This window comes from Dermacentor silvarum, chromosome 9 (assembly GCF_013339745.2).
Source record: "Dermacentor silvarum isolate Dsil-2018 chromosome 9, BIME_Dsil_1.4, whole genome shotgun sequence".
Taxonomy (NCBI): domain Eukaryota; kingdom Metazoa; phylum Arthropoda; class Arachnida; order Ixodida; family Ixodidae; genus Dermacentor; species Dermacentor silvarum.
This window is the reverse complement of record NC_051162.1, coordinates 159,375,414-159,519,592: the sequence shown is the minus strand read 5'-3', so window position 1 is coordinate 159,519,592 and position 144,179 is coordinate 159,375,414. Positions and strand designations below refer to the sequence as shown.

Below are 144,179 nucleotides of genomic sequence, written 5' to 3'. Positions count from 1 at the left end.
GCCCGCAGGGGGGCCAACGGCAACACCGGTCGCTGCCAGCGAAGCACCAGAGGCGGCAAGCGTCGCTAGTTGTGCAGCACCAGTTGAGCCACTACCAAGTTCGGCGCCATTTTCAAGGCCGGTCACTGCTGACCCTCCGGACGGAGCTCAACTGGCTCAGGGAGCACCCGGCGTTGCCACACCCGGATCGTCAACACCTGTGCCCAGGCGGAGTACTCGACAGCGGAGGCCGCTGGACTGTTACTCGCCTGGTTAACACTTTTTGTTTGTGTTGTTTGCGTGGACAAACAAACTGGGGGTAAGGGGGTGTGACGATCGTGTGACGTAACCCCAGCCATATTTTTAGTTGGCCTGCTAGGCTCAGTGGCCCGCCGAAGCTCGGGGGGCAACATTGGTTCACCGCATTGAATAAACATCTCGCGCGAGCACAGCTGCTCGGCAGTCAGTCATCGTTCATCACCACCACGCTGCGCGTCGTATCTGGGATGGGGGTTCCTCGGCCCCTCCCCTTTCGTTCACGGTCCGGGGCGGATCGTGACAGACGGCATTGTTTTTTTGATTTTGCGATGCGCCTGCGGCGTGTAGCGCTGCAGCGTTTGGCAATGTTGATCGTGATGGCATTCTGAACTCGATGCGCATGTTTGCTTAAAATGTTCAAAAAATATCTGAGGTGGTTTAGGGGCCCTTTAACACCGCAAAGCTCTAGGTGTTTGCCTAATGCACTTTACTAGAAAGAAAAATAAGCGCTCCTGAAAATGAAGCCAAAGTGTTATTGTTGGTCAAAAGCATGGAAAACATTCAGTGAACATCATGCATATGCACTTTTTCGTGTTCGTAAGCTTTTCTGCCTAACCAGTCGGTGTGATTAGTAAAGCGACATGAAATCACATTTCTGATGCACGCAAACAAGTTTATCGTACAATGTAAACATTTGTGGGATTGCGAAGCCATAGATCCCAACAAAGAATACCAACATACGCTGGTTTATCTCTTCAGAAAATAATGAATGTAAAATGCAATACAGCAAAGTCTTGGGAAAACATCAGCCTTGTTAGTGATGCAGCAAGTCTGGTCGAATGGTCCTAGAGCGAGCAGTTATGTTTCCGTGGCACGCAGCCTACTTATAGCTTTCAGTTTTTACGAGGTTGGTGGTGTGCGCAGGCGTTGGAAGGTGTGTCTCGCTGGACGAAGCGATGACGTGGCAAAGCCTTCGGCAGAGCTATGTGTGCACTTGTAGCGATACACAATAGCCACACCTTCATAGGAGTGGAAGAACTGTGTGTTAGGTGCAACAGCTGTGCGCTAGTTCATTTATGCATGTACATATTGAAAACCGGAGGACCATTAGAGTTACAGAATGGGTGCCAACGCAAGGGAAGCGCAGTCGAGGATGGCAGAAAACTAGGTGGGGTGATGAAATTAGGTAATGTGCAGGCGCATGTTGGGGAATCGGCTAGCACAAGACAGGGGTTAATAGGAGATCGCAGAGAGAGGCCTTCATCATGCAGTGGACATAAAAAATTGGCTGCTGCTGCTGATGATGATATCAAAATTGGCTAGTTATGGGATCGTGAATCCAAATGACGCCGAGAAACGAGCACTCTTTTGTGTTCACCTTTGTGTAGATGGGGGCAGGCGAGCACGCGTCTCCTCCTCTAGCCCAGCCATGCTTGGAGGTCATCTCTGGTGGGTGCAAAGTTCGGGAGCCGAGATGGCTGGTGGCTGAATGTGTGCTGTCTTCGCGTGTGCGTAGTGCTAGAGTTCGCATAATTATACAAGTTTCGGAGACGTGTTGAAGGGAGATGCCACAGAAGTGTTTGCTCCCCTTAGTTGGTGCTTTCCATCACGCCAGTGTTGCGATAGCGTGTGATCATCGAGTAAGATCGGTTCTTTATGGAATTCTTAAGAGAGACTGGTTTGATGGACATATGGTGAAACCATTCAGCGATATTGTAAGAGGTGCTCGGGCAGAGCAATTGCTGGGCTTGATCGCCAGGCTAAACCCGCCTGTTGCTACAATTCACCACCACCACATCGGTTCCTGTTTGTCTGTGCGTGCGTGAGACCATGCTTGCTGATTTAATTAGTAAGCGGATATTTACTGCAATTGTACGACCGATAAAACTACGAGCCTTACTTCGTGCTGTTGCGTAGTACTTTGCTATCACATTCAAAACTGTGAATTGTTTGTGATCACTGTTGATGGGTGTCGAACACTGTGTGAAGCAGGCGAACATGCGGAAATGCATGTGGTGCACTGGGGATGGCCTGTACAACTAGTAATAATGGCACATTCGATGGTGGTGCTGCCACCGCAATTTGCTGCGCCCCCTTTAAGTGCCGCACGCTTCCTATGAGACATTGCAGATCAAATAGGACGCCATGTTCACACCCTGCTGACCGAGGTTTAGTCCCTAACGAGTGCAGTGTCCCTTTTTTGTATTTTGACGATATAATAAACGAAAAAGTGGCAGTTTATTGTAGAAGCAACAGTAGAATTGTGCTACAGTGGTGCGTTTTGCTGCTTTCTTGCACCTTGAACTGTTAAAAATGGCTCCATCATGTATATTATCACGATGCATCTGCTTGGATCTGGCTCACAAGAGCTGCCAAGTGTCTTGCTTGCAGTTTCCGAAGACTCATTAACCTGAAAACTTATTAGCCCGAAGTGCGACTGTAAACTATATGAATGGTTGCAGGTTGTGATTTGTTATTTATGCATTTCTAGTGACAGAAAGCTAAAAAAGTTGTATGCAGTATCTGAAACAATTTAATTTGTTGTCAAGGTAACATTTAATGCTGCTACGTTTTACAGGTAACATGCCTCCAACAGGACCGTTTCCAGGTAACGCCACTGGACTGGATTCACCAGGCTCTCTGCGTTGCTGGTGGGATCCATCCGTGATCAATAGTGCGTTGCATTACCATTTCATTTTATTGAAAAGACTTGCCTGCGAGACCTAAAAATTGTCAGGAGAGAGTGTCCAACTCTACTGTACTGGTGGACCTTCTTCTCTCTCTCTCTCTCTTTTTTTTTACATATTGCAGCCACATTTAGGGCCATGGCAGGGAAACTTCGAAAAATGCGACAGGTCATCTTTAGGGTAGAACACCCCATATGTGCAATTAATTGACAGTGTCATGTCATGCTGCTGTGGAACTGCTCATTAAGGTCATATGAACTCTGATTTAAAGAGAGAGAAAACTTTATTCAACATGGCCCCTGTCCGGGACGCAGAACTGATTTAGGTGTATGAGCCAAAATTACGTCGATGTTGCCGTAGCAGAATGCGCCAGTGTTGTAGTCTGCCAGGAAATTTTCATAAAATATTCAGGGAAAACCTGGGAAAATCTGGGAACTTGAATATGCCAAATTAGCAAACACCAGTGAAACTTGCTATGAAGAGTTACTGTGGTTGATATGGCAGTTCTGTCACATCAGCTAGATTGCTTGAAGAGATGGACACTATTTGCAAGGTGAATTGCATAGTGCTGTTGTATAACTTCAAAATTTTAGCGATAAATAACATTGTGAATAAAAACATTTTAGAGCACATGACCCACTTACATAATTGCGGGAACCGCGGAGCCTGCATTTCGGTGGAAGTGAAATGCAAAAACACCCGTGTTCTGTGCGTTGGGTGCACATTAAAGAAGCCCACGTGGTCAAGATTAATCCAGAGCCACTCCACTATGGCGCGCCTCATCATCATACCTTAATTGGTTTTGGCGCGCCAAACCCCAGAATTTAATTTTTTAATTGAATACAAGCAGTCTGTTTGGCAGATATCCTGTGCTTAGCATCAGTATCAAGAAATATAGCCTAATCTTCCGCAATGTCATCTGTCGTAATGGAGGCTTACGAACTGTCACTGAAGGGAATGCTGTCATGCGCTGGTAATGTGCGTTCCCTCTGACAGTGGACCCCATCTGTACATTTCTGGGATGAACCAGAAGAACACTTGTGCAAAAAGCAGCATTGTTTCAATCGGGGACAGAAGCAGCCAGAGGACAATGAACGACAGAGCTTTGCCTTAAGTTTCATGGCTACTGTAATATATTGAGGCTGTGTAGTTGCTAGCAGTCATGCATGGAATGCTTGCACTCTTACAGATGCATACTGCCCCTTTTTACATTCCAGAGTTGAAAAACACCAAAATCGCTTCCAAGCCTGTGCCGGTCTTCTGTTGCGAGATGTGCGGCGATTGCTTCTCATCGGTAGAGCACCTAAACAGGCACAGGCTGTCAACACACGCAGAGAAGCCCCAAGGCAAACATCAGTGCGCCCTTTGCCCCTACTCTAGTAATAGTAGGTAAGCTGGAACAAGCTCTTTAGTTCATTGAAGTAGGCTTGTGCGAATACAGTTCAACCTGGATGTAATGAAGTCGATAAAATTGGCACCTAACTTCGTTATGTTGAAAATTGTTTACAAATAAATTCGACCTTTTACGTAAAGTAGTAAAGTTTATTACCCTGTTTTTACACTAACAGGGTAATAAAAATGTCGAAACAATTGGGCAGTTCGAAAAAAAGAAATTTTAATAGCAACATCAATACTTCTTTTTGGACGAGTTGGTTCATCTTGAAGCATGTGGGTAACAGTTCAAACAGATGACCACAAGAAGGGAGACACATACACACAAGCACTAACTGACAACTGGTTTTATTGGCAGGGATAGCACACCTTATAATTGCCAGAGTGAAGCAAGGGAAAGGGACAAGCAGCGCTTGTGTGTGCGTGTCTCCCTTCTTGTGGTCGTCTGTTTATGCTGTTACCCACATGCTTTAATAACATGAAAGTCAATTTTGTTTAACTTGAGAGCTGGCAACCACTTTTACGCTTTGATGCGGCACCAATGAAGTCCTCTTCAACACAGTCGCATGGCACATGGAAAGCCAAAAAAAAAACAAAAAACAAATTCAGGTCCAACACAGTAGTAATCGTAAAAGAAAAGCTTTCACATCCATTCTGCCACCACAACTTGCCTTAGGCATGGCTCAGAGTGGTATGACACTGAATGCTACGTTCAACAAACTAAACTGCTCTCCACACAGTCTGATCAACGCAGCATCAAAACCCATTGGATTTGCCCCATAAAAAAGGTTCTAATTGAAATTGCATTAAAGCGATGCGGTAGCTGAATTAGTAAGAGCGTCGCATGGTGACATGTGAAGACGTGGGTTCAAATCCCACCTGCGGCAAGTTGTTTTTCACGTCTTTCATTTTCTTTTAATTTATTATTTCTACATTTGAAATCAATCAACACAAGCAATGCACCCTAAGCTTTTCTTGGTTTCATTGTCTGCCGGCTTCACCTGGTAGGGATTTAAAAAAATCGGGTCCCTCGATTTCCCTTCGTCTCGTTCGTGACCTGAATACCATCACATTGTAGTCACGTTACGGAATGACAAATACTGCCTAGAGTTAAGTTGAGAATCTAGCTCTTTATTGGGCAAACTTGTCCCCAGACTAGTGGCACTCAAATCACAGTAACAGTGGTGAGCGCAGTTGTCCAATATGCTAAAATGGGTCAAGTATTTCTGCTGTACAGTGAAGCCTCGATATAACGAACCTCGATTTAACGAAATTTGCGATGTAACTATTTTTATTTCCCCATCTTAGTTCCATTGAATTAACGAAACCCCGATGTCAGGGTGGGAAGCGAAATTCTCGATATAACAAGTTTTTCGCTGCAAGTACAACTTCGTTATATAGAGGCGTGACTGGGTATGTACCTGGCTGATCATACATTCCAAAGCAGTTGCTAATGCTCGGGTACCTTTGAGGATGTACAGTGCTCACGGATTGAAACGCGACAATTTAGGCCTAACCAATGCGCATACTTTTGTTTCCACCGGCGGTAGTTTGTGTGACATCGGTGCAATCTTCACTCGTACGCTTAGATCAGAGTCCAAGTCACTTTTCGTGACCAGATTCGAAGCAATAAGGCATGGTACTCTCGAGTAATTGCACAGAAAGAGCGTTCTACGCAAAATTTGCCAATCTGTGAGCAGTGTACAACACTATTTGTGACGTCCACAGAGTCTGATCAGACCCTCCTCCATTGCTATAGAATTCACAGCAATGCTCAAGAAATTACGGGTGCTATAGGCATGTCTTGCACCGAGCGACGATTGATAAACAGTGATAGTTCGAGGAAAATAAACGCCAGCAAGAAGTAAGACAACTGTGCATGGCAGAACTGATAAGGTGTCCCCAAACGGGTGTGACCCGGTATATTTAGGGTCCTTCGTTTTTGGGTTTAATAACTTTTGGAATTTGGGGGGTAAAAATCAGGTGTTAAATTTAAAGAGGGAAACCGGGGAGAAATCAGTTGTTATTTGTTGTCTGGCAGGAAAATTGGGAGATATTGTTGTCTGGCAACCCATTGTTTGGAATTTTCGTGCAATTTTTTACAAACAATTAACACAAGCAGTGGTCTTCCTTTGGATACAAACATTCTATTTAAACAAGCAAAATCACTCACATGAACGTGTAATGGCAAATAAAGCTGCTTGCAGAGCATATTTCTGTTTTGTCAACAGCGCAGACATGCTGAGAACTGCACGGCCTTTGCTCAACGCATGTGCACATGTTCGAGTTGCGAGAGAGAGAAATCTGGCAACTGCGCCTAGCTACTACGGAGGTCCAGTTGCTCCGTTCATCCTTGGCCGATGGCAATGCGTGCTGTGCGAGAACTGGTGCTTAACCTTCGTTCAAAGGTGATTGCAGTGGCTAATGCAGATACTGTAACGGGGAAGCATACAAAACAACAAATTCGCAGCAGCTCTGGGGCCACTAAAGCACCCTCTACCTAAGCCCTCACCCCTGCACTTCTGCAGAAGTGAAAGGGGGAAATAACATTATAATGCAAATAAAAAAAGAAGAAAACTAAAAGGAAAATAAAAAAACCTTTTAACATGCTTTCGAACGCCTGACCTCCCAATCATGAGCGCAGGGCTGTCGCCGCTACACCATGAAATAGCAAATGGGGGGAGAGCTTATTCCGCAGTATTTATCCGTGGTTGCGTAGTGGAGCTCGGCTAGGGACAAACTGGTGAAAGCGTGTCTGTGTTCGTAGTATTCGTATTACCTAGGCGCAGTCTCCACGGTTTTCTCTCGCAACTCGTGTATGTTCACGCCTGTCAGGACAACGCGGCATGTCTGTCTCAAGTCTGTGCCGTTGACAAAACGGAAACATACATTTGCAAATCATGTACATAACAACATAGGTTTAAATATTGGGAAGTAGAATGTGACATGACCACAGAGTGGTGCCTATGCACGGTAACTAGCAAGAGCTCAGTGTCACCAGGACGGGTGTTGTAATGGTGTAAGGTGCCCTTGTGAAGCACAAACATCCGTAGAGAAGGGTAAGGGTGTGGAGAGCTGAGGCAGTCTAATAGGCAGAACAAATGAGTCGGGGCACTATTCGGTAGCTATGTGGATGAAGTCTGTAATGGGGAGAACGAAGGCTTCAGGTTCATCGTCCAGTGTGTCAGGGGGATCGACTGGGTGTCGAGACAATCAGTCGGCGTCTCAGTGAGGTTGTCCAGATTTGTAGAACACAGAAATTGTGTCTTTTTGCAGCCATAGTGCCCAGTGGCCAAGGCAGTCCAGTGGGGTCCTTAAGCAAAAAAAAAAATGCCAGCACCTCCACCAAATATGTTAAAGGAAGGAACCATATACAGAGCGTACATTTACAAGGCAAGGCGCACAGTGGGCTTCTTCGACGTTCGGTTTTGTCTCACCACGCCGCAATGTAGGCCAATTTAGGCCAGTTGCGTGAGGCTAAACCAAACGTCGGCTTTTCGAATGCGTACAAGATAGTGGCCCAGCTTGCCCTTCTGCATCGTACACCCTCAGCTGCCCCGCCTCGTCCCAGCTGTGGCAGTAGCCTAGGACTGTTCTAGCCCCTTAGTGTTCTTGTATATGGCTCCCACAGGTGGCTCTCTACTGGAGCCATATGCAGGGATACTGTGGCCCTAATGCGTCCTTTATATGGCCCTAGAATATGGCCCCTGCTGCGAGCAACAAGGTGCGGTGAAGTAGCCGGCCATGTGCAGTGCGGAACTAATACTTTATCCATCCGGATGAGACGGCCGGAGCAAAACCTGCGCGCACAACCTTGGGGACCTTGTTTCGCCCTAGCAGTGGCAGATGATGGCACCATTCCGTTGCAGCGGAACTGAAATTTTTTTAGTGGCGTCACCGCAGATGACATTCACTCTAAATTTATTGTGGACAAAACTGGTTAGTGTTGCCTGAGTATGTGGTATTCCAGTGACAACAATTATGGCCTATGGATACTCTGTGGACATGTACGGCCAATAGATGGATATCCTAGGGGTGTGTCGAGTACGTCCTGCAGGCATACCTCATATGACCGTTTTGCTGCACTTTCAGTGTCCTGCAAACAACCCTTGCATGTCCGCGAGTGACATTATGGGTAAATGCTGCATACACTTTATGAACTTGCACCAAGTTTTTTGTAATGTTTGTCTTAATGTTTATTATGGTTGCAGCACACTCTGTGTGATGGGCACAATGGGCACAGCATCCGTGCATCAAGAACATATACATTGTGTGTTCACGTTAGGCACATGCACATGTCTGTGGTAGTGCAGGAAACTCTTCATTCTTCTAGGCCTTCTGCAAGCGCAAGTGGCTTATTGAACTAAATGAAGTTCTCAATGTAAATTGCGTTAGAAAACTCGCAAAGTACAATGTACACATGAGCTGTGGACATGATAGCTTCAGATAGTAATTAGAACATGTGAGAAAACATAATTCTGTTACAAGGAAACTCAAAGATAAAGCCTCACTTGGAGGGCAAAAATTCACGTGTATGCCGAGAAAGGTCTAGGTGGGATAACATTGGCACATCCGTGGTAAGATATCCGAAACACGTCTATGTGCAATATCCTTGGAACATACATGGTAGGATATCTGAAATGGAGTTCTGCGGATTTCCTATGTTATCTGAAATGGTGCATGAACATTGGGGCATGATTCGGATGTCCTTCGGACAAAGTGTTTTCACTGGCCTTAGACCGAACTGATTGCAAAATGATAACTCTATGCCAAACTTGAGCATGAGCTAGTCAATTATTTAGCAGGAAAAGTCGCCAGTGATTGCCAGGAGCGTTGTCCTGCACGTAAATTTCTTTGCTGTTTTCTTTTTTTTTCTCTCTTTTTTTGTGTGTCTTGTGCAAGTCGGCGCTTTTCTTGCATCAAAAATCAACTGACTAGCTTGCAAGCACGTACGGTGAATCACTCCAGCAATCAACCTTATATGCAGGTATGATGTGGACGCGCACGAGCGGACTCACAATGGCGTGAAGCCATTTGTGTGCCACCTGTGCCAGAAAGGGTTCGTGCAGCGTTCCCAGCTGCACGTGCACCTGAAGAGCCATGCCGGCGAGAGGCCGCACGAGTGCCTGGAGTGCGGCAAACGTTTCGTGCTCTTCTCGCACCTCAACTACCACCGGAACAATGTGCACGGCAAGGCCGAGAAATCCCACGTGTGCCCGCAGTGCGGCAGAGGCTTCGTCCGGCGCGCTGTGCTCGGCCGGCACATGCTGTCGCACGAGACTGAGAAGCCGCACGTTTGTTCGGTGTGCGGCAGGACGTTCTCGCGGCTCGACAACGCCAAGACCCACCTTCGGCGGAAGCACCCGGAGTCTGACGGAGACATTTACACCACGCCCACGGCGAACTTGTCAGAGGACGCGGAAAGCTACGGCACTAACTTAAACGAAGGCGGACCTTCCGAGTTGTATGAAAGTGCGACCTCGGGAATGCGTGGTGGCGCTGCTGTTGATAGTGGCTTAGAAGCGGCGGGCACGAGCGGCTTAAGTACTCTAAGCAGACCTTAGCCTATTCGCTCAAAAAATGGTGTTGTAACGGCAGAGACCGTGCGCAGAACAAAAAAGGCACATGTGGAACGCAAAGCTTGGAACAAATTTTTTAATTTGCTTGCCGTCGATTCTCATTCAAGGTGGTGGAAAGAAGAGTGGATGTTCACTGCGTCTGTTTAAGCATGCTGGTCGAAGTCCTTTCTTGTTTACCGATGTGCGCTTGAACTTTTAAGCGCCAGCCTATGTTCATTGCTCGAGAGGCAGGAGTAGGTATTAGATAGCAATTAAACGGTGCAGAGACCTGACACGGCCCAGGGGCCGCAGGTTTCGGAGGTTTATGGCACCTCTTGGATGCAAAGTGTTCGCGTCTTTTTTTACCGTATGAGGCACGTTGTTGCAGTTGGCTGCTTTAGTACTGTGGGCAAACGCTTGGCATGTCCCCCACGGAAGTGCCTTGTAAGGGTGTACGGAACCTTGTATGCAGGAAGAGCAGACCATACGAGGAGTCTTCAGTACTTCTCTGTCCACCGCTTTGGTTGATGATCATCGGCGGTAAACTGAAAAACCTTATCAATCTGGCCTTTCGAAGAAATTCAGGCAGACAGAGTTCGTCGCAGTTGCGTTAACCCCCTTAGTTAATTTCCTCACTTTGCATAGTAGAGCTGGAAGTATCGACCTACGCAAAAACGAAAAAAAAGGGAAGCCCCAAATATATTGTTTCCGTATGGGACCTCAGGAGTGACTGGTCCCAAACTGTCGGCAGCACCGTCGCACAATCGCGACGTCGCTCTTATGTCCTCACACACGGCTTCCGACAACAGTCGGTGCGCACAGCCCGACCTTAGGGGCCATATGGCTCAGAGAGCCGGTGATGCTATTCCTGTCCACATTGTCATCGCGTTTCATCATTCTTTTTTTTCCCGTTCCTCCTACTCTCGTGCAGTGTGGAGTTTTATACAATTACTAGAGGGAACTGTAGCCCTAGTGTCTGCGGGAACTACAAGCAGGACAGTTCAGCCGGCATGGGAATGATGTGTAGTATAGTGTAGACTGCTTATGACATAAGTCGCCGGAGTCGCGAATATTTGCACTATAAGCGGTGCCGCACTATAACCAAAACAACGATTTTCAAGCCCAGCACGTATGCAAAACATGTAGACCAAGCATGTAGACACGCTTTGTACTATCGCGTGCACATCGCAATTACGTTTTCGCTAGTGAGCTGGCGAAAACATCATCGCGATGTAGCCGGTGCCCTTCAAGTTCGACAGCTTTGCATCGACTCAAAACAAAACAACTGTTTGCCGCAAAAAAAACGTGACCGCTATCGACGTGATTATGAACGGCGACTTCGCGGTGCTGAAGGCACGTGCCCGACGCACGCACCGAGTCTGGACGAGTTAACTACCTTTCGCTGCAACAACTGCAGTCGAAACCGCGGTTGCTATCTATGCGATCATCGATGGCGACTACGCAGTTTTTTAGGCACGCGGCCGACGTGCGTACCGAATAAAAACGAAACTACTGTTCGCCACAACCGCTACGGAGAAAACAGCGGCCGCTATCGACGCGATTGTGGATGACGACTACGCAGTTATGAAAGCCCGCAGCCAACGCGGTGCGCGGCGGTAAACGCAAGTATACAGGCTTTAAAGACACAAAAAGGCTCGAAGTGTTCTGGCGTTGCTGTCATTCACGTACGATTTCAACTGATGGCTGTGGCAATGCGGACTTCGCCATTTCGTTTCGGTTGGACGCTAGTGCCGTTCTTGCACTTTTGCGGCGCACATTTGCGGCGTTCCTCGCTCGGAGCTCGGAGTAGTCCGAATTAACTGATGTGCGGCCAAATAAGTCCGAATTAACGAGAGTTTGATTGCATTCAATAATGCATACGCCGGCCAGGAGCACGCACCTTGTTGAGAAGCGTGCTCGCAGCCGCCCTTGTCGGCGAGATTCTCCCGCGGAAGCCGCATTATAACCAGTATTTCGTCTCACGCGGCTGCACTGTAAGCGGTATGTGTATACATGGAGTTCTATGGGAGGGTAAACGGGAGTCGGAAAAGGCCGTGTTGTAGCCAGTTCTGCACTATAAACGGTTACGTTATAAGTGGTCTATAGTGTACATGGATTTGCCTAAACTTCGCTCTTCTCGCTTTAAATGGCGTGACTTTGCAAAGTGATCATTTTTAGGAAAATACTGCATTACAAATAATAAATAAATGTTAATAAAATTGTGCGACGGCAGGATTCGAACACAGGACCTCTAGCACAGAGGCCCAATATTGAAACCATTACGCCACGGATGCATCGACAAGCGGAAACACTGAAATTAGCAACGATAATGCGTTCTTGCGGAGTCTTATTACCTTCTGCATTAAAAAAGGAACGTGTAAATTGCTTTGAAATTTAGTCCAATTTAGGCCCAGATAAAGCATAATAAACAGAGCCACAAGAACATCTGAAGCCCCAAGCACGAAGATCAGACAATCCATGTACTACCTATCATTCCCACTGATAGCTGAACGATTGCAGTGCCAGAGTTCCCTATAGTAATTGTAGGAAACTGTTGTGCAGAGCACAACATAGTATATAAAAGTGTTATATACACCACTTGGGGTTTAACAGTAACCCTCATTATCTTGCTTGCGTTTTCTTTCTTGAAAACACTGCGCTCGTTACTTTCCTGTAAAAAATTATGTCGCGCTCGTAAGGCGCATGTTGTTCGCGACCTGCAAGTGCCAGGTGCGCAGCGTTAAAGAAAGGAAATGCGCGCAAGATAGACGATGACTGGGGAAAATGCAAGCTCCAAATGGTGCAAATGTTTTTATATTGTGTAGCAGGGCATTGCACACTAGCTCTGCCTTTCATGTAATAAATTCGTTCCTGCGTCCTTGTACACTGTCGAAATCGGCTGTATTGTTTAATGTATGATGTCCAACGTATGCACGGACGCATACAAAAGCCACCAGTCCACGCTGTCAAGGTGGTTGGACAGCGAAGCTGTAAACAACTAGAATGATTACCCATTGCGACGTTGCTTGAAATTATTCACATGGTGACATTCACATGCACTTTACCTAATTATTAGCCTAAGACGTGTCAATGGCCTGCGACTTGGCTTGCGCTTCTGCTTCGTGCACCTACAAAAAGTGGGCCAGAGAGAAGAAATTGGACGAAGCTTAAGCTTCGCCTTTAAGGGTGGAACGTGATAACATTCAAAGATCCCTGGCTGCTTATCAGGCTTGCCGGCAGCTGCAGCTTTCTTTTTCTCCAACTTCGCCTCTGCATGTGGCTGCCAGAGGGAGCCTGCATGCAATGCTTTTGTAGGCTGCCGAGGAGGCGAGCGCCATCTGGATGGTATTTTTGCAAGGAGGAAACCGCGCCGCACCGCTGTATGCGTGGTATAAATGCTGGAAAATTATTGTGTGAGCATTGCTTGCTTGAGCCATGCACCATCAGAATTGGAGGATGCTTAAGCTTTGCCTTTAAGATTGGAACGCGACAGCATTCAAAGATCCCTGGCTGCTTATCAGGCTTTTTTCTCGTATATTCAAATTACATTCCGACGCTATCATGTCTGTAGGTTGTAGTTAAGTCATACTTTACGATTTTTCTGACAGATTTTACTTTGAGAAATTCAACTACTTTCACTAACCCCTTGCGCCACGCGGAGGACGTGTGTGGTCGGGGTGGTTCGGGATTAATTTCTCCATCACGGATACCACGGACGCCGATGCTTATGCCGAAGCTGACACCAACGCCGGATTTTCTGCGACACGGGGCCCTTAACGCTATCGCGTTCACATGCACCTAACCACACTTTCACCGCTCCTCGTATGCACACTGCTCTTCAGGAGTCCTCACTATACATGGCCTTCCCATAGCACTGTCACAACGCAAATAAGTTGCTAGGTTCTTTTACATACGAAAGTGTAGTTACGTCACACAGCTTTGTATGCCACAGTTGCCACTTCTCGGCACCTGCAGCTTATGCGACCGTAATCTTAATTGGGAAACGCTAGCGACGATCGATCTGCGCAAAGGCGAGCTTTCTGGTTAATTTATTTTCTCCCCCGCATGGTCAGCGCTGCCGCGGATGTGCAGAGGCGAGCGCTATCTGCTGGTGCTGCAAGGAACCCACCTGCGCATGCGGCACGTGCCTGCCGCTGCGCAGGGTGTATGCTATCGTACAGACTCAAGCGTGGATGTGTGTTTGTCTGTAGTTTCCGCTTTCTTACGGCTTCCTCTTGCGTGAAAGTGTTATGCAGTGGTGGTACTGTTGTTCGTTACAGGCAATATAGTGTTGTAGAATGCTATGCGCTTGCTACTCTCCTGTGAAGAATACTATACCACGCTGACATGCATGCCGTTCATGACCTGCACCGTGCACGCAGCGTTAAAGAGGTAAGGCACGCAAAATAGTTAACTACCCAAAGTTTACGAAGCGCAAGCTGCCGGGCGTACAAAACAACGCATAAAGGTATACAAAAGAACGCAAGATAGGCGTAGGGGCATTGGGTAGAGATACTGTATATGCTACCATATGCGCCCTTTGGTAACAACATATACAGTAACTAGCATTGGTTGAACAGTTGGGAAAGGAATGCTAAAAAACACAGGGACAGACACATAGTACACATGATGGGCGCTGACTTACATCTAGTCTTTATTGCCATCACCCGTACATTTATATGGGCCATACTCGCCCAGCTAACTACGAATTCACTATGTACGCTTCATTCTGAGCACGCGTGGGGGGACGAATGACGCCAAGAGCGGAACTAATTAAACAAAAATGTAACAACTAATGGAAGTTTTGCCTCAACGGCGTATATAGAAACCATGGGAAAAAAAGTCGCAGTTTCGCCCGAAAGGTGAAGCATCGATTGCGATAGCAAATTGGTAGACTGCTATACGAAGTAAGGAGAGCAGTTTTATCGGCCGTACCAACTTGTGAACATTCGCTGACTAACTAAATTAACAAGCATATGCGTGGTGTCACGCGCACACAAGCAAACATGAACACATCTCACTCGATGACCGCGCACACTCGCTGTCGGAATGCTGGAGTGATGAAGCGCGGGAGCAGCACCGAGCGAATTGACTTTCGTGCTGCCTCTCGCTTCAACGCTAACTAAGCGGCGAAAGCAGCGCACATCGCAGATCACTTTCAAGATGGCCGCGCCATACGCAGCATGCCACTGCAGTAACCCCCCCCCCCCCCCCCCCCCCCCCCCCAGTTCAATTTGGCGCTCTACTTTCGACACATAGTAGATGTGTACTATGTGTCTCCGTCCCTGTGTTAGGAACGAAGACACGGTTGGGAACGCCGGGCTGGCTAAAAAGCCCGGCATTCCCAACCGTTCGACCATGAGCCAACTCTCCCAAAAAGTTTTGCTTTTAGCATTGGGTATGCAAAAACGCTTGGGTGCGCTATTTCTAAAACTCCGTGCTGTTTGGCCGCAAGATAAGCCGCAAAAAGTGTAAAGTTTTCTTATAGTAGTACATTCGACTGGTTCGTGACTGCGCTACAAATCGGTTTGCTGCGGTGCGCGCAGTCATCCTGACATTGGTGGCAGAGAAAGCCTGCCTTCCCCGAGCAATCGGAGTAGCCATGCTACCAAGATTCTGTCGGATCTCGGTCGCGCTCTAAGGTGGCGCACGGCGCTCTATGAACTAGCCGGTTGGGTTCTGTGCGCTAGATTTCGACTAGCCGAGTATCAAGCGCGCCGCGAGATACGCTTTAGAGTGCTCGAAAGCGACCAGTCGAATGTGCTGTTTTAGAGTGTTGTATCAGCTCTGATTATTCACTAAAGCTTAAATTATTCACAGGATGGCTGCGCCCTCTGGTACAACTAGAATATCCGGTTTTATTTTCTCACTGTGCCATGTGCGCGTCGCAATACGCGGAAGATTGCCCGCCATCTACCTGTTGACGCATTTTAGTAAAACACTCTACATTTACTTTCTGCGTTGGAATTGGGGTGTAGTGAGAATCTCGACAATCCCGTCCGTCCTTGTTTGGCATTTGTTTATCCGTCTGTAAAATCGGCGGGTTAATGTTTGTCGCCGCGAGGGAAACGCTCGCCGTAGGAGGAAGGCGCCTGCCTGGATGTGGAGAAGAGTATCGCCACATTCGCGCCCTTTCCGTTAGTGCTTCGACGCCGCGATGCACGGAGTACATGTTCACGGCGTCCATACGCTTGCGCGTAACCCGCCTTCACAAAGTGAAGCGTCACCAACTTTTCCCCTCTAATTAGCACGCTCCGTCTGACGCTCGTTGAGCCTGCTTTCCCAGCTTGTGGGAGGGCGTTCTGATTGGACAGTGCCATGGAGTTTCTTACGGTGACGTAGCGGTGTAATTGAAGTGGCGCGCCGCGGTGCTTTTGTGTAGATCAAGGAGGATTAAAAAAAAAATGTCGCAGTTTCGCCCGAAAGGCGAAGCATCAATTGCGATAGCAAATTAGTAGAGAGCTACACGGAGTAAGGATAGTGGTTTTATCAGCTGCATAAACTTGGACATGCAGCAGCACCAGCAACGCGCAGAACTGTTGCCGACGCCGTCGGTGTTTTGCCCGCGTTCGCACCGAACGCACGCGGCGTTGGTGACTGTTGCCGGTGCCTCTGGGGGCGGCTCGGAGGTTTTCGACGAGATCAGAATGGAACGCTCGTCGAGCAGCATCGGAAATCTTACCCACCTTTTCGCCTCGCAACGTTTTTATTAAATACGCATTTGGTGCCGCAGCTAAACGTCGCCTCCATTCCCCCCCCCCCCCCCCCCCCCCCAAGGCCTTTCGCGCGTCGGAAGAAGGCGCGTTTGCTCTACATATATGGTGATTGTTAAGGAGGAAAGAGACGCCTACTTCTGCAGCCCTTAAGGGAGCACGGCGCAGAACGCGCGTTTGTTCTCCACCGTGGGTTCACTCCCCGTGAATGCGCGCGTCCCTCGCGCCCTTTCACTCGCACATACAGCCTTCGGCGCGCGGCGACGATTTCATCTCCATTGACATCATACGGAACCTCACGGCGACGACGACGGCGACGCCGACGGCAGAAATATGCTTTGGAGTGTCCATATAATTGCTATCGCAATAAAAATGCAAGGAGGATTAAAAAAAAGTTGTCGCAGTTTCACCTGAAAGGCGAAGCATCAATTGCGATAGCAAATTTCTAGAGAGCTATACGGAGTAATGATATTAGCTTTATCAGCTGTATAAACTTGGACATGCAGCAGCACCGGCAACACGCAGAGCTGTTGTCGACGCCGTCGGCGTTTTGCCCGCGTTCGCTCAAAATGCGTGCGGCGTTGGTGACTGTTGCCGGAGCCTCTGATATAAATAGGCACTTGGTGCCGCAGCTAAACGTCCCCTCCCTTCCCTCCCCCTCCCCCCCCCCATGGCCTTTAGTGCGTCAGAAGAAGGTGCGTTTGCTCTACATATATGGTGATTGTAAAGGAGGAAAGAGACGCCTACTTCTGCAGCCCTTAAGGGAGCACGGCACAGAACGCTCGTTTGTTCTCCGCCGTGCGTTCACTCCCCGTGAAAGCACGCGTCCCTCGCGTCCTTTCACTCGCACATACAGCGTTCGGCGACGCGCGGCGACGATTTCATCTCCATTGACGTCATACGGAACCTCACGGCGACGGCGACGCCGACGGCAGAAATCTGCTTTGGAGTGTCCATATAACTGCTATCGCAATAAAACAGCACGGAGTGGGAAGAAAGTGCTTCGTGTATTCCCCGTTATTTCCTAACGTTATTGCTTGCCTCTGGTAAGATGGCGGCGGTCCAGCTTCACTTTTGAGATGGCAGCTCCACTCCAGCATTTTTTTTTTAAATCCTCCTTGGTGTAGATATGTGAATGCCGGGAAGCGGGGGTTTCGGATTGGCACGTCTTTCTCGGAAAGCCAGAACACAATAAAGGCGGACTGGTTGAACGGTGTTGTGTCTGTCAGATGAGTCGAGTCTCCACTAAAGTAGCATTTAAAACGCACTTTTGTTTTTCTATCTTATTATGTAAGATTTAAAAAAAAAGACACCGTCATAGGAAAAGTTTGCACACTGGGGTTTATCTTGTCGCCATACAGTGATCGTAATCTGTCTTTCGTGCCTTTCCTTTCTATAACGCTGTGCCCTTCATACTTCGCGCTCACGAAATACTTGCGCTTTATTAACGTGATAGAAGGTAGCGAGCGTCGAGGAGGAGGAGGACAAAAAAAAAAGAAGGAAAGGCAGGGAGGTTAACCAGAAGCACGTCCGGTTTGCTACCCTACACGGGGGAAGGGGTTTAAAGGGATGAAAAGAAAGGAGAGAGAGGGAAGAAAGTACTCGCAGTATAAACACTTGCGGTTGTCCAACACTTCACAATCGGTCACTGAGGCCAGTCGACTTCATGAACTGTAACAATGCCCGCGTCGCTTTGTAAGTCTGCGACGCGTGGGGCCACGGTCCAAGAATCTTTGTCTCTGAAAACGGTCTGCTGTCTAATCGGTTTAACACACTCCGGAGAAGGTCACGTTCGGTCTCATAAAGATGACAAAAACACAACACGTGTTCCACCGTCTCCTCACAGTTGCACGAGTCACAGATTGGTGTGTCGGACATGCCCAGAAGGAATGAGTACGCTTTCGTAAAAGCCACTCCTAACCAGAGGCGGCAAAGTAAAGGCGGGGGAAGTTCGATGGAATTTGTAGCCTCAGTGTAAGATCCAGCCGTTGGAGATGACAGTTCGCAAAAATCGGGCTGCTCCATGACGTTTCTGTCTCGGTTTGAGCGAGTAAACGAAGACCCCTCGCAGCGTCTGTCCTTGATAAGGGTATAGGAACAGTCAGGGTTTCCTTATGGGCTGACCGGGCGGCATCATCGGCAAGGTCATTACCGACGATGCCACAGTGCCCCGGCAGCCATTGAAAGATGATATCATGTCCGTTCATGAGGGCTTGATGGAGAACCTCTCTGGTATCAAACACCAGTTGTTCATGTGTCTTGCGTCGTAATGCTGACTGCAGACTTTGAAGGGCTGCCTTGGAGTCACAAAAAATGACCCACTTTCGAGGTGGTGTTTCTACGATGTAATTAACTGCAGCACGTAGAGCGGCAAGCTCTGTTGCCGTAGAAGTCGTTATGTGGGACACTTTGAACTTCCTTGTGACTTGTAAGGTCGGGATGATAAAAGCGCCTGTAGAGCTGGTGGCTGAGACAGATCCATCGGTGTAAACCTGCGTTCTTAACTCATATGCATCGTTCAGCAATGACAATGTCAACTGTCGTAGAGCTACCGTGGAATGACTGAGCTTGTTCGTAATTCCCGGAATCGTGAGGTGTACTTGTGGCTGCCGTAGACACCACGGGGGTGACAGTGGTCTTGCTGCTGGTGTAAATCCCGATGGAAGGCAGCCTTGATGTGTCGCAACAAGTTTCGAAAACGTGGCCTGAGGTCTTTGTGCCGGCAAAACAGCAATGTGATGACTGGGTACGCGACACAGGTGTCGAATGTGTGCTCTGAGGTTGTCAACCGTGATGTATGTTGGAATCAAGTAGTCTCTAGCAGTCACGATTGTTGCATGAGTCGAGGCGCATCGTGGAAGTCCAAGACATGTCCGCAGAGCCGGGCCTTGCAAACTTTGGAGGGTACGAATATTTGTTTTGCATGTGTTCCCCAAAACCGGCAAGCTGTATCGTAAAAAGCCCAGAAACAGTGTTCTGTACAGCTGCAGCATGGATCGTACCGACATTCCCCAAGTTTTTCCACACAGGAGCCTCATTATATGTATAATTGAAATTAGTCTCCGCTTCAGGTAGATGCAGTGGGCGCTCCATGAAAGGTTCCTGTCAATAATCACACCTAAGAAGCGGTGAGACTTCTGGTATGTAATAGCCTGGCCATTGAGAGAAATAGGGTACGGTGTCATGGGTTTGCGCGTAAAGGCAATGAGCGCACATTTTTCGATGGACATAGTAAGGCCTTGTTTTCCGAGATACGAACAAGTTAGGGTGGCTGCTCGCTGAATTCTTGAGCGCACTTGAAGACGAGTCACCGCAGAAGACCAAAGACAAATATCGTCGGCGTAGATCGACAGGTGTATTGTATTGGGTAATAGTTCAGCAAGGCCAATCATAGCTAGGTTAAACAGAATAGGGCTCAATACCCCGCCCTGTGGGACGCCGCAGTAGGTATAATAGTTGGCAGAGGGGCCATTTTCGGTCTGCACATAGAAGGACCTTCTGGTCAAATAGTCTCTGATCCATTGAAACATACGGCCACCGATTCCGACAGCCTCCAGTGATTCAAGGATCGCTTCATGTGTGACATTATCGTACGCCCCTTTCACATCAAGAAAGAGCGCCACTGATATGCGCTTGAGACATTTTTGTTGCTGTATGTACGTTGTCAGGTCGATAACATTGTCTATTGAAGACCTGCCTCGCCAAAAGCCTGTCATTGAGTCAGGGTATATATTGTGGCGTTCAAGGTACCATTCTAAGCGTGTAAGGATCATTTTTTCCATTACTTTTCCTATGCAACTTGCCAGGGCAATAGGGCGATATGATGTCAGGTCTAAAGGCGACTTCCCTGTTTTTAGTAGCGGTACAAGCCGACTTATTTTCCATTGCAGAGGAACAATTCCGTCACGCCATGAGCGGTTGTAGTAATTCAACAGCTCTTGCCTGGCCTCTCGTCCAAGATGGACAAGAGCTGCATAGGTGATGCCGTCAGGCCCTGGTGAAGATGAACGTCGAGAAGCAGCCAAAGATGCGTCAAGTTCTTCCATAGTAAATGGAAGTTCCATTTCTGGTACGCGAGACACAGTGACGACACTAACACCTTCGGCGTGGGGGGTGACACACACGCCGGCGATTCGCGCGCAAAAATAATTTGCCACCTCAAGTTGCGTCTGGCAGTGATGTAGGGCTAAGGCCATGAAGGGATGTCGCTGTTGTGGAGACGAGCGGAGGCCACGAACTGTCCTCCAGATGTATGAAAGTGGTTTACGAGGGTCCAGGGATTCACAAAAGGACTTCCAACATTGTTCCTGCAATTTGTCCAAACGGCGCTGGATTTTCTTCTGTGTTCTTCGTGCCATTCTCAGGTCACAAACTGCCTTCGTGCGCCTGTACCTCCTTTCAGCTCGTCGTCGAAGTGCCGTTAGCCTCTCCAGTTCTACGTCAAATTGGGAACGGTTCGCTTTCAATGTTAGGAGGCATGAAGCTTCTCTCATTGCCTCTGAGATGGTTTCCTCTAGGCTATGGCCCAAGTCTTCTCTGCATGCATTTTCCATATGTAGCTTAAATTTAGTCCGATCGATACGTTGTACTGCATTCGACGAGGAGGAATTGTTTAGCCCCCTGATCTTCAAGTAAGTGGGAATATGGTCACTTCCATGCGTTTCTATGTCTGAAAACCACTGTACTTGCGAGCTGAAGCATCGTGATACCAAAGTCAAATCCAGGCAACTGCTGTACTTGAGGCCTCGCAGGTATGTAGGACTGCCGTCATTCATCACACAAAGGTCGTGATCATTGGCGAATGTCACCAGATTCCTGCCTCTGGAATTGATTGCCGAGCTACCCCAGAGTAAGTGATGTGCGTTGAAATCGCCCGTTATAATCCAAGGACCACTGGTATGTAACAATATGTCTCGCAGTTTATCGCATTCAAATCGTCCTGACGGCGATAAGTAGACACCAATGAGTGTGAATGACACGTATTTCTTTTTTACACGTAGGCAGACATACTGATTGTCATCATGTGGTTGTGCTACATGGTGGGCGTACGTAAAATCCGTGCGGATGTAAACGACAATTTTGCTGCGCTCCTCGCACGTCGATGACAAAAATGGTTCGTACCCTGACAGTTTGATGGGAGTAAGTACATTGGGTTCACAAATAACGATTATGGGAATCCGATTTGTGAAAACATATTGACGGAAGGATGAGATGCGGGACCTCAAGCCTCTGGCGTTCCACTGTAAAATCGAAGCTTGTCTGACCTCAGTGCGAAATGACAGTATTGGACGAGCCATGGTGTCTACTCAAGGCTTGCAAGTACTGGATTTAGAGCATCCAGTACCTTTAGTGCACTTTGAGCTGACGGCGTTTTTAGCTTGCCTAGGAGCACGCGAACGGCGTTCATCATTGATCGAAGCATCGTGATCACTTGTTTGTCCTCTTCAGGCAGTTTATCGGCGGGAGGTTCAGCATTCGTGGTTGCCGATGTGCGCTGCGGCTTTGCGGGTGGCTGTGGTCTTGGCAACCTAGGCCAAGCTACATCGGCCGCAGTCTCAGTTTTTCCAGCATTCTTGTTCCTATCAGCCGTGACCGGTCTGGGCGGCAAGGGCGGTGGAGCCGGTGGATATGCGACAGACGCGGTAGAGGCGCTGATTTTCTTTAACGAACGTCGGCGACGATATCGCCGCTTTCTGATGGTTTTGGCAGCCTCTCGGTGGGACGAATGGTCTCTCGCCATTTGTTTTAATACAGCCAGCTCCCTTTTCATGTTTGGGCAATCCTTTGACGAAGCTTCATTGGGCCCATGACAATTCGAGCATTTAAGAACAGTGGCCCTGCAATCATCCGTGGAGTGCGTTTCAGCGCAGCGAGAACACACTGCTGCATTCTCGCAAACGCTTCTCACGTGACCCAGCCTCATGCATTTGAGGCATTGTAGTGGCTTCGGTACGAAAGGTCGCACAGGATGTCGAAAGTGGCCTACCTTTACATATGAAGGTAGACAGTCTCCCTTGAACACTATCTTCAAACAGCGTGAGCTGCCCAGGCGGGTAACACTCGCGATGACATCAGCTTCACTGGCTGGTTTCACAAGAACTTCCAAGTCGGAGCTGGGAATCGCGGAATCTACATCGTAGATGACACCGGTGACGATGTCAGAGCCCAGCGGGATGTGGGAACGGACCTTCATTCCATCCAGGTCGGTGACGTTGCGCAGGGTATTCAGTGCGGCTGCATGCGTAACGTCGATCGCCAGGAAGTTCTTGCGCGTGTTTACTCTGATGTCGACAATTTCATTCGGCACCAGTGCCTCTAGCAGCACCGAAACGGTTTGCCTGTTGAGGCATTTCATGTTCCCGTTGGGTACAGCAGGAACTAAGAGGATGGTGTTGGTCGCAGGCCTCTGTTGTGGTCTTTCATTCAATGTGCTCGAGGACGAAGAGGTCCTGGTGTTGCGTCTCTTCGCCTTACGGCTCATAACAAGTTCGAAGTCGTCGTCATTGGAGGCCTCCTCGCTGCTCAGTGAGTAGATATGGGTGTCCTCGCTGTCAGAGTTGCTGTGAGGGCCAGTCGGCTTTCTTGACGCGGCCACCGCTGACGTCGCCGAATCTGGCAGACGTCCGGGTTGGTCCGCGTCCATCGCCGACGAACAAAGAATCGACTTCTCAGAGGTACACGTATAATTCCACAAAATGGCAAGAGATACTCAAAAAACGTTCTGCCAAGCAGACACTTTGCCAAGCGAGCGTCGAGTTTTCAAGAAAGAAAGCGTTGTTTGTAGACAAGACTCGCCCAGAAGGGCTGAAACTTTTGCTATGAGTGAAACATGATGGGTAGAGCATATCGGGGCTCTTGTGCTGTGGGGTCTGGATTAATTTGATCCCACTAACGGACACTTTTAAATGCGAAGCATTTCTTGGCGAACATTTGCCACTTTGACAGTATCTATCTATCTATCTATCTATCTATCTATCTATCTATCTATCTATCTATCTATCTATCTATCTATCTATCTATCTATCTATCTATCTATCTATCTATCTATCTATCTATCTATCTATCTACCTATCTATCTATCTATCTATCTATCTATCTATCTATCTATCTATCTAGTCGCCCACGTCTTGGTGCTCTCATGGTCATATCGTTAACTTGATATTTCCCAAAATTGGCATAGCATGACAAGAGTGTATGACGAACATAAAGGATATGTTATGACATGAATATCATTACATGTGTGTCATGTAGGTCATGAAACAGCTTCCTACTTCTTGGTGCTCTCATGGTCGTTTCGTTAACTTGGTAGGTACCAAAATTGGCATAGTATGACAACAGTGTATGGCGAACATAAATGATAGGTCATGGCATGAATTTCATGACTTGCGTGTCATGTAGGTATTGAAACAGCCGCCTAAAATGACAATGACCCAGCGAAAAAAAATATTAACACTCACAAACTACCGAAATGGGCTCTGACGTGAGTAGTAAGCGAAGGAAACACTAAAGAGTGATGGTTTAAGTGATAGTCATGAGCATGACTCAGCAAAAATGACAATGACTCAGGAAAAAATATTAACGCTCAAAAACCACCGCAACGAGTTCTGACGTGGGTACTAAGTGAAGGAAACACTAAAGGATGATGGTAGAAGCCATAGTCATGACCATGACTCAGCAAAAATGACTGAATCAGCGAAAGAAAACACTCAAAAACCAATGTGATGGCTTCGGATGTGGTACTAAGTGAAGGAAAAGGCTAAAGATTGATGGTCATGAGCATGACTAAGACTTTCCCCTTAAGGTCTCTTAGGCCTAGCTAAAGAGTCTCCTCAGGACTCATCACATGAATGTCATGACATGCGTGTCGTGTAGGTCATGAAACAGCCACCTAAGTCTTGGTGCTCTCATGGTCGTTTCGTTAACTTGGTAGGCTCCCCGCACACTGCTTCGCATAACATCGATTCCCACAGGGCGTGGGATCTGCCGGCTTTTTTTTTCTTTCTCTTGTTTTCTCTTTTTTTTTGGAGGCGGCCCGAAACGAAGCGAGACACGAACTTATATACGTGCCTACCACAGAGTGCCTGGTAAGAGGCTAGAATTAAGGGCCCGAGGGCGCGGGATCGAATCCCGGCCGCGGCGGATTCTCACTTTAACACAACGTCGTTTTATGCATTGAAGCAGAAAAGTAACTGGAACGCCAATGCATTTCTCCGCAAAGTTCGGGAATTAAGATCTCGAAACTAGTCTCTTCCTGAGAATTCGTTCCAAGTGGATCGGCCTTGCGAACTCCACGGCTAGAATTTGTAAATTGCAATATGGGCCATTAGATAAATAGTTAAAAACTTATTTAGTGAATTTTTGTTAATTAGTCGATTATGTATTTTAGCTTTTTCTGCAAGTAATGTACGCATCTTCGAGTAGACCAGCTCATGAACTAGAACTGTGCTACCTAGCTGCCACAGGCAACCTTTAAAATTTAAAAATGAATCTTTAACTCAACCTTTAAACATTTTCGAAAGTGTTCGCTAAAACACCCTGTATATCGCGACACGGCTTTATCCCAACTTCGCATTCTGGACGGCCTGTCAGAAATGGAAAAGTGGTCTTACTACGGTCTTGAACCTAGGGACCTGACCACTACTGGGCCAGCGTCGTTGGTCACCAAACGTGACCGGCCTGTTGCCGACGTATCGCTGTCGAGGATATCGGCGGCCATCCTCCCCAACGTTTTGCTAATTATGGGCAATCGGCTGGTTACGCTTTTCAGAATTATCCAATGTAAGAAAATATATGGGTAACGCCGATGTCTAATTTACCTACCATTCTCTATAGTAGGTGGTGTCCAAATCCAGCGCTCAGCGACCGCTTCCTCAGATTAACAGAAGCAGATATCGAAGGCGATGCTCTTGTGGGTTGAATGCGCCGGGTGCAGTTGCATAGCCGGAAGCCGTCATAGCCGCCATGTTTTCGATGCCGCCTGTTAAGTGACAAGAATGCAGTGGCATCTGTAAGGTGTTCTATAATAGGGGAGTATTTTATAATAATCTGGTACAACTACACATGGGTGTATTCGCACATGGATGTTATTCTGGGCGTCGTCAAATTCCTGTCAAATTCTGTAATGGCGGAATGCTGACCCAATCAGAGCTGACAGAATGGCGAATTTGACACTATGACGAAATTTGTCCATTTCCAGTCTAGCACTCGTAGTTGCAATGTGGACATGGAAATCGTTACACCGATTTGCCTAAATTTCGCCCTTCTGTATTCAGAACTGCAACATCGCAAAACTTATAATTTTCAACAAAATATTGCGTTATAAATGCAACAATTCACATTGTTCTGAGATTTATTGTCTTCGTGCGCTGAGAAAAAAAATGATTTAGGAATGTAAGAAGATAAAAAAAGCCACAAGAACGTCTGAAGGTACAAGTACGAAAATCATTTCAATGGTATAAGGCCACTTGTGACACAAACACGAGCGTGAGTTAGTGTTCGTCTCTCTCAACAGGTAGGCTGCCGTTGAAATAATAATGGCTTACCAACTATAATACACACCAATACCCACTGAACAAGTAGGAAGCGACGACTTTATACTACACTTGGTTGACCATCTATTTTTTAACCAAACGCCAGGTGGGCCGATCCGGAAGATAGTGCAGTCTACAGCGCAATGTGGTTAATTTTCGAATACAATGGCGCTATTTACGCCCGTATCTTTAATTTTACCTTCTCTGTGAGTAAACCTCGCCTTTTGTCTCGTTCAGACCTACATTTGGATACCTTTTGCGACTCGCAACGACACCCTGGATGCGCGAAAGGGCCGTGTTTCCCTGGAAGTGGTTACAAGATACCGAGATACGCCAAACCCCTGTGAAGTCCGCAAAGTATATCCTCTCGCTGCCCAAAAAAGAGGTAATGAACGTACGTGATAACCGATTACGTGTTGCCACCGGAAATTGAATCCATAACTGCCGTGCCGACGCCTGCGTTGGTAGAATTGATTTAATGTTACTTTCTAGTGTGTAAATAAATATGTGGCGCAGTTTGCTGGTGATCATTTTCAGTGGGAAGGAACCCCACGTTTGATACACGCGGTGCCCTCGTACCTTTTATTACTTTATCGTCGGCATGACATGATAATTTCTTGTTGCCGACGCAACTAAGCAGGTTTAGCGTATATTAAGAAGACTGACAGGGGACCCTGATCATGAGAAGGAAATTTACAGATGAATAAAATCGGGTTGGAGTGCATACGGCAGGCATCCTGACTGGGAGCCTACCACCTACCGTTAAAAAGAAAAGTGTACAATCATTGCAATTCACCGGTGCTAACATATGGGAAAGAAATTTGGAAGCTATCAAAGAAGATTGAGAAGGAGTTAAGGGCTATGCAACGAGCTAGCTATAGAACGAAAAATGCTATGCGTAATGTTAAGAGACAGGAAGACAGTAGTGCGGATCAAAGAACAAACGGGGATAGCCGATATTCTAGTTGACATTAAGCGGAAAAAAAATGAAGCTGGGCAGGCCATGTAATGCTAGGATGGATAACCGGTGGACCATTAGAGTTACAGAATGGGTACCAAGAGAAGGGAAGCGCAGTCGAGGACGGCAGAAAACTAGGTGGGGTGGTGATGCTAAGAAATCTGCAGGCGCAAGTTGGAATCGGCTAGCGTATGACAGGGGTAATTGAAAATAACAGGGAGCAAGATAACCTTCGTCCTGCAGTGTACATAAATATAGGCTGCTGCTGATGATGAAAAAAGACTTCGCTGAAAAAATTCGCTTTACGAGTGCAGTGCGGAGAACCTGGCAAAGCGGTGCTCGTCAAGATAGCGCGAGCTATTGCGAACTGCGCGAAAAATGCATTTTGAAAAAGGACAGGAAAAAGTTGGGCTCCAATCCAGCTGTGAAGGTGGTTAGATAGCGAAGATGTAAACGACACCTAGAATGATTACCTACTGCCACGTGGCTTGAAATATTCACATGGCGTCTTGCACATGCACTTTACCTAATTATTAGCCAAAGACGTTTCAATGGCTTGCGACTTGGCTTGCGCCGCTACTTCGTGCACCTACAAAGAGTGGACCAGAGAGAAGATAAATGCACTTTTGCAATCCAAATCCCGAGTACGGCGAAATGAACCTTCGATTATTTGTTTCTTTTTTAAATGTAAGAAATGGTGATAGTAAAAAGTCGAGCCAGCACTGAATAATGCGCTCAGAGGATAATCGCCTGACCAGCACAATGAAGATAGCACTCGTCTCACTGCATTTCATTGCAACAAATCGTGGTGACGTTTTCGAAAATATATCGGAACTCACTGATATCTGCACAGCGTGGCGTACGTGTTTCCGACACAGCGAATACAAAAACGAAACAACAAAAATCAAACAGAAAAGTGGCATAATCTGCGTCGTACTTGGGCCAAGTGACGTCGCGAAGCTCTCAACCAGTGCGCGGATTTCGCACAGGATAACGCAAAGCAAAAGTAAACGTTGATACCGCACATACCTCGGCGGCGTTTTGTAAATATAAACTTTTCCATTGCGCACCAGGAGCCATTCTTCTGTTCTGTCTGTTGCAAAGCGTCTGCAGCAGGCATCTTCACACCTCCGGCTCAGTTTGCAGCGTCGTAGAAACTAAACGTACGGGGCAGCTGGCTCTGGCTTTCAGCGAAGCTAAGTGAACGTCGCTGAAACCCCCGAAGCTGACGGCCTCTCGATCCACTTCAGTTAATTCTCAAGAGGGCATCGTTAAATCATGTCTGACAAGGAGGGTAGTGACGAGCGCTCGCCCACCGAGAAAGACACCGCCGCCAAAAAGACCACGGACGACAACAGCGACCGCGACGAAGACGCGCAGGCGCCTTCAGCTTCGAAGTCGTGCAGCTCTGCGTCTACGACGAAGGCCGGTGACGATGCGCCTCCTCCGGCAGAGAGCACAGCTCCCACTTCTTCCGAGGCGTCTTCGAGCCGCGTCGAGCCGCCGGCAAGTTCCAAGTCGACCAAGAGCCGCGCGAAGTCACCCCTAAAGCAACTCGGGTCCAGCCTGCTCTCCCTCTTCGGCAAGGGTGGTTCCCCCAAGGACCCGTCGGCGTCGCCTCGGAAGTCCCAGTCCCAGCCGGGCTCATCCGGTAGCAAACTCTTCAGGCCCCAGTCGCCCGAAGGTCAGCAGACTTACGCGATGGAAGAACTGGAGCGCATCGCCGAGTACTACAGGAAAAACTCCTTCTTGAACAGGGGAGTCGGCAAAACCGAGCACGTTCCGTTTGGACCGGAAGTAGCTGGGACCCTACCGGCGACCACGCCGCCCGAAACTTCGGAGCCGATGGACTCGACGGCGCCATCGTCTATAGATGTGGCCTCTACAGTTGAGCAGTACCCAAATTTGGCTTCTATAGCGATGTCTCAATCCAAGGCGTCCTCTACGGAGGTGACGTACCCCAATTTGGCTTCTATAGCGAAGTCGCAATCCGAGGCGGCGTCCTCTGCGGCGAAGCCCAAGCTCTCCAAGGCGGTGCTCGCTTCGTCGACTTCGTCGTCCTCCTCTGGGTCGGTGTCGTACTCCACGTTGTGGTCCTCTTCGACGCAGTCCCTGACGACGTCCTCTTCGTTCACATCGCACTCCAAGATGGCGTCGCGCTCTACGGTGTCGTCTTGTTTGCCTCCATCTCCGGAGGACGGTGTTCATCTTTCCACTTCGGGCCCGCAGTCGACCATCGTTCGCGATGACAGTTCCTCGAGACACTCGCCAGACCTTCCCGAGATGTCAGAGTTGCAGACACCGCCTGTGCGGCAACAGTCGCCACCTCCGCCAACAAATGAGACGGAAGAAGAACGCTTGAAGAGAATGAGAAGCAGGGGTGAGCCCCGAAAATGAGCGGCAAGGTTGCTCTTCCTGGGGCTCTGAATCCGTTCAGCAATGGGAAAGGCGGCGCTCCTCTCTACTGAAATCTCTTGCACCGACTTTTAATTGATAACTTTGTATGTAAGACAATGGAAATTACTGTGCGCACTCGCTTTTTAAGCCCGCGTTCTTTTTTTTTTCGACTAAGATGCCTTGAGAAACTGACAGTTCTAGCTTGTCGACCACAGTTAGACTAGACTGTTCGGTGGTTTTCCGCGAGGTCCCCTGCTTGCTATGGCGACTACAACCTTGCGTGCTGAAACTCGATTTTCAGTGCGCAGAGCGTCTAATTCTTTCCATATCAACGTTCTTTGAGTGTTTTGTTGTCTTTTGTAACGTCAATTATTTTCTCACGTTCCCAAGTCCTTGTACTGCAAGCTGTTCAATACACTTTCGAGACTAATTCTCTTTAGCTGTTGTCGCAACAGCGCCATTGGTATTGTCGAATTTGAATCTTGAGCTATGAATTTCCGACTGCAGACAGCTGTACCGCCGTTGCAAAAGGAAAAAAAAAATTTAATGCGTGAACTATGCTCCTCTGCTCGCCCATCCTCGATAAAGTTTGTGCCTTACTGACGTCACGTTTTACAATTCTTGACAGGGCTAATCACCTGCATTTTACCACATTTGTATCGCGCCTTTCTGAATAAAGGAGTCGATGGTTTCCTATCTGATTACGTTAGTTAGCATGGCTTTATTGTGATAGCAATTCTATACGGACGCTCACGGCGCAAGAACCACCGTTGCCGCCATGGAGGAAGGAAAAAATATAGGAGGGAGCATTACGTCACGCAGCCAGCCTTGGAAAGTAGCCAGCAGCGGTGGCCCAACACGTGACCTCTTGCGGCGAGATCGCGGAGAATCGAGATTTGCCGAGACGTTTGGTTACCGGTAGTTTTTATTCGGTGCACGCGAGAGAGATTGTGGTTGTGAAGAAGAGGCCGGTAGCTGCTCACATGCAGGAAGAAAAAAGATTTTTCCTTGTTTTTGTTTATTTCAAAAATTTCAAATGGTTTCGAATGGATATTGAAAAAAAAAAAATCAACCGGGAGTACTAAAACCTACAGCGCGCTCTGACGTATCCTCCATGCTCTGACGTTTTCGCCACGTGTTGGGCCACCACGGTCGATGTCAATCGCGTTGTGGTAGGCTCCCTCCTATCTTTTTCCTTCCTCCATGGTTGCCGCGCTGTGGAGCATTCAGAGTTCGTTTGGCTGCGAAAACGACAAAACCAAGTCGATGCACCGCCAGCGCTACACTCAATCGCCTCGGTGGCGGAGCCTGGGCATCGTTCTGCCATTGTCGCTGCTCTAGCATGGACGTTGTGCGTACGCCACTAAAAGCGTTTGTGCTGAGGTGCTGTGTGTATATGCACTGCTCTGAGCGGAACCGGCAGTAAACGTCAAGCTAACGTTACCTAATATTTCGCTGCGCGCCGACTAACGCCGACGGTTTCCCGTCGGTCTCATCACGTTATAGTGTACTAGAATAATACATCACGTGCACCATGGAAGTGCGACGCCTGCAACGCTATAGTGGCGACGCTTCCCATCACGCGAGCGTTGTGAGACGCCTGGTAGCTGCTGGGGCGCTGTTCCTTCCACAAAGGAATAGTTACCTTCGTGCTGCGCGTCGCGCCAACATGTCGTATACCCGCTTATAGATATTTCGAAACCGTCTGGATAGTCTAAGCGCTACGATAAACCTTGCTATCGCTGTCAGTGCTTCGCCTGCCAAATGTTTGCCCGATAAGCACATACGTTTTAAAGCGACAGCTTTAAGGGCCCCATTACGCGGAAAGCACGGATTCGCCGGCGTTGACTGTAAGCGAAAAATTGTCTACCAATCACAGGGCGGCGCGTTTCTACCAATCGCAGAGCGGCGCTCGGTTCCTTACAGCACCACCAGATTGCTATCGAGTTCTACTCTTAAAGGCGAAGCTTAAGCGTCTCCCAAGTTTTTGTGCACGAAGTGTATCGGCAGCTTCTTTGCACCGTTCAGTAAACGCACTGTTCCACAATTACTGCAGATCTAACGCACATATTGGAATCTATGTGTAGCGAAGCTTTCGGGAAGCGGGTAATGAAATGCTATAATAAGTTAGCCAATTTCATTCCTGCGTCTTTTGCGTAAAGGAAACTGGCGTGCGCGCATGCGCTCTCGTACACCCTTGCTACCTACGTATGACGTGACAACTACTACAATGGACTGTGTTTCCACTACGCCACGCGCCGTGGTGGCGTAGTGGCTTTTTCGTTGCGCTGCTAAGCACGAGATCGCGGGATCAAATCCCGGCCGCGCCGGCCGCATTTCGATGTAGGCGAAATGCAAGAACGCCTGTGTGCCATGCAGTGGGTGCATGTTAAAGAACCCCAGCTGGTCGAAATTAATCCGGAGACCCCACTACGGCGTGCCTCGTAATCATATCGTGGTTTTGGCCCGTAAAACCCCAGAATTTATATATAAATGTTCTGTCGTCTTCGAACTTGCCGAAATTTATTGACCCTTTTCGCGGAGCAGTTTGCTCTACAGGAACGAGATGGCGCTTTCGGCCGCGCGCCATACGTTGCCTCAGCGAATGCGCACGAATACGAAACCATTACTGCTTCTACCCTGCTACTGTGCGATCAGCTGTCGAAAATGCAACTGGGTGTGCGCTAATGCACTGTGCCCAATTCATACTGCAAAATGTGTAACGATAAAGGGAAGACGTGTGCGGTATAGTTCGCAGCAAAAATAGTGATTCACATATTAATGAATGGAATCAACCTGTGTTGCCGCCCTTCGCTATGCACGGCTTTCCTCAAGGATAAAAAAATATAATTCATCCACCTGCGCTATATAGCTAACCTCCAAAGAAAGGACTTCAACTCCGGAACGTCGGCACTTGGGAGTGAGTACCGCTTGTTACAAAATGAAGTAGTGCCACTTACTGGCATTAGTACGTTTACCGCACGCTATCTACACACATCCACCCTTACTCGCACGAAAACTTACGCCCACCCAACGTGTGAGTGAATAGGCGCACACTTGAATCAATGTGCCGAAGCATGAGTGACGGCGACTACACCGACAAGACACGAATGTTGGAAGCTGAATGTTTCGTGACGGTCCACAGAGCAAGTGAGGGACTAGCGATAACATGTCTTTGCTACGAGCTACTGCAAAGTACCGAACATTTGCGTTCCAAGCTTTGTGCATAGCACGAACAAATTTATCGCAGCAGAGCACACCCGCGAGTGATTACGCTGAAAATAAACAATCGGATAGTGGCCGCACCGAGGAACTTTACTGAGTCAGAAATATGACAAGGCGCAGGTTCAAAATGTTTGCCAAATAAAGAACGCAGAGCACACTGATCCTGATTTAATTCATAAGCGGGAAGTTTGGACAGCTTGGAATACATTTCTAGCCCCGCTTTTAGTACAAGCACCGTATACGCTGTTTACACCGTTTGGACAAGGCGTAATGAGCTCTGAAAGCACTTGCATGTCCTCTAAAGCTGTGGCCAAAGCTTCGTGTCGTGCACGCAGTCACCGTCTACGATACGCGTCGAAACAGCGGTTTGCTGCGCCGCGCCGGCGTCATGCGCTTGCATTGTAAACGCGGAGGTAACGGAGGCGGCTGAGGCAAGCAATGGACGCGTCACCACGTGATCAAACATGGCAGCGCCCACGGGAGCGCCGCGAAAAGGGTCAATAATTACTTGCACAGTTGCGTAAGCTCCAATGTCGAATTGTGCAACGCATTCGAAAACATTATATTGAATATTTTCCAACTCTCTATCCATTTTACCAGGTTATCTATTCCCGCGTTTTAACATTGCGACGCAACACGCGAGAAAGAATGCAGAGTGAAGGTGGGCCTGCGTGTTTCGCGCGCATGGTAGCACGCTCTCAAAAGGGGTTTTAAAGAATCCACACCACTTAATAACCGACTTGGTGATTGCAAAAAAGAGGCATGGCGACGGCGCTGCTGTCGACTGCTGCTATACTAGGAAGCAACCGCAGCTTGCTTTTAATGCGAAGCATTATTTGCCCTTACCGACAAAGAGTGACTTTTTGGCACTTTGCGGCAGTTAGCCAGGTAGAGTCCTGACTCGCTTCGCTTTAACAAAAGAAGAGTCGTAGTTTCGCCCAATAGGAGAAGCATCGATTGCGATAGCAAATTAGTGGACAGCTATACGAAGTAAGTATAGCAGTTTTATTGGCCGTATATAAACTTGTAAACGTATGCATACTAAGTTAACAAGCATGGTGTCACGCGTGCACGAGCAAACATGAACGCATCGATGACTGCGGAAACTCGCTGTCAAAACGCTGGAGCCAGGAAGCGCGGCAGGAGCAGCGAGCGAATTGACCTTCGTGCTCTCTCTCGCTTCAACTAAACGGCGAAGGCACAGCGCAGGGGGGACTGTGTCCCCGCCGCAGATGGCTTTTCAAGATACAGCCGCTTGGGTGGGCGCGCGCGGCGTTGAACGTCCCCCTCCCCCCGGAGCCTTGCGGCTCTGCGCGCGCGGCGGTCGCTCGGGCGGCGCGGTGTAAACCGCCCTCCCTACCTCACCTCCGAAGCGTTGCGCGCGACTGGAAGACGGCGCTTCAATCCCGCCCATGCGTGCGCGACATTGAGCCGGGATCGCCGGCTCACCCTCGCACGCTTTCACTCGCACATAGAGAATACGGCGCGCGGGGACGATTTTATCGCCCGTGGACTTTATATGGAACCTCACGGCGACGGCAGAAATGCGCCTGGGGTGTCCATATAATTGCTATCGCAATAAAACTTGGAGGACGCGTAAGGCTTCGCTTTTAAGAGTGGAACGCGATAGCATTCAAATATCCCTGACTGCTTCTCACGCTTCCCGAAAACTGCAGCTTACGTAACCGTAATGTTTATTGGGAAACGCCGGCGAACGATATATGCACGAAGGCGAGCTTTCTGGTAGAAACGCGGCCTCTTGCGTGGGCCGATGCCGGAGGTCGTGCACAGCCGCCCCCCCCCCCCCTCCTAATGATGACATCATTTTCAAGTTTCTGTTATTGTTGCGCACTTTTAATATTTCAGTCTGAGAAGATTTAACATAAAAGGCATGCGCTGTTGATGTTTTGTTTCCTGACATTTGTTTGTGGGCTGTCATTCTCAAAATTCCGAGGAATAACTTCGTCAAGTATGTAAGTCAAGGTATGAGCAACTTTAATGATAGAATGATGTGGCAATATAACCCGCATATACCGCATGTCACATAGCAAGGCGGGCATATACATATACCTAAATATAATTTTTCTCTAGCGGACAACGCCGCCGCCGACACCGACATCGGATTTTCTGTGACATGGGACCCTTAACGCTGTAGCGTTAAAACACGATGAACTAATAATCGGCTAAGAATCGGGCGCAAATACAGCGCACACTCGTACCTTTGGCTGTTGATGACCCATCTATCTGTGGTAAATATAGCGAGACATTTACTGTCCTACATGTGTTGCTGGAATGTCGTGAAATAGAAGCGCCCTAGGAAAGAATACATTTTCGTTTACCATACCGTCAGCAAATTTCACTTTATCCAGCAATGTTCTGGAAATGACGGGCTTTTTGATTACAAATCAGTTTAACTTTTTAAAATTATGTTTGTTTACTGAATGTTATATCGCATGGTCGACCCGCCATGGTGGCTTAGCTAAGGCTATGCGTTGCGCTGCTAAGCACGAGCTCGCTGGATCAAATCCCGGATGCGGGTGCCGCATTTCGATGGGGGCCATGGGGGTCAAATGAAAAAAAAATCACATCATCTCACCCTACGGGCAACCATGGTGGGATGCGAAAGCATCGCGGGGGGTGCGCATCGAGTTTCCGTTTCGTTTCACTTGGCAACACAACCCAATGAAAGTTAGAGAGATAATATGTATTGAGAAGAGAGGTGACGTTTGTACGGGGTTGTTGCGTCTTTATTTAGGGATCGTACGTGATTCCTAGCGTCGGTGCGCGCGGTATCTTGAAGACGATGGCTTCACAGCGAACGCGCGCTTTATACTGCGCCGCGACACTTGCGCCGCCTACCGGCGTACCCTTAGAGAGAGAGTGAGAGAGAGAATAAACATCTTTAATGGGTAAGTGCAGCTTTGAAGAGGCGTCCTCATTCCAGAATGCCTTGAGCTCGGGCCGCGTCCTGGGCCCTCGCAATCAGCCGCTGCTGATCTTCGAGGTCGGAGCTGGCCAAGGCTCTCTCCCAAAGCTCGAGAGAGAGTTATATGCAATGATTTGCTGCGCCGCACCTGTGGCGGAGAGGGGGAGAGGGGAGCAGGAGAGCGCACACCTGCGTAGGAGAGGAGAATGAGGGAGAGTCGCGCATGCGCAGTATGCGTGCGGACGCCGCAGAACGGACACTACCCCGAGCATAAGATGCTCTCGCATCTAAAAAAATGGCTGTGGCTCAACTCAGTTATGCCTGGGTGTGCGTAGCGAGAGGTACGGTTACGCCAAAGTCTTTCGCAAACGGCACACACAAATCCGAACGGATTGTCTGTAAAGTACGTTTGGAACATGCGCGTCGCACTTGAACTTTCAGCCAGCCGAATCACATGGTCCGCCACATGGCGAGCCTTCACGCCCTCCAACTGCGTTGTATCCGCGGCTAGGCGCGGCGCTCTCCGAGCTGCACCACTCTGCCTTCTCTGTTCGATACGCCGAGCACGTTCTTCATCTGTCCCCGCAGCTCGTTGCCTCCTCGTGGTTTCATTCCGTCGTTGATCCGCGGCCCTGGCACGAGATGCCGAACAAGACGACGAACCACCGTATCTGAATGCATTCGCCTGGCCACTTCGTACTTACGACGCTTCTCGAGGCGTGCGGCTCGTTCGTCCTCCGATCTCCTCGGCTCGCTGCCTGCTCTTGGATTCGTTCCGACGACGAAGCCTGGTTTCTTTCAGTCTCTCCGACTTACTTTCCATATCTGCCGACGAATCCCACCGAGCCGCCCCTTCTATATATACGATGCAACGCCGGCTCCTCCGGTGATGCAACGCAGGCGGTTGCTAGGCAACGGCTCAGCTCGCGGTTTCACCGGCTCCTCCTCTGACGTCATGCCAGATGGCGCGGCGAGCGGCGCTGCCAGCTGCGGCGGTTGCTAGGCAACGGCTCAGCTCACGGTGCGACCTCCGACCACAGCGAAACGGCGAGAATACGGCCAATGTAGCTCTTGCTACAAAAAAAAAAAAAATATCAGTACCATTCCACTCTGTGAACGTGGATGACCAGCGAAGCTGTGTATGTGGTGATTGACCGTTGCTCCGGTGAAACGTTCCAAGTTTGCGGGATCGGGGCCACGTTAACGGTTCGCATTTCTTTCCCCCTCGCGGTCCTGGCAGGCAGCACGCTCATGCTTGGCGTCTGCGGCCCGCTCATCGTCGGTGGTCGCCTCCCGCCGCCGCCGCGCCCATTCCCTTTTCTGTTGTCGCCGTCGTTCTTGGTAGGCACGCTGTTCTTCTTCAGACCGTAAAACACGCGGCCTACCATTTCACAGTCAGAGCAGAACTGAGGAAAGGAGCCTACGTAGAGCACCACGTTAGGAGACGGAAGACACTCAGATTGGTAGGCGGTAGTTTGAATACGTGGGATAGCGTGTTCGTGTATGGTGCGACCTTAGAAATGACCGACGCGGGTGAAAGTGTAGGTATCTGTTCTTATCAGCTTAATATCTTATATGGGACGTATTTGGCACAAGAAACTTATTTTAGCAAGGCGGCGCAGTGCTTGAAGCCTGCTTCACCTCCACCGCGGGTCGCCTCGGTATTGCACTATCTTCGCGATCGGCCCACGTTTTCTGTCTACGGACATTGATCCGCTGGAAACTAACCATATATAGCTTCGCTGTAAAACGCCCGTGTCCCGTGCATTGGGGACGCATGTTAAATATCCCCAGGTGGCACTGCGGCGTGCCGCATAATCAGATTGTGGTTTCGGCACGTAAAACCTCAGAATTTCATTTTTAGGTATGCACAAGTGATCCGTAGCACAGGCTCCTAATACATCTTAATCTTATCGGAAGCTACTGCTTAGAGCGTTTAGAGCACATGCTTCCATGCCATTACGTGCAAGGGCCCGGATGAGACATTAGTGCTTGCTGGAAATATTTTTACATTTTAATCTTACAATTACTCCGGAACACATAATTTCCATTCATAGCTCACATCACATGCCATATTGTCAATTCACATACACTATAAAAATACGCTTCTTACAGCGAATATCTTATGCCACTATATAGCCAAGCTACATCTATACGATTTGTCATTGAGCGCACCATCGAGTACATCGTACCATTTCATGGCGCTCTTTGACCATCGATCATTGTCCCTTGCGCCATAAAACCGCATACACCACCATGCTCTAACCACAAGGCCACAATCGCGCACATACTTCTATCGTTGCCAACGCCAACTAACTGAAGTGATCGCAGCGTGTGTCACATATTGCTGGGCACGGGCGCACAAGAGCACATGCATTCGCGCCAGTTTCATTCACGCACCATACGCAGGAGTGAAATGAAATAAAAAATTATAGCACTTGATTAACCGCCTAATTAACGAAAGCTATAATTCACATATATTCCAAGATGTGCGTTGGATCTCAATAATATGTCTAGAAAAAAAGTAAGAGAAAGAAAACAAGACAGAGGAAAGTGACATAACTTGCGTGTATACGCGTACGGCCGAGGTGACGTCATGAAAGTATCAACCAGCACGTGGATATTGCGCCGGATAAGACAAAGCAAAAGTGAACGTTGATACCGTACACACCCTGGCGGCGTTTATAAATATAAACTTTTCCTTTGGCACGCCAAAAGCCACTTTCTGGCCTTTTTGTTGCCAATTGCGTCTGCAAGCAGTACTATAGGTCCCGGCAACTTTTTTTTTTCCGTCTCAGCGAGCAACATCGGCGAGAAGAGGCTGCGGCAACACCGTGTAGCAGCTGCCTCTCGTTTTCAGCGAATCAACGCCAACGTCGTCTTCACTCACGTCACTCCTCGAGAGGTCATCGCTAAGTCATGTCTGGCAGGGAGAGAAGTCGCGAGCGCTCGCCCGCCGATAAAGGCAAAGCCACCAAGAAGACCAAGGAAGACAATAAGGACAGCGACAAGGACACGCAGGAGCCTTCAACTTCGAAGCCAGGCCGTTCCTCCAGTACGAAAAAGGCCGGTAGCGATGCGGCTTCGTCACGGAGCACCAGTCGCACTTCCTCCAGGGCGTCTTCGAGGCGCGACAAACAACCGGCAAGTCCCAAGTCAAAAAAGAGCAAAGCAAAGAGCCAAGCCATGGACAAAGCAAAGGAGAAAGAAAAGAGCACAGAAACGTCTGCCATAAAGCGAATCGCAACCGGTGTGCTTTCCCTGCTTGGCATGGGTGATTCCGACGATCCCTCGCCGAAGAAGGGCCGGGAAAGGTCATCGTCGTCTCGAAAGTCTCAATCAGAGCCTGGCTCCTCAAAGGGTAGCAAACCTTTCATCGGTCCCTTGTTGCCCGAAGGCTACGAGCCTTTCACGAAGGAAGAGTTGGACCGCATCGCCGAGTACTACAAGCAAAACTCGTTCTTGAACAGGGCCGTCGGCATAACCGAGTACATTCCGTATGGCCCGGGAGCAAGTGTGACCATACCGTGGACCACGCCGCCCAAAACTTCGGCACCGACGTATACGACAGCGTCGTCGACGTCGACGTTGTCTACTGATGCGGCCTCTACGGCTGCGCAGTACCCCAATTTGGCTGCTATAGCGATGTCTCAAACCAAGGCGACCCCTACGGAGGTGGCGTACCCCAATATGGCTGCTCTAGCGAAGTCGCAATCCAAGGCGTCTTCCTCAACGGCTGTGGCGTACCCCAATTTGTCTGCAATAGCGATGTCGCAGTCCAAGGCGTCGCCCTCCACGGCTGCGGCGTACCCTCACTTGGCTGCTATAGCGATGTCGCAGTCCAAGGCGGCGTCCTCTACGGAAGCGGCGTTCCTCGATTTGGCTGCTCTAGCATTGTCGTTCTTCGAGACGGCGTCCTCTACGGAGGAGGCGTACCCCAAGCTGTCTTCTATAGCGATGTCGCTCTCCAAGACGGCGGCGACAGCCTCAATCGAGCGTGTCGCGACACCGTTCGTCCAGCCCGACGGCGCTGAGCCTTCCACTTCGGGCCTACAGAAGCCCATCGTTCGCGAAGACAGTTTCTCTGATTACTCGCCGGAGGTTCCTTCCACGCCAGTGTTTCAGCTGCCGCCTCTGCGGCTGCCACCGCCGCCCGCGAATGAGACGGAGGAAGAACGCCTAAAGCGACCAAGGCGCAAGGGTGAACCCAAAAGGTGAACGGGAAGGTTGCGCCGCCTGAACCCGCTGAACAGTGTAGGTATAAGGCGGTGGTCTTCTCTTTTGAAATCTGTTCCTTCACCGAGGTTGATGGCACCCTTGCTTGCTGTACAACTGTAATCACTGCATATACACCCTCGCTTGTGAAACATGGGTTAACCACTTTTTGTTTTCTCCCGCAACTGGGATGACTAGAAAAACTGTCTGTACCGGCCTGCCGACTAGCTTGATTTCTAGGTGGTTTCGCGTACGGTTTCCTGCTTGTTTATCTACAAAAATACGCCTCAGTTTGTTTCCGCTCAAACGTTCCTTGGTAGTGTGTTGTAGTCCTGTAACGTCAGTTTTCTTTTTTTTCATATTCTGACGCCTTTGTGTTGCGAACTCCTCGATACAACTTAGAAAGACTAATTTCTCTGTTGCTTTTGTTGCAACTTTGATTTTGCAATTGAATACGAAATGTAGTTTTCAAATGTCTGTCTAGCAGTACCGCCGCTAAAAAAAGTAATCGTATGCGTAATCATGCTTCTGAGTATGATTACTCGATAAAGCTTGTGCCTTACTGGTGTTCTTATATTTTTACTGTTGCTCGACAGGGCTAACCGCCTGCATTTTTTTGTACATTAGTGTCGCGCCTTATGGAATAAAGATACAGCAATGTTCTGTGTAACCACGCTTGCGAGCATGTGTTACAGCGTAAACTGTTATGGGCTCATTCCAGTAGCCGTTTCGGTTGGCGGTGTTGTCCAACACCGGTGTCCGTCGCAGCTATCGCCAGGAATGAGGAAAGAAATATCCACTTCTCGCCAGCATCGAACCTGGGCACTCTGCGCGGGAGTCAGCTACTCTACCACTGCGCCACTTCCGCGCTAGCGTCTGCGGAAACATGTCCTATACACGCGTCCCTAGCGCGCGAGGAGTTGCGCGATGTGAGATCCGTGCCGCGTAAGGTCGATCCGTGCACTTTGCATTGCATTTGCTTAATATAGCACCAGGTGGCACGCCATGTAGCAGTTGCATCGGTAGCAGTACAAGATAGAGAAGTTTTGAGGAAGGAAAAGATTAAGGAGATGTATACAAAAATGCCAGTATGAAAAAGATGTACAGCATGCCTGATTAGATCAAGCAGGCTAGGTGACTATTTGTCATCGTCCCGTTTCAAAGGAGATGCCAATAAATCATCATCAGCAGCAGAACAGCATCGTATCGTCTAACTTGTCACGCGATGTGAGATGCGCGCCGCGTAGCGTCGATACGTGCGAACTTTGCTTTACAGTTGCGTTGTATTCCACCAGGCTTCACATGTAGCAGTTGCAACTTATCGTGCTACGTGTCGAGGGATGTGACATGTGCGACGTGTAGTCTCGATACCTGTGCTACCCGCCGTGGTTGCTTAGTGGCTATAGTGTTGGGCTGCTAAGCACGAGGTCGCGGGATGAAATCCCGGCCTCGGCGGCCGCATTTCAATGTGGGCGAAATGCGAAAACACCCGTGTACTTAGATTTAGGTGCATGTTAAAGAAACCCAGGGGATCCAAATTACGTCGGAGTCCCCCACTACGGCGTGCCTAAATTAATAAGCAAGGTGTCACGCGCGTGCATGTAGGCATGAAAACATCTCGCTCGATGATATGACCGCGGAAACTAGCGGTCAAAACGCTGGAGTGAGTAAGCGCGTCAGCAGCAGCGAACGAATTGACTTTCGTGCTGTCTCTCGCTTCAAAGCGAAGTAAACGTCGAAAGCACAGCGCATGTATACGAAGCTACCAGCACTCGGCGCATGCACTTTGTCCCAATCGCAAATCGCTTTGAAGATGAGGCCACCGCGGGCGCACACGTCCAGATCGCTTTCAAGATACGGCGCCCGCTCGGCAGCTCCGTGAGCTGCAGCCAGCCTGCCGACTACTTTTATTTCTAGGTGGTTTCGCGCGCGGTTTCCTGCTTGTTTATCTGCAAGAAATATGCCTCAATTTCTTTCCGCTGAAACGTTTCTTGACAGTGTTTTGTAATCCTGTATCGTCAATTTCTTTTTTCATATTCTGACGCCTTTGTGTCGCGAACTCTTCAGTACAATTTAGACTAATTCTGTTTTGTTCTTGTTGCAGCTGTGCTTTTGCCTCGCGCGAACGAAGAGCGCGCGCTTGCGGCCGCCTTCCTCTTTCGCGTGCGCGAGATTAAGCTGCGGTTGCCGGCTAACACTCGCACGCTTTCACTCGCACACACAGCGTACTGCGCGCGGCGATGATTTTATCACCGTTGGACTTGATATAGAACCTCACGGCGGCGGCAAAAATGCGCTTGGAGGGTCCATATAATTGCTATCGCAATAAAATCACGCGCTATTCCACTGCTGTGAAGGTGGATTACCAACGAAGCAGTTCAGCACACGACATAGAGGTGACGCAGAATTTCCACGAAAGGTATGAGCAAATTTTATTTATCTTGAGTGATGACGGTGTTCATCCCGAAGAAAGACACATGCACACACACTTTTATTTTGATGCCGGGGCGCAACTATGGGCTGTCCAGAGGGCCCACGATGCGGCGGTCGGGCATGGCCTGACTGTCCCAACGTGGGAGTGGCCCGCTGCGCGCTGAGTCGCGTACCTCAGGACGTTCATTAAAGTTTTACATCCATCCATCCATCCATCGGCGGTCTTGAGAGGAGGCATACATTCGCGTGGAAGACTACCGCCATCTCGGGGAGCCGGGAGGACTCTAGAGGCACGCGAGACGGGACCGCCACCCCAGGAGAGTGGACGGAAACTAGGCGCGCAAGCGCTTGGATTTGGAATGACGACACAGAGAGGGCGGTGCGAGCGTACACATGGCCGACGCGGGTCGCACAGCAGTAATTATTTGAGAAACCCTTCTTATCTACCTGAGAGTCTACTGATCTTGAAGATAGTGCCAATCGATAACTAATCTACTGAAAATGCACATGCAGGTGATGAAACGTATAAGCTCTTGCATAGAACGAAGTGATTCGGCATCATATTCGGGAGCTGAGTTTTTGCACACGCAGATTTGTCCTCGCAGATCTGCACACGCAGATTTGTCCTTAAGCGCCCTCCAATTTTTTTACAGCTTCCCTGTAAAAAAATTGGAGGACGCTTAAGCTTCGCCTTTAAGAGTAGAAAGTGATAGCGTTATCGGGCCCCGTTCGCATCGCAATGCGCGGCTGTAGGTCTGGTACAAATGCTGGAAAAGGGGTTTGTGTTTGAGTTTCCTCATCTCAGAATTAGGTTTTCTCGTCCATTCGAATTACAATCCGACGCCGATTGGCAAACAGTCCGACGGCGAATCTGACGCCGAATGGTAAAGTCGGACTTTGCCATTTTCCTGACGGATTTCACTGTGAGAAATTCAATTTTTTTGTTCACCAAAAGCTTGCACCACGTGGAGGGCCTGCGCGGTAGGGGTGGTTGGTGATTTTCTCCGCCAGTTTCGTCTTAACGCTGTCGCGTTAATATGTAGATCCCACGCAAATCTTCGCATCTGTGTGAAGCGAGGCATTCTTGAATCGGTTAATCTAATGCTATGAATTTACCCCCTTTCATGCCTGCATCCTTGGTGTAAACGCGCGCGCGCATGCGCTCTCGCGCACCCTTGCTACGGAATGTAACATACGCGGCGATCATCTCAAAGAGCTCGTTGGCGTTGGTACGATAGACGTACACGTGCGATTGTGGTCTAATGGATAGATCATCGCGTTGCTGTGCCGGGGGCAGAGGTTCGATCTGACCATCGGGCAAGTAATTCGTTTTTAAAGTGTGAGCTATTCAGCAGCACAGCAGCGTTACCTAGTAGCCACGGTCAGGAAAGTGCGAGTGGGCTCACATTATCTTCATTTAAATAAATTAGCGAAGCGTGCACTGGAGCCACAATGCTAAAGAGACAGCGGAGCTGGTTGGCACCTAGCTAGCCCTGGCTTTTGGGCTAGGCTAAGCACTACCAAGTCAACCCGAGCATTTTCCAAAATTTATTGATTATTGATTAGCTATTGATTGGTTATCAGTTGCCTATCGATGACTGATTAAGCCTAAGTAGTCCCAACCATGCTTAGCTAGACTTACCCAGGCTCAGCTTCGCTAGTTCACCTGGGTATGTGCCATTGCGCTTGTACCTCTCTGCACTACCGCCAGGATTTGCCCGCATTTTTTGGATTCAGCAGACACATTACGCCCGGCTTAAAAGCTCTGCTGGTCAAAAAAAAAAAAAAAAAAAAAAAAAAACGAAAATCGGAGCCCTTCCACTATGTGAAGATCGTCGACCAGCGAAGCTCTACTTGATAGCTATATTGAGATATATATGGCTAATTGCTATATTGATTAAATGAAGACACGTAACTTCGTTGTTGTTATCGTCTTTAATTTCCTCTTTACCTTGTCACCATGGTCACCATTGCTTCGTGGCCACTGTGATGTACTGCAATTGGTCACCGATGCCTTTGCGTTCACTCCCACTTCCTTCTGTACGCGAAGGCGATCCTCACGGGCACGCTGTTGTTCTTCATCCGTCACAGAGCGGCTATCCGACGTCACGGATCCTTCGGAGCCCATTCACGCTGTTGCTCACGCCGGCGCTCTTCCCGTGCCCGTTCTTCTTCTCCAGTAGGGACTACGCGTGTCCTGGCCATAGCAAGACCAAAGTACAACCCCTGATGACGTCGCTAGGGCGATGTCGACGTCACAATAAAGCCAGGCACAGACATTGGTGGGTACTCAATGACGTTTTATTATTCCGTCATCCACTCCGGGGCCCCGGAGCACCGCCGGCGCGCAGCAGGCTGCTTTGAATTCAATTTGATCGACGAGACATTTTTCTGCACACGCTGTCGACGCACGCACTTTTGGTCAGAACCTAGCCATATATATATATACAGCTTCTCTGTAAAAATATGCAGATTCAATGCACATGTTGGCATCTATGTGAATCGAAGCTTTAGTAAAACGGTTCGTTAAATAACTTACAGCTAACGGTGATGCGTGTAATTCGCTTACTTTCATTCTATGCAACATGTAATTTCATGGAATGTGTACGTTTATGCGCCACAGCGGTTACAAGTTTATTCTCATTTAGTTTCTATGTTTATACACTGCGTCGTTCACTAGCTATGCCGCAATGAAAAGTCGATTAAGTTAGATTGGAATCCAGGAGAAACCACTTTATTTTGCTAACGCAAGTTCGATTGATTGTCTTAACGCAAGTTGCGTCGGTTTCTGAAAGTCGGGAGCATTGTCACCAGAGTGTACTTGAAGACACTTCAACTGGGCAAGCTGCAAGCAGCTTTCACAATGAAAAAAAAAAAAAAATTGGGTACCGGTCCGGGTAAACTCGGCGGTAATGCAGTTCCACTAAACGTGAAAGCTTGGGAAGTGCGAAGCAATGATTCGCTGGTGTTTCCCTTGTGTTTTCCTTGTGTTTATCTTGTTTTAAGCTGTGTTTATTTTGTGTTTAGCAATCCATCATCCGTTTTAACACCTGTGGTAAGGCGCAACTGGTGGGAAACCTCCACGCACATTGAGCCAAACGAACACGCATATGGAGCCAAAGCCTTTGCTGCGCGTGACCACGACATGAGATCACATTACAATATTTTCAGGATTTTCAAGAGTGTCTGCTAGTTAATGCGCTTAATGCTTGATTATTCCTATCTTTTACATTATTCCGAATCATGTTAGTTTATTGTCAACCGATTTTGATCGATTCTGCACTTGTATCGAGCCTGTTCTTGCGCGTGACCACGACGACATGAGATCACATTACACGCCGACAGCCCGGGCCCTTAAAGTGCTGGGCACTTAAAATAAGGAGCGCGAACGGGACAGGGACACAGCGAAAAAACGGCAAGACCAGCGCTTACTCACTAGATTACTCACTCACTCACTCACTCGCACGCACGCACACACGTGTATATATATATATATATATATATATATATATATATATATATATATATATATATATATATATATAGCCACCGAGATACAGACCAACTAAACGGCACCCAGGAACCGCGCCAAGCCCGGAATGGTTGGCAGAAAGCATCGCTGTAAAATTCGGGCATAACTCACATAGGATGACTATATCCAAGTATGCGAATAGCCGAAACGCGTCATGAACAAGGCGTGCGCTGCAATCGGGCTCCTCTCTGGAGACGCTACGCCTTCTGACGGCGCTACCGCGATGCCTGCGCACACCAAGTTGCTCATAACCATAGAGTTAGTATACTAACACTAGAGCAAAAACTGGGCTAAAAAAGCGGGAACCGCAAAGGTGCCGCCATGTTGCTACGACTCATTTTGGTAGCACTAAAGACATTCAAATATTATGCCAAAGCAAGCACTTACACGTAGCACGTAGGCACGGACAATGTTCGAAGTTCATTTCGTATATTTTTTTCAGAAAGATCGGATGGATATTTAGAAACTTTCGATGTAAAATTTAGGGCGCCGAAAAGGCTGCGTTTGCAGGCGCCTTAACTAGATGGCGCTACCATACTGACGGAGGCCCGCGACCGCGTTGATTGCGCGCCTCGTCAGAATCGCATCTCGTCGTCTGCGCCTGCGCGCCTGCATAGGGTAGCAACACGGCTACAGTGTACTAGGAGAGTATTCTAGTACACTGTAAACATGGCAGCGCCCGTGTGGTTCCTGATTTCAGTACATGAGCGCTATGGGGAGCTTTTCCTCTAGAGTCGGTTATACTAACTCTATGCTCATAACCAGTGGTTCCAGGGGCACATACCAGTGGACCCAAGTTGGCGTCAGAGAGGTTCATTGAAGAGCTCCACATACCAAGTGGCACATACCTACGTACACGGCCGACATTTTAGACTGCGCTACCTTCGGGATTGGCCCACATTTGTGGTGGGATAGCTAGATATCTAGATAGCCGTAAATAAAACTCGGAGAGAGAGAGAGAGAGAAAGACAAGCTTTAATGGAGATGTTAGCCTGGCTGCTCGCCTGACACGCTACTCCAGGTGCTGGGTGATGATTGTGATATATAGAGTGATAAAACAACTGGTTCAATGCCCAGAATGCTATTCGCATTAAAAAAAAAAGCTGTCGTCGTCTTGGCTTTGTGACGCTGCCTCGTCTGCGCTCACTTTTAATGCAAATAGTATTCTTTAACAACTTCAGCCGTTCTTAGCATATCTATCTATCTATCTATCTATCTATCTATCTATCTATCTATCTATCTATCTATCTATCTATCTATCTATCTATCTATCTATCTATCTATCTATCTATCTATCTATCTATCTATCTATCTATCTATCTATCTATCTATCTATCTATCTATCTATCTATCTATCTATCTATCTATCTATCTATCTATCTATCTATCTATCTATCTATCTATCTATCTATCTATCTATCTATCTATCTATCTATCTATCTATCTTACACCTACCTAGTGAGTGAAATAACTTTTCTTAGAGGTCCGGCGAGGACGTGAACTCGTCGCGCACCCGGCTAGTCCCACGTCGGGACCGGCAGGTCTAGCCCACCGGCCCGGTCGCGGGCACGCAGGGCAACCAGGATTTGCATATATAGAGCAGGGCTACGCAGAAGCGAGTCCCACTCATCCTTTCTGAACTTGGGGTATCTCGACCCGCACTCCCAGAGTATGTGTGCTAGAGTGGAGGTCTGCCCGCAGGACGGGCAGGCATCGTCGCGATAAATGTCTGGGTAAACTTCGTGCAGAACGGCTAGACACGGATATGTGCCGGTCTGTAAAAGTCTAAGCGAAACAGCTTGCGCCCTATTCAATTTGGGGTGGTGATGGGGTGGAAAGACCCTTCTAGACATGTGGAAGAATTTTGTAACTGCTACTCGTTGTGAGTAGCGGGAGCATCCCTGTGGCCGTAGGGGGGAGGGGTGTCGGCTCTCCTTACAGAGGGAGCGCGGTCGGTGAGGTCGGGCGCAGCCTCGTGAACAGACTCATTGAGGTTCGGGGGAACACCCTCGACCGACCCTACGTGAGCGGGAAACCAGTGAATCGAATGATGCGTGAGAGCATCCGGATTGGAGAGGCTAAGAAGACGAGCAGCTTGCTCGGCGACGCGACCCTTCTGAAAAGCCCTAACTGCCGTTTTGGAATCGCTATAGATCTCAGAACCACGAACGTCTAGCAGGGCGAGGGCGATGGCGGCTTGCGCGGCGACTTCGGGGTCTGAAGTGCGAATTGAAGCGCTATTGGAAATCCTGCCGCTGGAGTCGACCACGACGACGGCAAAGGTCTTTCCATCGCTGTACTCCGCGGCGTCGACGAAGCGTGCTCTGGTGCCTTGTTGCTTGATCTGTTTCATAATTGCTACTGCTCTCGCCTTGCGTCTGCCCTCGTTGTGGACGTTATGGACGTTTCGAGGCACGGGGGACACTTCGAACTTGTCTCGAATGCACCTAGCGATCGGGGTACTGAGCCTCGAAGATACCACAGCAGGGTAACCCAGCTCTTCGAGGATGCGTTTACCTGCCGCTGTGGTGGTCAGGCGAGCGAGTTGCGCGCGTTCTTGGGCTTCAGCAATCTCCTAGGCGGTGTTGTGTGCCCCCAGCTTGAGGAGATCTTCGGTATGGGTCCTAATCTGTAGCCCGAGAGCCCTTTTAACTACTTTGCGGATGAGAGCATTGAGCTTGTCTCGCTAAGCTCTGAGACAGTTGTGCATAGAAATCGTGTACGTGAAGTGGCATAATACGAAGGCGTTGATCAGGCTTAGGAGATTGGCTTCCTTCATGCCTCTGTGTCTGTTTGCGATTCTGCGAACGAGGCGGAAAACGTTGTCCGTCTTTGCGATGATCTTGTGGAGAGCCGTTCCGTTCCCGCCGTTGAATTCGACACACATGCCCAGGACACGAATGACGTCGACCCTGGGTATCACCCCTCCGTCACAAGTGTGAAGACTGGATGCTGCTTTCAGAGACTGGCTTCCAATCTTCGGGTCTTCCTCCCTTCTCTTTTCTGTAAAGCAAAAGCTCCGACTTAGCGGGGGAGCACCGAAGTCCGGTGGGGCGGAGATACTCCTCGATCACGTCGATCGCCGCCTGCATGGCTTCTTCGACTCTGCCCTCGCATCCCCCGGCGCACCAGATGGTAATGTCGGCGTAGATGGTATGCTTGACGTCCTCGGCGCATGCCAACCTCTCGGAAAGACCAATCATACAGATGTAAATAGTGTGGGGGAGATTACGGCGCCCTAAGGAGTGCCCCGTCCTCCGAGGGGCACATCTTCGGAGCGGAAGTCTCCATGCGAAGCTTGGCCTTCCTGTCCGTTAGAAAAGAGCTGACGCAGCTGTGGAATCTGGAACCGAGACCTAGGTCCGAAATGGTCTTGACGATAAAGGCGTGGAGCACGTTGTCGAAAGCCTTCTCGAGGTCCAGACCCAGCAGAGTCTTGACGTCTCTGGAACGGCCGTCCACGATCTGATGCTTGATTAGTTTCATTGCATCCTGCGCCGAGAGTCCGGCGCGGAAGCCGATCATGTTGTACGTGTAAACATCGTTGTCTTCGAGGTACCCGTTGAGGCTGTTGAGGACGACGCGCTCCATGACCTTGCCGACGCAGGAGGTTAGAGAAATTGGCCTGAGGTTCTCGATGTTCGGGGCCTTGCCGGGCTTGGGAATGAGCACCGTGCAGGCCGACTTCCATTCTGCAGGAACCACGCCGCTCTTCCAGGATTCATTGATCTTGTCGGTGAGAAAGACAATCGACGGGTCGTCGAGGTTTCTCAACATTCTGTTGGTGACTCCGTCCGGACCCGGCGCAGACTTGCGGTTGAGCGCGAAGATGGCCTGTCTGACCTCGGCAACGGAGAAGTCTTCGTCCAGCTCGGGGCGAGGAGGGCCTCAGTGGTCCGGGAGTTGGGTCGCCGGATCCCCGTCGCGCCGGACGGGCAGGTACTTCTGAATGAAATTGGAGACGAGTACATCGATCGTGTAAGACCTGGTGGCTTCGTGAAGGGCCCGGGCCAACGTATGCTTCTGATTTGACTTGGAGCCGCTTTCGTCGAGAAAGTGCTTCAGCATACCCCAGGACTTGCTATTGCGCATCTGTCCGTCAATGGATTCTCAGAGCTCGTCCCACTGCTGCTGGCATAGCACTTTGCAGTGGTCATCGATGGCCTTATTGAGCTCCGAGATCTTCTTTCGGAGTCGCCGATTGAGCCTTTGACCCTTCCATCGATGGAGCAGGGCGTTTTTGGCCTCGATCAGATGGGCGAGTCTGCTGTCCATTCGCTTGACGTCGAGATCAGTTTCCACTTTCTTGGTGGCCGCGGAAGCGTCGTTGCGGATGCATTCGCACCATTCTTCGAGGCTGGTGGGTGCCCTGGCTCTCCCGGGTTCTTCCCGAATTTTGCGAAAATGGTCCCAATCGAAGAACGTGAATTCCCTGACCCTACTCCGAGCCACCTTGAAGTGGGTCTCGAGAATGTAGTGGTCGCTGCCAAACTCTATGGCGGTGTTCTCCCAGCCCACATCCTCGACGTTCTTGACGAAGGCGAGGTCGGGTGTCGTGTCCCGGTCGACGGAGTTGCCGATGCGCGTGGGAGAAGCTTTGTCTGGGACCAGAGTGAGGTCCATCTCGTTGGCGTCTTGCCACAGGTTGCGCCCCTTGGTAGTGTTGTAGACGTAACCCCAGAGGCCGTACGGGGCGTTGAAGTCACCGACGACGACCAAGGGTCGTGAGGCGGCCAGGTCGGTCGCTTTCTTGAGAATGGTCTTGAGCTGCTGGCGCGAGTCCCTGGGGTTGCTATAGTTATTGAGGACGAAGACACTGTAGGCCCAGTGACCCAAGTTTACCTGCTTGGTCCACTAGGTATGTGCTCCTGGTCATGATGCCATAGTGGTCATTTCGTTGTCGTCATTCCAGTTTCGTCATAGCTTACTCTCGTCATGCCTTCGTCGACACGCCAACGTCGTCATACAGTCATCGTCATCTCATTGTCTTCATGTCGTCATCGTCACGTTGTCGTCGTTATACGATTGTGATAATCAGAAAATTCACACCTCATTAATTTCGTCATGCCGTCGTTCTTATACGCCTTTGTCGTTAGATCGATATCATTCCTTCTTCTTCATTCCATGGTCAGTGCGTCGGCGTCGTACAGTCGTCGTCATGCCTCCATGGTTCTGGCAGCGTCTCCAACATAGCAGGCTTGTGCATTCTGCTTTATGACGTCATGCTACTTAGACCGAAATTTCCACTGTCATGCCCGGCGTGACGAAAGCGGTGACGTCAAAATCACCGCGGCGTACCAACACCACCTAGATAGCACAAGGCCTACGCACTCCGATCATGACGTCATGCTATCTGGCCCGACTGCCACATAATCTAATGGGGATGCTCCTGCGTAAACAATAGTGATTTTGATGTCACCGCTTTCGTCACGCCAGCCTTGGCAATGGAAATCTGGGGCCAATTAGCATGATGTCATAGATGGGAGTGCGTAGGCCTTGGGCTATCTAGGTGGTGTTGGGCTTAGTCGGGAGCGTCCCCATTAGATTCTATGGCAGCCGGGCTAGTACCATGGCGCCATAGAACGAAGCGCACGGGCCTGGTGCTATCTAGGAGGCGTTGGTCATGGTCGACCTTGGCAAGCGAGGGCCATAGGAAAGTGGGATGATATCAAAGTACGTGGCATATAGCCGACGCAATGCAAACTCTCAGAATTATCACTGCATGTATTAAATAAACGTGCATTCAGGAATACGGTCTATCGCTACATTGCCCGCTTAATATTCGCATTACCGTCGGAAGTCGTCTTGAGACGGGCTACGTCATTATTTTCTTCATTATGACACCTTACCAAATCAAGCAGTTGACAATAATACTGCAAGCAGCTTCTGTTAACGGACACGTTCTGCACATCGTCTATCTGATGACTTCCGATTCTGTTCAAGTTTCTGCGAGAGCACAATCTTCTGTCTGGCAAAATTTACCATACATATAACTTAATAAAAAACAAGTTATATTTCAGCGAATAGCAAAGAGAGCCACGTGGCAACCCAAACGAAAAAAAAAATCACCAGGAGGACGAACACCTAGAACTGTACAAGAATGAAACATTTCAATAAGAAACAATGCGAGCATTACGGAGCAGGTCTCAGTGGAAGCAAATCATTGTCAGACCTTTTGGATGCGTAGTTGTAAAAATTTTATGAAGTTCCGCGCATTAATATTTAAAAAAAAAGCCACTGGCACGATGACAGCGCTTGCGCTGACCTGATAACCTGTGCCTAGCTCGGGGTGCTACTGTGCTTCTGGTCAATTCGCGCCGATAACGTTCTCTACCGAGAGCTTCATAAAGGAAGCGACGGCCAAAGCACCGCACATATAACGAACGCCCCAGCATCAGCTACGTCGTATAGACTAACCTTCCGGCAACTATCTGCAGGCCACTCGGTCGAGAACCCACGCTTTAACTTTTCGGCCGTTCCTCCCGAGGTATACTCGTTTCGAGAGAACAAAGCATGTCGCACCTACTGGGCTTGTGCTGCTGCAACGCCTGCGAGAACTGCCGGAGATGTCTGCGTGTTAGGCTTCCCAGGTGCTTTGGCGGTCAAGTCGCGCCAGAAGGGCTAGGGGAACTGGAACTTGGCACCCTACAGCAGCCTACCGAAGAGGAAGCGGAACCAAGCTCGGTGTTCGAGGTCGTCACCCACGGTCCGTCGGCGACGTCCGCAACGGGAAGAACTTCCGCACCGCCGACCGCGGAAGCTGGCGTTGGCACCGAAGCGAAGTCTACGACCGAGGCATCCGCTCAAACGCAACCGCCCAAGACGAGCCGACCCGGCTATGGAGACTATCCCGTAGGCACCGTGTACCTGTCGCACGTCTGCAGTGACATGTCGCTTTCGTCGGACCCGCAAACGGAGCCTTCTACGCTGGCTTCTATGGCGGTTCTGGCTTGCGCTAAGCGCGCCGAGGAGGACACGTCACCGGAAGAAGTGTCTGGCATGGAGATGGCGTCCATCAGTGCCGGAGCCGATCAAGACCAGCTGCAGTCGTCCAGTGCTTCTGAACCGGAGGAGCAAGCTGAAAAGGCAAAGTTTCCTATTTTTGTTTGTTCGTTTGTGGCCATATCTAGAAGCAGTCTCTCGCCGCTTGGTTCTAGCGATCTGCCTTCGCGCATCAGACCTCGTTGTGTTCGTTTACCCAAAGTGGCAATACTGATAGTTTGGTGGGATCGCGACCATAGCGGCGCTAGTCGTTGCGTCGGCCGATTCTTAGGTGTGCAACTCCTACGCGTCATACAACCTTTTGAACATCAGTCTCGTACTTCGTCTTGCCGATGGCCCTTTCAGTAGTTTGTTGCGCTGTTGTCACACTGTGCCCTGCAGCTGATCGGGTCATTTGCATTCCGCGCTTTATTACAGTGACGCGAAAAAGTGTCGGTTTGTCAAAATTCTCGGGTTTTCGTTTGCCACGTGACTGAGCGAGCGTAGCTGATTCCGAGATCTGAGCGAGCATAGCGATATGTATAACCTCCCAAATGATTTCTGCTAATTTTGCTTGAGCGTTTACGGCACGGAGTGCGAGGGCCTTATCGCGGCTATATCAACAATTGCACGCGCATGCGCGCCAAGCCCTCTCGAGTGCGAGCGTCGTCTGCTGCGCCGTATCGTCTCTGTGAGGCACCATCATTGTCATACAATACCTCGTTTATGCAGATAAATGTCTTTTGTTATTTTTTTCGTCTTGGTTTTATGGGGCATGCGCGGATCCAGTATAACGAAATAAACAGGGAAATGACATCGCAGATTAGACATCTTAGTCGTTAACCTTTTCTGCTTCACACATTTTTTTTTTCAGGACTACGCAGATACCCCTGGCAGGGCGTCTGCCCTCCAAAAGTGCACAGCGTAGCAGATGATGCAGAAGTGATTTGCACGCAGGCGCACACCATCGCCGCTTGTCGCCGTTATAAGGCGCTGATCCGTGGTGCTGTCGACGCTCGCGCGATATTAAAAAAATGTAGGAGGCTGTGTTTCTGACTAACGTTGCACGTTGGGCTTGTAGGTATAACACGGAGGCAAAGGGGTAGCCTTTCGCGCTACGCCTTTTGCCTCCATCATTGTGTTCCTGATGCGCTGATGTTGTGCTAACTTGTTCTGTGCTTTGCGCACGGCGAGCACAACGCGTTCAATTAGTGAAAACAGCACCAAGGGCTACGGTACTATTGGGTACAACTAATCTATTCGGCTCTTCATATCGCCGGCATTATCTTCCCTGTCGCGCACTTGTCAGACATCTGCAAGGCAGCATTCCGTGTCATACTGGTTCTTTCGACGTCCAGTTGCCTCGATCAGGACGTGAGACGGATTCTGCTACTAAACATTTCTAGTTGGAGTGGAGAGAGCGAGATAGATGGTTCTTTATTGAAAAGGCAGTGATATCCTGCAGGGCATATGAATAGTTGAAAAGGTCTATTTTGAATGCGCAACTACATCGCGCATTCTTCCACAATCTTCGGACTCTTGTGCCCAAGCAGCGCAGTTGGGCTTCTTTCTTTATTTTGTGAAATTCTCTAGCGTGTACGGTCTCTGCACTCGTAATACGCTTGATTACATGCACGCTACAGTTCCTCACCGCCTTTGCGCTTTCTCGTTGCAGCCTTAATACGACCCAGTGGCCACCTCGGACGAGGCTTCCTGACGAGAACTCGGCGTGTTGCCTTCTGCTTTGCGGTAACAGGTCTTCTTTTCTGGCGCATCGACCTTCACGTGCCGTCAAGATATTTTACCTGCTTTTAGCTGCCAATAAAATACTCACTTTTATTCTCGTCTTTCGTTCTTTAAAACTGCCGTCGCCGGCGGTTTTGGCATGCCGTCACTGCTGGTTGTCGTTCCTTCATCGCTTAGTCGTTCGTTTTCTTTTGAAGCTTCATTTCCGTGGTCTGTGTACTGCATTCTGTGCCACCGCTCAGTAGGGTCAAACATCTTGGCATGATCTAGAACATAGCAACGCGACAAGCGCAGACGCTATAGGTTTTTGCACTTGTAGCTTTCGGGATATTTTTTTAACGAGTTTTATTCTGCCATACCGTCGGGGCGTTCCGCAATAGTATTGAACACCTTGGTCTCTTCAGCTCGCGCCCACAGTATTCGCTACACGCGTACACGATACACACTGCCTCCGCCAGGACGCAGCCGTCGCAGTTGGGAATCATGCCAGCGCCCTCTTGTCAACTCGAACGCCATAGCCGTTTGGAGCACGAGGTCGCAGGATCGAATCCCGGCCGCGGCGTCCACATGTCGTTGGAGGCGACGAAATGCAAAAAAACGCCCGTGTGCTTGCGTTGTAGCGCGCGAGAACCGGGGTGTGCACAAGGTAGTCAAAATTAATCCGGAGCCCTCCACTACGGCGTGCCTCATAATCGGAGCTGGTTTTGGCACGTAAAACCCCAGAAAGAAGCCATAGCCGTTCGGCCGCCACGGCGGATTGCCGTCATTCAGCAACGTTCCACGCTATTGACATATCGTACGTCACATGCAGCCATGTCAAGTTTGGAGGCAGAGCCGGAAACACGCTTTGTGCAAGGGTTCCGCGTTCGTTTCCCCATGAAACAAATAGATTAACTACCTGAAACTTCAGGCTATGAGCTGGTTATCAAGATTGACAACTGCAGTTGGTAAATTCCAACACTTCGTCGAGGAAGAACGTGTATGCAGGCTTTCATGACTTTCACGGGCACAAGCACAGAAGCTGGCCATCTGATTGTGAGAAGTTGTGCGTGGGGTCCCTCGAAATCGGTGATCTTTATATATGAACCGTCGTGTAAACACTGAAGCAATAAGTAAACTTTTCCTGAGAATACAACTAAACAGAATGGCCTCACGCAGATCTAGGATCAGTGTGGTAGACATTTATACTGCTCGGTTTCGAAAGTAAAACAACGACCACAAAGTAATTCGTTAAAAAGGCCCTGAAACACTTTTTATCGAAGTCGAGAAATGCGTTTGAAGTTGAAATAGAGAATTGAAGATTCTGCTGCAAAAATGTACTTCAACGCATTCTGTAGAAGCGGTGGTACTGGTACCTAAAGATCGGCTTTGATCTCCTACTCGGTGCTCTCGCTTCTTCAATGCCTTGCACTGCGAAGGCTACGGCGGAGCGTGGCGGTGCCAACAACGCCCCGCTGGCTCCGCCAACTGAACGTCACCGTGGTGTGCTGTTCAAGTGTTTTTTTTTTTTTTGATGTTCACGTAACGCCACTACGACGCGCCAAACTTCGGAGGCTGTCTCTCAGCTTATGGTTGAGTTCGCGGCGTCTCCACAGGTATACGCTGTATAGACTCGTGTAAGGGCCGCACCCGGGTAAGGGCCGCATCTCCAACTTGGCATCCCAAAATTTGGCAAAAAAATGTCCAATGGAGAAGCAATCGCGTTCGGTGCCCCGATGCCGCGCGCACGCATTGGCAAACAGTACTAAATGGCGAGAACCGGGGTGTGCACAACATCCGTGGTCTGCATAAGTCGCTGGCTGCGCCGGAACCGTTTTGACCAAGAGGTGCGGTCCCGTGTAGGGCCCGCACCTCATCAAAATTGCGAAAAAAAATTGACGCGCCATTCCACTGTGAAGGTATTTTACCAGCGAAGCAGTTTAGCACACGACATAGAGGTGACACAGAATTTAGGCCAAAGTATGATCAAATTTCATTTCTCTTGAGTGGCGATGGCAGCCACCCTGAAGAAAGACACACGCAAACAGACTTTTATTTTGATCGGTGATCTTGATCGGCAGCATGCATTGATGATGATGATGATGATGATGATGATGATGATGTAGCGGCCAGCCCCTTTGTAACGGGTGGACACACGCAATGTCCTGGCCTGGAGGGTTTAAACAAATAAATAGATGAATAAATAAAAAAGGAGAAAATGAGAAAGAAAAGGAAAGACAGAAAGGAAGGAAATGTGCACTTCGTAGGTCACTATGCAAACTAGTCACATTCGGCGCACACTGGTCCACTCGCGTGGCAGACTACCGCCACCTCGGGGAGCCGGCGGAAACTAGATACGCGCGACGGGACCGCCACGCCGGGAGAGCGGAGGAAACTATGCACGCGAGCCCTTGGAACGACCACAAATGGAGGGCGGTGCGAGGGCACGCATGGTCTACGCGGGTCGCACAGCGGCAAAGCTTTGGGAAACCGCTACTGTCTACCAGAGAGTCCACTGATTTTGAAATTTGTGCCTATTGATAACTAATCTACTGAAAATGCATATCGAAGTGATGAGACGTATAAGCTTTTGCATAGAATTAAGCGATTTTGCATCAAATTCGGGAGCTGAGTATTTTCACACGCAGATCAGTTGACGTACGCGAAAAATGCATAGAACCCTAGCCATAGACAGCTTCACTGTAAAAAAAAAAGAAAAAAAAAAAGAAATTGAAGGAGTAATTATCATTTCATCACGCAAGGCGTTCCACAGGGCAGTGTTCTCCAGTACGTTTTTATTCCCAAATAATAATTCTCAATTTATTCTCAGTCCTTACCACAGATAATAATAATCTTTATTAACAAAATTTTGCGTAGCTTGCACTAGTGGCGCAAGGCTATAGAAACAGCGGAGCTGATCGGCACCTAGCTGGTCCTGGCCTTACGGGTTATGCTTTTCCGGAATTTATTGATTATTGTTCGATTATCGATTAGCTATTAATTGGCTATCGCAAGGTATTGACCACGTATTTGGGCTAGGCTAAGCACTACCAAGTCATCCCCAGCATTTTCCGGAATTTATTGATTACTAATCGATTATCGATTACCTATTGTTTGGCTATCGCAAGGTATTGGCCACGTATATAGTTGGGCTAGGCTAAGCACTACCAATTAATCCCCATCATTTTCCGGAATTTATTGATTATTCATCGCGATTACCTAATAATTGGCTATCGATTGACTATCGCAAGGTACTGACCACGTATTTGGGCTAGGCTAAGCACCACCAAGTCATCCCCAGAATTTCCTGAAATTTATTGATTATTGATTGATTATCGATTAGCTATTGGTTGGCTATCGCAAGGTGAAGCGAGGCGCAGCTGTGCGCATTGGCGTCATCGCTAGCCGAGTTTTGGCGAACGCTACGGGGGGAAACGAAAAGCTTAAACAGCTCCGCAGATAAAATCCTGCGCTTGTGTAGTTCAAACCCTGCTCAAATCCTGCGCTTAAAATCCTGCTCAACTTCTGCGCTTGTGCAGTCCCCTCTTGCGCTGCGCTGGTACCATACTGGCGTTTCGGAAGCGATTTCCACGAGTTTCTGCTAATTCCCGCATATGCCTGGCTCATACCTGCATATCCAATGCGGGTATGCGCCACACGTGATTTTATTATCGTTAATCGTGGCGTAACTGACGTGCATGTGATGTTATTGATGTCGTCATACATTCGTACCCTTCCATGCCTATTTTGGTATATACCAAGTGAACGAGACTCGAGTTTTCGGAAGATCGTGTTTTTTCGCGTGACCACGACGACATGACATCACATTAGGCGCCGACAGCCCGGGCCCCTAAAGTGCTTCGCACTTCAACGTGCGGCCCTTACACGAGTCTATACGGTAGCTCATTCCTTTGCTTTGCTACAGTGTACGGGGCATGTAAGTGCTTTCAAAGCTCATTACGCTTTGTCCAAACGGCGCGAGCAGCGTATGCGGTGCTTGCGCTAAAAGCGGGGCTAGAAATGTATTTCAAGCTGTCCAAACTTTCTGCTTATGAATTAAATTACTAGGATCAGTGTGCTCTATTTGGCAAGCATTTTGAAGCAGCGGCTTGTCATGTTTCTGACTCAGTAAAGTTCCTCGGTTCCTCGGTGCGGCCACTATCTGATTTTTTATTTTCAGCCTAATCGCTCGCGGGTGTGCTCTGCTGCGATAGATTAATTCTTGCTGCGCACAAAGCTTGGAATGCAAATGGTCTGCACTTTATGATAGCTTGTAGCAAAGACGTATTATCGCTAGTCCCTCGCTTACTCTGTGTATCGTCACGAAACGTTCAGCTTCCAACATTCGTGTCTTGTCGGTGTAGTCGCCGTCACTCATGCTTCGGCACATTGATTCAAGTGAGCGCCCATTCACTTATTATTGATACCTTGGCGATAGGGTGGGCGTAAGTTTGCATGCGAGTAGGGGTAGATGTGTGTAGATAACCTGCGAGAAACTTACTATGCCAGTAAGGGGCGTTACTTCCTTTTGTAACGAGCAGTACTCACTCTTAAGTGCCGACGTTGCGGAGTTGAAGTCCTTTCTTTGGAGGTTAGCTATACAGCTCTGGCGGATGAATTATCTTTGTTTTATCCTCGAGGAAAGCCGTGCATCGCGAAGGGCCGGCAACACAGGCAGTCCTTATGTAGCAGCGGCGACACAGATTGATTCGGTTCCTTATTTATTCCTTATATTCGCATTCTTTATATGCGAATCACTATTTTTGCAGCTAACTACCGCACACGTCTTCCCTTTATCGTTACACATTTTGCAGCAAGAATTGGGCACAGTGCATTAGCGAACACCCAGTTGCCATTCCGACAACTGATCGCACAGTAACAGGGCAGAAGCAGTAATGGTTTCGTATTCATGCGCATTCGCTAAGGTAACTTATGGCGCGCCGCCGAAAGCGCCATCTCGTTCCTCTAGTGAAAACTACTCCGCGAATAGGGTCAATTGTCCTGCGTGCCGCGCGCGGCGTAGTTACGCTGTGCCGGCAAAAATTCGACGCTATGCATTCTAGCATCCGGCGCGCTTCGGCGCGGCTTGCGCCGGAGTGGAAGGCGTCCTATCTCTATATACAAAAAAAAAATGCAGTAGTCACCTGACTAACAGAGCTACCAGCACAGGTACAGGTAGTGTGCACGTGTACGGTTAGAGCACATACAGCACAGCTACAACCACGACCGAAATTATATACATCCAAAGCATATCATCGATTATATGCGAAGCGAAGCTTCCGTAAAGCGGTTAACGAAATGCTATAAGTTTGCCCATTTCATTCTTGCGTCTTAGCGTAAAGGAAATTGGCGCGCGCTCATGTGCCCTCGCGCACCCGTGCTACGCTATGTGACAGCTCTTGTATTGGCTTGCATTACCTCATATTTCTTCTCAGTTATTTATACTGGCCGTATCTGGGCCGATCCCCCGTTGTGGGCATGAGCCATAATACGGAAATCGTAATCAACATCAACGCGCGGCTGTCATCTCAAAGAGCCAGTTGGTGTTGTCGCGATACCCGCTTCTTGGCTAATACGCCTTTGTGGGTTGACCCGCATTTAATGTCCGCACCTAATGCGCCGACTTTTCGAAGCTCAGGTCGACCGCCTATTAATGGCCAGTTACCCGAATGCGTTCTAGGTCAATTACTCACAGGGGACCCTGACCATGAGAAAGAAATTTACAGAAGAATAAAATTCGGTTGGAGTGCATACGGCAGGCATTGCCAAATCCTGACTGGTAGCTTACCACTGTCGTTGAAAAGAAAAGTGTACAATCATTGCATTCTGCCGGTGCTAACATACGGGGCAGAAACTTGGAGGTTAACAAAGAAGCTCGAGAACAAGTTAAGGACCGCACAAAGAGCAATGGAACGAAAAATCTTAGGAGTAACGTTAAGAGACAGGAAGAGAGCGGTGTGGATCAGAGAACAAACGGGGGTAGACGATATTCTAGTTGACATTAAGCGGAAGAAATGGAGCTGGGCAGGCCATGTAATGCGTAGGATGGATAGCCGGTGGACCATTAGGGTTACAGAATGGATACCAAGAGAAGGGAAGCGCAGTCGAGGACGGCAGAAAGTCAGGTGGGATGATGAGGTTAGGAAATTCGCAGGCGCAAGTTGGAATACGCTAGCGCAAGACAGGGGTAATTGGAGATCGCAGGGAGAGGCCTTCGTCCTGCAGTGGACATAAATATAGGCTGATGATGATGACCCGAATGCGTTAATAGCTGCTGTAGCGGAAAAACTTCTGAAGCAGATCAAGCGTCCTAAACAAGCTCAGCCACGATGTCCGCCTGTGGAAAAGAACCGTCTTGCAGTGCTCCCATATCTACGCAATGTATGACACCGGCTGAAAAGGATTGGGCAGCGTGCTGGCATCACTGTAGCTTTTTCTGCTATGGCAGAACTATCCAAGCTTTGCAAGCTTGCGAATGCTTTTGCAGCAAGCAGCGGTGGATGTTCTGCGGAACACAGAACGCCGCTTTGTTTCCTGTATACTTAATACCGCTCTCCTGCGTGAAGAAATATGTAGGACAAACCGACAGGCGCCTTGACGATCGTCTATGAGAGCTCCGCAATAATGTGGACAACGCGGTTGAAGGCCACCTGGGCATCCACTGCCAGGACCGCGGCATCGTGCCCCTCTTGGTTTGTTGTGAGGTTATGGCAAAATACAGCTCACAGCTCACGCGCGATATTATAGAAGCGGACTACATTAGAAAATTTGATAGCTCGTGCGTTACTTCTCCTTCAATCGCGCTCACACCAAGATAGATTACCTACGTATATCAGTTCTAAGCATAGTGCATGCGTCTAGTGAACTGTTAACACGTGGTAAGTGATATGTTCATCCTGGCGTTGGTTAATTGTTATTTCCTGTCAAGCATGTGGCGTTGGATCAGTCGTTTGGTTTGCTTCCATCGTTTGATGCCTCTGTACTATGCGCATATATTAGGTGTTTGGTTCTCAGTAAACTCGTTTGGAAGTCAGCACCGTGCCTGTCTTCCTATCTTGTCCACGTGTATTTTGCGCTGTGCTTGCGTTACCATGAGCCTCAAACACGTCTAAGCCTCTACCTTTGTCATTTATTCTTATTTAGTTTAAACGTGCTGGCCACTTCTTGGCCGTTGTAAGTATGTGCCGTAGTATGTAAATTACAATCATCATCAACACGCGGCGATCATGTCAAAGAGGTAGTTCTCGTTGGCACGATGTCCCCCGCCTGCTTCTTGGTCAAAACACCCATGTTCTTGGTGAAACCGCCGTTGTATGTGTCATTGTATGGAAATCATCGGTGTTGTCAAGGTCACATAGGCGTCTCTGACCGTAATTAAGAGTCGGAGACCCTTGAGGACTTTTACTGAGTATAAAGGAAATTAAAAAGTCATTGAAATTTGATGATTTAGAAAAAAACACGAATTTAAACGACAATAAACGATTTTATTTGGCATAATGTAGGGCGAATTATTTCAGTATACGAAGACAGAGATGTGGCAAACACAAATACGGAAACACCTGCTTGGATGAAGTGGTACAGAATACGGCAGGACCCCACGAACGGGAGATGTTCTGAACAACGGTATTTTCGGCATGACCATGTACAGGGACATGTTTTTTGAAAGCAAAAATTGTTATTTAACTGATGAGCTCACGTACAATGCGTCTTGAATTGTTGCCGACTGTGCTGTGATTTGATGATGGTGACGATATTGATAAAACTTTCTCGTTTCCGCACGATACACATTCTTAGCTTTTCTTTGGCCGCTATCACACTTCTAGCTAGTACAAAACTGCCCGTTACGAGTTGTGCAGTGTAAACGACTCGATTTCGGCATCTACAATAACTGGCACGTCGACTGAATTCTCGACTGAATTGAAACCTTCTGCTGTCAGCTTGTGGACGTGCGTATAGGTGAACTTAACTGATGCGTAGCATAATTTGGTTGGTGTGTGTGCTTGTTTGCTTCGAATCGTGCGTGTTAATAAGTGTAGCTTGTGTACAGTGATTTATTGCGCGGCCTCTTGTTGTGAATGAGCATGATGGGGATTTCTTTTCCTGAAGTGTTTGTACCTTGAACATCAGCGCAACTTGTCAGTGGACCGATGTGCTATCAACGCAGCACTTTGGTATAATTACGCAGTTCGGGCCGGGTGCTTACGAGCAGAAATTATAGTTAGATACATTTCACGTAACTGATGTACAAAGCACAAAGCCTCCCTTTTTCTAAGCGAAGGTGTAGTGTGCTTAGCGGTTGAGTGTGTACTTCTTCCGCTCCAGGGTAAGTTCATCAACTGGCCAGTGTTCCAAAGCATTCTGGTTCCTCTTCAACTCCATCTCGACAGAGTGGTGGACTATAGCAACTGCTATGGACTGACTGAAGACGTTGACGCAGGTGCGGCAGCGGTTCCTGCAGATGAAAAAAAAAATTATTTGAACAAGTACTTGTTTCAAAACGTCGAACTGTTTTTTGTAGGATCTCAACGAAAATTCCCAGTAAGTCAAATGCAAAAATATACATGTTGTGCTATTCTTGACAACATAGTGATGAGGCTGCTTAGGCTAGCGCAAGCTTTTTCTCATCATCATGATCATCTGCCCATTTTATGCCCACTACAGGGCGAAGGCCTTTCCCAGCTATATCCAATGACCTCTGTCTTGCGCCAGTTGACCCCATCTTATGGCCGCAAATTTCCTAATTTCCTTACACCACCTAGTTCTCCGTCATCATGATCAGACCCCCGATGGACCTCATAATGGTTGTTGCTCAGTAAGAGACTATATACGTGATAGAGGAAAGCTGCGAAGTGCATGTTTGGCTACTTTCGTGTCCATGACTTTTATGTACTTTCTATTGTTCAAAAAGAGATTTGTCAGGTGCCATGGGCATAGCACTCGTCACTGATCACAAACAAACAAACAAACAAACAAACAAACAAACAAACAAACAAACAACAAACAAACAACAAACAAACAAACAAACAAACAAACAAACAAACAAACAAACAAACAAACAAACAAACAACAAACAAACAACAAACAAACAAACAAACAAACAAACAAACAAACAAACAACAAACAAACAACAAACAACAAACAAACAAACAAACAACAAACAAACAAACAACAAACAAACAAACAAACAAACAAACAAACAAACAAACAAACAAACAAACAAACAACAACAAACAACAAACAACAAACAAACAAACAAACAAACAAACAAACAAACAAACAAACAAACAAACAAACAAACAAACAAACAAACAAACAAACAAACAAACTTTATTCAAGCATTACAGAATATTTAGGAGCGTGAACAAAAAGCCTTCAACAGGCTTGACTGTGTCCGTGCCCCTACAAATGGCACACAGCGAGAAGAGCGCGGTCTAATTGAACATATTACACTTTTTCAGTAAGTACGCATTAACAACAGGCGCAGAAAATAATTGTTATTGTCTAGCACAACAAGTACGACCACCGTATAGAAACTTCATTTTGCCCTGTAAGGTACGTTTGAACTCCTCCGGTATCTCCAATAAATATAAAATAACTGCGCTGCGTTTAGAGGCACATTCTCGCATAGTTCCTTCCTGGCAACGCTTAAGAAGAAACCGTGGCTCCCGCACTTACATTATCCAATCGACGGCCAACAAAAGCCCGATATGGGACGGACCGATGCCACCGGCCTTCAGCACAAGGATCATGGTGATCACGCCCGCGTTCGGTATCCCTCGGTTTGCGAAACTTGTCAGGGCAGCTGCGACGCTGAAATGCACATTAAACAGAATGTGAATCAATTTGCGATATATGAGTTAATGTGCTACTTGCTTATTTATTTGATGTGACACGCCTATTCCTCATTGTATGAGCTGAACATAGATTATAAATGAATACGTTTCTTAAAGCATGTCGGTTTACCGATGGTTGTTTGTATAAGGATGCATTACTTTTGGTACCGTAAGAGCCAGTAGGCGTTTATCGCTTCTGCTCGCGTACAGTGATGCCAGTGCTTGCGATCACGCTTATCAGAGTAAACGACAGAACTTGAATCGCAAAAACTTCCACGTTGATGAAGAATTAAATGTACTGTAATTAAAGAAAATATATAAAAGGGCAACGCATTATTAAAATAGTAACCTTAGAGAAAAAAAAAGAGAAATATATTTCAATTGTACTGGTTTGATATTTCGCCTGCCTCAGTTTACACTTCAAATAGGTCGCCCGAATCGTCCAGCCAACGGCTAATCATTCTTCGCACAGCCGTGTGCTGCACACAATGTTACCGTCAGGCCAATATAATATGTGCATCAAAGCGGCGACGGCGTAGAATACATAATTTAGCTTACAAGGCTGAAATTAGAACGAAGCCCTTTGCGCAAGCAACGAAGCCAGACATTTACCTTACGATATACAGTACGCTACTTTCAAAGTCAAATCATTGTGCTAAGCGGCGATTCCGAATATATGCCTTCAATAACGCTGCTTAATTTTAGCCAAGTTTCTTCTGATATAAGAGCACCCGAAAAGCATCGGAAACATTCGGCATAATTCGGAGTGACTCGGCGGTAGAACGAGATATTTGTGATCGTTGAGGCGTTTACGGGACATGATTGCATCTCCATGGCAACATCGGTATGTAAAGTCCCACGTTTATGTCACCGGTGACCTGTTCTTGCCGAGGAAGCGGCCCGGGGGACCTGGACGACTTAATGACATTCGATATTGACAGATCATCACCATCACCATCATCATCATCGTAAATCACGCAATGTTCAGAGGATGCATGCAGCACACAAACACTGGCTGAATAATTGGCAATGTCGCATAAGGCGTACCCTAATGCATGCTGCTTAAGGATAGCGTTGAACTTCGATTACGGACAATGTAATAAGGGTGCAAACCTAGATGTATTGCAGTTTGGCCCCCTTGAAAAAGTGGCACGCTGTTAAGGAAATTGCCGTGTCGCTCGTGGCTAGGAGTGGCGTTTACGAACGCTTACTCCTATCATATGGCAACGGCCAAAACCACGATGTGCGACACCTGTAGGTGCGAGGAAACCATCGAGCACCTATTATGTACCTGTCCTCGCTACGACGTACAGCGCCTCTCTCTCTGAGGACAACTTTAAACCAACTGGACTCGAAACCGTTCTCTGAGTCAAAGATACTCGGACCGTGGCTACACCCGTCACTGGCACAAAAAGCAATGCATGTATTAGTACAGTATTTGAAATGCACCGGTTTAAGAGACCGCCTATAGTGTTTCTGTACATCGTCCCACGTGTACTAAGTACTCATTCTCTCCCTATTTTACTCTTTCTATTCCCCCTTTCCTTTACCCCCAGTGTAGGGTAGCAAACCGGACGCTCGTTTTGTTTACCTCCCTGCATTTACTCTCGTTGCTCTCTCTCTCTCTCCCTCTGTCTTTAAGTAAACCTTCGCAAGTTGTTACGACAGAATTGAACATGACAGCCACAGCTCGCGCACCATTGGTAGGTTAAGAGCTGTAAACTGGCATTCGTCGTGAAAACGGCTGTGAGAACTGGGCCTTGATTGGTTCAACAACTGCACGAAAGCACGACGCTCCGGTGGGAGGAACGCACCATATGGCCAAGTAGTGTGCGAAGTCCAGCTCGATGCCGCTCAGGTTCGCGATGAAGATGGTTCCGATGGCGGCGTAGAGGGCGGTGCCGTCGAGGTTGAAGGCCGAAGCGATCGGCGCCACGAACCGCGTGACGCGCCTGTCCAGCTTGTTGTTCTGCTCGAGGCACATGAACGTCACAGGAAGCGTGGCCACACTGCGGACAGGGAACAGCAGTCGCGTAATGTCACTGTTAAACCTGCCTATTATAACAGTACCGGACAAAAGATGTAGCAAGTGGAGAACGATAAAGTCCGAGCATGCTTGTTTTCGTAGCTGCAAGGCTCGGTTACCGCTAACAGGCGTGACTTGTTGGTACACATGCGTTGGTACATACAGTATGCCTATTGCACCAGCCGAGAAACTATATTAATGCTACTAATAACATTCATGAATGTAAAGGCGTGAAACCGAGATACCATTCGAAATACAACTTTCACGCGGCTCTTGAGATCGGCTTAAAAACAGCCTCCTTCATTGTAGCTTGCTAGACTAGCGAAACTAGTTTCTTGTATGCAATAGTCCCTTTTTACTGCATGGTGGTTCTTTGCCTCAAAATTCACTAAAGATTCCATATTTGTCGCATATTTTGTTCGTTTGGTTTGAAATATGATAAATATTCCTGTAAGTGTGAGTTCAGTGACTTAATATTGAGCTTTAAGTGTTACTTCTTCGAACACACCATACGTTGGTTTGTGCCAAACGTTTCCCCCTTTTCCCGCAAGTGCTTTCTTTCTCCGCTTCCTTATCTTTCCTTTTCCCATTAACTCAATCCCAGTTTAGGGTAGCAAACCAGATGTCTTCCTTCCGGTTAACCTCCTTGCCTTTCCCACCTTGTCTCGCTTTATCCCTGGCTCGATAGCTTACAGATCGATTCAGGGTCGCACCTTGACGACCAGCATCTGAAATAGAACATGGGTGACCTTGATATTCCTGACATGTGCGTTTTATGTGGTCAGTAAGGTCACATCGCGTGGTTTCAATAGTGGCGGTGTAAACCTGCACACGAGCCAGCTGGACCACATAACTTCCCCTGCGCCTCGAGAAGGAGTGTTAAACCTGTCGAAACGCCTGCCAACATGTCCGAGTCACAACACCATGGTCCATCTCTTTTTTGAGAATAATTGCCACGTACACAGGCAATCAAATTGCTTCGTGATTCACTCGTGATTAAATCAGTGATGAGCACACCTTATTAGTCATTGGCATAATATTATTACATATAGATATTACGCGCTTTACAGCGACTGTCTTTTATTGCGATAGCAATTATATGGACACTTCAACCGGATTTCTGCCGTCGGCGTCGCCGTCGTCGCCGTCGGCGCCGTCGTCGCCGTCGTCGCCGTCGTCGCCGTGAGGTTCCCTATAGATAAAATCTTCACCGCGCGCCGTATGCCCGAGCGGAAGCGTGCGGGGACGCGCGCTATCACGGAGAGCGAACGCACTCATCTCCCACGCGCAAGCAAGGAAGCAGGAAGCCAGCGCCGGAGGGAGCGGGGGGGGGGGGGGGCACTTCTACTCTGCCAACAACCGCGCTCGTCGCTTGCTCGCACCGTCTCTTATCTCCACACGGCTCTGACATTTATGCGCCGTGCATTCGCCGCTCAGTTTCCGTTGAAGCGATAGACCGCACGTACCTTCGCCCGCTGCGGCGTATGCTTGCTGCCAGCGTTTTGACAGTCGTTGTCTGCAGTCATTCAGTGTGATCTATTCGTGTTTGTTTGTGCGCGCTCACACCACGCTTGTTCATTCAGTTAGTAATAGTCGGGCCACATTTTCCAACGCACGCTACACATGCAATGCTGCCCGGATCGGCAGTGCAGCACTACAGGTGTGTCCCTTCGCACGCGCTGCCCACGGGAAGCGCTTCTGATCAACACCACCGTTTCACACGCGCCTTCTCGTGGTCATCGAGTCTCTCTTGATGTCGGTCTACTTACGCCGCAGCACACCTGCTTACTTAATCAGCTCATGTTTACTACAATTCATATTGCTACCAAAGCCGCTCACCCTACTTCGTATGACATTGCTGTGTTGCTATCGCATTCATTGCTTCGCCCTTAGGGCGAAGCTGTGACATTTTTTTAAGCACATTTACAGCCACGTCACATCTACCTGTCGTAATTCATCGCTCCATTTCCAACTCATTAGCACTGGCCTGGAGCTCTTTGGCCACACTTGGCCCTCGCGCCACAAAACACCACATATCTCATCATCAACTCGCGAGTCCGTCACACACCACCGTGAACCTGAAATTCGTGTTCATTATTGCAGGAAGAACGGCGTACGGGCCTCCTCACCTGTCCGACGTGCCGAAGGCGGTGACGAATGCGTGAAGCAGGTTCTTGGCGAACACTAGCGGGTTCTTGCGCACGAAGGTGTAATAGATGAGGGGCAGTACGATGAAGGAGTGGATGACGAGGCCCGTCATGACGGTGCCGATGTATGCGCCGACGTTGATGGCCTGCTCGCCCAGGGCATCTCCGCGGGCGATGGACGCGCTCAGCAGAAAGACCACGCCGATGGGGAAATACCTGCGCAGTGATGGAACACACGGACGAATTGCATGTTCCGCGATGTAGCAGTTTGTTTGGGCCTTGCTGGTGAATCGTTACGAGCGGTGACTTATTAAGGCGAAATCCTTACATGTCTCATGAGTCAGTCGCCCTCGAGCGATAACGCGTCGGCGACACGAAAGGTACAAAAAGGCTACGAACCGTAGACCTTTGGTGGGAGTTGAACCCGTCACCTTTGGTGGTAATAAAGGCGAAGTTAATTAAGGCACATGTAATTAAGACAGAGTTAATTAAGGCACTCTAACAAATGACCGTGAGTGGGAGTCGATCCCTCGACCTTTGTAATTAAGAGGGATGACTAAGCGAAGTACACTACGCGAATTAAAGGGGGATGACTAAGCCATTTAAGGGGATGAGTAAGTGAATTGGGAGGATGAGTAAGCGAAATAAGAGGGATGACTAAGCGAAGTAGACTTAGCGAATTAAAGGGGATGTGTACGGCATGTGTCCGTTTTTTTCCTTTTTTGTACGCAAGGTAAATACGTAATGCTATTGATATGTACTGTGATGCTGAACGTGTAATTTGCTGAAGTGTGAAATCTCACGTAAAATGTAGTCGGCTGCTGAACTGTACAGGGGCTACAAACACACACACACACACACGCACGCACGCACGCACGCACGCACACACACACACACACACACACACACACACACACACACACACACACACACACACACACACACACACACACACACACACACACACACACACACACACACACACACACACACACACACACACACACACACACACACACACACACACACACACACACGCACGCACGCACGCACGCACGCACGCACGCACACGCACGCACGCACCACGCACGCACGCACGCAGGAAGCCTTGTCAAGCTCTGAAGGGCTTTTACTTCTTGGCCCTCCGCGCTTTGAAGTGGAAATAAAGTGATTGATTGATTGATTGATTTAATGCATCGGCACTTAGGCTATCGCCTTCAAGTCGTCTTAAGGATAACATAAGAGACACTGTGAATTTTTTAAACCTGGAGGAGAGGTTTGTCAGCACTGATTGTCTGTTAGACAGTTAGCATTCCTAGCATGCGATTAAATAGGAATGGAAACTATATTGTTAATATACCGATACGTTGAATGATTGTTGAAGTTTCTTGTTGTTTGTTTGTGTTGTTGCTTGACATGCGCAGTGAAACCTTCGTCGGGTATAGATTGATCAGATAAATGTTTTATTTATTGGATTGCTCTTTGGCCTAATACGAGTAATGGAGAAGGGGAAAAGTGCTAAAAAAATGTGGTTGATCCCTCTTATATAGGAATCGGTATAGAACACGAAAGTGAAACGTGTCTTCACAGAAGTAGTGTAATGTTTATTACACATTGATATATAATGTCTATTGGTGTTTTGTGGCTAAAGCGCCCTTAGGCGTTGATGCACCAACGCTGACGCCTGGTGGCACGTCTCCTCCATCACGACTACCAACGTCGATGACCATGAGCAACCGTCGTGCATATGGAAGCTGCACTACGCTGCACACGCTAGCACAACGCGAAAGACGAAGCACGTAACTGACACACTAATACAACGCGCAAGACAAAGCACGTAACTGAATCGTCACCGAGTCAAATCAGCGCGTACAGCGCGTCGTAATTGCAGCCTCCGCGATCAACTTCAGAAACATTTTCAGAGCTAATTGCGGAGGCCATGCTCCGCTGTGCTGAGTACGGTGAACGCCACCTAAGTGGCGTTGGTAGTGCTTCTTGATGCCAGCGTCCCTTCGAATGCTGGCATCGAGGTGTCGTAGCGCTGAGACCACCGAAGCGTTCACTGTCGGTGCGCGTTAGTGTCATAATGCAGTACTTCTCTTTTCTGCTCGTAGGCGGCGGCACCACCCCGAGCAAGAGCGCGGGTACACGGAGGAGTGTTAGATATATAAGGCGCGTCTGTGTAGCTCTCTGCAAATGCGTTTGTGGCGCAATGGGTTAAACGCTCGGCGATTTATCGTCGCGGACCGAGAGGTCGTGGGTTCGATTTCCAAGTTTTGCATGTTTGTGGAACTTTTTCTTCTGGTTTCTTTGTTTGTATTATGTTCTGTGACGTATTTCCGTGACGGAAATACGTCAGTGAAGTCTTGGTGGACCCCGGCATAAAACACTTTCGTGTTAAAAAAGAAACGGCCGTGTACATGCGTTGGGTGCCCGTTAAACAACCCCGGGTGGTCAAAAATTAACCCGGCGTCTCCCACTACGGTGTGCCTCATAATCACGTGGTGGTTTTCACACGTAAAATCCCAGAACCTAATATTTTTTTTCAAATATTTTCCTGCTTTTTATTTTCCCGACTCAAGCACAGTGCGCATAGATGCATGTGTAGCTATAGCGGAGTACTCACCACATGACTAGGTATGCAAGCTTCATGGTGAGCACGTTCAGAACGGAAAAGAAGTCCACCATGATAACGGTGACCTCGCCCATGAGTCCGGCGAACAAGCCGAACACGGAACAGAATACAATGATTCCTGTTTGAGAAAACGAAAACGGGTAACATTCAATACGTCATGCACGATATCTCCGCAGCACTTTGCGATGAAAAGACACAACACTTTCACCAGGGAATGCCTTTAGACTATTTGTAAATTTACCGCCTAAGCTGACTTCCTAAATGTTTGCTGCTTTTAACCTCTAGATAATCATATATTTTTTGGCGACGTCGCATAGTCGTTTACTAAAGTATAGTCACCAGTTAAACATACTTAGGACACGTAGTGACGTGCTGCTATGGCATCAATGATAGCGCGTTGGATTTTTAAATGTTGGCTCATAGAAACCGCATACCAAGTATCTTAAAGAATAAGTGACAGTGATAACAGGTCTGTGGTTTAATGAATGCCCAGCCTTTCGCGGTACACGAAGTTGTGAAAGGCACATATCATTTAGAATGTATGAATCACACTGAGCCTCCATGCACAGTGGCGCTCACCAAAGATGTTGAGGCCGTCTGAGTACTGTAGTTTTCTGACAATATCCGGTTCGAGCTCGCTTGCGTTAACGCCCAAGCGGACATAGCGGGGCGGCTGAGCAACGCGAACTGTACGGTGCAGCTGGAAGCAGGCTTGGACAATGTTCTCCGGAAACATGTTCCTGCAGGAAAGAATGACATCAGGGGTTGTAAGAAGCTGTCATTTCTTGCACTCCAGCAGAGCAATTGGCGGCAGCCACATCAAACATATTTCCGACTAGCACGTGCTCGTTGACCGGCTGGCGCAATGGCGTATATTGACTTAACAAAAACATCGCTGAAAGACGGGACAGGACAAGAGAAAGCGCAGAGGAATTGGGCCGATAAATAATTGTGAGCATTTAATCTCATGATGTGTCTTTAGTATACAGCGAGGCAAAAGCAACAAAATATGCAATACAGTGACAGCGATAGCAGCTAAGTCATTACTGCAGTATGACTGAGAACATTTTGCACCGCAGCAGTTGCATAACACATTTCCAGCGCTGCGGGAACAATCTCTGGAATAGTGACGGGTGATGTATGCAGTGGGTCCATTACGATAGGGTCGCCGTTGTGGAGGGTTGTGGATTTCTTTCACGTGCACCGAAATCACGGCATGCAAGCGGTTTTGCATTCCGCCCCATCGGAACGCCGCTACGTTTGTGAAACTAATCCACGACCTCGGGCTTAGCAGCAGAACGACATAGCCACCGTGTGGGGTAAGGGAGACGTCCTTGTCACGGCTGAGGAAGCCAACGGGCGGCGTTTATCGAGAGTAGAACTGCCCGAAGCTTGACACCTGATATTCTGCATGCGCGAGCCCAGAGAGCTGGCGCATAAGCCAAGCGCTGCGCCAACCTCTGATGAGCAACGGTATTTGCCTGGTATAGGCCGGCCTACACAGTCGTCACACCACAAGTCGGTCAAGGCACTCCTGAAATATTCGCGTTCGAGTGACCTGTCAGAGAGACGATAGTTCGCACGGACGTTCCCAACCTTCTCTATTTTTTGTTTCGTGCCCCTGCTTTTTCTAGCCGCTATTTTTCCACCTTTCATTTCCCCTTAGCCTTCCCCCATTGCAGGGTAGCAAACCAGAATCTTTTCATCTTAACCTTCCTGCTATTTCCAGCATGTTTATATATATCTCTCTCTGCCTGGTATACTTTAATGATTCACAAATTTTATTTTTCGGTTGCACAGTTACGCTGCACAGTTACGCCTAGCTATTAAATCATAGGCGTGGCGACACCGCTGTCTTCAGCCGTTTTGAGTCGCGCACTGACCTGACAAAATCGAGGAACGAGTCGAGACCGGACACGCCAATCTTGCTGACGTCAGTCTGCAGGATCTGCTTGCCGGGTGCAAAGATGGCGACCACTATGGTGCCAACAAAAGCCGCTAACATCGTGCTGGCGACGTAGTAGGCGGTCATCCGGGTCATCATCCTCCCCACAGTGCCTGGCTTCACTCGTGTCAGAGCTGGACAGGGGGAAAATGTGGAATAGACGAACGGATTGACAATGGTAATTCCCTGTACAATGCTGCATTGGTTTTTTTCTTTTAATTCCAATATTACCTGGGGATGTATTCTGTAAGAGACCACCTAGTGGATATGTCTATTTCGTCTGCTGTTGAAGTTCTGCTTGGCTGGGCTGGGTATACGCTTCCACAGGAGCCACGCGCCACAGCCAATCAGGACTTCAGCAGCAGAGAAAATGGGCATGTCCACTGGGTGGACTCTTGCAGAATACTTCCCCTGTACTCGTCAAGAGAACATTCTTGTATGCGGCCTCAGCTTGCGAGATTAGGACGATGAGTGCTAATGGCATTTCCTTTGAATCGGGTGGCGACAGTTGCTCCCTAGCATACGAGGGCTAATTGGGTTTTACCATATCTATTGTACTCCTAACATTCTGCTTATCTCTGCTTTATCGTTTAACTTTATCTATACATTTGAAGAATTCGTGCGCCTTCTTCCATCAGTAAGTATGAACGAAGCACGGCTGCGCACATAGTCTGACCCTAGCCTGGCCGACCTTCTGTGGTCTTCGGCCTGGTGATCTGCGCAGCCGCTATGCATTGGTCGCGAGTGGTTCCTACGGTTAAATTTTTCGCCTCGTGCCCACGTTACTCGGCCACCACGAAAATAGGTCTGTAAAAATCATTCTTTCCACAAGAACCGCCATGTTTAGGCCTGAATTCATTCTCGCTGAGAAGCACACAAACACCGAGAAGCACCGTTTCTTCTCTTCACTGGAGAACTATAGCGCGCTGCTATCGGAAACTTCAACTCTCTCGTTTAACGGAGAGTGCACTGACCGTTCTTACTTCGGCATTGTATGCAATGCAGGCAGTGCATGCAATGCAGGCGATGTAGCAAATGTATGCTATTTCACTGTTGAGCAATGTACGGGTGACAGAGCCTACGCCAGGCAGATTTACTCTCTGCCTTTAGCCTCACTATCCAAGGCATTGACTGTGTCTAAAACAATGCCGAATAAAAAAAAAAACATTCCCTGCAGGGATATGTGACCACGATGGCGTGCACGAAAGGAGGCCCAACTACGGCGGATCATTTGGAGCGAGTCGCTCACCTGCGATCACGGAGGAGAAGACGAGCGGCAGCGTGAGCATCTTGTACATGCGCAGTAGTATTTCACCCGGCACTGAGATGAGAGTGGTGATGTCCTCGTTGGGCTCGGCGGCCGCCACCGAGTAGCCGACGATCAGGCCCAGAATGATGCCGACGATGCTCAAGCTGAGCTGCAGGTGCTTCTTCATCCATGTTAGCACCTGCGAGGTTCACAAAGCGCTCTTATATACGGTGCACTCGTCTTTCGTTAAATTAATCCAGCCTTTGTTAGTTTTACTCGGTGTCGGTATTTATTGTTAGTCTACAGACTATCTGTAGGGATATTTCGTCACTTTCCCTCGTATGTTCTTTTATTAAAGCGAAGCTTTGTACCTCTACCAGCCAAGGGTTCTGTCGTGTCCGTCGTTGTAAGCAAAAAACGATCCCGACGAACCGCTAACAATTGCAGGTATAGCAGTATAGCTTACTTAAATTCAGGCATCCAGCGTACAACTAAGCACTCGTTTTCGCAAGAAAAAACACAAAAACAAGCTTCAAAGTGATGAGCCAACATGATGGATGATAAGGGCTGCGGGCAAACAACGGAAACAGGCTCGGCGCGGTCCGTAAGATTAGATTGCAGCTGTTGCAAAGCTTATGCAGCTGCTTGAAAGAGGGTTGACGTCATTCGAAACCCTTCCAGCCTAGTAACTGCTTCGGTTCATGTTCTAGACTACCCCACTATGCGGTAGTCTAGTAGTGTATATCACACCGATAATAAAGCAGTAGTGAACATTGTTGTGAAGTAAATAATAATAAAGGCCGTGGTTAAAGTTACGTTGTAGTGTGTGAAATATCAAGTGCGCCGCAGTCACCGTGAGGGTGGCGTAAAAAGCTTCACAGGGTGGATTGGCGGGCAATTTTTACTTTAGTCAATAATTTCTCTTGGTAAAGATTTTGGGATGGTCCGACACTCACTGGCCAAACTTGCCGTCGTCATCATCATCATCATCATCAGCCTATATTTATGTACACTGCAGGGCGAAGGCCTCTTCCAGCGATCTCCAATCACTCCTGTCTTGCGCTAGCTGATTACAGCTTGCGCCTGGAGATTTCCTAATTTCACCACTCTACCTAAACTTCAGCCGTTCTCGACTGCACTTTCCTTCCCTTGGTACCCATTCTGTAACTCTAATGGTCCACCGGTTATCTACCCTACGAATTACATCGCCTGCCCAGCTCCATTCTTTTTCTCTTATTGTCAAGTAGAACATCGGTTAGCCCCGTTTGCTCTCTGATCCACACCTCTCTCTTCCTGTCTCTTAACGTTACGCCTAACATTTTTCGTTCCATCGCTCTTTGCGTGGTCTTTAAGTTGTTATCGCGCTTCTTTGTTAACCTCCAAGTTTCTGCCCCATATGTTAGCACCGGGAGATTGCAATGATTCTACACTTTTCTTTTCAATGACAGTTGTTAACTCCCAGTCAGTATTTGGCAATGCCAGCCTTACGCACTCAAACCCATTATTACTTTTTCACGTATTTTACGTGATATTCCCCTATGATTCCTGCACTCCTTTATTACGCAATGCCTCCATGACGGCTGGTATCTCTACTGAATCAAATGCCTTTTCATAATCTATGAAAGCCATATGGTGAGGTTGATTGTACTCCGCAGATTTCTCGATTACCTGATTGATGACATGGATGTGACACAATGTAGAATATCTCTTCCTGAAGGCAACCTGTTCTCTTGGTTGAATTAAGACAAGTGTTGCCCTGATTCTGTTGGCAATTATATTGGTGAATATTTTATACACTACTGAAAGCAAGCTAATGGACCTATAATTATTGAATTCTTTAACGTATCCCTTCTTATGTATTAGTATAATGTTGGCGTTCTTCCAGCTCTCTGGTACACTTTAAGTCGTGAGGCATTGAGTATAAAGGGCCGCAAGTTTTTCAAGCATGATATCTCCTCCATCTTTGATTAAATCTACTGTTATTCCATCTTCTCCAGCAGCTTTTCCCCTGGTCATGTCTTTCAAGGCCCTTCTAACTTCATCGCTGGTTATAGAGGGAGCCTCTGTATCCGGTTAATCGCTATTTCGAATGAAAGTAGCTTGGCTGTTTTGGGCACTGTACAGGTCAATATAGAATTCTTCCGCTGTTTTTACTATGTCATCTAAATTGCTCATGATATTGCCATGCTTATCTTTCAGTGCATACACCTTGCCTAGTCCTATGCCAAGCTTTCTTCTTACCGATTTCATGCTGCATCCATATTTTACGGCTTCCTCAATCTTTCCCACGCTATAATTTCGGATATCCCTTACTTTCTTCTTGTTGATCAGTTTCGACAGTTCAGCGAATTCTATCTGATTTCTTGAGTTGGACACTTTCATGTTTTGTCGTTTCTTTATTAGGTCCTTTGTTTCTTGGGAGATCTTACCTACTGGTTGCCTTGATGCCTTACCTCCCACTTCAATTGCTGCTTCTGAGATCAACCTAGTTACGGTTTCATTCATTACCTCTATGTTGTCTTTATCTTCCTTTTCTAAAACTGCATATTTGTTTGCGTGCACCAGCCTGAATTGGTCTGCTTTTACCCTTACTGCCTCTAGGTTGGCTAGTTTCTTCTTGACTAATTTAACTCTTTCTCTCTTCAAATTGAGTGAAATCCTAGACCTCACTAACCTATGGTCACTGCACTTTACCTTACCTAACACTTCTACATCCTGCACTATGCTTGGATCGGCAGAGTGTATGAAATCTATTTCATTCCTTGTTTCTCCATTAGGGCTTTTCCAGGTCCACTTCCCGTTGCTGTGCTTCCTGAAGAAAGTATTTATTTTCAGAGTCTATTCCTCTCCGCGAATTCTACCAGCACCTCTCCTCGAGGGTTCCTATAATCGATGCCGCAGTTGCCAATCGCTTATTCCCCAGCCTGCTTTTTCCTCACTTTTGCATTGAAGTCGCCCATGACTACAGTATACTGAGTTTGCACCTATCTCATCGGGAATTCGACATCTTCATGAAACTTTTATTTCTTCATCGTCATGACTGGCGGTTGGAGCGTAGGCTTGAATCTATATCTCCTATTTAGCTTTATCATTATGACTGCTATCCTCTCATTATTTCTGTAGAATTCATCAATGTCACCCGCTATGTACTTATGGATTAGAAATACTATCCCGTATTTTCTCTCATTTGGAAGATCTATGTAGCAGAGGACGTGGCCGTTAGTCAGCACTGTATAAGCCTCACCAGTTCTTCTAGCCTCACTAAGACCAATAATATCCAAGGCAATGCCATAGAATTCCTCAAATAGCTCTGCTAAGCTAGCCTCACTTGAGAGGGTTCGCGTGTTAAATGTTGCCAGGTTCAGTTTTCAGTGGCGGCCTCTCCAGATCCAGAGATTCTTAGCTCCCTCTGCCACGTCGCAGGTCTGACTGCCGCCTTGGTCAGGTGCTGCGTAGCCATTGGGGACTGAGGGCCATGGGTTAATTATGAGGGAGGTAGTGGCCGAATGCTGCACCACGGAGGACAATTCCTGTTCTGGTGAAGGAGTGTCTTTGTTGAAGCTTAATTGGTTTTCCTAATTTGGTTGCACCTGGACTAGTGCAGTCGCACTGGCTATCGGCAATTGTTTTTGACCGGTGTCAGTCGCCACTTCAAGCCTGAAAATTTACTGGACTGCATGAGGAATCTTGCCGTACTTCAAAGCTAATAAACAACGCAGATGATTTTCTCGCGAGAATGTGTAAATGTAACAGATAACAGCCCCTTGTAAGGCGCGCTTCTTTTTTCGTTTAGAATATTCCATAAATAAACTGCAATACTAAGGACTAATGTTACTGTATACACACTAAAGCAAACCTATAGAGACAACCAAGATGCAGTTGACTGCTCTGTTTAATCGCTTTAGCAGGTGCACATTGCAAAATTTCCAAATCTGTTGACTCTCAAGGTACGGGAAAACACTCGTTCAAAACACGTACACAAGTATAACGCGGGGAACAATGCAAACGCCGCACTGCCTTAAAATTCCTTAACATGCGCAGGCAGGGTGCCCGTCTTACCCCTTTTACCTAACTGTGCTACGTTTCTTTGGACAGTCGGCGTTTGTGTGATTCTTCTCGTTCTACGTGTGCCCTTGTTTTTGCACGCCTGTCATTCCGCACTATAATCGTTCCCAACTAATTCTCAACTCTAAGTCATTCTAATTCCACACTATATTTCTTACCAACTAATGCTCAGCTTGAAGTCATTCTAAGTTATTAGTTCTGATATACTTGCGGAGCTGTGAAGCTGTGTTCCGCGGCTGTGAAGCGGCAGCTGAAGGGGCGGAGTTTCTGCACGTCTGTGTAACTGCGCCAAGTAGTCCGGCAGAGCTTTAGAGCGCTTCCGGTTTCTTGAAACGGATACTGAATCAGCGTAGCTTCCCCGTGCGAAGGTTTCGCATTTGCCCACAGGCGAAACACAAAAGCAGGAAAGTAGGGCAAATTCAACACTCATTGGTGTTGTGAAAGTACTGAAAGATGGGCGAGTGTGTAACTATTCATCTTGAAACTGCAGCTCGCACTCGTTCTTGTCCTCGTTTCTTGTGTGCGCGCTGCAGTTTCAAGATTCATTGGTGTGCTTTGTATTAGTTTGCTGTTTTAAATATTACGTTCATGTTTGCTTTTCCACAGCTTAAAACTGTCACGGACAATAATATTGAACTTTGTTTCAGAAGCGCTCTTACTTGTGCATGCTTTCCTTTCGTGGCTTTTTTTTTTTTCATTGCCACAGAAAGTTGTCCGCGAGTATAGGTTATGCAGTTATCAGCTAGCAGTTTTAATCTTATTATTCTATGATTCGATCCCAACAAAATAAATTACTGAGGACCAGAAAAGATTTAAAAAATCATTTTGCGAAGATCTTCCAGTAAGATTGAACTTTCTGATGAACAGAGAAAATTAATCAAGATCGGCTGTACGCTTACCCTACGAGTATGAACATTACTGCACTGTGAGCAAACTTCAAAGGAGAAATTGTAGTTTAGCACAAGCTGGGGCGTCCTTTTAATTAGAAGCTCCACTTTGAAGACACAAATTTTCTTTTGTTTGCCTGAAATTGGTAATTGAAAGAAAATATAAATCAGGAAGCTTAGAGCTCTGTATCGAATCACTGAAACCCAATACCAAATATCTGGAGAATTCATTTGCTAGAGCGTCTAAAGTAAAAACATAATGTGAAAGCTACAAAGTTTGCAGCTTAATTACTTGATATTATAAGACTGCATGGTCCGCGAATTCTGCAAACGTCTTACTCATAAGTAATGGTGTCCCATTCTTGGGGTTGCGCATATTGTGTCATTTTTGGGAGCGTTAAATGCTCCAATAAATGTAGTTTACAGGAACTTCGTAGAATGCGGTTCAGCTGTGCAAAGCAAAGCGTATTTTAACAGCGAAGCTGTTTAAGCTAGCCGTAAAAAGCATGGCGTTTCACAGAAAGCCAGCCGCACCGTAGCCATGGCAACCAGCGACGCCGCAGCTGCTAGAACACCCAAAGTCCCTAGATTCCCTGCTCTTTAGCAAAAAAAAATATCTAGGGACTTTAAGAACACCTGGCGCAACCTGCCGCCTGCGTACTGCGCATGCGCCGACAGCGAGCGCGTTGCCCGCGTTCGCGCCGGAGAAGTGCGGGCAGCGTCGGCAGCAGCTCGGCAGCAGCTCGGATACAGTGTACAATAGTCGGGTGCAACTTTAGAAGGCAGCGGCATTTGCTCCTAAAAGGCGGATGCACACGAGCCTCCACCAATGGGCGCACACTCTAGACTGACGTCATGCGCCGGACGGCCGGTGACACCGCCGACGGAGAGCATGCAGCCCGCGCTTCGAGCTGGGCCGAGTCTAGCGGAGTCGCGTCAGCGGGACTATTTCTTTAGTCGCGGAGGCAATCGGCTGCCGCGCTTCGGTCGTCCGGGCGGTGCCTCTTCTGTCTTCTTAAGTTGTACCCGACTATAGAATGTTTTAGAAGATATTCTAGTTCACTATAGCTCGGAGACACTGCGCGCAACCGGTTTCCGCCGCCGCGACGAGATCTGCGCATGCGCCGTGATAACGATTGTATCTACGCATTTGCTGACCTTGAGGCAACAGCTACGTAAACGTGTGCGCGGCGGCGCTCGATCAGTAGGAAACCATGGGACGCCCAAAGATAGTTCGTACTTCCGAAGAAGAGGCCGCGCTTCGCGATAAATTCCGGGAAAATGCTGTGGATGACTTGGCAGTGCTTAGCCTAGCCAGAAAGCCAGGACTAGCTAGGTGCCCATCAGCTCCGCTGTCACTTTAGCATTGCACGTCCAGTGCAAGCTACGTTATCTTTTTGTACCCATTTGCTTATCCTTCTGAACCTCTTTTTTTCTTACAGTGCTACAAATCGTAGATGTTATCTTGCTAACTGCTTGAAATAATAACATGCGCCATTATACTGTGACAAAGATTGATTTCTTGTCATTTCATTAGCTTACATTTATGGTACGGCAACTCTAAATTGGGACCACTGCACTGTTGTCGTGCTGCCTTACTACTCGCCTTAAAGAAGTATTGAGAACACGTATAACGTATCACTTTACTTTATACTTGTGTTGCATGAAGGTCCGAGCCCTATAAACGAAAGAAAATATACTTTGAGAAGCATCCGAGCACCATGGTTTCTTTTTTGTACCGACAAGTTTAGGTTTCGGTTCCTAGGAGCTGTACAAGGCATGACGTCATCACTACATCGGTTCGCAATGTTCCTGCGATCGCTGCGACTGCTTCACGCGAAGGCAGTCAGCAGACACGCTCGAAGCTCATGCACTTGTCTAATATTTTTTTTCGTGAACAACGTCATTATACCAAGCCTTATTGCTGCGCGTTGTAAAAGAAAAAAAAAAACTGTCAGCCCTTCCACTTGGGTGGAGATATGGAAGACCAGCGAAGCTGTACTATGGTGGGAATAATGTATTTCCAATTATGACTATTAAGATCGATGTGATGGTGTAATTGGTTATTTGAACTATTCAAGAATGAGAAATATATATGATCCGGTAGTTTTAATTTATTTAGTGTCCACAGGGACCATGGCCTTATGGTCGCTACGGTACACCGCTATATGGTGTACGGCAAAGCTTGACACGTTCTTCATTAACACGTCACCAACGCCGCGCGCGTTCGGTGCGAACGCGGGCAAAACGCCGCCGCCGTCGACAACAGTTCTGCGTTTTGTGGAACCGCACACAACCGCTGTCAAAACGCTGGCGTCAGAGGCAGCACAGGCGGCGGAGGCCGGCAGAGCTGCGCGCATGCGCCGCAGTGGGATAGCGGGAACGCACACGCACAGTCTAGGGGGCTTCGATGCCTTCCTCGCCCACCGTTCCCCTTCCACTGGGAAGTTGCGTTTGCTCTCCGCCGTGCGTTTGCTCCCCGTGAAAGCGCGCGTCCCTCGCCCTCGCGCACTTTCACTCGCACACACAGCATATGGCCAATGAGAGTTTTTATTGCGATAGCAATTATATGGACACTCAAAAGCAAATTTCTGCCGTCGTCGTCGCCGTAGTCGTCGCCGTCGCCGTGAGGTTCCGTATGACGTCAATGGAGATGAAATCGTCGCCGCGCGCCGAACGCTTTATGTGCGCGTGAAAGGGTGCGAGGGACGCGCGCTTTCACGGGGAGTGAACCCACGGCGGAGAACAAACGCGCGTTCTGCGCCGTGCTCTCTTAAGGGCTGCAGAAGTAGGCGTCTCTTTCCTCCTTAAGAATCACCATATATGTAGAGCAAACTCGCCTTCTTCCGACGCGCGAAAGGCCGTGGGGGGGAGGGGACGTTTAGCTGCGGCACCAAGTGCTTATTTATATCAGAGGTTCCAGCAACAGTCACCAACGCCGCATGCATTTTGTGCGAACGCGGGCAAAACGCCGACGGCGTCGACAACAGTTCTGCGCGTTGCTGGTGCTGCTGCATGTCCAAATTTATACAGCTGATAAAACTACTGTCATTACTCCGTATAGCTCTCTACAAATTTGCTCTCGCAATTGATGCTTCGCCTTTCGGGTGAAGCTGCAACAACTTTTTTTCTATTGCCGGACGCGACCATCGAACAGGCAGCCCTTAACAGCTTCGCTGTAAAAACAATTACACCATCTTCCCGTAGGGGAACCCTGAGTAGTATGCGAAGCAGCCATGGGGTCGACTCAAGGTAGTTTTATCAGCTGTATAAACTTGGACATGCAGCAGCACCAGCAACACGCCGAACTGTTGTCGACGCCGTCGGCGTTTTGCCCGCGTTCGCACCGAACGTGCGCGGCGTTGGTGACTGTTGCCGGTGCCTCTCGGGCGCCTACCGTCGCGCCTCTAACCTAAGCTACTTCGCATTATCGCGCGCGGAGCCGCAGGTGTTGCCATTCGTTGCGCAATCCGGCGAGGAGAGGAGCGTCGGAGAGGAGAGGAGGATTGCCGAGAGAAGAGATGAGACAAGTAGATGAGAGGAGGGGGAGGAGGATGCGCATGTGCAGTAGGAGTGTGGAGCACCGGGGATCATTCGGGCAAAACACCGGAAGCGTTCTCCGGAAGCCGGAAGCTGGCTTCCGGAACCAGAAGCGGAACCGGAAGCGGAAGCCGGAGCTTGGCGTACATGCGCAGTAGGGGTGTGGACGCACGCGGATGGATGGATGGAGGGAGGGAGGGAGTGACATAGCCCCGACCTTAAGCTTCTTCGCATCTAAAAGAAAAAGCACAACCTTTTAAAGGGACGCACACAGAGTAGCCACACACCAGCACTGACACTATTGCTACCCGACGTCGACAAATTTTGGCCTCTGTGTCATGACGCCACAATGACATCGATGATGCCAGGTCCGTCAAATTAGTGTGAAATATGTGTCCGTACCCCTTTAGATTATGGAATATTTCTTTCACGTTAAAAGAAGCGAGGAAGCGTGTGTGAGAGATAACAGTGCAACGGGAAGAATCCACATTCCTGCCCATGGCGCACTAGAGCATAGGTGGGATCGGCATACACTGACTCGCTCGATCCACGCTCATTTGACATGCGTGAGATAGAGCGCCTCTACAACGAAGACCACGACAACGAATTTGCCGGATTTAGGCGTCCCCTACGGCTGATTTTGGCTGTACAACAAATTCATGTAGCGGTGCCGCTTTTGGCATCCGCACACGTCACCGAGGTGCGCTCTGGGCTGGCGCTAACGACAGCGCCAGCGACGCCCTTAAACGATAAGGGTGACACATGTAGTATAGTGCTGCAGTGCTCCAGGAATCACCGAACTCGTTATGCTGCTTGTAACGCATCAAACGGTACGATTGCTGACGAATACATCGCAGTTGACGACGTGATGATGTAATCGTAACTGACGGCACCTTTAAAGACATCTAGGACGGGAAGAACCAAGGTAAACGAACCAAGAGAGAGAAAAGGGAAGGAAGGACAGGGCGGTTAGCCAGTGTAAATGCCGGTTGGCTACCCTGTGCTGGGGAAAGGCGTATACCCAAGCAAAATTGGCTGAGTGCCACCATATGGTTGCGCTCGGCAAATCGCTGGGACCCGATCGTGTCGGCATGAAGAGCTTCGGCCGTATCTGGAAGCGAATCCTTCGACCGTATCCGGGCAGGGTATCTGTAAGCGAAAGATTAGACGAGAGCAGCAGGTTGCCTCAACCACTGGTGAAGGAATTGGCAAGAGAGGCGCACGGGATGAGTAGATGGTGATTCATTTCTCTTATGTTCGACTTCTTTTCTCCTCTTCTAACCAGCGCTCCGGACGTGACGCCAAAGAGCGGTAAGAAGGTAAGCGAACCGGGGAACCTTCTGGCGGGAAAAAGAGTTAAGTGGCTGCTAGATCGGCGCAGCTTCGCGCGGTTTCTTTGGCGCCGCGCTCCTTGTTCGCGAGAAATACGCTTTAAGCCTGCATTGGAAATTTCCGGCCTGGGGATGTTCACCTTCTGCGGACCTTCACGTTTACACGTAAGTAGCACGTCTTATTTACGCTATTCGAGCCTATCTTTTTTTTTTCTTTTTAGATTTAATTTGGAGAGAAAGCGTGCAAGTACCGTTGAGGCTGCGTTTCTTTGTTTCGAAAGCTCGTCCGCGTTTTTCGATGTGTTTAAATGCACACTAATAGTGAGACCTCAATTCGATGCCTTTTGCACTTTGTAGCTGCACTCAATGTTCAAGAGTTAGCATGTCAAAGCTTGTCTACGGGCAAGCGAAGTATGAGACTGGGTGCATCGTGAATGCATGGAGCACCGACGTATGTGTTTGTGTGGGAGGGGAGGGGGGGGGGGTGCATGCAGTGCGTGATGTATGTGCGTTGCGGTGTTGTGGTGACGCGCGTAAAGTAACTTGAAGAGAGGTGAATGTTGCTCCACTCGCGTCACATTTTTGCGACGCTTATTAAGGCGAAAGCCCTATACGCCTCGTTTTGAGGTGACCTTGCGAAAGTCGAGCCAAAATTCGGACAAAAAAAAACGGTAAAAATATGCTACGCTACCGATGCCACACTATGGATGCTACGCTACCGATGCTACGCCTTTCGGTAAACCCGAAAGGCGTAGCATCAATTGCGATAGCAAATTAGTAGAGAGCTATACGGAGTTAGGATAGTAGTTTTATCAGCTGTATAAGCTTGCAGCACCAGCAACGCGCAAAGCTGTTGACGCCGTCAGCGTTTTGCCCGCGTTCGCACCGAACGCGCGCGGCGTTGGTGACTGTTGCCGGTGCCTCTGGCGGCGGCTTGGAGGTTTTCGACGAGATCAGAACGGGACACTCGTCGAGCAGCGTCGGAAGTCTTTACCACCTTCTCACCTCGCAACGTTTTTATATAAATAAGTTTCTGTTTGTAGATATGTGCTTACTCGCTCCCTCCCTCTCATCCCCCCACGGCCTTTCGCGCCAAGGAAGACGTCGCGTTCGCTCCCCGTGAAGGCACGCGTCCCTCCCGTGCTTTCACGCGACATACAGCAGACAGTGCGTGGCGACGATTTCATTACCTTTGGACTCTATACGGAACCTCACGGTGACGGCGACGCCGACGGCAGAAATCCGCTTGGAGTGTCAATATAATTACTATCGCAATAAAATATCTACAAAAATCGATAACTCCTTAACGTAATTACAAACCCCATAACGTTATATATAAATCGATAGGTAATTACACAAGGAATATAAATATCGATAAATGATCATGATAGTCATTAAATTAATAATGATAATTAGCATGAGAAAGCGGAAAATGGATCGAAAAACCCGAAAAGTTGCTAAGAATCGAAAATTAATTATAGTCATGGGTGTAAGTATGGTTAGAATGGTAATGATAATGATAAAGAATGGGTATAAAGAGGTGAACGAGGTGAATTAAGAGTGAATTGATGGTGAGATAAAGGGGTTTAGATGGGTGATAGGAGTCAAACGAAATGTAGTAATGAGATAGAGTGAGCTAAGATAATGAAGAATAAATGAGAGTGAATTAAGAGTGAATGAAGGTGAATCAAGTGGGGATAGGTTGAATCAAGAGTGATGAAAATGGTAAATTTGGAGTAATAGACCAAATCAAGTGTGATGGAAGTAAAATGGAGATGATACAGTGAATGAAGGAGAACCAAGCAATGACTGGGTGAATCAACAGTAAATGAAGTGTGAATTAAGAGTGAATAAAGGGGTTATGGAAAATCAAGGGTGATGGAAGTAAAATCGAGATGATACAGTGAATGAAGGAGAACCAAGCAATGACTGGGTGAATCAAGAGTGAATGAAGTGTAAATTAAGAGTGAATAAAGGGGTTATGGAGTGGGGGGGAGTGACTTGCAAAAAATATATGTGAGATTTGAGGGTCCAAGTGAGTGACCTAGAAAAAAAGTGCTGAGTCATGGTTCGAGTTTGGTGAATCATAGGAAGGGTGACTTGCAAAAAACGAACAAACAAACATGATGACTTGCAAAAATAACTAAATTGTGGTTTCAGAGTGATGACTACTCAACAAAAAAGTGCTGAGTCACGGTCAAGGTTTGGTGAATAAAGGATGACTTGCAATAATGACTGCATATTGTGGGTTCAGAGTGAAGATGACTCAGAAAAATAAGTGCTGAGTCACGGTCCAAATTTGGTGAATAAGGATGACTTGCAAAATTGAATTTGCAAAATAAGGGTTTGGAGTGAAGATGACTCAGCAAAAAAAGTGGTCGTCGTGTCATCGCCTTCAAGTCGTCTCAGTTGTAGCATAAGGGACCCTAGTAATTTTATTTTGAGGCTAGATAACGTGAGACTGCATGTGCATGTGCGATGCGTATTTAGTGCTTGTCATGAAAAACCATGTATTTGTCAGAAGCTGGACCTGAGTACAATGCTAAAAGGGTTATGACTCGAGAGACCACGAAGCATCTGGTCGAATTTTCAGCGCCCAAACAAAAATTATACATGTTCCATTTCTGAAACTTATATAGTAAATGTCTTCATTTCAAATGCTAGAGCGGGACGATTGCAGAAACAGTCAGTTAAGTCACCTGGCTGGTGAATGGGCTTACCCAATTCAAGAAAGGACATCTTCAAATGTCCACACATGACGGCCATTGATAAATTCACATTTTATGTTTGACCCAGCCACTAATTAACTATTACAGCATTTTACAGTAAGGTTTTCCGATTTCTGTTGTGTTCAATAAAGTACGACAAAAAATCAAGTGCTCGCCTTCTATAGCGCACTTTAAGACACAAATGCGTGCACGAATTAAACATGCAGGATGTTTTTTCTGATGTCAAGCTGTCTTTTTTTTTTTAATTCCTGTTGCAGATACCAGCCATTCGGCTTCTTCAGATGGCTTAAATGTAACAGGCGGACATTACTTTCTAAATAAGTAGTAGTGCAGAAGTTGTTGATTGACAATATCTCGTCATTTATTTATTTGAAATTAAAATTATGGAGTTTTCATGTCCAAATCACGGTATGATTATGAGGCACGCCGTAGTGGGGGACTCTGGAATAATTTGGAATACCTGGGGTTCTTTCACGTGCGCCTAAATATAAATACACTAGTGTTTTCGCATTTCGTCCCTATCGAAATGCGGCCGCCGTGGCCAGGATTCGATCCCGCGACCTCGTGCTTAGCAGCCCAGCACCTTAGCCACTAAGCAACCACGGCGGGTAATTATTTATTTAATTAATAAGTTCAGTGCACACGTTGTAATGGTGGAAGTGAGCCCGTCAACACGCAGGACCTATCAAGTTGGAACCAATTTTTTTAACTAGCACCCGTTGCGAGATAAACGTCAGAGTGTGCCGCAAAACTGCATTGGGGTCATGCTTATTTTGTTGCTGCCCTGCGAATATATGCAATGTTTGAGGGAAGTAATTAGGATGCCAATTCATTTTGCTAACTTTGAGTTCGTGTAATCTCGAAACTGGTGCTAGTTGCAAAATAGGTTCCAATTGAATAGGTCCTGCATGTTGACGGGCTCTAATTCTGCCATTACAACATGTGCCCAAAAGCCAGCATTAAAAAGGTATTTAGCGCGATTTTTTTTCTCAAATAAATGCTTCTGCACTCGGGGCTTACCCAGAATGTGATGTCCACCAGTAAGGTAACCCAGTTGAAGTGAGAAAAAGTTTTGAAAGCAAGGGCTGCGATATCTGCATTTGACACTTGCGTTGCGTAGACGTGGCATGCCGCGGAGCATGCTGTGAACATCGGCGCAATATGGTTGGCTGCAATTGCGCTTTCTGTCAGAAAGTTGTCACAAAAAAGTTTGAGCTTTATTTCACTAAACCTCTCTTGAAGTCATAATAAATAAAAGTTTTTTTTTTGTTGTTGTGGCACAGTGGCGCACCGACGGGGTGGGGGGGGGGGGGTTGCAACCCCCCCCCCCCTCCTGAGGCTGACTTAACCCCCCCCTTTTGTTTAACCCCTTTTCTTTCCTTGCGCATTTGAGTACTGCAACTAAGATGTAAGACGCGCAATCGTCTGCACACTCACAAAAAGCGCATTTTTTGACAATTTCCCGTGAAGGAATTGAAATTAGTGCTGTTTAGATGGTATTGGCAAACTGTCACCCCCCCCCCCCTGGCAGAGATCCTGGGTGCGCTACTGACTGTTGTTGCACTTGTTGAACGTACTTAGCCTGCTCTTTTGTGAGAAATACAGTGCGCGACCTTTGCAACAATGTGACCTGTATAACGAAGAATTCCGGCGGTCCGAGCGCTTTGTTTTAAGAGGAAGCTTTTGCTCGGGGCCTCCTATCTAATACATGGGAAAGGAGAGTTAGTTTTTCTCGGCAGCCACTGCACCAAATTTGATGAGGTTTGGTGCATTTAAAAGAAAAAGTTTAAATCTAGTGACACAGTTGGTTGCGAATTCTCGATTTCTGTCATAAATTTTTTGATAATAATTGACAAAAATCGCACATTTTGGGGAAACGAAACTATCAAGTTTACGACTCTATAACTCAGCAATCAGAAAAGATATCACAATTCTGTCAATTGCACCTAATAATAGATCTAAAGCGGACAAAATCGATATATTATACATGACTCTCAAGTAAACCACTGACTTGTGAGTGCAAAAACTCTTGTAACCAATATAAGAAATTCACGAAAGATATAAATTGACAAATGAAATTTGTACACTCTGGATGCTCTACTGGATTAAGTTAACAGAACTGCGATGTCCGTTTTGGGTGCAGAGCTACGAATTTGTAAACTTCGTGCTTCTGTAGTTTTTAAGCTTACCAATTCTAGAAAATTCCATTAAACAAATTCAGGCCCTAAATCGAAATTCCGCTTTCAACAGTCCCTAGAATTTGACTTTCTCTTTCAAATGCAACAAATTTAATTAAAATCGGCCGAGTGGTTATCACCCGCCGCGGTGGCCCAGTCAATTAAAAAAAAAAAAAAAAAAAAAAAGAAAAAAAAAAAAAAAAAAAAAACGTGGTGGCTCAGTCAGCTAAGGCGTTGCGCTGCTGAGCACGAGATCGCGGGATCGAATCCCGGCCGCGGCGGACGCATTTCGAAAGAGGCGAAATGCAAAAATGCCATGTGCTGCTCAGTCAGCTAAGGCGTTGCGCTGCTGAGCACGAGATCGCGGGATCGAATCCCGGCCGCGGCGGACGCATTTCGAAAGAGGCGAAATGCAAAAATGCCCATGTGCTTGCGTTGTAGTGCACGTTAAAGAACCCCAGGTGGTCCAAAATTAATCCGGAGCCCTCCACGACGGCGTGCCTCATAATCAGAACTGGTTTTGGCACGTAAAACCCCAGAAAGAAGTATCTCAGAGAAGCGCGAGGCAGCTCCTGCCACCTATCGAGCGTAGAGAGAGACTTTCGCTTTGGTCTACGCCGACGTCCACGAGGTGGCGACAACAGTTCCGTGAATGTCAACGCGACCGCCATAACGCTTTGCGGTCGGTGTAGATTGCCGCTGGTGTTCATGCGGTTCTTCATTCATTTCACTACAGTGTTTAGCTATTATTGCAGGCTGAATTCGCAACATCCTTGAACATGTCTCGGCGTGATCGACAACTTCGCCGCATTTACACACCCCTCCGGTATCGAGCAGAAGCGCACTGACGTTCGCGCGCATGTGATTGCGAATCGCTTGCGTGTATCGTGTGGGGGGCTTGCTTGCTGAGCAGTCAACGCGACCACCAAGATTCATCGATAATTGCGCGAGTTTGAATTCCACATTACATCAACCTGCTTGTTACAACTCATCGCTTCAGCGCTGCAGACTCTGTGGTATGTACTACCTTTCCCTTCCGGGTCGTTTCAGTCTCTTCCATTTTGCAGCCTCAATCTGCAAGGAAAAAGAACAAAGTTTCGGTATTACAGCAACGTAGAAAAATCCACTTTATTTCGGTTTCTCTTGACCCTCCCACATACCATATCTATTATTTACCAGCCCCTAACATGAGCCGCATGCTTCACCGAAAGGAGAATTCAATAAACCCCCAATTCACGCTCGTCCGGGTTCGGGCTTGGGGCTCGGGTTGATTTTCAGTCTATAAATTTTATTTTTTTTTCCCCAGCCGTTCTTGAATGCGGGTCTTTTTTACATGTTATCGTATTGAGTCCGGTATGCCGGTTGGTTTATTAGTTTTGTTGGACCAGGCAACCTTCCATTCTATTGCGAGCATGAATTCACCGATTACACTTCAGTGATTTTGTGATTCTATATGAAATTATGGTACTGTATGCATATAGACAGAATTGTTGCGTTATCTCGAGTTATTTGTGAGATCCTACATTGTAAAAGTGATTGTTATTTTTATTATGTATTCGTGTTCGCTAGCACATATACATATCAAGAAATTGCATGGCACGCATCAGCAAATTGTTATTCCAATAAAAAATTGGTCCAGAACGTGCAGCAATTAACGGATGCTAGAGCTCTCTTTTCTATGCTTTTCAACGGGAAGTTTGTCAAATATTCATATATCAAGCAACCACTCGTTTGAAAGCACAAGAAATTGATTCTCCACCTTTTAGCAGGTATAATATATATATATATATATATATATATATATATATATATATATATATATATATTAAGAGTGGTGCTATGGGGACGCGGAGGGCATAGTGTCGGGAATCCATATATATATATATATATATATATATATATATATATATATATATATATATATATACACACACGACACTATACTGTACAAAGCTGACACGTGTCTGTAGCATCACTCTTGACAAAAGCTTAATGTATGTAATTAAAAAGTTCACGCACTTCTTAAAAACAACTCTTCATCAAGTTCACGTTTCGGCCGGAGACCGGCGTTTCGGAAGACAGAATAACAATATGTTATAACCTTGCGGCAACCGAAGATATATCTTGTACCTTTAAGTCACCGGGTGTTACCTTTACCTTTAATAGTTACCTTTAATACCGGGTGTTTTTTTTTTTAGAAGGTCCAAAATGTATAAAAAAAATTGCCTGTCGCAGATAGGGACAGTGCTAATCCTTGATCTGAATTGCTCGATGCGTGAGGCGGCCATTAGTTCTATGAGAAATGAAAATGCCCCATTAAAGAATTAACGTGGTTACGCTAATAATAATTTTAATTAGTTACATTGTGGCACATGTTTCAATCTACGAATTATAGCCGGTGAGTTCACAAGGCGTATACACTTGGAACGAATTGTCTGAACTGCACCAATTTCGAGATGTTAATTTAAAAGTGTCCGACGAAATGCATTGGCGTTCCAGTTACTTCTTTTAAGAAAACGCTGTTTTATGCATCGAAGCGCAAAGCTAACTGGAACACCAATGCATTTCGTCGGACACTTTGAAAATTAATATCTCGAAACTGGTGCAGTCCAGAGGATTCGTTCCAAGTGGATAGATATGCCTTGCGAACTCACCGGCTATAATTTTGTAGATATAAATATGTGCCGTAAAATAAGTGATTAAATAAAAAGTTGGTTAGAGCAATTATGTTAATTAATTAAGCAGTCTGAGTTCGCGTAGAAACAATGGCCGCTGCATCGAGTAATTTAGATCAATGATTAGAATTGTGCATCTGACAGGCGATTTTTAAAAAGTTAGGAACTTCTAAAAAAATCGAGGAAAAAACACCCTGTATATATATATATATATATATATATATATATATATATATATATATAGTGAGAGAGTAGGAAGTCAAGGAATATGTAGGGCGTGTAATGATTAGAATAGGTAAGCAGGACACCATGATTGCAGTTTCCTACAGAAAAATTAACCCAATGTCATAGAAAATTAACTGTGTACCACGTGTACATTTACGTTTGCGCATGATAAATTAAGACAAGATTTGAAGAAAAAAGGGTGAAAAGGATGAACTGAAGTCATCGTAGCGGCTGGAGGCGCGAGTCACTTGTTACAGTGATGTGAAATTTCTTGCGGTCCGATTGCTGTTACCGTTCTAAAAACATATTTTTAACGAAAATTTAAGATTACGTCTAGACATGCACGGCTGATCTTATTTGGAAACATCAATAAATACAAATATTAAGGGACCGGGCTAATCAATTGAGAGGATGTAACGCCCAAAAACAACGCATCGGTATTGGGAAATGCCAATCAACGTCAACGCGTCGACACGATCATCATAAACATCAAAACAAAGTCTTACTAAAAAGCAAGCGTAGCTTGCACTGCTACAGAGACAGCGGAGCTGATGGGCACCTAGCTAGTCCTGGCTTTTGGGCTAGGCTAAGCAGTACCAAATCATCCCCAGCATTTTCCAGAATCTATTGATTATTGATCGATTATCGATTAGCTATTGATTGGCTATCAATTGACTATTGACGACCGACTAAGCTTAAGCAGTCCCAACCATGCTTATCTAGACTTAGCCAGGCTCAGCTTTGCTAGTTCACAGAGGAATGTGCCATTGCACTTGGACCGTTTCTGCACTACCGCCAGGATCGGCCCACATTTTTGGATTCAGCAGACACATTACGCCCGGCTTAAACAGCTCCGCTGTTAAAACACATTAAAAGTTACGATGGGTCTTGAGGATAGCATTTCGCAGACAAACGAGATAGATATCATGATGGTAAAACCGATAGCCCAGACTGAAGCCATGAAACCTGCTACAAAGCATCGGGGGAGGGAAATTGGTGTAAATAAAGATAGACAGCGTTGTCGATGAAGACGGAAAAGGTGGTCCGAATGAACGTGAACAACGAAGACTCTTCAGAGTCTGAAATCCAAGAATTGGACGATAGCCTTTGGAATATCGCGCCGACGACAGTGGTTCGACCTAAAGCCCCTCCATCCACGCGCCGCCGCTGGTCGGCGAAAACGCGTATGGAGGGGCTTTAGTTCGACCAAGGTCCTAAAGAACGCACCTCTCCACAAAACTAAAGCCCCTCCATACGCGTTTTCGCCGACCAGGTTAAGTACCGCCAACCTACCCTCCTCCTCCACGCTCCTCCCTCGTTCAACCCCTCAGTTTCCGGAGTCAAGCGGAACTTACGTAGTCCCAGCTTCCGTTTTTAACGGAAGCGACGTCACTGCTGCGTAGAGGTGCGAACGTGCAACAAGCGAAAAATCAGGAACCGGAAATCCCGGAAGAAGAAAAACCGGAAACGGAAACCCCGGAAGCGGAAACTGCGGAAGCGGAACTGGTTTGAGCGACGAATCAGGGAACAGCGGCGCACATGAAAGGTTGGCGCTACTTAGCAAAAGCGGCGGCGGCGCGTGGATGGAGGGGCTTTACACAAAACGGTTGAATTGATGAACTTTGACGAGAGTTCCGTCAGTCATTGCCTTTCCGCAGCAGATATCGTGGGCAATTGCGCAACACGTGTCCTGTAGTCTCGGGTATCTCGTACTCGTCACCGTCCAGATTGTCTGCACGGCCGTTAGAATGTACGTAGCGCCGAGTGAAAGCCCTACTAAGTCGTAACATGCAAATCGAGCTCGCGTATCTTCTTTTGATGGCGGGCGGGAAGCCAGTAACTTCATATGCACGTTTGAGTCGAACCCGTGAAGCCTGCGATGACGGTGACTTGGTTGCGCGCAGCATGTCCCGGTATTTTCGTCCAATAGTGCATACGCAAGAGCGTGATCGTCTGTTGGAGAGAAAATGGGATGTTTATTTTCGTGCTTAGGCGCTACTGAAAGGTTGCTAATAGGACAGTTAGACAATTATCAGACCTTCGGCTTTGTCAACATTGGTTCAGAACTCATTTATTACCAATTTATTCAAAGCGAAACTTCGCTGCAGTTGGCTTTTGAAGGAGTACCGACACACCAAATATATGGAAATTGTAGAAATATATATCGCACTCTTCTCGTATATAAAGTGATCACAGTAAGTATGCATGAAGGCTGGGAGACATAAGGTATTTTAATTTGATACTAAAGTTGGACTTGAAATGCAGGACTTGGCGTCGTGATCGGCATTGTTGTGACGTCACGACACAGAGCTAAATTTGATGACGAAGTGATATGGTTGGAGGTACAATGACGTAAAAAAAAGTACACGAAAACGCTGCTCGCGTGCGGCAGCCCCAGCGATCGCATAAACGGAGCCGGCCAGTGTATCGATGATGTCATGGTGCATTAAACTCCTGGCTGCCAAAACCGAAACTAAAGGGCCGAATTCACAGAGTCTTTCGATCTGAAGTGCTGTTTGCCACTGGCTGGCCACCTTCGCTAATATGATGTCCAGTGTCAGGATTGGCTGGAATATTCTCTTAAGAACAATACCAGCGTAAGCTGCTTTTCTGAATACAGGCCCTCGTTCGTATAACACTTGAGACATTAAATTATTATTCAGGGAGCTCTAACGCATGCCGGTAGCAGTAGTGTCCAAATCATGGTGGCCGTGACGTGTTACCGACCTTGCAAATGCTGCCGGCGCTAGCAGCGTGCAAAAGCGTAGTGTTCGAGATCAGCCCCCCCCCCCCCCCCCCCTCCGTTTTTTTTTACTCCGAGAAAGCGGTCTCTAGGGGCTGGATTTGGCACCGCCCCCCCCCCCCCCCCCCCGCTCCCCCCATTGAGTACAGAGGGTTTGTGCGTTTATATAACGCTAAAGAAATGCCACTTGAAAGTGTCACGCGTATCAGTATTTTTTTAGCAATGCGTACACTGCTACGCCACTGGAGAATCATGCCCTGTGGTGTAAGTAAAAATATAATCAAGTTAGTGGAGGGAGGGGGAAAATCCCGCCCATGCCACAGAGCATAACGGGCTCCTGGGCAGTGGAACTATCTGATCTTTCGCTTTCATAAGTTTGTTACGTAGCCTCGGAAGTAGCCGTGTCGCTCGCAGGCTTAATTGTTCATGCGCTGTGTGCATGCCATAGCTTGCGGACACCCGTGAACAGAAGAAATAACTTCGTCGTCGCCGTAGTTGTAGGGAATGGCAGCTCCCGTGTGGAACCTGTGGAACGGCCCCAGTCCGTGGTTAGAAGACGCCAAATGTTGTTCGCAGATGGCTTCGACGCACTTCGCCTGCAAGGAGTGCAGCATGCACTTCAGCGGTCCCATGCCTTACATGGACCACCTGAAGAGCGCCAGGCACCAGAAGAAAGTTGCCGCTCACAGACAGATGGAAGCGCTGATCGGAGCTGGAGCCGAGGTTCGCAGCCCGGACATCAAACTGGAAGTCACCTCTGCGGCCACGGGATTGCCGTCGATGCAGATTGCGCCTCTGCGGTTCGTCTGCGAGCTCTGCGACGTCGCCATGAACTGCGAAGACGCCCTGATTTCCCACAAAAAGGTTGGACGCTGTTTTTTTTTTCTTCCTTCAAGGGTCCCGGCCACGGCGGCCGCATTTCGGTGGGTGCGAAGTGCGACAACACCCGTGTACTTAGATTTGGGTGCACGTTAAAGAACCCCAGGTGGTCCAAATTATCCTGGAGACCCCCCACTGCGGCGTGCGTCGTAATTAGATCGTAAAACCCCGTAATTTAATGTTAACTTTAAGGGTCCCGTCCGTCTGCCCGGCGTTTGCATCGTTATTGCTCGCTCTGGGCACTTAAATTCGGCTGAATATAGGTATTCCTTCGACTAAAACAAACAAAACAAAAAAAGTCCCAAGGTTTTACGTACCGTGACGACGATCTGATTACGAGGCACGCCGTAGCCGGCGACTCCGGATTAACGTTGACCAACTGGCGATCTTTTAAGTGCCCGCAATGCAAGGTGCAGCAGGAGCGTTCTTGCGTTCCGCCCCCATCGGAAGGCTGGGAATCGAACCCTGTACCTCGTGCTCCTCAGCGCAAGGCCGTAGACACTTAGCCGCCGCAGCGACACTGTATGTGTACTAGCCAATTATTCAGCTTGACGGATGTCTTTATTAGCGTCTGTTCGTGAGTGCTCCGAATGATTGTGTGTTTCACGCGTAAGCCGCAGCAAAGGAGCCTCGCAAAGAAACAAACACCGAAAAGATGCGTTCTCGATAAAATAAGTCGTAGTGGTCCTCGCGTAAAAAAAAAAATTATAAAAATTGATGGCTCTCTCGTTATCGAGAGTAGATATAAATAAGGATGAAATGGCCACCATGTGGCTTCTTTTTCTGCCTGTGGTGCCGCCGCCTTCAACCGCTTTTCTTCTTCCAACAGTGCAGCGCGCTCAGCGTCTGTCACTACTTCTTGTCGCGGACGGACCGCTCACGACTCACGGACCGCTGGCGTTCGAAAGAGCTCAGGCAAACTCTCTATCTACCTTTTGAATGTCGCTGTCGAAAATGACAAATAAAAGTTCAGCGTACTAGAAGTCGCAGCTTGAGTGAGATTGCAATGTGAACAAACATTAAGCAGAAATCGGAAGCAATATTTCTTGCAACTTGTTTGGGAAGTGCCTAGCGTACGTAATGCGGTCCTGTAGAAAGGGTTGGGGGGGGCCAGAGACCGCATTTTCCTAACTTTTGACTAGTTGCCCCGGATGATCGCGTTTTGTGCTCGCAACGATGGGCGGATGATCTCGTTTGAGTGCCCGGATAACGGCTTTTGGCTTAAGGTCTCTTGAAGGTTGCCGACAACGGGAGAGAAAATCGTTTCATGCTTATAATGACAGGGGGGGGTCAACGTAGCGGAAGACTCTGGGTTCTCTAATGTTCTCAAATACGATCAGGAAATGACAAGCAGTCTCTACATCCCACCTCGATTAGAATGCGGTCGCCGCGACCACGTGTTGAGCCGCAGAACGTTTGCTACGCACGTTACGTTGTCATGCCGTGACCGGCTCCTCGAGCAAAAAGCTTGTATTTATTACTGCCCCAATTTTTCTGCGTGCGTTATAATAAACGGCGCTGGCCTACGCGGGAGAGTAAGAGACAGATACGCCCATCTTGGGTTCGTTCATTCGGCGGTGTTCGCATAGATAGTTCTCATTTACCGTCACGGACGCAGCTTCTAACCGTGCTGTATAGCAACACCACCGAGATAGCACAAGGCCTGTTCACTCCGATCCATGACGTCATGCTACCTGGCCCGACTGCCATAGAATCTAATGGGGATGCTCCCGCGTAAGCAACAGTGATTTTGACGTTACCGCTTTCGTCACGCCAGCCTTGGCAATGGAAATTTCGGGCCAGGTAGCGTGACGTCATAGATCGGAGTGTGTGGGCCTTGTGCTATCTAGGTGGTGTTGGCTCTTGGGGCATGCATCCCCATTAGATTCTATGGCAGTCGGGTGAGGTTGCGTGACGTCACGGATTGGAGGGAACAGGTCTTGGTGCTATCAGGGTGGTGTTGGTTATAGGCCTACTGCCCTAATATGACGGCCAGGATGACGTACGTGCGCCGTATTATCGCGAGTACATTGTATGCTTTTTGGCTGGGACCGTCGTTCAGCGGATTATCGCCGTTATCGATTTGTCGCTGGGCGCAAGACGCGCCTGCCGTGCTGTCGCCTTTCTTGGTTGCGCAACTTGTAGATGTGCTAGTGCCGCAGGATGGCGGTCACGGTGACATCAGTGCAAACCACCGGTGTGACATCCTCTAGAAACGCTCCCAATTTTCATATCTGAAGCCTTATCTTTTTCGCCGCTGCGCAGTCCAGTGAGATTATACCATAGGTGTTATTTTGTAATCGAGAGTTCGGCAGGGAGCCCGTGTGGTCGGGATGAAACCTGACAAAGAAATACGTACACCGACCGAAGACGGCCACGCGGGAGCCGAAACGTCTCGCTTTTAAAGTTTTATTTGGCCGGTGTACACCTTTCTTTGTCAGGTATTATTTTCGTTTCAAGAAAGAAAATAAACATCGATTCACTTGAAACTGCACTTCAGGTATCAGTGCAAAAATACGTGCCAATGCCGATAACCATGCCACGTGTTTACTTGTATCTCTTTCTTTTTTTTTTTCTTTCTTTTTCTTTTGCAGTGTTACTTTAGCCGACTACCTATAAATTGAGCACGCGGTATTTGGGGTAGTCAACTTCGGTGTTTATAGCGAAGAGTGCTGTATATATATTCAGGAATGCACTGATTAATCGTGCTGCAAGTTGGGATAGTCGGCACAGCTGCATGCTCACCTACAGCGCGAGCAAATCAGACGACCCGCCGTGGAATTAGCTTAGTGGTTATAGAGTAGAGCTGCTGAGCGCCCAATTGAGGGTTCGACCGGGCCTGCGGCGGTCACACTTAGACGGGGGCGAAATGCACGAACGCCTGTGTACTTAGATTAAGGTGCAGGGTAATTAACCCCAAGGTGGTGAAAATTGATCCGGTATCCCCAGACCCCCATCACTGCGCCGTTTGCTCCTAGGCCATTCCATATTTGTAGCTTTGCTGTTTTCGGAAGAGCACTGCGGTATCAGCCTATATTTTTCCACTGAGCTAGTTTGCTTTCGCATTCCAGCCTAAATTTGAGGACAGATGCACTCCATGAATTTTGTGCGTTAGCCACCTGTATGCGCTAGTTGTGAAAATAAATATCCTGCTCGTTATTCGTTAGTTTATTACAGGCTCGGAAGAATATTGCCTTTCTTTTCATCTCATTTATTTAAGGCCTGTTGGCTTCGGCCCGTTCGGACAAGTTTAGCATAACGTCATTGCACTTTCGCATCAGCTCGCGGTACCAGATGTGCACGTTGTACAATTGAACTGCAAAAATGACAGTTTAGCGTTTTACCTGCCAAACCACAGTATGATTATGAAGCACGCGGTACTAGGGGACTCCGGATTAGTTTTGACCACCTGGGGTTCTTTAACGTGCACCCACTGCACGGACGTTTTCGCATTTCGCACCCACCTAAATGCGGCCGCCGCGGCCGGGATTTGACCCCGTGACCTCGGGCTCAGCAGCGCAACGCGAAAGCCACTACGCCGCCACGCCGGGTACATTGTGCAGTCGTCCGCATATATTACAAAGAGAGCTCTGGCAGACTATGTTTATTGTTTGTGTGCGTCTTAAAGAAACGCGTACGCAGTGTGCTTCTGTGAGATATATTAGATGAGAGAAGTGATGAATGATTTGAAGTAACAGACACGTGTGATTTTTGTCTTGATTTTTTTTCCCGGTAAGACAATGACTCTGGTAAGACTTAAGCAATTGCGCGTCGAGACCCTCAATGTGGCACTACGAATTTTATATTGCTTTGTCCCAGAAAGTGTTCTGGAGAATTGTTAGGTCGAATCTGTGGTCCCTTAGAAATTTGATGCGGTCTTTTTAAAAAAAAAACGCACATTTAACGAAACAAGAACGAATGCTGCCGAAATCTGTGACGTCACGGAGGGCTCGTGCAGGAACATCAGGGAAGCACCGTTTCTTTAGTTCATTTTTTTTTCTGGTACAGTCGAACCCGGATATATCGAACCCAAATGTAATTAATTATTGTGTTTAACGAACAACAGTAAAATCCCTTGAAAATTTTTGCATAAATGTTTTATTTTATTATCGAATGACCTATATATATGTATATATATATATATATATATATATATTTGTGATCCTCTTCGAATTTGATTTATCCGGGTTTGACTGTATAGCAATCCTTTCCCTGCTTTAAAAGTAGCATTTTTACTGCGTGTGTTTGCACGACGTCTTGTGGGTCAACCGGAAATGGAGATATCTGTACGACGCAACGGCGGGGCCCGTTCTATGGCGCACGCATGAGCAGCCGCGTTTGTAGATCGATCGTGCCAAACTCAGTCACGAAGTGGCGAAAACAGTTACCGACCGCAACTCATGCGGACACTGAGACGTTTAAAAAGGGTACTTGCGGGCCTCCGGAGCTGCTTTTTTACGTGGCTGCTGCGATTGAGACCTTCGCTTCGGCTGACTGGAGCGCCCCCGTCCTGGAACTTAACCTAACCTAACTGAAAACTTTCCGGTCATGGCGCGGCCGTCGTGTCGTACAGATATCGATTTGCTGTTGAACCGCACGTCATACGTGTACAGGCACAGTCCTGTACTGCTGCAGTAACGTAGTTTGCTAACGCAGCCTAAATTCATATTCTCGCGCTGTCATGGTATTACGATACCATTAACAGATGCTCAAGAGACGAGTTCCCGCGAGAAAGACGATGAAATGTCTAGAGTATTGGCGCGAGCGCGTGTCTATACTTGGTGGTCTGGCTCGTGTGTAAATACAGTGTAAATAGTCTCGTTTAGAGTGATAGCTCTACTACTCCAGGTGCATACCGAGAAAACGCCTGGTTCCGTAAATCTGGCCTTCAAGCCCAGCCAAGGACAAACTGGGACTTAGCCGGTCACTACCGGCGGCTGCCGCTGGGTACGCCGCGTGGGCGCCCATATCTTGAAAGCGATGTGGACAAAGTGCGCGGTCTCGCGGGCCTCATCTTCAGAGCGATCTGCGATGTGTACAAAGTGCGCCAAGTGCTGGTAGCTTCGTATGCGCTGTGCTTTCGACGCTTAGTTCGCGCTGAAGCGAGACGCAGCACGAAGGTCAATTCGCTCCCTGCTGCTGCCGCGCCGAGCAGCGTCTGTGTGTTGTGGTGCAGTTGGAAATGCGGTAGTTGGTGACGGGGGCGCCTAGCAGCGTCTGTGTCCTTTCACAAAGCAAGCAAAACCGTGCTATCCATCGACAAACTTGGTTTAACCGCGTTCAATCACGGCAAAGTTTTTGTCCCTCTTTCCACATGTCACATTTTGGTGGAGGTGCGTAACAATATCGGGCCTGAAATCCACATCTGTCTTTAGCGTCCGTGTAAGAGTGGAGTGTCCTGCCCCGATGCTGCTCCTGCCGTTTCGAGCGTTCACGTTACCCGCTTCTTTTAATGCATTTCAGGGTAAGAAGCACCAGCGGGTGCTACAAAGGGAGGAAGTCCTCCGACAGCTTGCCGCTGGTAGGGACGCTTGCCAGAAGCTCCCGGCTGAATCAACGATGCGTCGGTCTTCGACGTCGCCAACGTCGACCGCTCCTGAGGGGACTGCAAGTTCAGCCGATGACGCAGGAGAACAACGACGAGGCGGTCGATCCTGTCTTGCCGCTTCTGCGGCATCGTCCTCTTCGAGAACGTCGGCTACAAGCTGGAGCATCTGGAGACCGATGCGCATCGCCAGAAAAGGATGCAAGCCGTCGGAAGACGAGACGATCCCGACGAGTGCCAGAAGCGGTCCACTAGTGGATCTTCGGATCCGGCTAACGGCTTCGAATGATGACGTTTGGTTGAGCCTCGAAACGACCACTGCCGCGCTTAGCGCGGCGATTTTTCGTTTCTGATCCCGAGGGGCCGTATTTGTAACGATTATTGTCCTCTTCCATTCCCTTTTTTTTTTTGTCCGTCATTGGCTCGCGAGTCGCCGCGCGACCCCACTATTATTTGCCGGGATTGGCCACTAACACAAACGGTTTACAAGAAATGATTTTAATTGGAAGCGTCTATGCGAATTACCGCCCATGACGTCTTTTTGCGTTTAGCGAATTCCAGTTTACGATTTCTGAAAGAAGGTTCCGACTTATGCTCAAACTTGTATGGGTACCTCGCTTTAGTCGTGCGAAGAAAGAGACAATGAAGCCAGAGAAAGCATAGGGCAACATAATTATATTTAATGGAAATGTTGAATGAATTATATGTTATGTTTAAAATTGTTATCAAATAGTTATGTTTAATCATGATAAATGAGTTATTACGCTTGAAAAGCTTGCGGCCTTTTACACGGAATGCCTCACGGCTTCATGTGTACCAGTGTTGGAAGAATGCCAACATTATACTAATAAGAAGGGAGACGTTGAAGAATTATAGGCCCATTAGCTTGCTTTCAGTATTGTATAAAATATTCAATATAATTTCCAATGCAATCAATGCAACACTTCACTCAACCAAGAGAACAGGCTGGTTTCAGGAAGGGATATTCTACAATGGATCACATCCGTGTCATCAATCGGGTAAAATGACAAGGCTGTGGTCTACGATAAACCTCTCTGTATGGTTTTCATAGATTATGAAAAGGCATTTGATTCAGTAGAGATACCAGCAGTCATGGAGGCATTGTGTAATCAAGGAGTAGAGGAGGCCATACTTGTAATACTTGAGAAATGCCTACAAAGATTCCGCAGCTACCTAGCTTGTCCACAAGAAAGGTAGAAAATTACCTATCAGAAAGGCGGTGAGGCAAGGAGGCACAATCTATCCAATGCTATTCACTGATTGCTTAGAAAAAGTATTCAAGCTATTAGACTGGGAAGGCTTAGGAGTGAGGATCAACGGAGAATACCTCATCAAACTTCGGTTTGCAGATGACATTGTCCTCTACAGCAACCCTGGGCATGAGTCGCAACAAATTATTGAGAACCTTAACTGAGAAAGTGTAAGAGTGGGGTTGAATACTAGTATGCAGAACACAAAGGTAATGTTCAATAGCCTGGCAAGGCAGCCACTCTAGTATGCACAATAGAGTTCACACGGCATGCACTATATTCTATATATAGAAGGCCTATTATAATACATATATATTCTAGTTGCAATAATAAAAAAATGGAGCTGCGCCGGCCGTGTAATGCGTAGAGCAGACAACCGGGGGACCACTAGATTTACAGAATGGGTCCCAAGGGAAGGGAAACGCAGTCGAGGACGGCAGAAAATTAAGTGGGTGGGATGAAATGAGAAAATTTGCACGCTCAAGTTGGAATCGGCTAGCTCATGAAAGGGCTATTGGAGATCACTGGGAGAGGCCTTCGCCCTGCAGTAAACGTAAACATAGGCGGCTGCTGCTGCTGATGAATTGAAATGGTAAAATAGTAATGGATATGGAAATCAAAGTGGACGAAAGAATAACTTGCCGCAGGGCAGAGCCGAACCTATATGTTCCGCAGTAGCCAGAGCCGCTCGCTGCCATGGCGGCAATTTCATTTCCCTTCTCTTAATTATTTGTACATTTCAGTTAAACATAGTCAGAATGCGAGATGCTTTCTCTAGTTTCATTGCCTGGTTTCATTGTTGTATGGTGGTGATTAATAAAACATTTTGAGAATGGCAGCCGACAAACAAATGCCATGAAACAAAACACCGACAGCGCATGCCTTTCCTCGTAAATCTTCTCGCCCTTAAATATGAAAAGTGCGAAACAATAAGAGAGCTCAAACTTGAAAATAATGTAATTTTATTGGCGCGGCTGGGCGCTACCTCCAGGATCGGCCCAGGGAAGAAGTTTGAAACATACCCAATACGGAAAAGTGGTAAAGGCGCTAAGAAATACGTTGGCTTTAATTAAACATCAATTGTACGATGACAGGATAGAAACAGGACCCGTGGCACAACAGCTCGTTTTTACTTAGCTTACGTTTACTTGAATTCAGACTGACATTACAGCTCCGAGTCTTACTCACTATAATATGCTAACATGTTGCTATCGCATTCATTGCTTCGCCCCTGTGGTGAAACTGATATATTTTTTAAGGCTTTCTATTAAGGGCTTGCATAACGAATATTTAGACATAGCAAGGAACTCGTTTACATAGTACTAATGCACTTAGAATTGTGTTCGAATTAAAGTTTGAAGATAAGGAGGATATAGTTAAATGATCGCTGCAGGCCTTTTTGGGGAAGCGGAGATGTTGAGATTGAGAATTTGAACGGTGGCAACACTTGGTTCTATCACGATGAGTCCGTGCATTATTTAATGTGCTTAATTCGAATGTGTTGCCCTCGGCCTCAGTTATGACTTGACCATGGCTATGAAAGTGATCTTGCGCTGTGTTCGAAGTCTGCATTAGTTAGAGTAGGACGTTAGCGAAAGTGTCGGTTTGTATAAACCAGGTAATCTGCTTTCACTGTCTTCATCCATCTGCAAGAGTTTCGTTAAAGCTGCACTCTAATGAATTCAGTAACCGATTGTGCTTCATACATAGGGGATCTAGACAAAAGCTGTGGGATATATGTGAAAGGGCGTTACGATTCACGCGGTCTGATTGTCGCTCCTATGTGGTATTTATGTGTGTTACGTTGAATTGCGCCTCGCACGTTCTGATTGTCGCTCCTATGTGGTATTTATGTGTGTTATGTTGAATGTATGGCGACATGCTATGTGATGCTTGTTGGGAGTCTTTATTTTTACCGTGTGTACTCCTTGCAGTATCAAATCTTATGGGCGTTCCGACGTTGGTAAACCTGGGTGATTCAGCGGAAGTTGAGGATTGCCGCCACCATAAGCTGTTAACACGGATGTTTCTTAAACGCAGATAGCAGTGCTCGATATACGGTGCGCTCATGACGATCTTAGGCGTTTCGAGGAGTAATAGCGCGCACAAGAGAAGGAACATTTGTGTTAGAGCCTAGGATGACGGCCACCCATTGGCGGAAACTAACCTCGTCCGTATCATATGCGAGTGATGCCACTCTGTCTTGGTATGTTTTTTTTACCCTTTGTATGCTGAGAACGAATAAATCGTACTACGAGATGTACCGCTTCGGGAGCGACGGAACACCGGCAGCCTGCTGCACAGATCTCTTGTGTGATTGGTTATTCGTCATACGGGACCTGAAAGCCTCTGCACTCTTCGTCATAGCCAAGTGCATACGGTTTGTGTCGAAAGTTTGCGGGACGTGGCTTCAGCGTTAAAGCTGAATTGGCTAGCCGAATTCGGGAAGTAAAAAAAAAAAAAAAAAAAGACGTACGAGACTATGTTGGTCATGCACACTAGTACAGATAGCGAGCCTGTATCTTGGGCTGTATGCCCCGTATCAGAATATATTCTGATTTAACTTCACGCCCCTGTAAAACTGACTGCACCTGACATGGCTCCGACAAGAGCGTAAGATTTGCCTACGTAAGATTGCGTAAGACCTGCACAGCGCAGGTCGACTCGTGCCGATCTTCTCGCAAGGGTATAAAGAACTGGGGGAGGAGGAAAGGGGAGAGATAGACTGGTAGACATGCACACCCGTGGGCGTTACAAGAAATGAATGTCCGAAATTTCTTGACCTAATTTCCTCGTATAGCTTTACTCAAATGGTTTCCCTCCATACACGTGGAAGTTCTGCTCTTGATTTAATTTTTACCACCATAACTGCAAATGTGCTCGAATGAATATTAGTGACCACAATGTTTTGCTCTGCGAAGTCACGCTAACGGTAGAAAAGCGCCCCCCCCCCCCCCCCCCCTCAAAAAATAAAAAAATCCGAGGACAGCTAAGCACTTGCGTGTTGTGAATGCGAAAACATAATGTCCAATTGAACGCCGCTGAGCGGTCCTTCGAGTTATGCACTGCGAGTAAAGGTACTTTCAGACTACGTACGTAATGTGCAGATATTTCGCAAGGAACTGAAACGCAAAAAGCGCGACTAAAGTGTTCAGACTACAATGTTATGACGCGTTAAGAGCGCAACAGTCGTCACGCACCCGAGCGTAATTGTTGGAAGGTCCGCTACTTTTACGTTTCATACAGTTACGACGTGGCCAGTAAGCGCCGCAGTTTGTTTTAAATTTCCGGTGACGCGACTACCGGCATGCCCAGTTAGAGCAACGACCCAACGGACATGGCTGTGTGAGTGCGTAGTAGAGCACTGCACGGGCCTGATTTTTCGGCCCGAGCCCGGCCCGGGCCCGCTTTACGAGGCCCGAGCCCAGCCCGGGCCCGTAATACAAAGCCCGAGCCCGGCCCGGGCCCGAGCGTACATGACCGAGACCAGCCCGGGCCCGGCCCGAGCCCGTGGTTCCAAGCCCGGGCCCGGCCAGGGCCCGTGTTACTGAGCCCGGGCCCGGCCCGGACCCGGGCGTTCATTACTAAGCTTTGCTAGGGCCCGCGTGTGCATGACCAGGCCCGGCCTGTAAGAAAAAATTCCTTTTTTTTTTACTTACAGATTGTACCGTATCTGTCAGCCTCACCTTCTCGAGGTTTAATCAGCTGTAGTATATAAGCAATAAAAGGCCGAAATCTTTGTTTCTCCCACGGAACATCAGTAATCCGGCCCATTGCCTGTGCTACTATTTTTCTGGTGGTGCGCATGTACTTACCTTGATTTGTACGATATGGTTCTATGATGTCATTTAGCATGCAAATATACAGGGCGTTTCATTTTAGCTGAACCAAATTTTTAAAGATTGCCTGTGGCAGATAGCACAGTTACAATCCTTGATCTAAACTACTCGATGAGGCGGCCATTACTTACTGTGCCAATTATTTCATGGCACATCTTTCAATCCACTAATTATATCCGCGGAGTTCGCAAGGCGTATCCACTTGGAACAAATTCTCAGGACTACACCAGTTTCGAGATAATAATTTTCAAAGTGTCCGACGAAATCAATCAAATCAAATCAATTTATCGTCCAGTTTAGATGCTGGACGGTCATTTTGGACTAAAAGCTACATATGTAGCTTGACATGACCCGAAAGACCACACATGCAAAATAATTCACATATATTTCCAGCTATCGCTGGAATTCCTCATAGACGAAATAGCTATGAATGGAAAGGCAAAGAATATTTTCGTAACGGCGATTTAACAGAATTGGAAAAGTTTTAACAGAATGCATTTTAAACAACACTACAATAACAATGCTAGCTATACAAAACAGCACAGCACCAGCTATACAACATAGCATGAGACTGAATTTTACAAGATCAACATTTGCTAAGAAAACGAAACAGGATTTACATTATATACTCAGAACCATACAGAAAGGCAGAATAATAATCACATCAGATACATTACAAGTGATCAAAGTGTCAGCTGAGCTCCTTCTTACTGAAATTACCGCCATTTTTGTATTTGTGGAAAGTGAATGGTAGGTCATGTATTAACGACTGATGCTTATAGAGTGTTCTGAAGTATGGAATTGACCATATCTCAGGATTTCTTGTGTTCGCATTAATGCGACGATTTATTGATTATTGATCTATTATCGATTAGCTATTGATTGGCTGCCGATTGGCTATCGTAAGGTATTGGCCACGTATTTGGGCTAGGCTAAGCACTACCAAGTCATCCCCAGCATTTCGAGAATTTATTGATTATTGATCGATTATCGACTAGCTATTGATTGGCTATCGATTGTCTATCGATAGGCAATTAGCCCCCACTATTCTTAGCTAGACTTATCCAGGCTCAGCTTCGCTAGTTCACAGGTGTATGTGCCATTGCGCTTGGACCCTTTCTGCACTGCTGCCAGGATCGGCCCACATTTTTGGATTCAGCGGACACATTAGGCCCGGCTGAAACAGCTCCGCTATTAAAAATGAGAACTTCATCTGTTTTACTATTTTCTTTGATAAGATATAGTCATCTGATAAGATATACAGTCAAGAGAGCGGTGTGGATCTGAGAACAAATGGGGATAACCGATATTCTAATTGACATTGAGCGGAAAAAATGGAGCTGGGCAGGCCATGTAATGCATAGGATGGATAACCGATGGACCATTAGAGCTACAGAATGGATACCAAGAGAAGGGAAGTGCAGTCCAGGACGACAGAAAACTAGGTGGGGTGATGAAGTTAGGAAATTCGCAGGCGCAAATTGGAATCAGCTAGCGCAAGACAGGGTTAATTGGAGATCGCAGGGAGAGGCCTTCATCCTGCAGTGGACATAAATATAGACTGATGATGATGATGACAGTCATCTTGCACGTGTCACTTCAGCTTGGCACAGAATGCATTGAACCATTTAATTCATAACGGTCGCGTGTGCTCGAAGGCCTACTTAGGCCCTTCAATGAGCGGGCCCGAGTCTGGCCCGGGCCCGTGGCTTCAAGCCCGAGTCCGGCCCGGGCCCGTGGCCTCAAGCCCGAGCCCGGCCCGGGCCCGCGGCTATAAGCCCGGGCCCGGCCCGAGCCCGCCGACAAAACGATTCGGACGGCCCGGGCTTTCGGGCCGGCCCGGGCCCGTGCAGTGCTCTAGTGCGTAGTAGCTTGTGTGCGTAGTTCGAGTAGTGTGCGTAGTTGTGCGCGTAGTCTGTTTACAGGCGCCATGTTGAAACCCACAAAGACGCAACTGGCCAGCTCACGTTTTGATTGGCCGGTCTTAAGATGCGTAACGTATGCAATTGACAATGTGAACGACCAGCATTTTTAACGATCTTAACGGTTGTGACGCGCGATACGGTCTTTATGACAGATGCGCGCTTTGCTAACGTTACGACCGCAGTCTGAACATACCCTAATATGCCGCAGCCGTACGTGCTGCCCGAGCCAGCAAGACGCAGCGGCAGCCTGCGGTGCCAACGCCGCCTAGCACCGACGTCCTGCGCGTCGAGAGACCGAGGAAACAGCAGCGGCCGCCAAGGCCGGCAGGCGCGCGCACCAGCTAAGCCCAGTGGGGGAGAGAGAGAGAGGCAGACCGCGCGCCGGCTTGGGAGAGCGAAGGTCACATGGCGTCGCGGCGATGCCCTCTCCCCTCACGCAACACCTGGCGCGCTAATGCAACAGCAGGCGTTCCCTTCCGCCCGCTCTGCTACGTCGAGGCGCGCTCGTGACGTAGCGTCGCAACCAATGAAAATTTAGGTGCCGTTTCGCCGCTACAGACACCGGCTTGTTCGCTCAATAGGCCATTTGATGCTTTCGCATCAAAAAGAAAGTAATATACGAACGGGCAGAAAGTGAGCAGCTTCTTTCCAACTTGCCATACTTAGGTCACTTTTTAAGCATCTTCCATTATCGTAATACTAACGAAAACTGGCGCATAGTTAACGAGCTGCTCATACGAGGGCGAATCAAAATCTTTGCCCTTATCTTTTTTAGCCAAATTACGGCTGTAAATGTGAAGTGTAAATGTGAAGTGTAAATTCCCAGCGGTGGACCTTTCTTGTGGACCAGCGCGGCCTTATCTGCCGGTAGCTCCGCGCCACGGCGCTGCTGTCGGTTGTTGAAGACGGCGGTTGTGCTTCAAGCGTTCACGCCGTAGGAGCAACGAAGTGTGATTCGCTTTCTATGGAGCAAGGGACGAGCGCCCATCGAAATCCACAGGGAAATACAGTCCGGACCTCGCCCCTAGTGATTTCGACGTTTTCGGTGCGCTGAAGAAGTTCCTGACAGGACAGCGATTCACGTGCAACGATGAAGTCGAGACAGCAGTCCGACGATGGTTCCTCAGTCAGCGGGACGAATTCTACCACAGGGGCATCTTAAATTTGGTGCAGCGATGGTACAAATGACTGAACCGGTGCGGGGACTGTGTGAAAGAAAAATAGTGTAAGGCACGTAGAATAGTACGTATATTTGTAATGACCTGTATGTACCTTATTTTAGCTAATGAAAAATAGGGGCAAAGACTTTCTGATTCGCCCTCGTATAAATAAGAGGTCAGCACATTCCTAAAATCACAATCTTGTCAACAACCCATAGTCCACGGGTCACTTCACATGTAAAGCAATAAGAAGCGCTTTTTTGAAAAGCAAAGCTGCCGGACTCTGATGGCGATTGGGATCATTATAAGATGCAAGGAACTGTGCAGTAAAGAAATAGAAACAGTTACAGTCACATTTTAATCAAGATTTGCCTGTTCTGCTAACAAACATTATGAATAGTTTTGGAAAGTGGTTAATTCAAGGGTTTACTGTGGAAATTACATCCACAAGGACGGTGAGCACTTGTCGCCATCAGGGGCTGCATAATAGAAAAGGGAAAGAAACTTATTCTTTGGTTCAAGTTTTCACTAACAAAAAGCCCATTACTGCTGACTTTAATTTTGAAATCATTAATGCCTGCATGAATGGCATCGTGATCACTCTTGCAGGTATCGAATTAGCTATTGACCGTCTAATGAATATTGCCTCAGCCGGTCCAGACGATGTATTCCTTAAATTACTGAAAATAACAAGACTGGTCATACCGCACATATTGGCAACTATAGTGTATTTCAACAGTCTATTGATGCAAGGTGCGTGCCTGACGGTTGAAAAATAGCTTGTATGACTCCCGTATTTAAATTTGGCAACTCTCCCGTGCAATCTAACTACAGGCCCACATCTCTATCCAGTGTACCTGCAAATTACCAGAACACATCGCCTGCAATAATGAAGTATTTAACTCAGCACACGTTTTTTCTTGATAAACAACATGGTTTGCAGCGAGGCCGGTTATGGGAAAGCGCCAAAAACTTTTCCGAACCCTCAGGATGCAATCCGCTTTCACTTTAGGGTGATCCACAAGACTCCACACGAAGCCTGCGTGAATCATGGACGTACTCGCGAAGAAGCGACGCTGTTGTTGCGCATCAGAACCGACTCCGTGTACACACCGGCTTGGTTATTCAAGACTGGCCGTTGCGTTTCCCCACTCTGTGCCTTCTGTAGTGACATTGGCGACATCGAACATTTCATTTTACTATGGCCGCACTTTGACACAGAAAGAAAAGCGATGGTCGACAGCCTGCTGAAGAGCGCTCTTGCTTGCGCACAGGACCTTTGAAGACGTTGTTTTCCCCGGAGGGCTCGCGGCAATCAGGAAGAGAGCGCAACGACTGCTGATAGCCTTGCTGCGAGACACGGGGCTCATCGACGCCTGTTGACACACCCCTGATCTCGACTCATAGGAGGATCAGGCGGAACAATTGCGGGCTGCGTTTGCCTGACTAACCCTGCCTCCATAACATCATCATCATCATCATCATCACCACCTTCGCGACAACGCCGCCAGAAGGCGTAACGTGTCCAGAGGTATGCGCGAGAGACGAGTCCGGTTGCAGATAGACGCTTCACGCATGACGCGTTTTGGCTATTCGCATAGGTGGATAGTCATAGTACGTGAGTTCTGCCCGAATTTTTTTCCTATCACTCCCCCCTCCCTCCGGATTTTCTATCTATGCGTCGTTCTGTTTCGGAGTAAAGGAGGCCCATCCAGGAAGTGCTGTAATCAAAACTGCCGATCCCAGGCCCGGCTGTGAAGTAGTAAACTCCGCCGATGCCACAGCAAAGGATACCGCGCATCGACAACACAGTGCCCGCCTTTTGGGTGCCCGTTAAAACGATCGGGTGACGCCATGCTCTGCGGCTTATCCATAATCCAGATTCGAGTGAGGAGGACGAAGACAGAGAAAGACAGAAGGCAGGGAGCTCTAGCTAAACAGAATAACGTCCGGTTGGTTACCCTGCACCGGGCGAATGGGTAAGGGGAACAAAAAGATGACAGGGGGAGAGAGAGGTCCAGAGTCGAGGACTAAGGAAAATAAACGATGCAGGAAAGGATCGAGGAAAATAAACGATGCAAGGGCAATAAATGAAAGGCTTGGATTGGAAATAGGAGAAAGAAAGAGTCGCCTCTCCTTGCTTCTACACTGGAGTTATGCCTACGCTACCAAAGGTTTGGTAGCTTATAGAGAAACTCTATAGTTTCCATTAAAGCCCCTCCTCTTCCAAAAGTAGCGCCATTTTTTTTTAAATCTTTCCGCCACCGCGCTCACCGCAGCGTTTCCTTCTCCCTGCATCGTGTCGCCCCAGCCTCCTCCGCTCCCCCATTCCGTGTCACGTGTCACGTCCGTGTCACGTGTCCGTGTCACGTGTCATCCGTGACACGTAAAAACACGAGTTGCGCTTTTGTATATTTTTTTTCTTTCTAGCGCGCTCCGATCGCCATTCTCGGACCAGTGCGACATGCCACGTAAGTGCTGTACGCGCAAACAGATTGATCGAGCGCGTTAGCGGACCAGGTCAACTGTGTTAGGGACGAGAACTTCATTGTGACGCCGTGCTGCTGCGCCTTCGGTCGCCGCTACCGACAAGGCGAGGGCAAAATGATTTGTGGTTAACCATCCGGCGAGCGCAATGCACAAAGAAGAAAAGTGTGGATGCGTAGGATCGGGCGGGCGGACTTCAAGGAGTTTGCAAAAAACGCACGGCTTTGTGAAGTGCCACGGTTCTTCATTACATCTTCTTTCGAATCTGGTTTACGCCTGCCTGTTAAAAAAAAAAGTGCTTGTGTATGTGTCTATGCTGTGCGCGGTTTTTAGCGCGTTTAAGTTGACTTTTTTCGAATTTGCTCGCTTTGTTTCATAGGAGTTTTGTCTTGCGGCATTTGCGGCTGGCCTGTGACATTAAGGCGACATTATTCAAGCCTTGTTTTCAGCTCCACCAGGAGTTAGCACATTCTCTACGCTATTGCAAGGCTCACTAAGGCTTACGAATGCGGTCGTTTAGGTTCAAAGTACGTCCGCACGTGTTGCTTTGGTTTGTTGTTTTTAACGCTGTTAGGAGTCCCGAAGCGACTAAGGCTATGAGGGAGGTATTAGTGAATTGCTCCGGATAATCATTGTCACCTGGGCATGTTTAACGTGCACTTTGATTGTACAGTAGACGGGCCTCTTGCATTTCGCCTCTATCCCGGCTGTTGCCGGACGCGTCCTCAGAGGGATGAGCAGCAGCTCCTCGCACCTTTTGTGTGCAGTATTATCATAGCAGAGAAAGGCGGCGAAGGACCACGGGCCTCCTAGTAAGGATTAACACTTTTAGTTCTTAACATTAAAATTTTTATGCGCCCGATTAAGTAAGTGCGTATCGCATGCGTCATATGCACTGTACGTTGCCTTGCATCTCTTGCGACAAATAACTTCGCGGTTTTTGATTACGGAGTGCGGACGGAGTTGCCGTCCTTGAGCACCTCTCTTGAAGCCATGTGAGCATTGTTTGGTGTGCAGCCCTCTTGTTCTCGCCGTCTCTAATGGTTACAAAATAGTGTTCAAGTTATACGGACACTTGCTTCCCTGCCACAACTTACAACGCAAAAGAATACAGCGCCACCTGGCCTTCGCGGAATGAAGGAGCAAGCACACTCGGCAGCTGAGCCGCGCCGTATCTTCCATTCAAGTGGAGTGGCTTTGATGCTTAACACGGATGCGTCGGCGGGCAAAATGGCGGACCTATGCGCAACTCGGCTCCCGAAGGGAGCATATACAGTAACTCTAAGTCTCCATCACCGAGAGCGCCCCCTACACAAACGAAAACGACTCGCACCAGAACCACATATGACATAAGTTTTCTTCTCGAAAGGAAATTAGTGGCGCGCCTCTGCGAATGTCTGCTGCAACCGATACCGCACGAAGAAGTGCAAGACTCACAGCGGATAATACTTCGCCCTCTATGGCGTCGCTGCTTCGTTTAACGGGCGAAACCGCAGCTTTTAAAACGAAACATCCTTTGCCTACTTTTCCGGGTTCGGCGTGGCAACTACTCCGTCGGTGGGTATCTCGGCGGACGAATTAGTGGTTATACATACTGAAGTTTATATGTGCGCCAAATGCAATTACCCGATAACGGCCTTATATAACCAGTAGCATACTGACTGATAAAGCAGTGCCAATAAGTGCGCTTTTGTTCTGTGCATAATAAAAGAACAATTACTGCTTAAAGCCTGAACATACGTATAATGGGCGGAGGCGTAAACGTGAGTGGTCTGCATGGTGCTGCCACCTGTTGGCGCAGAGCTCAGTCAAACACAGAGCTAATATTGCAGTAACCAAGTTTATTCTACTTCGCTGCTGGTGTAAATTTTTGGCAGCGGCGTTATCATGTTCCTGCCGAAAATTTACATCGGGAGCTGTCACTTTGGTTACTGCAGTATTAGCTCTCTGTTTGTCTGACTGAGCTCTGCGCTACCAGGTGGCTGCACCATGAAGGCCGCTTACGTTCACACCCCCGACCCTCCGGTAAAACGCCCAGTCCGTCTGCGTTTACCCGAATACCGGGCATGATAAAAGTATCTAATGTCACCGAGGCGCGTTATCGACAAAGCTGCACATAAAACAACGCAGCTATATCTACATAACAGAACGTTTGTGTCAACCTCCCTGCCTTTCCTCCTCACTCTTTCCCTCCTTCCTTGTGTCAACGAGCGCCTCCACGCGGAGTCAAACGACGTCTAATTAGCATCCGTCGGGCGGGCTGCTCAGCGTGGGACCACCAGAGGAAGACCTGACAGCGACGTTCCTTCACGAGGGAGACCTCGTAAAGCCAATTACGAGCGGCCACCCGTGAAACGGATCCCGCATGACGAAAAGACCTCCTCGAGCCGACGCTCGTCGCTCATTATTGTGCGGAGTATGGGAAGCCCGCGGGTGCGCTTGGCGGAAGTGGAAGTGACTGAAGGCCGTCCCCGGAGTTGAGAAAGAAGAAAAAGCGGGTCGCCTAGAGGGACGCAGAGACTCGTTGTATGCACGTCACGCGGCCAGCGTGTCACTGTCGTTGTACTTTGAAAGTGGTCGCGTAGTGTGGACGCGTGTTCCGTGTTTGTTCCGGGACAAGCTTTGTGAATGAGCAGGCGCGGCTGCTTCCTTGACCCGGGTTGACAAAAGTTCACTCGCCTGCTGGTGGGGCGTCGCCTTGAGCTCATTTTATACACTTAAAGATGTACTTGTCAGGCCACGTTGGAGTTCGCTAACACGTTACGTAACACGTTCGAGTGATTAGGGAGCACTAATGACGTCCATCAGTCGTGCGGCTGTAATCGTATTCTCTACTTTCCGTCTTCACACAGTCACGATGCTTTGTTCTTTTGCGTCGTCCTGAAAGACATCGAGCTGTACGTAGAATAGCGGGAGTCAGGATGACATCTGGAGATTCTGAGCTGGTTCGTGATCGCAGAGGAAAACTCTTTAAAACAATATTTTTAAACATCACGCTGTTCCCACGCACTGTGGGAAATTGGGTTATGCGAAGCAGGATTTGCCTTGCGTACCGCGTGGTGGCGACATGATGAACCCGCGTATAGTCATAACACCATCCGAGGAGTTCAAGCGGAACACTAAACCTTGTTATCGCTGTCAGTACTGGCGAAACTGCCCAATGTTTCGAAGGGGTCTGAATCGAAGCAAGACCGAAACCAGCGTGCACTTACCAACCGCCAGGTGCCTGGTAAGAGGAAAATAATGTGTAACATTCAATCCTGCAATTGCATTGCAGCATTGCAGGTGATCACCTTTCTGTGTATTTAATAAAGCTTATACAGTTGAGATTTCATTACGGTCTACTTAGTACGTATTAAGCCCTCAATAAGACATGACGTGTGAATAGACACGTAGCGCCGCCCCGTTTTCTTCTGCCTGTCGCGTCATTTAGTTCCGCTAATGTGTGCAAAATATTTGTGTTTACAGGTAGGTGATTACACGGCACAACAACACAGAGAACGTTACGAAGATGACCTTAAAGTCTACTCTGGTATATCGTGTAATATTGAAGTAACTACTGACAGTGTTTTCAAATACAAACGCAGTCACAGCATACACAGTAGAGAGCTTTAGCGTGTCCGGTATTCAGCTGAACGGAGGCGGATCGGGAGGAAAACCGGGTGAGCGGGGGCGCAAACTTGGGCGGCCTGCACTTGTCTGAACTCCGCTGCCGAAAATTTACACTAGCAGCGAAGTACAGCACAGTGATTTACTGCAATATTAGCTCTGTGTTTGGCTAGTTCAGCTCTGCGCCACCAGGTGGCTGCAGGACTTTCACGTTTGCGTCTCCGCCCATCCGGCGAAACGCCCAGTCCGTCGGTGTTTAGCGGAATACCGCACACGCTACATCTCTATATTTTCGTGATAGTTCGCCCGACTATTCCGTTGCTATCCCATTTCTAGCTGGCTGTGCAAATTGCCACGCTATCTGGACCACTGGGTGCGCACGGTCCACAGGCACAGATGACAGTTACGCATGTCATCGTGTGGAACTACGTTGCTCATAAGCCTCTGGAGCGGCCCTTATTGATCGCTGGCCCATTATCTTCGTCGCGTGCGCCAATGGTTCAGCTGACGCTAAAGCACTTGTACAGTCGTGGGCGACACGATAGCGAACACGGAATTTGTTTGTATGGAAAGCATTACTCGCGTAATATGCGAACTCCAATCTGAATGTCACTATGTAATAAGTAGCTCTCCTGCTCAACATTCAAATCCCATTGAAGCCTTTAACACGAGGCACGTGCGTTTAGCCAGTACGTGCTCTTGAAAGCTAATTAGGTGTTCCACTGCATATTGTCCGAAGGGGCCCGTCTCAAGTTTACCCACATGTCGGCGACCTTGCAGTCCACTTAAACGTTCTTTGACTTCAATTTGCCGCCTTCTTCACTCAAACTTGACTGACTCCCCTCCGCTCTCAGGATCATGATAAAAAATGCGCCGAAATCATCTACGGCGATTGCAAATTTATGTAAGCGGAATAACCGAATGGCTGCTCCTGTTCAATGCAGCAGCATAGCACGTAACGGAGGAAGCTGGAGCGAGTTCCAGAACGTTTGAATGTTTCGCTCCTAAGTGATCGCCTTGCACGTCATGGCGCAAACGCCGCCTGGAAAGCGAAATCAAAACTGTATGTAAGGAAAACCTGGACATGTAAGTTATTTAGGGCGCTGAGGGGGTTGGATGGATGGATGGATGTAAAACTTTAATGAACGCCCTGAGGTACGCGACTCAGCGTACCTGAGGGGGTTGAAGCTATTTTTTTTTCTAGCGTTGCGAGGTCCATGGACATTAATTCAACGCAACACGCGGAGGGCCTGTGTGGTCGGGGTGGTTCGGGATGATTTTGTTGGCCGCGGACATCGAGACCGACGCCGGATTTTCTGCGACACGGGGCCCTTAACGCTATGCGTTAAAAACAAAAAGGACAACTCGATCAAAGTACTGTTTTAAAAAAGTGCCTAGAGGGGACGCCGCATTCTGTGGCCTTGGGATGCTTCGCTAATTGCACGGGCGCTGTGTGCCGTAGAATGCGGGCTCACGTGTCGTGCGCGGTGCGCATTGCGTGCACCGAAACGTGCGCGCGATGCAGCCGGCCATTCACAACCGAAGGTAACCCGACCGCACACAGCGCGTTGTCGCCAAACCTTGCATCGCACCGTCAAATCACGCGCCTAAACTTGCTGCCCAATTCGAACTACGCGACATCTGCGGAAAAAAAAAGAAAAAAAAAATTAATTGCGAGGGTTGACATCCCGAAAGTGCTCATTTGGCTGTGAGCGATACTGCAGTGGAGGGGGGGGGGGGGGGGGGCTCCGGTTTAATTCTGGCCTCCTGGGGTTGTTAAATTGCACCCAAAACGTGTTCCACGAGTCCTTTAGCATTCTGCCTCCATTGGAATAAGGCCGCCGTGATCGAGAATCGAACCAGCGACCTCGTTCTCAGGAGCGCGACGCCATAACCACCGAGCCACTGCGGCGGCTAGGCCTGTGAGGATAGTGCGCACGGGCTGGTGTGTGAGATGGCTATCAATAGCGGCTCAAAAGCTACGAACTCCTCATCCTCACGGAGCTTACTGCATGGATTGCATGGATTGACGCAAAAGAAGGCTTTGACTGCACCGAACAGCATACGTACCAAGAACAACGAGGCATTAATTAATTCTTTTTTCCTGAGAGAGAGAGAGAGAGAGAGAGAGATAAATGAACTTTATTGCGCACTTCATTGTGTTCTTTACATATGATAAATCATGGCCTCTGTCTCCCGCTTCAGCTCCACCTGGAGGTCTAGCCGGCTTCACAATCACTTAAAATGGTGAAGCTAGGGCTTGTTGGTAATATTCGTGACTACATGTATACAACGCGAAGCAGACAGACGGACAGGAGTAGACACGCTGAGCTCTGACTCGTAACCAAATTTATTCGAAAAGCAATGAACATGTATACAGTGCTCGAACCTTACAATATAGCCAGCAGTAACGAATGCGCTTCACGCGCTGCTTCACGGAAGCTTCACGCGCTGTTGTGTATTGTACGATAACACGTGTTAAGTGGAGAGATGAAAATATACTCCGACCAGGCACGGAGCATGTTTGATGCACACTGACTATTTTAGGCACTAATACCTTCGTGCGATTTACAAGAAAGGTTGTCAATATCTTATAGTCTGTGTTGAGCAGCGTTATGGGCCTCCAGGATGAGGGTTCGGCAAGGTTGGAATCTGGCTTTGGCAAGAAAATCACGCGGCCCCGATTAAACGATTTAGGAATACCTCCCCGTGCAAGAATTCCGTTAAGGAAAGATACCAAGGCCGTGCTTACTTCTGGCCAGCAGGACCGGTCAAATTCGACTGGTGAGCCATCTGTACCGGGTGTTGATCCACTGTTCATAGATCGGATAACATCAAAAGCTTCTTGCGAATTTTTTGGAGACAATAAATTATTGCCTTCTGTGTAGTCCACGTGGGCTAGATTATTACAAAAATCATATATTTCTTCACCTAAAAGTTGGGCATTGTAAATATTTTCCGATGTGAATGCGTCTGAGAAGCAGTTCCAAAATATTCTTTCGATATCTCGTTTCGCACCGCTCTCTGTGCCATCCTCTATTATAACCTTTTCAATAAAAGAGCTGCCATTTTGCCTCCTGCTGGACGTACGAGCCAGCCGCAGTACCTCAGGATCAGAAATTGGCCTGTTTGTCATCCACGCCTTTGCAGAGGTACGAGAGTACCAGCTCATAAGCCTACGGTATCGTTCGCGCTGGTGATCTAGGTACTCGTACATTAGCTGTGTTTGGGAGCCACCATCTCGTACTATTCTTATCCTTCTCAGGCACTCACAAAGCTGCTCAGTCTCTTTTCTTTTGCGTTTCCTGCTAGCTGCTATGCATGCCGACCTCCAGATTTTCTTCAAAGTATCCCACGCTTTGACATTACATTCATAATCGCTTACTGATGTAACTATTGCGACTTTGAGTTCGGTTAGAGTCACCTGATCACGCAAAGAAGCAATGTCTAGTTTCCACATATCAGTGCGTTCACCTGGCCTTCCTTCGAGGTTCAGCACGACAGTGAAAGCTCGATGATCTGAAATGTGTCCTGCGTCTGCAGGACGATCGAGGATGCTGCATTGGACAATTTGCGATGCTAATTCAGGGGGGGAAATACATTCGATCTAGACGACATTGCGATTGCCTTTGCTGCCATGTGGCCCCAAAATTTTCGCCATGCATGTGTACCCAGGCATCTGATAAATTGTATTCTTTCACTATACGAGATAATTCAGCTGCATGCGCATTGGCAACGATTTGCGACAACACTCAACTGTTACTGCGCATACCACGCTGTGCGGTGGCGGTAGCGTACACCCGTAAAAAGAACCACCAGTGTTCTGCTGGCTTTCTTTTTTACTTTATAATTATTTTTCTTAGGTTTAAAAGCGTGAAAAGTCGCGGGCATTGAAAATTATTACAGGGTTTTGTTATCGGAGCATGCTTTTTAGCCTATATTTGCTACTACGGTAAAGAAAAAAATTTGGAGGATGCTTAAGCTTCGCATTTAAGAGTGATACGCGATCGCATTCAAAGATCCCTGACCACTTATCAGGCTTCCCGGCTACTGCAGCCTTCTTTTAACAAGGTAGCGTTAAGGGCCCCGTGTCGCAGAAAATCCGGCGTCGGCAACCGGCGTGCGATGTCGGCAGGCGGGGGTGGCGGTCGCCGCCGCGCACCCACCGCTCCTACAGGGGAGCGTCCGCCGTTGCCTGGCAACCGCCACAGCTGGCGCGCTCGCCGTGCCCTCTGTGTGACGTCACACCACGGGCTTTGATACTCCGGCAACTGGCCTGGTCGCGGTCGCCGCGCGGCCACTGCTATTAGCCGGCCGTTTTAGTCGTCCACAAAAAATGTGGGCCGATCCTGGCGGTAGTGCAGAAAAAGGTCCAAGCGCAATTTGGCTCATACCCCTGTGAACTAGCGAAGCTGAGCGTGGCTAAGTCTAGCTAAGCATGGCCGGGACAACTTAAGCTGAGTTAGTCATCGATAGCCAATCTATAGCCAATCAATAGCTTATCGATAATCGACAAATAACCAATACATTGCGGAAAATGCTGGGGATGACTTAGTAGTGCTTAGCTTAGCACAAATACGTAGCCAATATCTTGCGATAGCCAATCTATAGCCAATCAATAGTTATTTGATAACTGATCAATAACCAATAAATTCCGGTAAATGCTGGGAATGACTTGGTAATGCTTAGCCTAGCCCAAATACGTGGCCAATACCTTGCGATAGCCAATCGATAGTCACTCAATATCTAATTGAGAATCGATCAATAATCAATAAATTCCGTAAAATGCTTGGGATCACTTGGTAGTGCTTAGTCTAGCCCAAAAGCCAGGACTAGCTAGGTGCCCATCAGCTCCGCTGTCTCTCTAGCATTGCGTCTCCAGTGCAAGCTACGCTTGCTTTTTTGTTTATACATCTTACTTTGAGAAATTCAATTTTTTCACTAACGCATCTGCGCCACGTGGAGGGCCTACGTGGTCGGGCTGGTTCGTGATGATTATTTTTGGTCGCGGGCGCCGGCGCCGACGACGACACCGACGCCAGATTATCGCTCTCGCGTTAAAATATAGCAGATAGGTTTCTTAAGCCATATTGTATTCCGGGGTCACGGATTTCTCGTGACCGCGCGTCCAAGGCGACTGTAACGCCACGAAGGCAGCTCTTAACTACAGTTATCGCTGTAGGACGCTGACTATGCTCCCCAAAATTTGCCGCTTATGCATACATCGATGGGCTGATTGCTCGAGCCTGCGCATTACCAAATATTCCCTGCTATGAATATCAGTCTGCTTCATTTCGTGACGCAAAAACGTTTTGTATGCATAGTGGGCATCCTAATGAGTGCTATGCCCATTGGTAGCGCAAGGGGGAATCAGCCATCTTTAACGCTTTACTACCACGTCTTCACCAGAAGCGCACTTAGGGTCTTTGTTTATTGTCTATCGACTCCGTAGTCGGACCCTACGCTTTCCCGCTTGAAAATGAGAGAAAAATGGGAGAGAGGCAGGAGAGGAGATAAAACAAGACTGTGCAACCTTCCAGGATCACAGCGCATGTTTCAGCGAAGCTGTTTCTTTCGAGCAGTTACATTGAGAATTTCAGTTACCTGGCCCCTTCAGTCATAGTGTACACGTTTGTGTACCCGACTTTGCCATTTCCTTACACTTGTGCCAAGGAATAGGCCACGCAAACTAATCTTAGGGCAAATTAAACGTTCTGCTTACCTCAAGTATACCTTCATTTTACTTCTGAGGGAAATCTATCGCTACCGAAGATCGCTTTCGAGAAGGCACTACAGTGTTCGACGGGCCGTGTGACGTGGAACGTTCCTGTAGCAAAAGCGAAATAACCTTTTATTTTTAGTAAAGCTTGCAACCAATAATTAACTTATGCAGGTAATTCACACTAGGGATTCACTTATTTTTTATGAAAAAAATATATCATTACAGAGTGCACAATGATTAGATACTTTATCGCTGTGTAATTATGGTGACTGATCATAAAATGCAGAACGAGTCATTCTACCGCCTTGACTTGCTCATAATGGAGTCTGCAGCACCTTGGCGTAAGATTATGTAAATTTCATACACTTATCGACAGTCGATCACAATTCGTGACTGAAGGGGATAATAAACCACCCACTTTAAAAACGTTGCCCGTATATAACGTTTTTCAGCAGTTGTTTAAGATTTTTGTTTTTTTTTACCAAAGGCCGTGCTTCGTATCCCACACATTTAACTTCGCATGCAGATCAGCCACAATAAGTACGTTAAGACGATGGGCGAAATGCAAAAACGTGCATTGCGTGCACGCTAGACAACCCCAGGTAGTCAAAATTAATCCTCAGTCCCCCCACTAACACGTGACTAACAATAAAATCGTTATTTTGATACGTCAAACCCCAAAACTAAAAAAAAAAACTCCTTCAAGCGTGCAAGCCAGAGCGAAGAATGTGAGCGGAGCCTACGCGCCGGCGCCTATAGAATCTATCGACGGCGCCTGCCATTGTTCGTAAACCTGGTGTAGGTCTATACAAAGATTCAGCTCGTAGCTATGCTTACATTCTAAACAATGTGAACAATATGGCATTGTTAGAGGTAACCAGCACTCCTTGCCTTAAATAATGGCTGTTGTGGGGATGATGATGATGTTGCTACAGGTGGGGTTAGCTTACAGCCGATTTAGCCGGCGTCTGTTCCGTGTCGAAAAAAAAAATGTCACAGTTTCGCCCTACGGGCGAAGCAATGAATGCGATAGCAACACAGCAATGTCATACGAAGTAAGGTGAGCGGCTTTGGTAGCAATATGAATTGTAGTAAACATGAGCTGATAAAGTAAGCAGGTGTGCTGCGGCGTAAGTAGACAGACATGAAGAGAGACTTGATGACCACGAGAAGGCGCCTGTGAAACGGTGGTGTTCATGAGAAGCGCTTCCCATGGGCAGCGCGTGCGAAGGGACACACCTGTAGCGCTGCACTGCCGATCCGGGCAGCATTGCATGTGTAGCGTGCGTTGGAAAATGTGGCCCGACTATTACTAACTGAATGAACAAGCGTGGTGTGAGCGCGCACAAACAAACACGAATAGATCACACTGAATGACTGCAGACAGCGACTGTCAAAACGCTGGCAGCAAGCATACGCCGCAGCAACGGGCGAAGGTACGTGCGGTCTATCGCTTCAACGGAAACTGAGCGGCGAATGCACGGTGCATAAAGGTCAGAGCCGTGTGGAGATAAGCGACGGTGCGAGCGAGTGACGAGCGCGGTTGTTGGCAGAGTAGAAGTGCGCCCCCCCCCCCCCCCCCGCTCCCTCCGGCGCTGGCTTCCCGCTTCCTTGCTTGCGCGTGGGAGATTGAGTGCGTTCGCTCTCCGTGATAGCGCGCGTCCCCGCACGCTTCCGCTCGGGCATACGGCGCGCGGCGACGATTTTATCTATAGGGAACCTCACGGCGACGGCGACGACGACGGCGACGCCGACGGCAGAAATCCGGTTGAAGTGTCCATGTAATTGCTATCGCAATAATATTTGCCACCGTAAGTCGATCGATCCAGCCTCTCGCAATAATCGCAGTTTAATTTACCCCGTTAAGGGTTCACAATGGTGTAAGTTGGTCTATTAATCACTGAGGGAGTTAGTTAACCCGGTAACACCATCGTGCACCTTTAAAGGTGTAAATTAGTTTACGGTGTAGGACTGACGAAGGTTGTGAGAACTCCCTTGTACAGCTTTGGTGTTCTTGATGTATGAGTTGACCGAACTGGCATATATCTGCAACGATTTTCCTTTTAAATCGGTAAACAAGCCAAAACATGAGCTTAGCGAGTTTCAAGAACATTTACAGCTCTCCAACGGCCTACAAACTATAGAAAATACTTTGAAATCCACTATGTCACACTGACGAGCCTGCGCTGGATTTTCGACGCGAGATAGGGGACATTAAAAATGCATAGTGACCTGGTGACAATGGCATCGTCCGCCGTCTTCACTGAGGCGTAGTTGGAAATCGAATGTATGTTGTGCGGCTCCTATATCTTCCATTTCTATGTTTCTGTCTCCTCCTTTCTGAAGAGTAGGCAGACGTTGTGCCCCTTCCGGTGGCAATTGCCATCCTGCTCCTCGCTTAACTTCCCTTTCCTGTGAAATGTATATATGTTTTCAAATCAAATAATAAAATAATAATCGTCGTCGTGTGGCTATTCAGGACTCTAAACGTAACAGTCGCCTTCATCGTCGACGGATTAATCAATAGCTAACTGCACTGTGCCCCTGAGGTTCAAAAAAGCCACGCCCGCTGGTTTTTAATGCGAAAGCATTACGTGCCCCCTGAAGTGGAAAATCCGTCGTTCATTGTTATCGTCCGATGATACCAAAACCCACGTGACCAAGTGATGACGTCAGGTTCCTGGCGCTGGACCTGTTGCGACTCGCACTGCGAAATCCTACGGCGAACAGCCACGGCATGGTGGCCCACTGCCAAAATTGGATTAAGGTCGATTAGGGTGATTAAGGTGAATTAGGGTTGGTACAAATTAGAGCAAGGTATATTGAAGTGGATTACGACGCTAGTTTTAATTCAAGGTGATCGCTGAGAGAAGTCATAACGCTTTCGCATCCAAATCACGTAAGGATACTTAAGTGACTGTCAATTTTTGCACCCTTGGACATTTTCCGGACGGCATTCTCAAGGGGCGTACTGCTTTGAAACCAAAACCTTCGCCGAGCCTCTTTTCGCGGTCACGTGCTCTTGAAACGTGAGCTAATTAGTCTAAACTGGTAGCTTATACGTTCTCGTATTTCTTGACGGAAGCCTCTAAAACAACCTTGCATTGCATTGCAATCCTCCAGAATCGGCGCGACCGCAAGATAATGCGTCTCATGTGAAAAATCGAAGTTCCGGTACTGGCGCTGTTCTTCGGAGCTGCACGCAACTAATGAGCACTGTGGTTGCTCCGTTCGAGTTGGATTTCGACCTTGCATTTAGATGGGGGCGAAATGCAGAAAACACCCGTGTACTTAGATTTAGGTGCACGTTAAAGAACCCCACGTGGTCCAAATCAATTCGAAGTCCCCCACTGCGGCTTGCCTCATAATCAGATGGTGATTTTGGCCCGTGAATCCTTATAATTTAATTTTTTTGTGATCTCACATTGTCGAGCCAGGTAGCACATGCACGAGCCGTGAAAACGGAGGCAAAACGCCATGGGTCATGTTCCATCTGGTCAGAAGTTAATTTGTTCCGTGCGCTGTTTTCTGCCGTTGGCCGTGGCAACGAAAGTATGAAGTTTTCGCACGATAGGGCGTTTTTCGTGTTGTCACTTACTCGCGATCCGTGCTATATGCTGAATTCTCGCACTGCTTTTGTGCTCCAGGCATTTAAAAGTCTAGGACTTTGCGGTTTAGAAGCGCTCCATGCTTCAAGCACAGCACAATGACACTAACAAACCTGGAAACGCGCGGTTAGGACGCACTATACGAGGTGTTCATTTTTAAGCTTTACGGAATTTTTAGAAATCGCCTGCGGCAGGTAGCACAATTCTTACAATCGAGCACGGGTTATCCGATGAGGCGGACATCAGTAGCACGAGAAATCGAAACACATATTCAACTTATTAACGTAGAATCACTGATTAACTTCTTACTTAATTACTTTACGACACATATATTGCAATTTACGAATTGTAGCCGCTGAGCTTGTCAGGCGTATCTACTTGGAATGAATTTCCAGAATGACACCAGTTTGGAGACATGCGCCATCAAACTCGTCGTAAAAATGCACTGTTGTTCCACTTACTTTTTTTACCAAAATGCTGTTTTATGCATTGAAGCACAAAAGCAACTGGAACGCCCATACAGTTCGTTCAACACTTTGGGAAATAATATCTCGAAACTGCTGTCATCTTGGAAATTCATTTCTAGTGGATGCGTCTTGCAAACTCACCGGCTACAATTCGTAAATTGCAATATGTCTCGTAAAGTTTTAACTAAGAAGTTCATTATTCAATTTATGCTAATTAGTTGAACATGTGTTTCGATATCTCGTGTGTTTCGAAATGTCCGCCTCTTCCAATAACCCAGCTCAACGATAAGAATTATGCCACCTGCCACAGGCGGTTTTTAAAAATTCCGCAAAGCTTAATTTTGAACCCCCGGTATAGTGCGACGTCTATCGCACAATACTAGAGTCGGAAACCAAGAAACGCTAGGTAACTAAATGCCAAATGGAAGTACGGAAAACGAACGCAGATGCCAATCAAGCCAGGTATCTTAACTATAATTGAAAAGGAACAGCTTGAGTATTGAGCACACGGGGGTTTATGAGCTGCTGTGACCACATGTAGAGCAATGTGTACTGGCATATTACGCACCCTCCCATTTTTTCTAGAATGGCGAAACCACTTTGATGAACTTTGCTGAGCTGTCTGAATCTTTCAGTAAATAAGCAGCAATAATAAGTGCCCCCTCTGCACGCTTATATGCTCACGTGTCAAGGCGCTCTTTTTTTTTTTTCAGTACGAATCAAAACAAAATTTTCGTGAACATCGCGCTGTTTTCACAAAAGTTTCCTTCACCTTTACTTCGTCCGAGAGATATTCAAAGCAATATGTCTACCGCAACAACCGGTGAGATGTTTTTAATTCCGCTTGCGAAGGTATCTTTCTTAGCCACTGAAATGCTTAAAATGTTAAAAAAATTAGCTGCCTTGTATATAAAACAGGAGCGCCTTACAGCAGTGCTAGACAGCATCTGATCAATCGCGGTCGAACAAGAAATGTCGCGGCAGCCAACAATTCTACATGGGAGCTGGTCTTCGTCAGGGCAGTGTTCTTGTCGGAACGTTGGCTGCAGCGACATATTTTCTTCAAACACGGTTCATCACTCAATTTCAAGCCTCCATTTCGCTGTGACCTTCTTGTCGGATATTATCTGGGCATATATGAGAATGTGACTCCCACAAGGCGTGTCACGTACGGGCATATCAACGAATGGTGTAACGTGATCCACACTCTGTACCGACTCAGCATTCTCGAAAGCTCCGAGCCTCGGTGAAGGAGGAGGGCGGTTGCTGCACTGACAGTGCACTGTAATTTGCATAAGATACTCTCGCACAGAAAACGATGTCATTTGCTTAGCGAAGTTTTTTACTGCCCAAGAGTCGGGTTTTTCAAAGGTCCGTGATGCTGGCATGGTAAAAAAAAAAAAAAAAAAAAAAAAAAAAAAAAAACTTTAGCGGCTGTCATGGCACTAGCTGCCGCGTACCGTGATGTCTGTAGGGAACCGGGATATCATCTGTGCTCTTCTGTTGCAATGATGGTTGGAGAGTTTCCAGACACTGAAGTCGCCGAAGCGAACACAGCGCTAGATCGCTCGAGCCGCCCGCCGCACCGCCCGCCTGCCTGCCGCACGCGTGCGGTCGTGCCAAAAACTGCGCATGTCACATGGTGCACAGATTTCGGTTTGCACTGCATGTGCGGGCCCAGTGTAAACTGAAATTTGTGCACCAGTGTGCGACATGTGTAGTTTTTGGCACGACCGCACGCGTGCGGAAGGCAGGCGGGCGGCGCGGCGGGCGGCTCGAGCGCAAATGGACCTTAATTAACCCGTTGCGGGTGACGCATGCCCCCCGTTTTCGACTAGACAAGGCTTGCTTGAAGGATAGTCGCGTAAGTACCGTCCTGTGCAGAGCATGCCATAGAGTCTCGTTTGACTACCTGGAGGGAAAGCTGGCCCTAGGCGGGCGTTAACGCATGAAAATGCTGAGAAGCTGGATTGCGTTATTTTGAAGAGCCATGACACCCTGAAGACGCCTCTGAGTCAGATGTTCTGTTCATTACAAATCCATGGTTATTGAGTTGAATTCAAATGCAAGGCGCAGGGCACAGAAATACGCGACGAGGAGAAGCGTACGTACGTTGACGTTAACTCTGTCGGAAAGAGAAATTGATGGTTTAGACGCGTATGGTTTGCGCTCGTTCTGACAAAGAGTTGATGTCAACGCTTGCAATCGTGACGTCTTTCTGTGTCCTGCATCTTGCATTCGCGTGGTACCCCAGCATCATAACAGAATTGGAGGACGCTTAAGCCTCGCCTTTAAGAGTGGAACGCGCTTGCATTCAATGATCCCTGGCTGCTTATCAGGCTTTTTTTTTTCTCGTACATGCAAATTACAATCCGACGCTACCACGCCTGTAGGCTGTGGTTAAGTCGTACTTTACGATCTTTCTGACGGATTTTACTTTGAGAAATTCAGTTTTTGTTCACTAACGCCTTGCGCCACGTGGAGGGCCTGTGTGGTTGGGGTGCTTCGGGATAATGTGGGTCGGCATGATTATTTCCGCCAGACGCCGATGCTTAACGACGAAGCCGAAGCCGACGCCGAATTTTCTGCGACACGGGGCCCTTAACGCTGTCGCGTTAAAAGGTCACTAACTAGCCGAATCCGTCACACTTCTATGAAAAAAACTTGCACTTGAACAACGTGCAAGAACCGAAAACTGTGCAAATTGGTAGCATTCATCTTGACAACAGAGCGCGTTTACCTGCTACACTTCCTCCCTTGTCTTTCGGCGCTTTGTTCTCAAGATGAAGGTGCAAGGCGCTGTTTATGCTATTTTAGTACATGAGAATTTGTCAAGAAAGCGCGAACACTGCCACATTGAAAGTGAGCAGTGCTACCAGCGGATCGCGATATTTGGCTTAAAGACGAGGCCTGAGCAAATATTTATTTGCGCTGCCAATATACCACGTTTTAGGCGAAGCAACTTTTAACATTAGCCGAACCACTCAAATAATGTACTTGCATACAAATGGAGTCGCAGAGCACTTAAAGAAACTTTGACAGACGTTGGTGCCAGATTTTTATCGAGCCGGTACCGTTAGAAAATCTGCGAGAGCAACAGACTCCTCCGGAGACTGGGCTCCAAGATAAGCTTTAGGCTACCAGCAAATATTTAGTGAAATAGGGCCACTATTCTGCACAGGCTTAGGCTGGGAGTGGCATATACACGTCGCTATACAAGCACTTGCAGACCTTAATACGAAATGCCTCACAACCTCAAGTGTAGCAGAGAGCTGGAAGAATGCCAACATCATACTGATTCATAAGGAGAGGGACGTTAAATAATTGATGAATTATAGGTGCAGTAGCTTGCTTTCAGAACTGCATAAAATATTCACCAAGGTAATTTCCAATAGAATCAATGCAGCGCTTGATTTAAATCAACAAAGAGAACAGGCTGGCTTCAGGAAGGGGGTATTCTACAATGAATAACATGTCATCAAAAAGGTAATTGAGAAATTTGCGGGGAACAACCAACTCTATATAATTTTCATAGATTAGGAAAAGGCATTCGATTTAGTTGAAATACCAAACGGGATAGCGACATTGTGTAATCAAGGAGTACAGGAAGCATACGTGAATATCTTGGCCAATATCTAGACTCCAGACTTACTTCATATGTCGACAAGAAAAATGCAAAAATATCTATAAAAAGGGGGTCAGGCAAAGAGACACAATCCTCCATTGATATTCACTGCATGCTTAGAAGTATTCAAGCTTTCTGACTGGGAAGGATTAGTATCGAAAATCAACGGTGAATACCTCAACAACCTTTGGTTTGCAGATGACTTTGTCCTGTTCAGCAACGGTGGGGATGAATTACAGCTAATTATTGAGAACCTCAACCGAGTAAGTGTAAAAGTAGGGTTTAAGATTAATATGCAGAAAACAAAGGTAATGTTCAATAACCTGGCAAAGGAACAAGAATTCATGATCGGCAGTCAGCCTCTAGAGTCGGTACATGATTACGTCTATCTAGGTGAATTACTCACAAGTGACCCTTACCATGAGAAGAAAATTTACCGAAGAATAAAAATGGGTTGGCGTGCATACGGCAGGGATTACCCAATCCTGACTGGGAGCTTTCTACTGTCGTTGAAAAGAAAAGTGTACACTCATTGCATTCTACCGGTGCCTACATATGGGGTATATATTTTGGAGGTTAACAAAGGAGCTCGAGAACAAGTTAAGGACAGCGCAAGAATAAGCGATGGAACGAAATGTTAGGTCTAACGTAAAGAGAAAGCAAGAGAGCGGTGTGGATCAGAGAGAGAGAATAAAACATTTATTAGTGAAAATTAATGTCGTTTTGTGGTCGGACCTTCTAGTCCGGAAGACCATTGGCTTTTGCCAATGTATCAGAGAGCAAACGGGGATAGCCGATATTCTAGTTGACATTAGGAGAAAAAGATGGAGCTGGGCAGGCGATGTAATGCGTAGTGTAGATAACCGGTGAACCATTACAGTTACAGAATGGATGCCAAGCAAGGGAAGCGCAGTCGAGGGCGGCAGAAAATTAGGTGTGGTGATGAAATTAGGAAATTTGGAGGCGCAAGTTGGAATCAGCTAGCGCAAGACAGGGGTGATTGGAGATCGCAGGGAGAGGCCTTCGTCCTGCAGTGGACATAAATATAGGCTGATGGTGATTACGATGACGACGACGTGCACTTAGTGTGACACATGAGTTATCCAGACTGTGAGCTGTCACACAGGTCACACAGACGTTACTCTCAGTTTTGCAAAGTACAGGCATGGACTCAAGGCTATGACTATACCTGTCCGCTGTATTTCTTGCCTCTTTTCCTTCCCCCAGCTTAGATAAGCTGACTAGAAGAAAACATCCCCCCCCCCTCCCACACACACACACATACACGCTGTGGAGGTATATCTACGGAAACTGGTGGTAATCACATGATTTCTGCCACACGGGTGGCCTTCACTCACCTCTCGGCTTCACTTCATTATCTCTCGGTTTCAGCTATGGGGACGTCAGCTTTAAAGCGAATAATCGTATTGTTAATCAGCCAAATATATTTAGAAATAGCTATGCGATTCGTAGTGCAAGTTAAATCCAGCTCTTAATTTAAATACAGTTCATTGCCCAATCTGCGACGAGTTAACGAGTATTTCCACTGAAAAACTCACGACATGATTGACTGTACCTAGTGCATGAAACGGTGGCGTATAATTCCTCGAGCTACGTGCTCCAACGAACCAGGAGCCGTAAGCTACGCTACATGAACTCGATAGAGTCGGGTCGAGTCGATATTTCGGGCCAAAATCTCGTAATCGGCTTCATGTAATCGCTAGAGGGTCGGTTATATCGAGCGTTGAGGCGAGATCGGTCAACCAGCCCGCAAGGGGTGGACACGACCCGCTTGGCAAGATGCTTGTAAGGAACGCATTCGAGTTCGTACTTGATCCGCTTGCATCCAGTTGATGTGAACGTAGCTATACAGTGACGAACAACTCGCTTCGAGTAGTCGCGCATGGCTTGGCGACGTTTCCGTCGGCAGGCATTCATTCGCTGCTCGTGAAAGGCGCGCCGGCCGGCGTTACGAAAACGAAATAGAGAGGGAGCCAGAACACACATTGCGGGTCTTTAGGGATCCGTAACAAAGTGCCGTACTCAGACGCCTGTCGACTCCTACAACGAGGAAGCAGTGTGACTGCTGTTACAGCACTTTGACTGTCTGTCGAAGGGCTGCAACAGCCATCACGTCGCTTTGTCCACAGTGGATAGAAAGAGATAAAAGAAGAAAGAAAAGTTGAGTGTGACGAAGCGGCGGGACTGCTATTACAACCAGTCAACTGCCTAAAGACGTAACAGGCGTGCGTCCACAGTCGAAAGACCGAGATCAAACACTCAAAAAGAAAGAAAGAAGGAAATGAAAAGTTGAGTTTGTCGAAGAAAATAACGCTTGTCAAACCGTGCTTTTTCAAACATTTTAACTGTTCAATGTAGCGTTTGGAAGGACTGAGAACTTTCGGCGAAAGCAATGACACCGTTTTGTTCAAGTGCGTCTAAGAAAAATTGAGCACTTGTTATGGTTCAGCATACTTTAGTACCGGCGTCAGTACCGGCGTGAATAATGGTTGCTGTGTTCGTGCTATCGTGAGTTGTGTTTTCACCTTCTTGATCAAATCTTGTGCCACTGGCTGCGAGTGACATGGGAACGTTTTTGAAGACCTGAAAGGCAGTTGAATACTCAGAACAGGTTAACTTTTACGAAAATCTAGAATAAGTCGTCGATGGAGGACTTCTGAGAGACAACCACGGCAAAAAAAAAAAAAATCTAAAAAAAAAAAGAAAACAATCTCGCAACAGCTTAGAATTCAGCGCGACGCCAGAATATCTACCGTTGCATATGCATAAGTCTAATTGCATGCTTTACTTTAGGAGTTTGACATCTGAAGGCAATGCAAGTGCAGCGAAACGCATCGTTGGGTCGGCTATGGCGGCCGACTATACTATGTAGCTATGGCTATAAAGGTGGCTAAGACGGATGAACTCTGGCGGGTGGCTATAGCAGTGATCTTTTACGCACAAACAGCATTCATATCACATGTATAAATATGCTGCATATTGTAAGACATTTGCCATACTTGTATTTCACTAGCCGTTCTCGATCCATGGAAGCGAATGAAAAGGTTTGGATTATCATACCAGTGAAAAACAACATAAGACTTATCACTATGGTCCTTCTCACGAGGCTTACACTGGCTAATTCCCTTCTTCGTCTGTATTTAGTCGCCTTTTCTTTTCTTCTTTTTTTAAATTTTGCGCGCCTGCAATCAACGCGTGAGCCATGCTTCGTCACGAAAAGCACAGTATCGTCGTCTAGATGTTCTGCGTTCGCGTTTGGAAGATGTCAAGGTTGCGCGCAGTAAGGCGTTATCTTGCGAAGACGCTTATTCACTGTCTCGCTAAACGATACTCGAGGACACCATGAAAAAAAAAAAGAAGAAGAAACACGAAACATGACGAAAACGACTATGCTCTGTCGTTCTTCATCGTATCGTTTGTTTTCGTTTTGTGTTGTTTCCTCCGAGCCCTCTATGCGGGTTTCGTTCAACGTCGTCGAGTGTCTAACACCAACCAACCACGCTCGAACACTGCTCGGGAACCTTTGCGTTTGAACTACGAGTACACCCGGCCACAAAATATTCGGACCATGAAATCTGAAAAAAAAAAAGAAGCTGGATATCCCCGCAACCTAACAACATAGCTACGGTATTTGCATTTCGGGCCTCGATTAGAATAGACTGACAACATTGTCGTATACAGTTTTACTGGCTACTGCTACAGGATGCTCTGGAATTGAACTTTTTCTGAGATCCCGTGGTCCGTAAACTTTTGTGGCCTGGTGTACATTACTCAATAATCCCGCTTCATTTTCTTAATCGTGGCGAAATGTGCACACAGGGCCGTTGTACACTGTTAAATAATTTACACCACTTTTCGCTTTCAAGGGAGTAACCGTTTTTTTTACAGTTCATAAGTAGAGGGAGAAAAAAAAAGGTTATCTCTAAAAGCCCTGTGTAGGGAGTCAATTCGACGACGTACCAAAACCACAGAATACACAGGTAGATCCGCATTGTCTGAACCGATGACTGTCATGCCTCTGCGTACAAATATTGTTGCATCGTATTAAATTTACCGGTATGATTGAATTGTCGCCTGTAGGACGGCGATGTTATGGGGCTTGCACGATGATACGCGCACGAAAAACCAACGTGATTTGTCATTACTTTGAATTATCCGTAGCATAGGACAGCGACTGAAAAATTGGCACAAAGACAAAATTGGCACAAAGACAAACATTATACTAATTAATATATGCGCTTCTGCATCGTAGCGTGTTTTTTCGAACCCCGTAAGGACAACCGTGAGTTCGTTGTTGTATACATTGCCTGCTTCAATATTTGTCTCGTGAAGGGCACTCGCGCTTGAAGGCATTGCAGTGACATCAACATTTTCGCCATCGAATTTATCCAGAGGGCAAGAAACATCGCTACAATGGCATTGCTGGAAGCATGCGTGATTTACCGACCGAACCAACGCCGTTCTGAAATGACAAGAGGTGAAAGCTAAAGTGGTCTTTGTCGTAGCGTTACAAAATCAACGAACTACAGCAAACCAAAAGTTTGCAAGAACATCAGGTCGGATTACTGGAACGCGAAACCTGTGAAACCGAGAGCTAGCGCGTTTATTTTTTTCGGTCTATTTCGATGATGGTACCAGAAGAAAAAAAAGGAAATGAATTTATCAGCACATTATATTATCCTAATAATTATTATATATTTATCTAAACATAATATATCTACGAGAAGCAGGCACATTACGAATACTCTGGTGGGGCACTTTCAATAGGCTCAGTATCAGTTTGGAGTGCAGCCATCCCGGAACTTGGCACAAGGACCAGGTATCACTGAAGTGCGTCGCGATCAATCGAATTTAGCGGGAAAGCTTCTTTTGCAGATATTCCTTGCATCCTATATAACGGTCGCATTAACGCTGGTGGCAGAAACACAACGCTTCGGTGAAACTGGACGAGACCGCCCGCTTTTGTTTTCTAAGTAAAAACCACGCGATCCAACACACAACACTGTTGACTACAAGTGCGCATCCCTCTGCGTCTCCTGAAAACCACCACACTCGAAACATAAGTACTCGACAAAAAATACAAACACCAAAAAGAGAAACAAGTAGCCTGGATATTTTCAATACCGCCCGAACCGTTTCGTTCACCGACCAGCGAAAACGTGATGACAAGTCTGTAACCTAAACTAACCGGGTCGAACCGAAACTGACAGTGTCAACAGGTGCACGCATTCGACAGAAACCAGAGCCCCCTGCCTCAGTGGTGGATTCGCAATAGCGGGCAGATAAGGCGTAACTGACTTACCGGCTTGTGAGGGGGGTGGGAAGAGAAAGAAAACGTAGTACACGAGGCGGCCTCCAGCAGCTGGCGGGAAATCTCGCTTCGCCAGGAAGACAAACCAAAACACAAGCCGGAATCGTTCGGGCCGGCTCCCTGGGTGCCAGGGTTGGGCCTTGGCGCGCGCGCCAAGCGGCAAGGTGGAGAGGAGTTGGCGGGTGAGGGAAGCAGGGTGCCTGAGAAAGGGACAGAGAGGGCGAGGAGGGCTTGATAGAAAAGAGTGCATAGAGGGCGAGAGAAAATGCGCGAGGCGCTCCTAACCTCCTCTCCGTGCTTTTTATGTTCGCTCGGGAAGCAAGAAGAAAGAAGTGCCGAAAGAGAGGCCATCGTAGTACATTAGTAGTGAGGGTGCTTGTGGTCCCGGTGCACTTGTAGGCATCTTCGGTCGGCGGCGGCCATGTTGGCAGGCTCTCCCGCCGCGTGCGATTCCAACACAAAGGCGGGGCTTGAAGAACTGGAAAGGAAATGGAAATTCTGATAGCGAGCGAAGGAAGAAAACAAGAAAATCAAGACGTCTATGAAGAAAGGACCAGAATATGCCAGGAATGCTAAGGACGGGTCACGACTTCGTCTCTGCTCCAGCCTTATTCATCGTGCTGTTCAGCTTGGAAGGCACCCGTCTGGAGAATCGCGCGGAATTAGAAGTCGAGAACCCAAAACAATCAAGGGCTAGGCGTCGCTCGGTGCGCGACGTGAACTTAAGTGCGCCGGCATGGATGAGGCTCTCTGCCTTTTGTTCCCTCTGTGCGATTTCCAACTTCAGTTGTCTTTCTTTCAACCTTTGCAAGTTATTTGCAGGTCATGAAGTCCGTGCCATAGCCCCGGGACCAGCGCGCGTATTGACCTAAAATAACGCGGATTTAAAGGCGCTGAAAGAAAACTTTGCCCTGACACTCGGCCCGGTTTAGAGTTGCATTAAGTTTGCTCCTGGCCTATCAGTTGCTCCTGCCTAAACGAGCTTAGGCTGACAAAATGTTCTTTCAGAACTACATTTCTGTCAAGTTCGTTATCAGATATTGCTTGTTTGAAGATAAAGGTATAAGTGACGGTTTAATTTTTTTTCAAAAGTGTGCGCCGACACCACAGCACCGGCACGTCAGTATAGCGTCACAGATTTCAAAGCATATTCTAGTATTTAGACCTGTGTACCTCAGTAAAATTCTCTTGAAGCTTGCTAAGTTCACACTTTGGCTTCTTTGAAATACAATTCCGTCCATCCTTACCGATAAAGCTGTTAGCTATAGGCCCAAGAGAACGCCGTCGAAATCCATGCACTTTCGATGAGCGGGAATAGCACGGTATCTGCATCAAAGTTCATACTCACCTTTGAAATTATTGTCACAGCGCGTTTCGAAAGGATGGTATAATTGTTCTAAAACGGCTCATTCCGTACATCGTGTCTCAAGCGCTGAAGCAGGCTCACGGAGTAGTGTGGGTGCACAAGCACTAGCATAAAGTATGGATGGAAGAATGGAGGGATGGTGGGAAGCGGCTGAATGGATGGAACTCGGACCCATAAAGCAGAGCAACACTTAAAAAGGAAGCTCCTGATACAGGAGCTTTTTTCTAAACACATCAGAACAGAGTAATCGTTCCGCTGGGAATCACAGCACCAAATGTTCGAGGTTTCTTGGAAAAAGAAATAATACTAATCTATGAACTGTGCAAAAAATTGTTTAGGTTGGGCCGCCAAATTTTTTCAGAAATTTCATAAATTTCTCAAAATTTCCAGGAATCCAAGTATCGAGTTTATAGCTCTGTATCTCAGAAATGAACGATACTACACTTCTGTAAACTACACCATATATTGTGCCACTGTCTTCAGTTTGAAGCACAAAGACAATTTATGTCAAAAGCATTCAGGAAACTAGATGATCGTCCTCTGAGTGAACAGACAATACTAGAACCACGTCCCCACCGATCATCGGCTCAGAAGGCAGTGAAAGCACGCTTGTGCTGTTTGAGAACGTCTGGCTTGCGGGAGCGTCCTTAACTGCGTAGTGCTCCCCCTCTCTCTTTTTCTCCCTTCTTTCTATTGTTCTTGTCCTTTCCCCCAGCGTAGGGTAGCCAACCGGATTCTAGACTGGTTGAAATCCCCGCCTTCCTTTTATCTCTCTCCCTCACACCTACACGGACATCTTAACTGGAAGAAAAATATGTTTATGTAAACAACTCAGAAATAAACCCTCGTAAACACTGTAGTATTCCACGAAGCTGTAAACTCATAAATAACGTTTGTTCGCTTTAGATGCTTTAGTGGGTGTGGTTTAGAAAACTGCGATATCTATTTCTGGTACGAATTCTGTACGAATATCTCTCACTCGGAGCGCTGTGTCGCTTTTCTACACCCCTTTGGCTGGCGGTTGGGGGCGAGGTCGTCGCCGAAGTGCGCTGAGCGTCTCTCTTCGAAATGCGCCGTATCGCCTTGCCGGCTGGCCATAGCTTCCTTATAGGCCTACTCGCACAGAGTGTCACACCTGCATGATTTTAAAGCGAATGGCCACTATATAACAGTATCTGGCCACTGTATCACAGTATCAGAATGGCCACTGCATCACAGCCACTGTCACAGTATCTGGCCACTGTAGAGTAAAGGAGTGGAGAAGAAAGCGCAGATGCGCCGCCGTTGCCATGACACCGTCGTCACAATGTCGTCATAACGTTGTCATTATGTCACCTTGGTCATAACGTTGTCATTATGTCACCTCCGTCGTCGTCATTTCTTCGTCGGCACACTGTCGTCGTCGAGAAGCCGTTGTCGTCGTCGTCAAGCTAACTGTTACTGACTTTATAAGTGTACTCCGGAAGTATTATTATAGCGTGTCCGTTTGATTTCGACGGCCCGCGGCATATATAAGGTGTTCACTTACTGAGCAGCCTCACCTCAGGACGAACGAAATGGTTGCGGAAACCGTCTTCGATTGTTTCTGCAACAATTTTCGTTCGTCATGAGGTGAGGTTGATGCTCGGGAGGATGACGAGGTGGCCGGATTACGACGCAGTAAACGGACTCGCACACCAAACCGAGATTCGAGCTTTCAGCTGATGTTGCAGTAAAATTTCACCAAGTACATACTGTTGCACAGGTGGCGTCTTCACTCCCCGCCCCATGCTTCTCACTGAACTTTGATATTGTTCGCGGAGGGACAAAAAAGGTGGCCGTTGCCTGGCTGATGCTCTGAGGAAGCAGTAGTCTTCGATCACTTGGCGTTCGGACTTCTGTCTGTCTAGCTGCTCGTTCGCGATCACTGAGAAGCAGTTGGTATGCACAACCTCAACTGCTGATACCTGGGGCCGTATTCTGAAACGATCCATTTCGGCGATAGTATCGCCTCGGCGACAATGTCGCCGTCAGGCGCGCGCTGATTGGCTGGTTTAGCAAAATTAGATAACGTCGTGCTCAACTATCCCACCCGCTGACCAAATTTTGCTAAAACCGCCAATGGGCGCGCGCCGTTGTCCGAGGCGATAGTATCGCCGAAGTGAATCGTTTCAGAATAGTGCCCCCGGATGCTGCACTTGCCTCTCGCCCTCTGTAATGACGTCACCAGAAATCGACTAATTGGTGCAAGAGTTCGTAGGTGGGCTGGCGAACAGCGGCAATATTTGAGGTCGTGCAGATACAACGTTTGAAATGTCGACGTGTGAAAATCGGGTCCTGTAAACCTGGACTTCTCTCTGCCAGTCTGCCCGTCGTCGCCAGCCACGAAGCTCAAGGCGTAAGCGAGTACTCTGACACACCGAATCGGAGCGGCACAGACAGACTGACAAGCAGCTCATAGCGAAACTGGCTGGCCAAGATTGTAAATGACAAGGGCAGTCAAAAGCACGACTAGACAATGAACGTCGCGTTGAGGGCGTGGTAAGCAAGATTAATTGAATTTCTCGAGTTTTACGTACTTAAAACCACGATATTATTATAAGGTAGGTCGTAGTGAGGGACTCAAGGTTAATTTTGACCACCTGGGGTTCTTTAACGTGCCCCCAATGCACTGTACACGGGCGTTCTTGCATTTCGCCCCAATCAAAATGCGGCCGGCGCGGCCGTGATCTCATCCCGCACCATCGCACTTAGCAGCGCAATGCAAAAGTCAGCCAGACTCCACGGCGGGTAAGAAATATTCTGAATTCCTGGCATGCCCAATTCAGTAATCCCTGTGGGCTTCTCTCGCAGGTAATCTAGATGCATCATGGTTATAGGATCTTCATGTGTTAAACCTTATGAGAGCTGTCTACGGAGGGTAACACCGCAATTGGGTAACACCCCAATTGTCGACATTTATGAAGGCTTTCATTGGGCATTCGGTGCGTACAGAACGACGACCGCTTGTCGGACCCAAAGAGCCAACTATAGCTGGAATCGTGAATGTGTAGCATCGTTCTTTTAACGAGCCTTTCGCTGCTGACAAGCCGGCATACCATGACCCCTTCTGTGACAAGATGCTCCACTGTTGCAGCTCTTGCAAGTGCACCACGGACCACCCACATTGCCGATTATAGGAGCAGCCGCGACACAATATATGCCTCCTTCCGGCGCCGCTTTTTACAGCGGCTCGATTCTTCGGTTTTCATTATGAACGCCTTTAATGAAGACAGCGCCGCATCACAAGAGCTTCTGTAAGTCAAAAGTGGTTCTTAAAAAAAAGAAGAAAAGAAAGATAGCTTTAGTTCTTTCTCAGCGTAAGTTCCGCATGTACCGACTCAACCGTCACAAATTACTGCCGGATGCCAAATGAGCTTCCGCGAGCTGCCCCAGACAACTCGTCCCAGATACGCTATGTACACTAAGTCGCGCACGCGCTGTCCTTGGGAGCCTCCGCTAATTTAGAACGCGATCGCGCGCCAGCGCGCTGACCGCAAGAAATGATTAACGAGGCACGAACTCAAGCAGCTCTCTCCCAGCGGGTTGGTTCGCATGCACCGCGCTTGCGGTTTCGCGCAGCTCTTCGAGGACGCTCTCACACGAAGTGATGCTGAAGCGATAGGGCACACGTCTGGGGCGCGGAGGCGCGCCGAGCATGTAGAATTATCTGCAAGGCTTAACTGCATGCGTTGCAGGATGTTTGCCCGAACGGCGAAGTTTCGAATAGCGGGATGACTGCTTGGGTGTCAACGTAGAGCACGTTCTCAAGGAGAGCGGCCCTTTTACCGCGGTAGCTTGGACACGACATTTCAAAATGTCTGATGTCAACCGTCACATTGCACGGAGTACGGAGTGGAGAATAACCGTGCAGGGGTATTATGCGAGAAAAAAGAAGGAAAGGTCCCCCACATCATGCGTGCCTGTGATTTTCTTCCGGAAACACGTTCTGTTTCTGAAAGGACCGGCTATTGGCCGCAAGGAAGCTTCGCGCCTTCCCCTTACGTTTGTAAGAAACCACGCCTTCCTTACTGGAATGGCCAACAGCCCCACGTGCTATACGCATGCGGCTGTGATGAGACGCTCGCACACATTATCTGTGTATGCCCCTGCTGTGTATCTGTGTATCTACGTATGTATGCCCCTGCTGTGTATCTGTGTATCTACGGGGCTTCGCAATAGACATTAAGGAACGCCGTCCCTTAGCACTATATATTGTATGCTGTTTGTTTGCGCTCGCCTCTCTTTCTCTCTCGCTCCCCCTACCGCTCTATTCCTCTTTTTACCCCCTATTCCTTGTCCCCGTGCAACGTGCAGGGTAGCCAGCCAGAACTACCTCTGGTTAACCTCTTTGTATTTCTTTGCATACGTTCCCACTCTCTCCCTGATCTGTTCGACGGGTGGTAAATACCCCAGTGGCACTGGAATGAAAGCTCATGCGGAACAATTGCCGGCCTCGATCGCCAGGCTGAACGCGCCTGTAGCTACGACACGCCATCCCGACCACAACACCAATCAGTCAGCATAGAGTTTCTTACAATTATCATTCAGGGAATACCGACGCGTTAGGGCTGTTGTGTGCACCGGAATTCCGCGATCTATGTGCACGGGGTAGGCGTGTTTTTCGGAGAGCGAGGACATCTGGAATACGAATTTGGAAAAATGTGTTCCGTCGATCTACAATGGTTGAGCGTCTTGAAGCAGCGGGTAAAATTTAGTTCTAATGCGAAACATTCTGTGGCTCGTACCAATCACAATGCGGTAGACATAGCTCCCTACAAAAGTTACCTTAAGAACTGTGGCACCGCGCATCGTTCAGCTACCACGGGAATGATCGCTAGCATATATGTTTGCCTAATGTTTCTACTTGTGGCTTCAAATAACGTTCCTGTGATTTTGCTCAACCGACCAAAATTGATAGTCATTTATGTATCCTTACGTGATCTGAATGAGAAAGCGTTATGACTTCTCTTATTATTTGGTTGCGTCCATGATAAGTGATGTCATACATTGTCACGTGTCCTTTACAACTCTACCTTAATCCACCTTAATCCAATTTAATCAACCTTGCTCTAATTTTTACAAACCTTAATCCACCTTAATCCAATACCGTTATAATGATGATTTTTGGTAGCACTCGTTGAGGACAACGCCGGCTTTTTTGCCTCATGGGACATATAATGCTTTCGCATTAATAAGTTCGCACCGAAAATGATATCGCCGAGAATTACCGTCCGATAATGCGTACCATGGCGAATACGGTTGAATATCATCTGCGCGCATTTATTCCCGCGCCTTTAGCGTAATGGAAATTACCGCCTGCGCTCGTGTTCTCGTGCGCACGTGCTTTGTGTTGTGCCGCGCGCCCCAATGCTGTCAAGAGCTAGCTGGCGTTGACGCGAGGGAAGAATGCGTGTGACTGTGGTCCAAATGTTTAACACTGAGCATTCGCGCTTGCATTCCGAAGTTCGATCCCGCCTTCGTACACGTAATTCTTTAGTGCAGACGCCCGAAACGATGCAAGACAGGAACATGATTACCTACCGCCTGTTGCCTGGAATACTGCGAAAATGCTTCGCCGTAAAATCAAGTCATTATTCCGTCGTCATCGTCTTCCTGGTGTCATCATCATCATCAACCTATATTTATGTCCACGGCAGGACGAAGGCCTCTTCCCGCGATCTCCAATGACCCCTGTCTTGCGCTAGCTGATGCCAACTTGCGCCTGCATATTTCTTTACTTCATAACCGAGAAAGTGTAAGAGTTGGGTTGAAGATTAATATGGAGAAGACAAAGATAATGCCCAATAGCCTGGCAAGGGAACAAGGAACCCTGATGATGAGAAGTAAATTTACAGAAGAATAAAATTGGGTTGGAGTGCATACTGCCAGGCATTGCCAAATCCTGACTGGGAGCTTACCACTGTCATTGTAAAGAAAAGTGTACAATTATTGCATTTTACAGGTGCTAACATGTGGGGCAGGAACTTGGAGGTTAACAGAGAAGCTCGAGAACAAGTTAAGTACCGCATAAAGAGCGATGGAACGAAAAATGTTAGGCGTAACGTTAAGAGGCAGGAAGAGAGTGGTGTGGATCAGAGAGCAAACGGGGATAGCCGATATTCTAATTGACATTAGGCGAAAAAAATGCAGCTGGGCAGGCCATGTAATGCGTTGCTGGTGTCATGACACCACAATTGCTCGCCTTACGCAAATGCGTTGCTCCTTCTGTGAAGTGATCTGTGTACTGCCGCTCGCATCAACGCTGTGTTTTCGCAGCTTAGTTCGCGTTAAATTAAAAAACAAGAAAAAAAGAAACCATTTTTAAAAATTTTAACGCGAACTAAGCCGCGAAAGCACAGCGCAGGGCGGACTCTGTCCCCGCCTGCAGATGGCTTTCAAGATACAGCTGCCCGGGCAGGGGCGCGTATCTCCTGGAAATTCATTTCAAGTGGATGCGTCTTTAAAACTCACCGGTTACAATTCGTAATTGCAATGAGTGTCGTAAAGTAATTAACTAGAAGTTCATTAGTCAATTTTTGTTAATTAGTTGAATACGTGTTTCGATTTCTCGTGCTACTAATGCAGCACGAGAAATAACCCAGCTCAGCGATATGAATTATGCTGTCTGCCACAGGCGATTTTATAAATTCCGTAAAGCTTAATTTTGATCACCCGGTATGTTGAACCTGTCGTTGCGTGCCAAACCTGTTGTGCAACTAACCTCCCCACCTATACCACTAAATTTATCTCAACAGCGCGCAAGCGTTCTCACTGCTGGTTGATATTGGGGTTGCCTTACGATACATTCTTGGAACACGAAAAATATGCATACAACGTTTGGGTTATGCGGGGTGAATAAAGTGCGAGGGCAGTGCGTGCTCAGAGAGAGAGAGAGAGAGAGAAAAAGGTAAAGGAAAGACAGGGAGGTTAACCAGAGGTTATCTCCGGTTGGCTACCCTGTACCGGGGGAGGGGTAAAGGGATGCGAAAGGAGAGAGAGAGAAAAATAAGTGAAAATAAAAAATAAACAAAAAAGGAAGGAAAGAAAAGAAAATCACACACGCACACAAAACAGAACTGTTTCTGTGAGCACTGTCAGTGCGTACTCAATATACTATTGCCCTATATAGGCTAGTGGTCTGGCATAACGCAGCAGTTTACTTCACAGGACCCAGACGAAAAATATATCTTTTTGTTCACTACTGTATATGCCGGCATTTGCATGGTGGAAATGCGTCCATTACGGTACTTACATAGACCGTATGGCGCCAGATTACCCTCTTGGAACCCATCGTGGTTGCTTAGTGGCTATGGTGTTGGGCTGCTGAGCATGAGGTCGCGGGATCGAATCCCGGCCACGACGGTCGCAGTTCGATGGGGGCGAAATGCGAAAACACCCGTGTACGTAGCTTTAGATGCACGTTAAAGAACCGCAGGTGCTCTAAATTTCCGGAGTCCCCCGCTACGGCGTGCCTCATAATCAGAACTGGTTTTGGCACGTAAAACCCCATAATTTACCCTCTTGGAAATACTGCAAGAAATTTTATGAGCGTAAAGCATCGCTTCATGCGGCAAATTCTTTTTCGTGCGCACTTTAGAAACCCGCGCACAGTAAGGATGAAATTCGATAGCATTTGCACAGCTATTAATTTAATCCGCGAGCGAGCTAAATCAGATCCGATTAATACGTATAAGCATGGCCTCGGAGGTTCTCATAGTACGTGTAAGCATGGCCTCTGAGATTAAGCGGCGCGCTCTGTCCGCGGGCATTGCCCAATCTCGGAGGCCATGGTTTAAGTAATGGATCGACGACTACCTGCAGAAGTGCGTCGTGCGAAAGTCATTAGGGCTAAATATGGCTCACCTAGCTTCACATGCGAAGCTCCAAAGTGAGTCAACGACTCAAAACCTATGCAACTGAAACGCAAGTGCCATCGACGCAGTAAACAGGCCAGGAAGTGTACACACCCAGCGTTCACCGCGTTCTGACAGCCAGTTCCGTCGTTCGCTGACAGCATTGTCTCTTTGTTTCCCGACACTGTGATGCGAAGGACAATTGTTGGCCGTGTTTCCAGACAAAATACCAATCTCTGAAACGCGCCCGGGACGCTGGTGCTCAGGCAGTCCAGTAAACTGCATCACGCCTGCGAGCCGACTCGCCGTGCGGAAACAACGGAAACAGAACTGTAGAAGATGTCAATCTTTACCCGCACTGAAACTAAAAGACTTCCCGTTTAGCCCGCTTAACTTGGCTGGCAACTAGGAGAACAGGAACAGTAGTTGCAAAAGACTGTAAAATATGTCGCAGAAGAACAGTAAGCTCGGTGAGTCGGTATGGTTGCATCGTGAAGAACAAGGGCACGAATCCTCAAAGAAAACCAGCATGGCACTTCGCTGGTCTAGGGAATCTGCTACCTTAAACGAGGAAAATGTGCACGTGGTGCAGAACGCAGATGAGATGCCCAGGTTAGATCAAGGGATAAGCCCCTTTAGTTTGCATCGCTGGATAAAGAGACGTTTATTAGACTGGTAACATAATATTAATCACGGTATTGTTCCAGGGAGCAGCAACACATTCCGGGAGAGCTACTATTGGAGCCAGAGGTAG

The 144,179-nt window shown here is 47.8% G+C and overlaps 5 protein-coding genes and 1 pseudogene across 5 annotated transcripts in view; 5 read left to right on the top strand and 1 right to left on the bottom strand.

Annotated features, from left to right (window-relative positions):
• The window catches only part of LOC119464588 (zinc finger protein 691), a 43,610-nt gene extending 30,833 nt beyond the window's left edge, over positions 1-12,777 (top strand). Inside the window, exons 6-8 of the mRNA XM_037725615.2 lie at positions 2,816-2,911; positions 4,142-4,313; positions 9,304-12,777. Coding sequence (XP_037581543.1) covers positions 2,816-2,911; positions 4,142-4,313; positions 9,304-9,880 — 845 coding nt within the window. The 3' untranslated portion in view covers positions 9,881-12,777. The remainder of the gene's footprint in view (positions 1-2,815; positions 2,912-4,141; positions 4,314-9,303) is intronic.
• Positions 12,778-28,353: 15,576 nt separating this feature from the next.
• LOC119464026 (sericin-2-like) lies at positions 28,354-29,472 on the top strand. The gene has a single exon (XM_037724845.1). The coding sequence runs from the start codon at positions 28,354-28,356 to the stop codon at positions 29,470-29,472; it is 1,119 nt and encodes a 372-aa protein (XP_037580773.1).
• Positions 29,473-37,143: 7,671 nt separating this feature from the next.
• LOC119465466 (U2 spliceosomal RNA) lies at positions 37,144-37,318 on the top strand (annotated as a pseudogene).
• A 14,803-nt stretch (positions 37,319-52,121) lies between these two features.
• LOC119464587 (uncharacterized) lies at positions 52,122-54,617 on the top strand. Its single transcript, XM_037725614.2, has 2 exons — positions 52,122-52,889; positions 54,460-54,617. Exons 1-2 carry the CDS (start codon positions 52,317-52,319, stop codon positions 54,463-54,465), a joined length of 579 nt encoding a protein of 192 aa, XP_037581542.1. The 5' UTR covers positions 52,122-52,316; the 3' UTR covers positions 54,466-54,617.
• A 7,375-nt stretch (positions 54,618-61,992) lies between these two features.
• On the bottom strand, positions 61,993-134,316 carry LOC119464585 (excitatory amino acid transporter 2). The gene is made up of 10 exons (XM_037725611.2): positions 134,177-134,316; positions 90,101-90,147; positions 74,345-74,543; positions 73,034-73,229; positions 71,730-71,890; positions 71,142-71,268; positions 68,498-68,731; positions 66,157-66,351; positions 64,185-64,319; positions 61,993-62,961 (listed from the first exon to the last, which is right to left on the bottom strand). The coding sequence occupies exons 2-10, from the start codon at positions 90,131-90,133 to the stop codon at positions 62,799-62,801; spliced, it is 1,443 nt and encodes a 480-aa protein (XP_037581539.1). The 5' UTR covers positions 90,134-90,147; positions 134,177-134,316; the 3' UTR covers positions 61,993-62,798.
• Positions 89,522-104,714, top strand: LOC119464586 (zinc finger RNA-binding protein). The gene is made up of 3 exons (XM_037725613.2): positions 89,522-90,089; positions 95,293-95,580; positions 101,059-104,714. The coding sequence occupies exons 2-3, from the start codon at positions 95,293-95,295 to the stop codon at positions 101,491-101,493; spliced, it is 723 nt and encodes a 240-aa protein (XP_037581541.1). The 5' UTR covers positions 89,522-90,089; the 3' UTR covers positions 101,494-104,714.
• Positions 134,317-144,179: the final 9,863 nt, after the last annotated feature.

What these genes read in the sequence shown, in the direction of transcription:
- LOC119464026 (XM_037724845.1), top strand. Translation starts at nt 28,354, where the DNA reads ATGTCTGACAAGGAGGGTAGTGACGAGCGCTCGCCCACCGAGAAAGAC.
- LOC119464587 (XM_037725614.2), top strand. Translation starts at nt 52,317, where the DNA reads ATGTCGCACCTACTGGGCTTGTGCTGCTGCAACGCCTGCGAGAACTGC.
- LOC119464585 (XM_037725611.2), bottom strand. Translation starts at nt 90,133, where the DNA reads ATGGAAGAGACTGAAACGACCCGGAAGGGAAAG. An exon ending in AAACGACCCGGAAGGGAAAG is followed by an intron (nt 74,544 to 90,100) that starts GTAGTACATACC and finishes TGAACCTCGCAG; the next exon opens with GTGCTAACATGGATGAAGAA. An exon ending in CTTCTCCTCCGTGATCGCAG is followed by an intron (nt 73,230 to 74,344) that starts GTGAGCGACTCG and finishes CCCCCTGTCCAG; the next exon opens with CTCTGACACGAGTGAAGCCA.
- LOC119464586 (XM_037725613.2), top strand. Translation starts at nt 95,293, where the DNA reads ATGGCTTCGACGCACTTCGCCTGCAAGGAGTGCAGCATGCACTTCAGC. An exon ending in CCCTGATTTCCCACAAAAAG is followed by an intron (nt 95,581 to 101,058) that starts GTTGGACGCTGT and finishes AATGCATTTCAG; the next exon opens with GGTAAGAAGCACCAGCGGGT.